This window comes from Haliotis cracherodii, unplaced genomic scaffold (assembly GCF_022045235.1).
Source record: "Haliotis cracherodii isolate W230 unplaced genomic scaffold, xgHalCrac1.p SCAF_7, whole genome shotgun sequence".
NCBI classification, from domain to species: Eukaryota; Metazoa; Mollusca; class Gastropoda; order Lepetellida; family Haliotidae; genus Haliotis; species Haliotis cracherodii.
In genome coordinates this window covers 60552651-60685234 of record NW_027266330.1, presented here as the reverse complement: position 1 = coordinate 60685234, position 132584 = coordinate 60552651, and the positions used below count along the sequence as shown (strand labels likewise).

General features: G+C 40.6%; 3 protein-coding genes across 5 annotated transcripts; 2 read left to right on the top strand and 1 right to left on the bottom strand.

Annotated features, from left to right (window-relative positions):
• Nucleotides 1-11195: 11195 nt before the first annotated feature.
• On the bottom strand, nt 11196-65468 carry LOC139447474 (perlucin-like). Of its 3 annotated transcripts, none has more exons than XM_071228865.1 (4): nt 65331-65468; nt 53470-53555; nt 51877-51970; nt 11196-11496 (listed from the first exon to the last, which is right to left on the bottom strand). In XM_071228865.1, exons 1-4 carry the CDS (start codon nt 65380-65382, stop codon nt 11270-11272), a joined length of 459 nt encoding a protein of 152 aa, XP_071084966.1. In that variant the 5' UTR covers nt 65383-65468; the 3' UTR covers nt 11196-11269. The 3 variants fall into 3 exon arrangements, with proteins under 3 accessions (XP_071084966.1, XP_071084965.1, XP_071084967.1); XM_071228864.1 differs by lacking the exons at nt 51877-51970; nt 53470-53555 and adding exons at nt 22924-23017; nt 28341-28426; XM_071228866.1 differs by lacking the exons at nt 51877-51970; nt 53470-53555; nt 65331-65468 and adding exons at nt 22924-23017; nt 28341-28426; nt 38473-38577.
• A 31899-nt stretch (nt 65469-97367) lies between these two features.
• Nucleotides 97368-113468, top strand: LOC139447843 (uncharacterized). The gene is made up of 10 exons (XM_071229318.1): nt 97368-97465; nt 103507-103727; nt 104021-104187; nt 105477-105727; nt 106608-106845; nt 107178-107355; nt 109261-109542; nt 111264-111449; nt 111613-111760; nt 112877-113468. Exons 1-10 carry the CDS (start codon nt 97390-97392, stop codon nt 113131-113133), a joined length of 2004 nt encoding a protein of 667 aa, XP_071085419.1. The 5' UTR covers nt 97368-97389; the 3' UTR covers nt 113134-113468.
• A 5792-nt stretch (nt 113469-119260) lies between these two features.
• On the top strand, nt 119261-123864 carry LOC139448381 (S-adenosylmethionine-dependent methyltransferase Rv2258c-like). Its single transcript, XM_071229926.1, has 5 exons — nt 119261-119336; nt 119734-119925; nt 121568-121761; nt 122779-122901; nt 123270-123864. Exons 2-5 carry the CDS (start codon nt 119765-119767, stop codon nt 123830-123832), a joined length of 1041 nt encoding a protein of 346 aa, XP_071086027.1. The 5' UTR covers nt 119261-119336; nt 119734-119764; the 3' UTR covers nt 123833-123864.
• The last annotated feature ends 8720 nt before the right edge of the window (nt 123865-132584 follow it).

The following is a 132584-nucleotide window of genomic DNA, read 5'->3' as shown; positions in this document are numbered from 1 at the left end:
TGTTTGTAAAAAATATATCCAACCTTACATGAAATGAAACAAAGATTTTATCGAGTCCATACTCGCTAATCCTTGTGAAATGTTTTTGCAAAACGGATGCCTTACCAATGTCAACCGCATTGAGATGTGATGAAATGGGGTTTAACGTCGCGTCCAAGATTATTGTACTTATCTAGCGACGTGCATGCACGTGTGTGTGTGGCTGCTTGTACTAGTCCGGTGTGATGCTGATTAATAGTGCTAGCTCAGTGAGATACCATGCCGCAGTTTAACATGAATACCACACTCAGACACAGTATGCTAAATCCAAGCCGACATTTCTTGCCTAAGCCCCTTAAAGCCGAGTGCCAGACAAGTACCATCATTAACGTCTTTTAGTATGATGGGGCCGAGGATCGAACCCCGCTCTCTGGGCGGACGCTCTACCACTTGACCACTTAATGAAAACCGCGGCCAATATCTCTTATGCTTACAAATCCAGTTGACATCGCAGGTGGGTGATGTGGTTTGAAATATAACCATCATAAACAAATACACTTTCCGAAACGTAGGTGATTATGAAATATTAATGCTATGATAGGACTGCAGCATAAAGATGTCTTTGTTTGTTGTTTAACGCCGCACTCAGCAATAGTCCAGCTATATGAAGGCGGTCTGTAAATAATCGAGTCTGGACCAGACAATCCAGTGATTGACATCATGAGCATCGATCCAAGCAATTCATAAAGATGTGGGCCCTGTTGTTCAGGACCCGGTTAACTCTTAACGAGCCGTAAACTCTGCTTACGTTTAACCAAATGGTATTGTAGTTTCGCAAAGCATGCTTATCTATAACGATTGGTGAAATGACCGTTGAGGTAAACACTCCGTTTGATACTAAACATCTTGGTTATCTTTAAAACGAAATTGCGTTCATCGCTTGACCAAGCGCCCCTTGCATGGTTCCTGAGTCTCATTCGACGCAACAGAAGTGATTCCGAACTGTTAATTTTGCATGTATGAACTTAACTGTGAACTTCATGACAGGTACAGATTTGGACGGGAATCTATCAACTGAATTGCTAATTTACTGTGCAAGTGGCAGTTTCCTTTAAGTGATTACTGTTACGATGGGTGTGGACAAATGTACACTTTCACGTGTCATTGTAGATATGACTGATGCTTTGGTTAAACGGGAGAACGAATTCATACAATGGCCAACACAAAAATGTTACATACGTCAGGTTCAAGATGGATTTTCGCCCTTGGTGCTTTTCCGAGTGTCCTTGGCTGCATTGATGGAAAGCGTATACGTAGTCAGGCATCGACCACAGATGAACCAGGTGACGTTAAACGGAAAGGATGCCACGATATCAACGTACAGGCAGTGTGTAACTACGAAGGCACGTCTTGTGATATCAGAGTACTGTCCATTTTTTGCAATAAGAGTAGCTTCCCTTCTAAGGCAAATAAAGTACGTATTCAAAAGATTCGGAAAACGAAGAATGGAAGGTTTTGCGTAAATGCAAATGTGATGTTCACGACGCAAACATAGCATTGTATTTTTTCAACTTTGCTAGAAACAGTGCAAAGAGTCTGTAATGTGTTTTAGACAATATTGCTGAATGAACGTTTTAATCTATAATATTATATACTCCTATAATGGAAATGCAATTAATCCATTCTCGACATTTCTTAAAGTCTGATGCTTTATCTATTTTGAAGGAAAATTTACGAATGTGTGTGCTAAATGGACGGCAGACCCGTTAAGATCCGGGGTAGAACAGGTCTTCAGCAAGAAGTGTCGTTAGAGCCGACTAACGGGATCGGATGGTCAGGTTCGCTGACTTGGTTGATGCATGTCATCGTATCCCGATTGCGTGGATCGATGCTCATGATGTGAATCACTGGATTGTCTGGTCCAGATTCGATTATTTACAGACCGTCGTCATATAGCTGGAATACTGCTGAGTGCAGCGTTATACAACAAACAAACAAACAAATGGCCTGGATCAAGCTATGACAGCCACATATTTCGAACATCCACTTTGTGTGCATACTAAGAGGGATCGCACACGTCGGTATCAGATGGTTTGCTATAGCGGATACCCTTGCACGCCTTTTCTCCAATCCCCATGTATGACACCACAAGGGAATGCTCTCCAGAGATACAATGGTAGCGTGTGTGCTGCAAGGGTTACAACAGAAATACAGGTTTGATGTCCTTCATTCGGAGGTAAATATGCATAGTATATTTATGAACTTAATTTTACTTTTCTACATCTAATCTTGATATGTTCATGATTGGGCGGTGTAGTGTGTTCAAATGCTTAACAGGAAATGTGAAACACAATGACTGATGTAGCCAAAGTTTTATTTTTTGGATAACACTTTCTTAGTAAAGTACAGATACTCTATTGGGGATTAAGACCATCTGGCATTCGAATCCAGACTCCCAGTGCTGGCGGTTGGTGCCTCACTCTGGGATGGGATTCAATCCAAGAAAGTAATAGAATCTGTACTTTACTAAGAAAGTGTTATCCCAAATAAAACATTTGTTACATTTTACCACTTACTAAATGGCATTGTGGAGCAAAAGCAGCACTCAACAAATCTGTGACATCACTTATCCCGTACAATGATTACAAACCCGTGATAAGATGTTACATCCGAGATCTGATGTAAAAGAAGTGTTGTTCTTGTTTGTTGTTTAACGCCGCACTCAGCAATATTCCAGGTATATGACGGTGGTCTGTAACTAATCGAGTCTGAACCAGACAATCCAATCAAGTCAGCGAGCCTGACCGCCCGATCCCGTAGTCGCCTCTTAAGACAAGCATAGTCGCCTTTTACGGCAAGCAGGGGTTGCTGAAGACCTATTCTAACCCGGATCTCCACGGGTCTGTAAACAAAGTGAGGCACCCATGTTCGTATTGATAAATTACATGAAATCAAACTTAATATCGGTTACCCCTACTTGGGTTGTCAATCAGACTTGAAGAAGTCATATCACACCGATGTCGATGTCGTGTACACATGAACATTTATTAAAAGTTGAGGATCCTCCATTCTGTATCCCATATGATGACATAATCACGGGCAGGCATGTGCTTCTTGCCTGTGTTGATTGTTCCATCATGAGGAATAAATATTTTAAATTTTCACCAATAAGAGATCCTTTTACATTAGATATGAACACCTTTAATTATTGTTTATAATCTGAATATGGAAAGTTATGTATTTTTATAAATGGGTAGTATTTGACAATGAACGAATATTGTTAGTTGATGGGGGTTGAAGTGGTGTAAAATTATTGTGCCCTAGAGTGGGTAAGGCAAACTCAGGGACGATTGTTCACGTAGTATTATGTACTGTAAAATACTTGCGTGTGCTGAAGGACGATGATTGGCAAGCCACTTGAAATATTGAAACAGTTCGTTTTGAGTTCAAAATAAAGTTTTTGACATAGAACTTTCGAGTACCTTTTTGGTATGATGTCCGTTAGTTCCTGTTTTGACACTATCCCACTTCTGACACCATGTTATGTTAGTTATTCCTTCAAAATCAGGACGGACGCAGGAGTGTGTTTGAGACACGTTTATTCGTGTGGGCTACATCATGACAACTGTTGTTGTCTCCCTTTGTGCATACCACTACATCTCCCCTTCCAGGAGAAAGCAAGTTAACAATACTTTCAACTGTGCCTTGACAATGAAACATTATAATGCATATAAACAAAACAAATCAAGATTCACTCACACAACATTGTGAACACAGCTTTGGCATACCCAAGACCTCAGGGTTACAGAATAATAAATCTCTCACCCATACACAATGAATACTGACTCACTTGTCAAACTTTAAATGAGAGAAAGTCTTAGTATCTATCTGGCTTTCTTGAGACTCTGCCAGATCGTGTTATGTAAACTGAGGAGTCATTTGTTTGTTTCAGACATGGATGAGGATTTGGTTCAGGTGAGTGTTCTTTTTCAGGCACATTCGGAACTTGCTTTTCAGGAACATTTGGTAACAAGTTAATGTCACGTCTATTCCGCCTATAGGTTCCATCGTCAGTCTTTACGAGGTAAGACCGAGGACTTAGCTGTTTGAGCACAATACCTGTTTCTTTCCTGTCTGGTACCCATGCATTATCTCCCCTTTGCAAAACAGGAAGTGAGCGCACAGCATGGCGACGATTGAAGTTCTCCAGCCACTTGTGGTCTTCTGAGTGAGGACTGCACCAAGACCAAACGAAGATGCATCAGCTGTAACTTTGGTTGGTAAGTTCGGATTGAAGAGTGCTAGCACTGGACTGCTACTGAGGGCCTGCTTGATCCGAGAGAATGATTCTTGTTGAGGCTTATCCCATGTCCAGACAGATTTCTTGTTGAGAAGATCTCTGAGTGACTTTGTCATATCAGCTAGATTGACGACAAACTTTCCAAGTTGATTGACCATTCCAAGAAAGCGCCTGACATCGCCTACATTCTTAGGTTCTGGCATGTCTTTGATTGCTGAGACTTTGTCCTCACTGACTTTGTTTCCCTTGGCACTCACAGTTTGTCCTAGGAACTGGATCTGTGACTTTCCAAATTCACACTTATCCTGGTTGAGTGTGATGCCAGCTTCACGAAAAGCTGTCAGAGTGTTCTTTAAACGTTTATCATGCTCCTCTCCAGAAGCACCATATATTATCACATCATCCATGATGCCAGCTGTTCCATCCAAACCATCAAGAGTTTTCGTCACTTGCTTCTGGTAGTATTCTGGAGCGGAAGTTATTCCGAATGGGAGTCTCTTATAGCAATATCTCCCGAAAGGAGTCATGAAGGTTGTCAACAGTGCGGATCTCTCAGTCAGCTTCACTTGATGAAATCCTGAGTTAGCATCTATCTTCGAAAAGATCTTTGCACCAGCTAACTGACCTAGAGTGTGATCAACTGTGGGAAGCATGTGACGTTCCCGCTGCACAGACTGATTCAAACGACGTAAGTCCACACATATCCTGACATCCCCTCGAGGTTTAGGCACTACTACCATAGGAGCACACCAGTCTGTAGGCACATCGACTTTGGTGATGACACCCAATTCTTCCAATTTCTGCAGACTTTCCTTGACCTTAGGGAGAACTGGAATTGGAACACGCCTTGGTGTGGTGACTGGGTAAGGTATGGCACCTTCACGTAGTTTGATGTTGTACTCGCCCTTCATTTCACCTAGACCTCGGAAGAGTTCTGGGAACTGAGACTTCACCTCTTCAGTTGTGATACTCCTACAAAACTTCACTAGACCCAGCTGTTCACTTGCATTGCAGCTGAGAAGTGAGTGTGTCTTTCCACAGAGAACATACACCTTGTCCTCTAAAGTGTTATCTCTCCACTCGAGCTTGACACTGAAGTAACCAAGAACGTAGAGTTCGCTCTGAATTCCATGAAGGATCCTCTTGGTTTGTATAAGAGGTTTGTCGGGGAAGTACTTGTTATATAGTTGTTCAGATACAACGTTCACGTCAGCACCTGTGTCCACTTTGACTGTGACCTTTGTTTTGTCCATGAGTATATCGACAAAGTGGTTTTTTCTTCGGTTTGAACTGGTACCATCAACCGAACCCAAGAACAGTGATTCTTGACTTGATGCATCACTTGAGTAGGTGACGTCATCATCTACAGTTCTGACGTAACTATGAGACCTGCACACTGATGAGTAGTGTCCACGCTTCTTGCACGAATTGCAGATAGCATTCCTAGCTGGACAGGCTCTTCTATCATGTGCGTCTTTGCCACAATACGAACAGTTGTCGTTTCGTCGCCTATCATTCCAGTTAGGAGCCTGGCGAGCATGACTAGGAGGTTGACGAGAGGGCTTAACTCTACCTGTGGCCTTTGACTTGTGACCTTGAGAATAGCCTGTAGTCTTCTTCTTGAGAAAGCCAACAGCAGCAGGAGTTTTTTCTTGTAGAGATTTAGCATGTAGCTCACTCATTTCAGCAGTTCGACAAATATCAAGGGCTTTCTCCAGTGTTAGATCATGTTCTCTAAGAAGTCTAGATCGAACTTCATCACTTAAAATCCCTAGCACAATCCGGTCTTTAACAAGTGAATCACGTAACTGACCAAATTCACAAGTAGCACTTTTGTTTCTAATATCAGTGTAGAACGTATCAAATTTCTCTCCTGGTGCCTGGTTTCGACTTCCAAACACAAATCTTTCATATGTAATGTTCTTTCTTGGATTACAATAATCCGTGAATTTCTGCAGAAGAACTCCGACTGATTCTTGATCTGTCTCGTTTTCAAATTCAAAAGTATTATACACTTGTCTGGCTTCTTTTCCAATAACATGTAGAAATGTATTAGCTTGAATTTTCTCAGGTTTCTTATCCAATCCGCTGGCAATTGAATAAATTTCAAATTCTTGTTTAAATGTTCTGAAGTTTTCAGCAATATTTCCTGTCAATTCAAGTTCACAAGGTGGTTTCAAAATATTCATTATAACTCAAAACAGCATAAGTTAACAGTCTATAAAATATGCCTGGTGAGAGAGCACTTCAAAGAGACCGCCAGACGACGAGCGAGACAAGTATAAAACAATGTTGGAAGTCTAGCGAGGAAAGCGTGCAAAACGTGAGCCAGTGAAGCCTTGCGCCAGGACGATGACTGCATGCGAGAGAGGCGATCCACATAAGGCAAACTCCAGGACGATTGTTCACGTAGTATTATGTACTGTAAAATACTTGCGTGTGCTGAAGGACGATGATTGGCAAGCCACTTGAAATATTGAAACAGTTCGTTTTGAGTTCAAAATAAAGTTTTTGACATAGAACTTTCGAGTACCTTTTTGGTATGATGTCCGTTAGTTCCTGTTTTGACACTATCCCACTTCTGACACCATGTTATGTTAGTTATTCCTTCAAAATCAGGACGGACGCAGGAGTGTGTTTGAGACACGTTTATTCGTGTGGGCTACATCATGACAACTGTTGTTGTCTCCCTTTGTGCATACCACTACAGGTATGTAAGCCTGCGTTATTCAATTATTGTTATGTTTACCAGTGTTTTATTTGAAGAATATTTATTCGTTTTAATCTCTGGCTGAGTGTCCATAATCACCAGTGTAAGTCCTGCAGGGGTCCATGCAGGTAGCGCAGTAGTTTTATGTACTTGAATTGCCTGGCTGCACGTCCATCATTAAGTCGTGGTGCTGCCTCAGCGTGCGCTGCTGTTGGTGATTATGGTTATGTGTTGTTGTTTTTTTTATCAGGGAAAACAAGATACCTACGCCATAAATCGCAAAGGACAATCAAGAACGAAGCGTGGTTTATTTCACAATGAAACATTGTCCTTTGTTACGTGTACAGAAATATGTACAAAAGAGAACCTAGTGTGTGACCCAACAAAACAATCAAGTTTTATTATATATTCGTCCAAATTAAATCCAGAATGCTCTGCATATATTGCAGTATCCACTGAGAAAGTTGCCTTTTGAAGGTTCATGGTGAAAACGCTCTCAACAAAATGATGAAGACGTTCATCAGGTTACCCTATGCAAGCGACAGAATCTAGCAACTTTTAAACTATAGCTGTTGCAAATACCGAACCAAATATGCTGTCAAAAATCGAAGAATCCGCCAATCAGACGGTATATGGATTTTGTCAGCAGTGCAACTTTCAATAATTCGCACAGTGCACTTCAGATTCAAAACAAATCTGAATGAACTTGCTTGAACTTGATACTTAATCTCAAAGCGCATTTGTCGACTGTTAGAAATGTTCTTATACATATTGCTACATTTTTAAATGCTTCATGAATTCCGTTATTCTGGTTGAGAATGTAATAGTATATTCTCATCTTTCATTGTTTTGATGTTTCCTTTATTGAGGCTCTTCAGGAAAGACCAAGCCAAACCCCTGTACTTGTCCGACATTGACGAGATTGAATTCTTTTCAGGGAGTGATTATTATTTAAATACGAATAATTATTTTTAAAGCTTTTAGATTTTGTAAACATATTCAATGAGGCTGTAAATGCGATACCTCATATCGTGATCGTTGTTTATCGTACAATAAAACACTGCATGGAGAAAAAAACCACCCTATATGTACGCCCCGAGTTTATTCTCCATGCACTGTTTTATTATAAGATAAACAACTCCCAGTAGTCTTGTATTTCCTAAATGTGACTTTAGAAGACTCACATGCACATGTACTCATGTTTTATTAATTGTAGCTTCAAGGAAAACAAATAAGTTTTGAATGGTAATATGTTGAAATAAAAAGAAGTATAACAGCAATAGGGTATTCACCGCATTGCAAATTCAGGAGCCCGAATGTATCTTGACTGCGTCTACGTGTTCACTGACTATTTGTTTCGTAACTGAGGTCGCCACTTTGTTACAAGGAAGAAACCTTTTATACCGCTTCACAATTTGCGACCGGTGAAGATCCGGGGTAGAACAGGTCTTCAGCAACCCATGCTTTCCGTAAAAGGCAACTATGCTTGTCATTAGAGGCGACTAACGGGATCAGGTGGTCAGGCTCGCTGATTTGATTGATGCATGTCATCGAAACCAATTGTGTGGATCGATGCTCATGATATCAATCACTAAATTGTCTGGTCCAAACTATATTATTTACAGACCGCCGTCATATGGCTAGAGTATTGCTGAGTGCGGCGTAAAACAACAAGCCAACCAAACCAACCCTGAATCTTGCATTATCTCAACAACCCGAGAAGTAGCCTGATTCGGTTCGGAGGATTGAGGCTTCCCTCCAGTCTTCCTCTGTAAATGTTGGAGCATGTACATGTAGTCAGTTCAGGTTTTCTTGGCCTTTCTTGTAATGTTGCACCATTTCTCCTTCACTTCATCAACAGATCGAAGCGCTACGCCCTTCATGTACTGCCTCAGTGATAGCCATCGATGTAGCAGGCTCCTTCTTATTGGTTACTTCACTGCTTTTCATGAAGTACGTGTGAATTTATCTCGACCAATGACTGAATTATATTTTCTTCATCCACAGAGAATTTCCTATTTCTTTTCTTTGTTATTTCCCTTGGAGTTTCCTCAGTCATTGACGCTGTTTCAGCATTATTCGATACGACACAGTGACGGGAGGTACCAGCGCTAGGAATTCTGGAATAATAGTTACCTGAGTGATGCTTCAATCAATATGTTAAACTTGAACCGAGTGGTTAGGGAGCCTAATGGTTATCTATCAATCCCACAAGAATAATGTAACGGCTGGTTAACTGATGTGTGGTTAAATATTTAATGGTTGGTTAGGAGTTAACCAGATGTTAAAATAACCGGGCCCAGCTTTGAAACATGACTACCACAGGACGGTTTCGGAAACAAAACCAACACACCCGAAACATTGATTGGACCATGCAATTCCTCCGTGCACGTGGATGTTTATTTATCCTTCAGCGAAAGGTCATCAAATCGCTCTGAGCCATGAGTATTGTTGACTTTCCTTATCTACAGTTACGCAAACTCTCTCTATTCAAGCTTCATTGCAGAAGTTGTGATCAGAATGGGAATGCGTCGTTTACAATGTGATATTGACATGCCTAGTAGAAGTCAGGCAGATCTAGCCAATATGTTCTTTGCCTCTTTGGAACAGGATTCTGCAGACCTAAAATCTTAATGGTCGCCCCTGCACAGGGCTATATGAGTCCAGTGTATATAGGCGTCCTAACGAACGTCTTGCGAACGTTAACGTAAGACAACACGATAGATTTTAGCTTGGATCTGAAATGATATGGGTTGATATCACGCTGACTGCCAGAATGCCACTTCATATTGTACAGCTCTACCTAGACAACATACTATCGCCAATAGGTGTGCCGTCTGCGCGCCATGCTGGTCCAGGTCTTTCAAGACGATAACGCGCGTGTCGACCATGCACGTATCGTAACTGACGACCTCCAGCAGCATACCGTCAACAAAATGGAACGGCCAGGCAGGAGTCTTGACCTTCGCACACAGAGCACGTCTGGGACAGGTCTAAGCAGACGCAACAGTTTTAAACACAAGAATCACTGCAACAGTGCAAGTGATAACACCAGGTGTTCGCTAAATGGGCGGGTGTGACGTGGCCTTACGGTTACAGACGTCGCTAGCAAAGGCCAGAGGTCAAGGTTATACCGGTTTTACCATACCTTTATCCCACTTGAGTAACCTCGTGTTGTTCATTTGAGCATAAAGACTTTCTGCTGTCCCGATATTCTGACCCCATAGTGATTCTTGTGAGTAACGGGGCGGTCGGGTAGCCTAGTGGTTTAAGCGTTCGCTCGTCACGCCAAAGTCCCGGGTTAGATTCCCGACATGGGTGCAATAGGCTAGCCCACTTCTGATGTCCACGGCCGTGATATTGCTGGAATCTTGCTAAAAGCGGCGCAAAACCATAGTCATTCACTCTTGTGAGTAACCTGTGTTTGTAGTCAGTGTTTGTGTCAAGTAGATGCCGATTTTATAGTGCCAGCCCACTCAGATACCATGCCACAGTTTAACATGAATACCCCACACAGACACAATATATTCACTGCGAGCCGACCAGTCCTTATTTTATCCCCTTAATGTCGAGCGCTAGTCAGGGTAGCAACAAGCACCATCTTTTAACGTCTTTCGGTATGACACAGCCGGGGATCGAACCCTGGACCTTTCGCTCTTCGGGCGGACTCTCTACCACAAGACCACAGAGGCGGCCTAAAGTATCAACTAAACTAAATTGGCTGGGGAGACACGAGTTGGGTCCGGGTAACACTTGCCAACTTCATCCTTGAAACTTTGAAAGCTGAAAAGCTCTGAACAACTTCCTACTTCTAACTTCCGAAATCTGTTTAGAAAAGATTAAAAGTTTGAAAGTTCTACATCCCGTCCCACTTTCGAAATAATCTTTGAGGAACTTTCGTCCAATTGTGAACTTTATTTTCCATAGCCTAGAAAGTAAACATTACTGTTGCGTTTTCTCAATGTTGTTTTGAAAATCAATGTGCAAATATGTGATAACTATGTTCTAACTCACATGAACAGTTTAGATTATTAGCAGTGTAAAGCTTTCAAAAATAAAGTGTGACACAGATATACATCATGTTTCGAACCTAATTCAAGTTTTACCAAATAACTTTGTTTGGATATATATGGACATATATCATCGATACCAATCTTAGGGATCAGGTATGCTGATATCCTCAAATTGAACACAATTGTCCATATCTAAACGTTTGACGTTTGTATTCAGCAAGACACAATGACTGCCGTTTGCAGTTTCCTCGTGCATATACGACAAAATCAAATACGAGATTGTTCACAAATGAACCGCGCCTTCGTGTAGCAGTAAGCGTCATTCCACTTGAAACGATGCCCATAATGAATCACCATGCAATGCTCTTTACCCTCGTGGTTATTGGGTTCACCTGGATACCAGTTGGTGTAGCCCACTACCTTCCTCAGGGGGTGCTCCCAAGTCCAGATGCCCTCTGCTCTCAGGTCAGTTGCGCCGATGTAGAATTGAGAGCCTTTTCACGAGATAAGACATAGAGATTACTACACGAGTGTCTGTCGGAAACCTGTTCTTATAACGAGTTGTTTCAAAACGTAACTAACCAGCAAGAGCCCTAAATCGCACCATTTTAGCATCGAATAAAAGTCATCATTTTGTTCATACTCATGATCGCAGTGGCGCATTAATACAGAGCACAATGGTCATTCTTGACGTCACCCGACGTTCTGCTTGCTACTCATAAATAATGAGTGAGTGAGTGAGTTAGGTTTAACGCGGATTTTAACAGTATTCCAGTCATATCACGGCGTGTCAGCTTTATGTGGGAGAAAAGCCCGAAGTGACGCAGGTATGAGACCAAAAAATGTGACCCTATACAAAAATATTTCCGCCATATCTGTGGATTATCAAGGCGATCCTGATAATGCAAACTAGTTTAGATCAATGAACCCGCTTGATGACGAATTTATCATTTTCACCTCAAAGAAATAACCAAATATGGACAACAATGTAGACTTCCTTACACTGCAAACACGAAAACGTCGTTTTTTTCCGTATATGGTCATTGGACGGAAAAACGACGTTATTTGGACGTTTTCAAACCATCGTTTTTCCGTCCAAATAACATCGTTATTTGACATCGGAATTTACTCGGAGAGAACGATAGCGTTAAGCTCCTCCCTTTCTTGATTGACATTGTCAATCAAGCAACAGCGTCTACCGGTATTTCTACTTCTCAGTTTTCATTGCAATTGGTCAGTCCCCGCGTGTTAGATTACAGGCCCGCGTTTGACGCTGCACTCGAAGCGCTTAGCGGAAGTACTGAAATCAATCGTTCTGCGCATGCGGATTACTTTTCCGTTCTGTGCATGCGCGATTTCGCGTATTGTTTCCTAGAACCTGGACAGGAAATACTGCTGATAGCCTCTGGTCAACTCAGCCGCGCCACCGCAGAATGTCCGTCCAACTCTGCAGGGGGCATTCTCAGTGGCTTCAAACGCGCTGAAATGTTTTCGCCTTGCATCCACGATGGTGGACAAGTGAAATCGTATGAAATTTGGCTATTTTAGGTCTTATCTCTTTTTTGATTACCCAATAAAGTCAATTCATAGTTACACGGTTGTGAAGCTTACAACTTTATAAGACTTATTCATTTCATTCCAAAAAAGCTACTCGCGCTCACATAAAGTTGTAGTTATTATGTCACTGTTTTATTTCTTTAAAAATATATTACATGTTCAACAATAACAATTAAGATGAACATTCAATTTCCGATATTAGTAAATGAATAAGACATTAGTGTGTTTTACGCCACAATCAGTCAAAGACCAACGTTGTCCGGTCTGATGACACACAATCTACAAGGTAGCACATTGTGTACACCCTATCCCCATTGAAGTCTCCACTGTGGGTATTCCTGGGGACGAAAAGGTCCCATGTACCTAGGAATTTCATCAATACATTCATGCACGGCATTCTCTGCCTAAAGAAGATCATATAGTTAACATGCTAATCCAACTCGAACTACCATCCCGCTCAAGATGAATGTTTTATGTAACATCCAACAGGCCCACATTTACGCACGCACGCACGCACGCACGCGCACACACATATTTGGATTTACCAATCCCTGAATTGAGAAGACGTGCGTTACGAAGCTCCTCCAAGTCATCATCAATATCCGTATATGTCTGTGATATCATTACCCATCCAAAGCCGAATATACATTTATTGTGTTTTCTTGACAACAAATGTTATAATTGGGATAACACTTTCTGAGTAAAGTACAGATTCTCGTACTTTCTTTGGTTGAGTCCCGTCCGGGATTTGAACCCACACTGTGAGTGAGGCACCCAATCGCCAGAACACAATGTTGGCGATCTAACCCAGCCACCGAACCAAAAATGTTAGTCCAGATGACGTATACTTTGTGTACTCCTCTGACAAGAGAAAAATGGCACGGCTTCTATGACCGAAAGCTTTGAACCAACAATGCCTTTAAGAAAGTGGTCAACAGTAACACACATTATATTTGGATACCACTTTCTCAGTAAACTACATATTTTTAGGGTGGAGATAATAGACGTTGATGGTTGATTATCAATGGACAAATTAAAGCCAAAACTTAACTTATGAATGATTGGTAATGGGAAATGGACAATGGGCAAACGGGAGGCGGGGTAATCAGCGCCATGCCAGTTATCTGTCGGCTTCCCTTGTTGCGTTCCCATCTTTGATATCTTTTTACTTTTGTTGTTCTTACAGGTATAAATATATGTTCTCTGCCTCATAGCATTTAATAATATGCACCTGATGAAGGAGAAAGTATATATTCCGAAACGCAGTGTTCCTCCGTTGACATCCATAAATATTTTTCCTTGTGTGTATCAGTTCTTAATGCCCTTCAAAGACTCAATCTAGCTTTGTTTTTAAATGTGGTGATATTTGCGTAGAATATAATATGGTCATGCCTATATACATTTGGGTCTTTGTCTACATAAGCATTTAGACATACAATTTAAAGCTAAGGACATTGCTAATTCTGCAGGCATGAAGTACACGCCATAGCAAGCTGTGATCTTTATTCATACTTTAGATATTCGTAATGGAGATCTGTAACTGAAGTTTACCGTAATCTTCCGCAACTCTCACCTCCTGACCAGTTGAACGTCTTAGTGCATTCAGATGCCATTGTAAAATTCCAGGCTGCCCCTCTTTCTGTGATGTTTTGACGGATGAAATCTATTGCGTTATAATAATCTCTGTTTGCTGATATATAATATGTACATGTTGTAAAATATTTACGATATTTTAAACGTGTAATTCGATGCATATGCAATACAGTGTGAACATAAGTGCGGATGCACGAAGGCGGTTATAGTCATAGTTATACTGCGATGGATGAAGGGGAATGGTAGGGGGGTGTATGTATGTATGAAAGCACGAATACCGATACATGAGGGCGGATATAGTTATAGTTCGATGGATGTTGGGGAATGGTGGGAGGATGGATTATGTATGAAAGCATGCGCATGGATCCATGATGGCTGACGTAGACATAATGGTGGGTAAAGAAGAATGTGAAATAGAAATGAATACATCGCTCTTAGAATCCAGTGAGGTGAGGGTAGGTGTGTGTGTGTGTGTGTGTGTGTGTGTGTGTGTGTGTGTGTGTGTGCATGCGTGCATGCGTTGTGATACGAGGGTTGGCGAACATGTTGTCAGATGATTGTGTGAGTAAGTTAAGTGGTTGAGGATGTGGCGGGTATGAGTATTCGTACATGCAGACTTGGGGTTGGGGGACTGGGTGTGCCTGTACTGAGGTCTTTTGTTTCACTCACTTATAGTGTTTTCTTTCACTCAAATACTGTTTTACGCATTTTAATGACTGAAACTGTAGTGACTCAAAGGTCATACTGGCCGGGCATTCAACTTATCTACCCCAACTACATACGTAGCCATTTTTATGGTGTACAATTCTTCTTCTACCTCTCTCTCTCTCACACACACACACACACACACACACACACACACACACACAAACACACACACACATACACACACACACACACACACACACATTAATTGTTTTATTAAATGTATCTTCGAGAGTCAGTAAGAAACTAGAAATAACTGCCTTTGTTCTGTAAACCTCACCAAGTTTCAGCTTTCGCCTCTTCCTTTGTGGACTGAGGTTTCACATTTGTAAAATGATCTCTCTTATCTGTCTGTACCATCAACTTAACTGCCCTCACCCCCTGCAGTTTTCCCGTCCCATATTGCCAAGCAGGTGACCCACAAGGAGGAATACCGCCCTCCCTCAGTCCAGTGATACTGTTCCTAGCACAATATGTTGGGGATACGTAGCCTTGCTGTGGGCAAACATTTTGTAACAATTTGGCAAACTTTGATATGTAAACAGCAAATATTATTCAGTTTTATTTCAACAAAAACGGAAAAAATCGAATCCTACTTATTTTGTGGATACCATAACAATAAATCAAGCCAATAGATCGTTTGAGCTGGCATGAATATAAAAAATAATTAGCAAGTCGATAGTCATAATTCCCACTGTTGGTCCCACGTGAAATGTTCTTCACGAATAGAATAGATGGCTGATAGACGTTCGACCGAATAATATCATTTGCTAACTTCAACTGTTCATCTAATTTCCATGAATGTATGTTACATAGTTCATATGTTCATGGGCTTCTACACTGAATGTATAATGTGGAGGACTACTTCGCTTGAGGATAAGTAACATAAATAATGATGATAATTATGATACTATTGCCATTATTATTCCTTCAGATTATTAAAAAAAAGTTATTATGTTTTCATAGAGAGAAAGAGGTATGGAGATTGTGAGATTATTTTTAGCATCGGAATTGTTAACATAATTCTTAAAGATATTATGTTTTGTTTGTTTGTTGTTAAATGCTGCACTCAGCAACGTAAGGATATTAAAACATTACATTTAGGTTCAGTTGTATTTTTATATTTGTATCATTTTGCAAATGTTACAGAGACCTGATAAGGGATATATAATAATGTATAGTCGCTATTCTTAAAGTAAGAATATGTTAGATTTATCAACCAGAAATATTGCACACAAGAGGATAATCATATTTCATGACACTATTCAACGTCGAAGTCAACGATATTTGTGTATGTTATTGCTACATGACACGGATACGTCATGATAAAGCAATTAGAAATTGGCATTTGATGATATAAGATAGCTACGCGCTAAATCACAAAGAACACTGAAGGAAGCGATATTTACTTCACGATAAAAATTGTTCTATCATGACGTCATTTATTGAGATTCGAACATGAACTCGCAACTTGAAAAGTAAAATTTGTAAATTTGACCTTATTTTTGAGAGGTATGTGTCTAGTGAGTTGTTCCCAATAAATGTTGCTGGAGAATCCGAAAGTGAGAGTGATATGACAATCGGTATTGGGAGAAAAGGTACAGATGATTGACGAGAAAATTGTGAGAATATGCGGGACCAAACTCAAATCCTAAAATGGATTTATCTAGCATGGCCGCTGTCGGATTCTATTCAAGGAATCATCATTATTTAAGTACGGGTAAATATTGTAAAGCGTGTATTTTTTCCTAATTTAACACCCTAAAAGAGGCTGTACGTAATGTTGATATCTCATATAGAAATAAACGAGTCTCGGTCGTTGTTTATCGTACAATAAACAACTCCCACTCGTCGTTTGTTTCTTAATTACATGACCATATACACTAACTTTATATCTTTTCATGTTTATCGGTCAACAAAAGCGACATAAGCATTTCCATTATCATGAGAAACCCTTGCCAAAAGTAGCGCCAACTGCACCATTGCGACAACATCAGGAGCATATTTCATGATTCACCATAATAAATGATGACATTGGATGCTCGCAAAAACGCGAGCTCATTCCGATCCACTAGTGGCACCCACCACAAACACATCCAAAGGCAAGCCAATTGTTCACCCGAAAAGGCAGAGAATTGCATCTGACATCATTTTTGTCATTGATACGTCAAACCTGGAAATGCCGTCTACACGTCCAACACAAAGCCCAAGCCAGGACCCAAATCCTTCAAACCGGGCCAAAGTTTAATTAATTACATACATTTCCCCCTAACCTTAAATAATCTCTACTAGTTCTGAAGTAAATCGTATTTACCCGTATGAATCGTCTTATGTTATTTATTGCCGATAAAAAGAATATGCACACTTTCTGAAAGTACTGTGTGATAAGTCACGCACCAAACCTATACTCTCGATATACATGCTGCTCTTACTTAAAAAAGAATAACAAGGGTTAACAGGATACGTATATTAAAGTACCATGCTTTCCTGATGTGCTCTCATTCTAATTTGAAATAATGGCATAAATAGTTACCACTCTTTCAATATTTTTCAATGTTGGGTTAATCACGAACATATTTGAATATGTACAACATCTATACTTACTTATCTTTATACTTAAAGGCATCAGGTTTGTCTGTCATAAGACCCCGAAACAAATATGTCCAACACAGCCCAATATTTGGCTCTTGGCTCCTTGTTCTTATATTTTATAAGTATTGTTTAAACAACTGTTTTTTTCTGTAAAATATGTTCATTTCAGAAATTAGATGTTATTCTAGCATCAGGTCTGTGGTACATTTACTGCATCAGCATTACATTAAAACGATATTACATTATATAAATTCATACAGAGGAAATGCTTAACATTTATCTTTTAGGGAAGAGTGCAGGATGACTTGCTTTATATATATAAATGTGGACATATCTGTATGGACATTTGGATGATACAGATATACCTCCTTAAAGATAGTACAGTGTTCGTAGATGACTGTAGACAATGGAATAATTATGTGAGTAATCGGGTTAATACCACGTTCAGCAATATTTAGCCATATTGCGATATTGGTTTCCAACATACAAGATGGACCATGAAATTATGACTTGAATTTGGACCTGGCTTTCTGGTGTGATGTAACACCCCAGAATCTCCGGTAGAAAAGGGCTCAAAGCACGAATTAAGATCACGAGATGATACTGATGTATGCATCTGGACACATATTTGCGTAGTATTACTACCTTAATTCATCAGTATATATGTATTTTGCATAAAAGGATATTATAGGATCGACGCTGACGCGCATATAACCTATTCACCAGTGCTGTAATATTTCATTTCTTCTGACACATATCGACACGAGAAATTATATTTAAATTTAAAAGGAGCCCAAGTGGGATAGAAATTTGAGTCTGAACCTGTTGAACAAGGCTAGTTTCATTTTGGGCTATAGCACTGCCGCAAGGCCTTGGCGGAAGGGAACACCTGTTTGCACCCATCAGATACCAATCACAACTTCTCTCTCCAAACGAAAACAAAATACGAAAAATGTCGGAAGTGTATCCTTCTAATTTTCTATAAGTAATTATATGTATCTCATGTATTATTGGTATCTGTGATGCTGGTACCGTTTTGTTGCCATTGTGTAGCTTTTGTGGAGTTATTATGAATATCAAATACATGCCTTGAAATATGGACTTCCATGACGAAAGAATACAGAGTATACATAACTCGCAATTCTATATATTCAGCAAACAGCCCAAAACCGAAACTCCACAACATATCTGATTACACTGATTAAGGCTGTCCCAGTTCTCCATGCGATACTGACGCCTGTTCGCCTCCCAGGCCAGACCATACAGAATAAATTTAAAAGGAATCCAGCTCAAGTCTAGAACGATTTGGCAAGCCTAGATTTCCTTAATTCTATCCATGAAAGTAAGCATTAATAAAAAAATATTGTTCTTGTCTGCTTCAGATTATATTTTGTAGATACTTTTTTTAACTAGGAAAATTGTACTGACACCGGCGCTGTCCCTATTGAAGCTATCCATAAGAATTTCGAATTGCCGTCCATTGTTCGATGTCAATACATCGATGACAAGTGAGGATATCATAAAGTAATCGTTGATGCCGCGCTACACTTTGATAAAAATTATTATCAAGTTGACTGGTGTGTACATTACTACAGTGAACATGAAAATGATCATGCCCTAATAATCAAATGCCGTAATGTCAAATACTAATTTATTATTGTGTGATGAATTTAACTGGATCAGTGGTAACATGTGATATTAATATTCCATCAATTTCTTTCCTGGTTGGTCCATCCATGTCTACAAAATGAAAATAATACAATTAAAATGGAGCATAGAACAATCCTTAATTTCAGGCTAGAGCTGTGGAAATCTAGACTTTCCCAATCATTATAGACTTGAGTTGGTCTCATGTTTTAAATTATTCTCTTGGGTCAACGTCACAGCTCATACCATACACTAACAAGACCAGCTTGCCGGAGCTCCCGGATTTTGGTTATATCATCTAACATGGCCAACTCTGCTCTTAAGTAAACAAGAACCTAATCAGCGAGGGGTCCTTTATCATCCCTATGTGGCTGCTTATGAAAATCTGATATCTTTTCCCAAAGACCTGGTTAATAATATATTTTCTGCTGAATATTCGAAACAAATAGAGTGAGTTGGTACTACATGTACATATGTATACGGTTCTATTTTAAATGACTGCAGCGCTCCATTATGAAAACAATTTGTTTTAACGCCGCTCTCAGCAGTATTCCAGTGATATATGACGGCGGTCTGTTGTATATGAAATATATGCAAATTGAATCTTGAATCTTGAAAGTTGTAACATTTCCGCAAATAAGTATCACATGCAGTATACAGTATATCAACTGCAATATACTGTATACATCAGTATACAGTGTGTCGCGAGCTCTGTGCTGGGCTGGAGCACACATTTCCTACACCTCTCCCTTCGGCAAACACCTCATGAGGGTTGCAACGAGGTCACAGGTCAGGCGTGCACTCGTCAGTTGTCCAATACGGTCAAGAGTAAGATCTTCCGGAAGACCACTGCACTGGAGGTATGTGGATTATTGAGGAGGTACTACGTGTTTGGAACTGGGAGTTGAACACTGAGCACTTTTAGAGAAGAGCTCGTAATAAAACGTTATGGACTCGCGGACGGACTTGTGTTTTCATTTCAAGACGTACATTTATCAGGTTGAACTTCCTAACTATAACAATAACTGAACTTTACGCCTTTTGTACACATTTGTGATGGGGTGACAATGCGACAACGAGACATATTTTGACCTTGAAAATGTCGCGTTACGGTATCGTCGCCCTTTTGTAAAAAAAAGGAAAGGATTATCAAAGAGCGACAATGCGAACACGCGACAATGCGACAAATGGCCAATTGTCGCGCTTTTGTTAATTTTGACAGGTTTTGCTTGTTGTTGTAAAGGCGTCAATGCGACAATGCGACAACGAGACAATGTCCTAGTAATCCGTGCAAATAAAACTGAGTAATGAAATAGAAGTCTGACATGCCAGTTAAAAGATAGAGTGTTGCAGCTTCTGATTTCATAGATCTTCAAGAAGGGGTTATCAATAATGGGATGGGTGATGAGTTCAACTGCATACTCTGTTATTAACAATGATGCTCCGAGTCAATACATTTTGTCAAATGTATGACATGTATTACGTGAATGAACATATTGTTTATACTCGTCCATGTTTTTGACGGACAAAATAATTTACATGCTCGGTAAAAATGAGGACGGGCATCATTGTGTGTTTCCGTGCTTTGTTCAGGTGAACAATTGACTTGTCCTTGCATGTGCTTGTGACGGGTGCCACTTGTGTGGCAGGATACGCTCACCTTTTCCCGAACACCCATTGGATGACCTGAACCACTTCGGATTTTTATCCCACAGCAGTCTGATACACCATGATATAACTGAAATACTGAAATACTGTACAGTTGAAAATGATGTTTAATGCGATTACCGTAGTGTGTTACTGCAACTGTTCATATTTTGTGCAGTGATGTTATGTAATATGTAAAAGAAAGCATATTCAATTATCCAATTGATTTGAATAGAATATACTTGCGTCAGTGAATTTAATAACGCCCCAAATCGTAATTTAAACACATAAAATAACAGATCACGCATGGTGCCTTGACTTACTACTAGATTTAATGGGCCACCCCGGAATAAAATAGTTCCCCCCAAAGCGAGGAACATATGTTTTAGTATGTTTACAAGAAATATATTCCAAACAATATCCTCATAAAATGAGAAGATCTTTTACAGAATTACCTCAGTAAGTCAATTACAATGACAGCGTCGTAATACATTTACATCAAGTACAATACGTCAAAATGGCCGACAAAATGGCCGACACGATAAACGTGACATTGTTTGGTTTGACTTCTTGGCGCGTGTCTGAATTCCATTAACATGTAACATATCCTAAAACTAGCTTATCAGCAAATCTCGCTGCACTGCGCGCGAGAGATACTAGAGCAAGGCATGCCAGAAATACGAAACCTAAAGCTTCCGAAAGGAAGCCTTGGACATCACGTGCGTCGGGGGACCAACGCCATCTGATTGGCCGTTAACAGTTGTACAAGGCGGAGCAAAAAGCATCGTTTTTTCGTCCATTTTACGCTTGAAAAACTCGACCCTTTTCTGGACACTTTCTAGACGCTGACCAATTAATCAATTTTAATGATTTTTTAGTCGTTTTTCCGTCCAATGACCATATACGGAAAAAAACGACGTTTTCGTGTTTGCAGTGTTATGACATCACTACCGGTGACCGACTTTTACAAACTGGCGCGTTCACTGACAACAATACGCGGGATTTTACGAGGGGACTTTCGTTGATTCAGGGATCGCATATGCATAATATAAATGTGACATGTAAGTAATCAGAAACATTCTGACCATCTGCGTACTGTTATTTGTTTGTCTTTTTGTTTTTCATTGCACGTGATTTCGCGTCTGGCGTCACACAGGACGGAAACATTCATGATTTCTGCTGAATTTACCTGATCATTGTAATGTATATATTTTTAATTCAATAATTCGTTCCGATACTCTTCCCATGACTATTCTCCAAGACGTGAGCCAATATATGCAACAATTAGCTTAAAGGATGTCTCAAAAAAGGAGAGAATACTACCCCCTCTACACGCAGCCCAGGCAGCAATTGGGACTCCAGAAAGCGCTGCCTAGTCAAACCCACCCAGACATTTTCGGAGAATGTGAAAACTCCACAAAACTGCAGCCTTCTGCATTACCCAGATTGTCAGAAGGGCTGTATTCCTGGTAGCAAACCCAAAAGATTGGAGGTACGACACCGAGGGCACCGAGAACAATGGGAAGTTGGACAACTTGGTACTTTGGATGCAAGCGTGACATTTTGAAAGTGAGGTCCGCATATTTTCCATGTTTTTTTCTGAATCTTGTCAATCACATTAATATCAAAAGGGACAGAAACTGCAATGATATAAATGATTTCATTGGATTAATCAAAAAGGACAAGATCAGGTTCGTTGGCCTGGCTACGTCTGAGGCTGTAGATGGGCCATTCCAAAGAAGTTTGTATTTATCATTTTCCATGACACACTTTACATATTCCGGGTCGTACCATAGATGGACCTCTGTGTCAAAACGGCAAGCATGGCAGTAACATAATGATCCAGCCACTCCATTATGTTGCGTAAGAGACTGTGTTTGTGTCAAAGCTGGGCATCAACTTACAATGTGCTGGATAGTCTACTTAAATTCATTGCATATTCAAGATTTCATATTTACATTTTGATGCAAAATCACACATTGACGGTTTCGAGCGGGAAGTGACTGGTCTTAAGCCACAAACAGAAAGCCTTTGTTATTACTATTGTTTTCATTATTCTATTAGAGAGACGATTCTTTGAGGGAAATGTGTTTAAAATCATCGTTGATTTCAGTAACAATCCAGTCCGTTCTTTTACATTGACACTACAAATCTGTATGTCAAGTCATATTTACAGTTACCTTTGCCATTCCTGAGAACGTAGCTCCTGATCAAGTCATCTTCATTCTTGCTGGTGATGTCGGCCAAGTGACTCCCGAAGAACAGGCAGAAGGACTGTGGAGAGTTGTTATACTGATGTTACTCAACTGAAGTAGTGAATTCGGTGTGACTTACAAAAATGGAAAGACTTCTACTCTAGATACAAAAGTGAAAAGAGATTGTGTACAATAGTTTAGAGTGGAGAAATATTTATATCGAAATCAGAAAAGTTGCCAAGTTCAAATACACAAGTAATCGCTTGCATTCTAAAGTGAAGGTCCAAAACAGATAATAACGATGGCACAAACTCGTCAAACAACTTGCCATAACATTTAACTTTCCTTCAATACATTTACACTATTTTAACAAAAGGAAGAAAATTTCCGGATGTCAACTTCTTAATTTTAAAGGGCGGTCGTGTAGCCTAGTGGTTCAAAGGTTCGCGCGTCATGCTGAAGACCCAGGTTCGATTCCCGACATGGGTACAATGTGTGAAGCCCATTTCTGTTGTCCCCCGCATTGATATTGCTGGAATATTGCTAAAAGCGGCGTAAAATCCAACTCACTCACTCTTAATTTTGAGAATCACAACATTTCAGAGTATATGCTTACTCTTCATCAGGTGAATAAATGCAATGCGTGATAAGATGGCAAAGGTGGAAACATAACATTGGAAGCCAACTGATAATTGGCGCTGATAGGTGATTAGCAATAGAAAATAGGTGCCAACACTTTACAGTAATTAGCGCTGATTGTTATGGACAACTGGAAGCCTGGACTAAATATATCCCTGATTGGTAATATGCAATGGACAATGGGAAATGGAAGTGGGCAATCTTGTAATCTAATTACTTTTGTTGTTCTTACATGTACACACATATATGGTGTCTGCCTCACAGCATTTATTCCATTAGAGGTTTAAAACGACATAAAAAACCCTAACATCAACAACTCAACCAACCCCGCCCAAAAAGGAAATAATCTCGCCAACCACTTTTCGGCCGTTAGCAGTAACACCAACTTCAGCCAAAAATTCCAAGATAAACTTAAAACAGAAAACAAACCCACAAAGGAATCAAACAATAACAATCTAGAAATAAATCAACCCTACACAATGGAGGAGCTCCTCTACGTAATCCAAAACAGGAAAAAGAGCACAGCTCCAGGATTAGACCTAACCTCTTACCAAATAATTAAAAAACTCCCCCTAAAACTACTCCAGGCACTACTCAAACTATACAATCTCATCTACCTAAACGGACAGGTTCCTACTCCCTGGAAATAGGCCCTTGTCATACCAATCCCTAAACCTAATAAACCAGCTAATCAAGCTAACTCATATAGACCAATATCCCTAACTTCAAACTTATGTAAAGTAATGGAATCAATGGCTAAAAATAGATTACAACATTACTTAACCCAAAATAACATCATAAACCCAGATCAAAGCGGTTTCACTCCTGGCCGCTCAACCCTAGATAACCTTGCCCGACTAGAACAAGATATTATGACAGGACAACTAAATAAACAATATACCACAGGCATCGTCTTAGACTTCTCTAAAGCTTTCGACATGGTATGGCACGATGGGCTTAAACTTAACTTGCAAAAACTTAAAAAAATAGGACTCAAAGGTCAGATAATAAAGTACATCCAGGACTTCCTAAACAATCATAAAATAAGCGTGGGTATAGACCAAACTCTATCGGACCAATGTCCCCTAGAAAATGGCACTCCACAGGGCAGTATCCTCAGCCCCACCCTCTTCAATATAATGATAAACGATCTATTCGAGGGCCTATCCCCTAAAGTAAACACATCAAACTTCGCGGATGATGGAGCCATCTGGATCCGCACTAAAAGCATGAAAATGGCCCAAAATTTACTCCAAAAATCTCTTAATAAAATACAACAATGGGCTGACAAATGGGGCTTCTCCCTTAACTCAGAAAAAACAACAGGAATAGTATTCAAACATAAAAACACGAAACCCACCTCCCCAATCCTCCAGCTAAACAATCAAACAATCAAATTTCAAAAACAAACCAAATTCTTAGGACTTATTTTCGATGAACATCTCACCTGGGATGCTCACATCCAAAACCTAACAACTAAATGCAGTAAAGACCTAAACACCCTAAGATGCCTAACTGGCTCTAACTGGGGAGCCTCCAAAGATACTCTCCTCTCTCTCTACATATCACTAATTAGATCAAAACTAGACTTAACAGGAGAGATGCCACTAAGTCTACGCAAGGAAAGCCAAGCTTAATTTCCTAGCCACGTCCCAATCAAACCCTCTCGACCAAAACTTAAAAAACCAAAACATCAGCCCTAAAAACCAAGCTCTAGCTCGTAAACACCCCTTACTTACCCCAATATCCCAAAGAATAACAAACTACCTAAATGAACACCAAATTAAAAATCTTAAACAAAACTGCAAACAATCAAATATCTTCACCCCTAAACTTAAAATACCCAAAATAGACACAACACTAGCTAGCCAAATGAATAAACAAACCGACCCAAACATAGCTAAAACTACCATACTAGCATACATACACGAAAATTGAGTCCATACCACACAACCAACTAAAACCACACAATCCTTCCGACTCCCAAATAACCAATCAATATTCACGGCAAAACTAATGGGCATGGCCTCAGCCCTACATAATCAAGAAGCCAAAAACCACAAAAAAATCCTAATACTTACCGACTCCCTAAGTGGACTGCAAGCCCTCCAAAACAAAAATACCAAAAACCGACCTAAATTAATAAATCAAATACTTAAAAACTCCAACGACCTAACTAAGGCAGGCAAACAAATAACCTTCTTGTGGATCCCCGCCCACGTAGGAATATACGGTAATGAAAACGCCGATAAAGCAGCTAAACTATCCCTCAAAATCCCAGAAATAAGCTTAATCTTACCCATCTCAAAATCAGAAATTAAAAGTGTAAACAAGCAAAAAATCACCAAAAAATGGCATAACCTATATCTAAACTCAAATAACGAAAATCAAAAAAGTGCTCAGCAAACCACTAACCAAACCAAAAATTATCCATCCATCCCAAAAAATCGACAGAGTAATCACTAAACTCCAAACAGGACACACCAACCTAAATAACCACCTAAAAAATTTAAAAAAAACACACTACAGGTAACTGCCCACATTGCAAACAACTAGAAACCCCAGAACACGCACTCATCCACTGCACACACTACCTCACACATCGAACCGCATTACAAACCACCCTCAATCTAAACAAGGCTCTCACTCTAGAAGCAATACTAAACCCACAAAATAAATTAGAAAACTTCAAGGCCTTAGGCGTATTCTTAATCAAAATGGAACTAATAAAACGCATCTAAAAACATAATAACCTACCAAATCAAAATCACGTAAACAAACAAACATCCACCATACCCAGCTCCCTTAGTTCTCGTCAGTCAGTCAGTCAGTCAGTCAGTCAGTCAGCATTTATTCACCTGATGAAGGAGTAAGCATATATTCCAAAACCTTGTGCTCTTCATAATAAAGAAGTTGACATACAGAAAGTCTCTTCCTTTTGTGTATCACTTCTGAATGCCTTTCAAAGACTTGACTTCGTTAACACTTTAAGAAGAGCTTTCAATAAGTTAGTTGACAATAACATCATGCCGAAGTTAGAAACAAGCAATACGACAATGACAGACAAGGTCAGGATTTCATGTGCATGTCTGTGTGTGGCTTCTGGTACTGGTCCGGACTGATGTCGATTTATAGTGCGAGGACATGAGATACCATGCCGCTGAATACCCCACTTAGACACAGTATACTGACTCCTTGCCGACCAGTCGTTGTTTCAGCCCCTTAATGCCGAACACCAGAGAAGGTAAGAACAAGTACCATCTTTTAATGTCATTTGGTATGACACGATTCGGCATCGAACCGCGGACCTTACGCTCTCCGGGCGGACGCTCAACCACTAGACCACGGAGGTGGTCTACTGATAAACAAATTTGATATAGGTGACAAAGACCATTTTATTGAAATATTTTGGACACATGTCCGCTTGCGGGGATAAAATAAGATTTCAAGATTCAAGATTCTTTATTCAGTATTTAAAGCTATGTGGCCTGGAATACAATTACAAGTACAATAATTGCTGCGTCACGTGATGTCAGGAAAATAAATACAAGTAGTCTTATTTCACATTAAATACATGATTTAAGTATAAGGCCGAAGACTTTACAATGTCGATATTTTTGGAGTTGAGTAGATTACATAAACTGTGATTATCATGATGGAATTGGATAACCAAGGCAAATAGTGGTTTCTGACAGAGGAATATTTTGAACATATAAACAAAACATGAAATTCTAATTGCCACCCTTTACAGTGGGTACATAGATATAGACTCAAGTCTTCATTTGTATGTTTTGACTTTCGTAGCATGTTAATCTTAAAACCGTGTAGCGATATTCTGAATTTACAATATGCTCTCCTGAGTGATTTATTCGTGAGATTATTGATGTAAAATTCTGGCTGTAAAAGTGATTTCAAATTTGCATAATGTGACAGATATTTTGATAAAGGAAATAGAGTCATGTCACTCTTGAGAATACATATCACTCAGCCTTTGTTTTATTTTTAATAAAAATAGATTTTCATCGCCAATATGTTGAGAGATTGATACAAATGAAAAGCCTGAAGAAAACAAAATATATCTTACATCAGACGACCAGGTGTGTTTATCATTATCATCTAACTGTTTAAGTAGATTGTGACAATGTTTTGGATATCGACATGGATTCATACGTAGCAATCTCAACCAGTATTTAAGTACCCTTATTTTGCTAAACACGAACACATTTAATCGCCCAGTGTCACCAAGAATAGCTTTATTAGAGGCATATTTTCCGATACAAAGATAATTTATTAAATGGTACGTATGTACTTTTTCTATACATTCATAATATTCTTTTTCTGACCACAGCATATTTTGAATTTTCTTTGGGCTGTAACATACTTTTGCAAATTGTCATTACATTTGAACTGCTTAAATAAATTAAGATACCTATATTTTTTTCCTTTTTCAGTTGAGTACATTCATGGTCAAACCAAATTGGTTGACTTCTGAATTTACTGTTAAATAGTGTACAAAAACCTCCAGAAGTACAAGCAATGTGGATCAGTATATCTCCCAATGTCTTGACTGCAGTATTTACATCTGTTTGTAAAGCTGTGTAAAATTCTTCAAATATATCATAATTTGTATCTAGGAATAAATAAGATTTATCACATTGTAACAAGACTTTGTGATTTAATAATCCACACAGTGAAACGGATTATGCTTGTCCTTAAATCACAAGATATAAATTACTTATAACGAAGTTATACAAAGAACTTACATTGGCTTCAGCGTAGGTAGCATGATTGTGCGAAAACAGGTAGCATCCTCGACCAAGGTTGGTAAACCCAAGTTGGCATCTTCTCGCTGAAATGTGAATCAATACTCAGAGATGAATATATAATCCCACTATGTATTGGATTGGCCAATTACCCACTGTAAACACTGCAAGTTGATCTTTTTACCCGTGGGTTACACACACTGTAACCATTAGTTACACACATTGTATGATTTAGTTACACACGATGCACCCATGCGCACACTGTAAACATTACTTACACACATTTTAACCAAGATCTACACACTCTGTACCAAGGAGATACACACACTGCAACCGTTAGTTCTACACATTGTATTCATGAGCTAAACACATTGTACCAAGTGGTACACACAGTACGCATGAGCTACACAGTTGTAAATATGAGCTACATACATTGTATCCATGAGCTACACACACAGTACCTATTAGATACTCAAATTGTACGCATAAGATACACACATTGTACTCAAGAGCTACACACATTGTATCCATAAGCTACGTACATTGTACGCACGAGCTTTCACACTGTACCCATTAGCTACACATGCTGTACGCATAAGATACACACATTGTACCCAGGAGCTACACACACTGTACCCAAGAGCTATTCCTGGGCTACACACATTGTACCCATGACTTACACACCTTTTGTACACATGAGCTACACACATTGTACGCACGAGCAACACACACTGTACCCATTAGTAACACACAATGTTTCCATGAGCTTAACACATTGTACAAAGAGCTACACACTGTACGCATGAGCTACACAGTTGTAGCCATGAGTTACACACACTGTATCAACAAGCTGCACACATTGTACACTCGAGCTGCACACACTATACCCATTAGCTACACATGCTGTACCCATTTATTTACACACATGATACCCACGAGCTACACATATTGTACCCATAAGCTACACAAACTGTACTCAAGAGCTACACACATTGTATCCATAAGCTACACATACTGTAACAAGGAGCTACACACGCTGTACCCAAAAGCTACACACATTGTACCCATGAGTTACACACGGAGTACCCATTAGTTACACATATTATATTCCTGGGCTGCACATATTGTATCCACAAGCTACACGCATTGTAACAATTAGGTACGCACATTGTACCCAAGAGCTACACATATTGTTTCCATGATCATGAGTTACGCACATTGTACCCATGACTTACACACCTATTTTACATATGTTGAGCTTCACAGTTGTATGAATGACCTTTGGACTGTACTGTACCCATGATCATTGTACCCTTGGGCTACACAGTTGTATGAATGAGCTATACACACTGTATCAATGAGTTACACACAGTGTGCCAAAGACCATCACAAACTGTGCACATGACCGATGTACTATACTGTACCCATGGCCATTGTACCCATGGGCTACATATATGTATCCATGAGCTATGCCAGTTCTACCGATAAGCTTAACACATTGTACCCATGAGCGACATACATCGTGCCCACCACCTACACACGATGGACCCACGAGCTGCACACTTTGTATCCACGAGCTACACGCATTGTAACCATTAGTTAAACACGTTGTATCCATCAGTTACTCTCCTATTGTACACATAAGCTACACAGTTGTACGAATAAGCTACACACACTGTACCCAAAAGCTACACGCATTGTAACCATCAGTTACACACATTGTATTCATGATTTACGCACATTGTACCCATGACTCACACACCTATTGTACATATGTTGAGCTACACAGTTGTATGAATGACCTATACCCATGACCTTTACAAACTGTACTCACGACCTTTGTACTATACTGTACACATGATCGTTGTACCAATGGGTTACACAGTTGTATGAATGAGCTATACACACTGTATCAATGAGTTACACACAGTTCACCCATGCCCTTCACAAACTGTACCCATGACCTCTGTACTATACTGTACCCATGACCACTGTACCCATGGGCTACCTTTAAGCAACATACATTGTGCCCACCACCTGCACACGATGGACCTACGAGCTACACACGTTGTACCCACGAGCTACTCAGAGTGTGCCAATGAAGAACATACATTAAACTCACGAACTACATCGTACCTAAGAGCTACACACTTTGTTTCATGAGATACACACAGTGTACCCACAGGCTATACACATTGTATCCATAAGCTACACACATTGTACTCAATGACTTACACACATATTGTACACATAGGCTGTTCTCACTGTACCCACGATATACACACAATGTTCACAGTAGCTACACAAATTGTAACCCAGAGCTACACATATTGTACCCATGAGCTACATATAGTGTATCCACGAGCTACTCGCATTGTACCAACGAACGTAACATATTGTACCACGCGCTACACACACATTGTGCAAGCGAACTTAACATACACACACATTGCACCAATTATTTGCACACATTGTACCCACGAGCTACACACACTGTATATACGAGATACACACATTGTACCCACGACCTACACACAATGTACAAAGGAGCTACACACATTGTAGCAATTAGCTGCAGACACTGTATCCATAAGCTACACACTTAAAACCCATTATTCGCTCATACATATAGTGCCCAATACCTGCACACATTTTACCCAAACGCTTCACACATTGTACCCATTAGTTACACACATTGTATCCATCAGTTATACACAGTGTACCCATGACCTACACACATATTGTACACATGAGCAACACAGTTGTACCAATGAGCTACACATATTGTACCCTTGAGCTACACATACTGTACCCGTGACCTACACACAATGTACCAAGAAGCTACACACATGGTATTCATGACCTACACACATTGTACCCATGACCTACATACATTGTACCCGTGACCTACGCACACTGTACAAATAATCTAGATACATTGTACCCACAAACTTACCACATTGTACCCACGCGTTGTACTTGCGAGCTGGACATTCTGTACCCTGGAGCTACAAATATTCTATACACGAGTTACATATATTGTACCTTTCAACTACACACATTGTACCCATAAGCTACACACGTTGTACCAGTGAGCTACACACTTTGTTCAACGAGTTACACACATTGTACTCACAAGCTACACACACTGTATCTATAAGCTACACACATAAGCTACCAATGACCTACATACACTGTACCCATGAGCTACAAAGTTGTACTCATGAGTGTCACAGAGTGTGACCATGCACTACACACATTGTACCCACGAGCTACATACATTATACCAATGAGCTAAACACACAGTACACAACCACATAATTCCCATGAACTACACATATTGTTCCATGAGCTACACAGACTGTATTTATAGGCTACACACACACTACCCATGACCTACATACATTAAGCCCATTAGTTGTTCATATAGTACTTATGAGCTACATAGTTGGACCAATGAGTTACACACGTTAAACCCACAAGCGACCCACTTTGTACCAATGAGCTACATATATAGTACCCACTAGCTCCATACATTATACCCGCAAGCTACGCCCACTGTATCCACGAGCTACACACAGTGTTGTACCCATGACCTTCACACAGTGTACCAGCAAGCTACCAACGTTGTACCCACGAGCTACACACGTTGTACCAACGACCTACACACGTTGAACCTATGAGCTATTAACTTTGTACCCATGAGCTACACACATTGTATTTATAAGCTACACACATTGTACCCAGGAGCTACACATATTGTGTTTATAAGCTACACACATTGTACCAACGAGTTACACACATTCTATCCATAAGTTACACAGTTCTACACATGAGCTACACACACACTGTACCCACGAGCTACACACACTGTATTAATGAGCTACACAAACTGTACCCATGAGCTGTACACATTGTACACATTAGTTACACACACTACACACACACTGTACCCATTAGTTACACACATTGTACCCATTAGTTACACAGCTGCACCCATGAGCTATACAAACTGTACCGATGAATTACACAAACTGTAACCATGAGCTAAACAGTTGTTACAATGAACTACACACATTGCACCCATTAGTTGCACACATTGTACCAATGACCTACAGACACAGTGCCCATGAGCTACACAAACTGTACCGATGAGCTACACAGATTGTACCCATGAGCTATACACGTTGCATCATTTCTGACTTAAAGCAACAGCCCCTCTCTTCCACTATAGGGTTCCTTGTGTCATATGTTTCTACACGTTAAACAACACTAATGAATTGCTAAACCACTCTCCAGTATCATTAAGGGGCGGACCATTTAAAAGTTGGTTCGGTGGGTGGCTAAGTGGTTGTCATTTCGTTTTCTTCATGTTTCAGGGCTAAGGGTGTTTTCTTCATAAAAGATATATGAGATGTCTTTAAGTCACATTACAAATTATACCACTATAGAAGGAATGTTGAAATTCACTATTTACTGAAACCTTGTGACGGATTTCTGACAAAAAGCTACACTGCAAAAAGTTTGCCAAGTCACAACTTTAAAAGGTAATGCGTCAAGTTGTGTGCATCTGTTCCAATAGCAAAAGATAATATTGCAGGAAGACATGATTATGAACAAAAGTCCGTTGCCATGTGCTACACAATACCAAAAACAACGTGTGACAATAGTCAGTCAGATCAATCGTCTAAATGAAAATATTTGACCAACCTGGAACGTAAAAGATTCCCGAAAACAAATTAATTATCCAAAACACAACATTCAGTAGCGCGTATGTGATCCGCCTGATGCGATGACAACCTGGCACCATCGTCTCATGTTCTCAATAAGTGTCTTGACGGTCTGGACGGTTGTCCCGCTCTTCAGTAAGAGCATTGCTTGGGTTCGTGTAGAGTTGCCGGAAGGACTGGGCGTCGTGAGAGGGCTATCTGCTGCTTGTCCCACATGTGTTCGATAAGGTTGAGAGCAGACCACTCCAGCAGATGATCAGTTCGTGCGTTATCGTCTTGTAGGATTGCTCCAGCATAGAGTCTCATGTACTCATCCAGAATGTCCCCCCTGTCATCGTCCCCCCTGTCATCGTGCCACGCTGAAGAACATGACCGTTCGCTCCTCTATTACTACTGATCCCATCACATTTTATAACAGAGCCCCATCAGCAGCCGTCATGTTCGGCTAGGTTTGAATTCATAAAAGTTTTTCATGGTCTTCGCCACACACGGGTACGACGACCTCTGAAGTCTAGACAGTCTCTCGATTCATTAGTGAAAAGTTCTAGTACCCAGTCCTGGTCTCTCCAATTGACGAGGACAAAGCGTTCTGCAGGTCATTTAAGTGGCGCAATGATGACGTCATGCTGCAATCAGGAGACACCTGTCTCCCTTCTGTGTGGTTGGATGCTGTCGACCATCTGCATGTCGCTGGGTAGCTGATCGTCTGGTACAATTCCATGCCCTGTTGATTACACTTTGGCAGCCAGAAAAGACGTCACGTGATGTTGTGTTGTCCCAGTGTCAAACATGCCTATGTATCTGCCAAACTCTCCGGTACTCAAAAGTACATTCAGCTGTTACAATCCTCAGCAGCAAATGCTGATGTGGTCTCTGATAATGGTGCGCAACGATACTGTCGCCATTCGTTCTCCCCTTGGCGCTAAACACTCTGTCTTCCATCAACTCTGAACAGACAGAACTGGCTTTCATCAGTGAAGATGACCGTCTGTCAGTCACGTCGCTGCCATCGACGAGCCTATACAGTACGAGCCTATCTCAATCACTGATGACAATGTGGCGCTGTCCATAACTGTCCTCTGTATGTTCTGTAAGCCCTATTTCCTTTAGGCCCCTGAGTCGCCTGGCCAGTCTCTCTACCTACTATATGCCCTAAGACATTCGTCACTGATGACGTCATTGTCAGGAATCTATTCCCGCAATGCAAAAGTGCCGATCTTGGACGTAGTTACCCTTGGTCTGCATGTTGTTGGTCTGTCTTATTTCTGCCCAGTCTGTTTCCAACGTTGCATCGGGTCAGCAAAAGTTCTAGCAACGTAGACATGGGTGGCTCCAATCTGTATCTTTCCCACGGCCCACCACTCTTTGTACAATATAGTTAAGACGTATTAAGCAGGTCGTTTTCTGAGCTCTCATGGTACCGCTCTGAAATGTGTGTGTTTATCCGGATGATGGTGTTAAGATATAAAGCAATTAAATGTTTCTATTAGACATTTTCTGTTTTAACCTTATTTCCGTTGCAGATGATGTAGAAGATAAACAAAAATTTAAAATTCGATGTAGTTCCAGTGTATCTATTGGGAATCTGGATGATTTGACCTATCAATTTCAAGATTTCACTTCAAAGCCAGCCTGTAAAGCAATGAGACAGTTGTGGCACGGAAATAGAGGTTCATGTATGATTTTCTTAATTGTGCGTGTTCTGAAATGAATTTAATCAATTTCGAGAAGCTGAGACTTCAGTGATGTCGGGACATTGTTTGCGTGGCCTTTCCGAGGTTTTTAAAGGGACGAGTGTTTTCTGATGGAATTTCAAATCCCCTCCTGCCAAATTCTTACGGTGGTGGTTGATCATGACGGAGTTGGCAATGAATATCGTAAACAAAATGCCGATAGTAAAATGAGTACAATCATGATATTGCAAGCCTTAAAGCCCCACCCTGAATATAAATATCCCGTAAGGTGGCGTTGTTTCAGTTTTGAACAGTGACTAACAATGTTAACACAACCCAGTGTCGAGAGAAGCTTTTTTAAGAAAGAACCGTGCATAAACATGATCATCACTGACTGTCAAACTTCGCATCAACTTGAGTGACAAACCTATAGATTTATCATAAAAAACGAATCGGTCGTCGATGGCGCCTGCATCAATCACAGTGGGCAGAACATATTTAGGTTTGTGCTATATACGAGCAAAGTACATTTTCATGTGTAAATGTGTACATGTGATACAGTCGATGCATTTGTAGTCAAAATGTATTATGATGTATATATTTATAGCAGAACAGCAGCACAACAATAGTTGTTTTTTTAATGTAATAGTAACGATACATAAATACGAAAGTAACGTTAGTTACATCCGTATAAGCCACAAGATTCGTTTAGTTCAATCCGAAAATTACAGACTTTTGGTAAGTTTCAGTCACTTACATTCACCAGTTAGTTCTATACCACACAATGATCATATTGTATTTATAAAACTTAAAATATTACACATATTTTACAACTAGTGTTTAGGAAGAGGTCTAATTTGAACCAGCAGAAGTTGCGCCAGTATTTCTTAGCTTGACTACACTATATGAATTTTTTACTTCTATCGAGAAAACAACGCACATAAACAACTGATAAATAAATAAACTTGATGTTTTGACCTATATTATGCCTAGACTTGTCAGGATAACATTGTACTTACGATAAACGAACACTCCTATACACAAAATCCAAAACAACTTTAATTTTGGACTTCCTTTCTTCCAAATAATCTTCACACACAAAATTGAGTTTGATCATTAGATCCACATGTGTCCCGTGCATTTTTTGTTCACTGGATTTGGTTACACTTCGCGCACGAGTTTCTATAAAATACAATCTGGCATCACTTCTCATTTTGTCCACACCAAACGTTTATCTGCTGCTACGTTTAACGTCCGGTTCTTCAAGTACAAGTATCTACGATCTCTCCAAACACTTCATCTATTTACCTCAGTCCAAAAGGATTTGTAGCACTGTAGCACGAATTTCGGCAACATGGTGGCCGCACCATTCCATAACTGCGACAGGGAATTCTATGTCAGGCATGGTTGACAAAAACAGTGTGAACCGACATATTCGCCTCCGACTGGTTCCACAATGAAATCTGGCTGTGACACTGATTCACTAATCCCAAGTATAAGCACTCTATTTGCCAAAGTCTCAGCTGCACTTGCAAGGGCGGGAAGAGGCGCGCTATCCTGTTGATTCGAGTTGAATCATCTTGAAGTGGAACTTTCTCCACGATAAAGTCATCAATGGCATAATTGAAATGACCAAAGACACCCCTGATCATCTCTCCATCACATTAAGCGTCACACGAAAATGTTTTGTTGCTCATATTGAAGACAAGCGAACATGCAAAGTTCTTGAAAGTTTTAAGCAGCGATCCAACTCGGATACGCTCACGCGTGTGGTTGCTAAGAGATCGCGTGGTCAGAAAGGGGCAAAGAATAGGTTTTAGGAAGTGATGAGAAGAAATCCGCAGTGCAAAACAAAAGTACTATGTACAGCATGTTTTCAATAATAGTTCACAAAAATATTTTTTTCCTAAAAATGCAGATTAATTGATTAATTCATCCCGAGGTAATAACCCTGATCATGTGGGTGGGTATTTTGAAGGAATCTTGTGATGAAGCAGTGAATGAGGGTATGTGTATTGCATTGTTGAAATGTATTTACCAGGAAGATTGTTGAGGCATTGACCTTTTGACAGATGTTCATCTTGGACGGAAAAACAAATGTATCTGAGAACAACATTGTTGCTTTGAACTTCGAGACCAAATATGACATTGTGTTCATGCCAAAGTAGTTACGAGAGACGATGATGATCAGTGTAGCAAGGAAACTGAATAATCTTCATGAAAATAATGTTGAAATTCATCATCACGCACGTGACAGAATTCTTGTGAACAAATATTAATCTCAACACCGTGTTTTATCTGAATTCCCCATCTCCATTCTGGCATGAAATAGTATAAAGATTTCGTGTCATTTTTCCTGCCCTTGTGTGAAACTGTGCACCGAACTTATGAAAGAGATACCACTAGATCTATCATGGAACGGTCATAAAAGAACCAGATCTTCTTTATCTTCCTGCAGTTGTTTTTTTTTAAATTCGTTTCCGAATATGTTCTATTTCATCCACCTGCTCTCTAGTTGGTTTAGGTTTAAGGTGAGAAACACAAACAACACATATTGATGGTCTTATGCAAATGACACTTGGCATGCCAATCAACGGGGAAGCAAGTTTCACGGATCGAGTGACTTCGGCATGAGAAGCTTTCAAACAGGTTTGAATTTGCCAAATGTGAGAAATGCTATTCTTTAACTGCAAATATACCGTACACCTCAGGATTACAATTGGTGCCGTTATACATTTTATGGTGTTTTGCTCAATTACAGTGCTCTTATTCATCACGACAAACGTATTTCGTTCTCGTCAAGAACATAGATCAAAAACCATAATTTGTGTGTTGCACTTGATATAACATAAATCGTGAATATTCCACAGTAACATTGTCTGAAGATGGAAAGACGACATGGCAGGTAGGTTTTGAAACCAAAGACCTGCGCGTTTGTTGAAAAGTCTTGGAATCGTTTTGATAGATATTTATTACCATTAAAACTTACATTCTTGTTGTCGAACGGCAAACGCGGGTGTTTGTTTACATGACGTCACCCGTTTATGCATTAACCAATTAAATTTGTGTGTTGTCATGACGTCATATTGAACTGTCAGATCACTCGTATAAACTCCGCCCACTAAGAGTGCGGTAGTTCCTATCGCAAATGCCCCTTTAAGAAAACAATCTGAGGGTTAATTTATATTCCTTGCTTTCTGTAATAAACCGGACATTGCTTCAGTAGCATTCTCGGTAAAAACGTAAAATAGCATATAATAATCTTCTATTTGTATAGCATTAAATTACCTAAGAAATTATAATTATCAGCTATTTCGAGTTCTTATTCTTTAAAATAAAATTACTTTTTTGTTTCATTACGTCAGAACTGAATACTACAACGTTCCTTTTTATATTAACAGTAAGTTACCATATATTATAATAAGTATATAAGGTGTTCAGAGAGTGCCGTTAAGTAGGTGGATCGGATCCAAATAACTAAGCGCATCACATCATGTTATCATCGATGCATTCTACGACGTGCGTTGATACCGCCCCACTCACATAAGGTAGCCTTCTAAATAATTTTAATATATAGTGAATAGTAAAGATGAAATATTTACTCCATATCATGTGTTTACCATGTGCTCTCAACACGTGTAAGAGGAATCAAAGTCTTGGCAGTAGCGTCGTTGCATTGAAAAAAAAAAATGGAAATCCTACTCTAAAATAAACGAGAAAACATATTACCGTTCCCAGACGTCAGAGCGAACATCAAAACGAACAACAGCGTGGCGAACATCTTCTTCTGCCTATACCTGCACCACTGTATTTCAGCTGCGCCAGTCTATGTCTCCTATCTCATCAGTAACAGCTCACATTATATGTTACTGTATATATTTTTCACACCCCTCCCCCTGTCCCCCTTGATTTAACACGTTGACGGTGAATCGTGACTGTTGGTGCAAACATACTTTACGTCCTGTGTATTGGCGACAAAGATGGAAGTCTCGATAACCACAGCTGAAATGTTGTCTGCACATAACGCCTGGAGTCACTATCATAACAATATCGGTAAAGTTTGGTTTGGAGCTTGATGGCAGTATCACCTGTGTCTGTAACATCTGGATATTGTTCGAGATAATATTTGTGAGTGTGTGAGCGTCATTTACAGGGTGATAAAACTTAACGTCGAATCGGCATTATTTCAGCCATATAGCGAAAGCGTCATTTACAACAGGATGTAGAGGTAGGTGTGAGTGACAAAGGTGTCACTCGCGTGCATTGTTAACCGAGTCACAAAGGATTTCACTCAGCGTGTGCGCGAGGATAGGCGCTCCCTCTCTCGGTGATTTGCGCAAGCGCGTGATCAAAACACACATGTGAAAGTGAGATATAAAATATCAAATAAAAAAAATTAAAATATGCTTATCATTGATGGAGAAACCTTTGTTTTTTCATCAGGAAAAGAACGAAAGTGTGTGTGCATCGGGACGACGATCCTCCCGGACTCCAAACAAGATCTCCCACCGCCTACAGAGATGAACTGACAAGTAACCCTCGTGGTAGTTTCTTTAAATCAGGTCCACGTGGAAGTGGTGATCGCGCAAGGGGGGCTATTCTAAATGACAGCTGGGCGTACGGCCAAGGCTTGAAAGAACAGAACGAATGTGACACCGACGTCAGCATACTTTCTTACTTACGCAAACACGATAATGACTTCTCCGTTCTAAAGACACTTTGTCTCAGATATGATATAATCTGATTCTGTGAGAGTTTAGCTCTACTGTTACGTGTCACGCGTTTGAATATGGATCGTGAAATCATCCTGTTTACATATATCTAGCCCGAGGACTTACTCATTTGTAATGATATGGACTCTGACGGTATATCTCTACTTGAAGATTACTTTTATACAGTGAGGCTAGATAATAATCATGAACACATCTTCTTAGGGGGTGATTTGAACTCAAACATAATTTGTTTTCTTGACTATATTCTTACATATATGACACAGATGACTGTCCTAGCGACGTGTTTGATATGCCCAGAATGTCAAGGGATAATTTGACACATCATAAATACGGCATTTAGTTAGCAGAAATCTGCCGTACCTTTTGTATCCATACTCGCAATGGTAGGTGGCATGATGATCAATCAGGCAACTTTACATGTGTTACACATAATGGCGCGAGCGTCGTGGTGTACATGATGGCAGCCTCATAGTCCCTCATATTTCCAAGTTTGGTATTGGTACGTTTGATTTGTCATGTCATTTCCCATTAAACTTTTCATCCCCCGCACATATACCTCCAGTAACTCTCGGTAACACCTCTTCGTAAGCTACTTCCATGACTGGTACCCGAGAGAAAAAGACTCTGGAGCATGACGGGGCTCGGAACAGCGGACCAAATATGTGTGGTTTAAAGATTATGAAAATAAGTTTGTCACACAGTTTGGGTGCCTATTTAGCAAGTCATTGTGTGATATATATATTCTTTTGCACGCTAATATGGATGAAGCGTTGCATATGTCTGTAACTCTTTTTCATGTTGTAGCAGCTAACAAGAAGAGTATTTATCCTACCAGACATAAACATGTCATTGAACAGGACCATCAGCCCCCCATGGTTGGACCAGCAGCTAGAGGAACTAAAACACAAGAAATACAGAGCTGTGAGAGGGCATAGAAATTTTATTCAGGATATAAGTGATTTGAGACAGTTACGGAATTCGTTTAAGAATACCTTTATATTTAAGAAGGAATAATATTTCAATGGTCAGAGAAATAAATTAGTATCAACTAGTCAGGACTCAAAATACTGATGGAAAATATTTAAACAGTGTAATATGTCAAGTGGCATTTCACAGTAACTATCTAGTCAGCAGAGGGTGGATCACTTCATGTCACTCATGTCTGTTGAACCAGTCAATGTATTTCCCCTTGATATTGATGATGATTTCTTCCTTCTGTAAAAAGACCCACTGGAGAACTTAAAAAACCAATCACGAATCAAGAACTGTTATTTCATATACTTAACGTTGCAAATAACAAATCACAAGGACCGGATTCATTGACTGCTGAATTTGTATAAGCTTCTAGGTATTCACACTTTTAATCACATTTTTTATAGTGGTAGATTCCCCAGTTGCTAAGGGTATTTATATGTCCTCTCTTCAAGCCTGGTTGTAAAAATGACCCTATCAAGTCAAGACGCATTTCTCTCATAGACTCAACCTGTAACCTATTTACGTCTATTTTGAACCGCCGTTTACAAGAACTGGTGTAAGAATAAAAATATTATTAACGAATGTCAAGTTGTGTTGTGTTGTGTTGTGTTGTGTTGTGTTAGGGCTCATTAAGGCTGTTGTTTAAAAAAACATTGGTAAGAAAAGGGGCATATCTTACTGCCTTTTCATTTTTCAAGGCATTTGACACTCTAAGACATGTACATGATATTCTCCTGCAATCATTGTGTGAAGTTGGTATTGAGGGTAAATGTTTGGATATAATCACATCAATGTATAAAAATTTATCTGCTTGTGTAAGAACCCCTAAAGGTGTATATAATTGTTTTAACGGTAACACTTGCACCCGTCAACGATGTGTTTTAAGTCCACAAATATTATTATATTTATAAACAGGTTATGTTCTTTTTTCTATGTCAACACCTTTATTTCAAGTTAGAGGCCACAGGGCCACGGAACATTACATTGCCGGAATACACATTACTGATAAAGTGACTTACACAATTTCATGGCATTCAATATGAATTTTGATAACTGTATAATTATAGTAGGTTTATGATTAGAAGACATCAGACGAACAAAGGATTCCAGGGATGGATTTACAAAGTATTTAAGATCAATGTATCGATATCTTAAATCATTAAATGCAGGGCATACAAGTGCAAAATCATATTCATTTTCCACTAGACTAATATTTAATTGAAAACAATATCTACACAAGTGACATTCTGAATCGATTCCCTTGCGCCTGCCAATTTTGATCCTCATCTGATGACAGCCACATCTAAATCTTGACAGCGCTTGTTTCAATAGTGTAGAGTCGACTTGTGTAAGATATACCTCGGCCTGTAAAACCGATTTGTAGGTTGAATATGCCATTAGCTTTGGATTTGATGATATTGATGAATGCCATCGTTGGATATTGTAATCGGATACACGTTGCCTAAACTTAGATATAAAAAGATAAACATTTCCAACATCTTGCATAATCAAGGCGTAGCCAAAGCCAAACTGGAATAAGATATGTTTTATTTTAGTTACCCAGGAAGTTCTGTTAACGCAATCCAATCCATACAGCATTAGATATGTTTGCTTCGGAAGTCAGCCATTATTCGTAGTGACTAGTTTAGCCCAATATTTTACACATGTTGTTACATCGGTGAGAAATAATAAAGGTCGACTACTTTCCCCAAGTACAGCATCTTTACAAGCACCCAGAGGCAGATACAAAATTCTTCTAATATACTTAGTCTGAACTCTCTCAATTTCATCCACGATTTTGTATCCCCAAAGTTCGGAGCCGTATGTTAGGATGGGCAGAACCATCCTATCAAACATGTTTAGTGCAGTCGTAATTGGTAAGCCACCACACATAGAGTGCAATCTGTATATGAGTAAGCATACTTTCTCAGCCTGCTTTGCCAACACCTGTTTCGATCTCGTCCAAACTAGTTTAGGTGTAAAATATAGACCAAGATATTTATAAAAGGAGACGGTTTCGATCTGAGAGCCCCTGTAATACCATTTTTCATACTGTCGTAGATATCCACCGTTTTAAGGTTTATATCCCCCATTTTTGACAAGGACAAGGGACTTCCTCAACAACATTGAATATTTGTGGGACCATCTTCATTGGCAAGTTAGAAGGCGACCAGTACCACCGGTAAAACGTCAGGACCTGGAGACATAGCAACGTATTCCCTCTGACGTCATCAGGCGTTTGACGTTATTGGTGCGGCGAGGTGTTATGGCCGTCATTGATGCATGCGGTGGCCTCCATGACTTTCAACTCTGTTGTTACACAAGTGTTTTGACAATGACAATGTATCTTGTATCTTTGTGTCATTGTCACTCGTAATGATTCTGCTTTTATGGAGTGAAATATTTTTCAGATGATTTCAAAACGCCATTCTTTCTCAATATACTAGTATCTGTATCGTTTAACATCAAACCTGCTTTCCCTTTTTTCAGTCGTCTCTTATAATTTTGGTTTCCAATGGACGTCAGTTCAATTCTTACAAAGTAACTATTTGTAGTTGTGGCTATGTTTCAACACTCATTATTGATGACAAACCTAGGGATGAGGCATGCGGATATCTCTCAAATTAAACACAAAAAAGTATATTTGTGGAGGGTTATACGTTTGTATTCAGCAAGACACAAGTACTGCCTTTTGCATTTTCCTTGTGGATTTATGACACAATTAAATGAACCGTCACTCTGCATTACAACAAAAATCATTCCAACAGGCTGCTTTCATCTCCATACAGTGTTTTTCACCCGCTTTGTTATTTGGTTCCCTTGGGTGCCAGTTGGTGTACCCCTCCAATCAAATACGAGAACGTTAACAAATGAACGGCAACTCCGCATTGCAGAGAGCGTCATTCCACTTGTAGGTTTTCCCAAAAGACATCCCCATGCAATGTTCTTGTGGGTCATTGTGGCGCGTGCTCATGATTCTCAGATGGCGGCATTTTCTGTTTCGGTTGCGCGCGCCTCGAAGATGGGCCATCTCCCCATCCAAGAGGGCGGCACGGCGCCTCCACAATGGCGGCGGCGGTGGAGGGGAGGGAGGGAGGAAGGCGGTGCTGTCACTGGTCTTATAGATGATGGTGTTGGTGATAAGCCATGGACAATGGAGCCATGGATGTTTTTTTATGACGAAGTAAGACTTCTAAAAAATGTCTTACCACCGTCTGAACACGATGTGGACTCCTTTACGTCTTACAAAGCGGGGTGGTCGGGTAGCCTAGTGGTTAAAGCGCTCGCTCGTCACGCTGAAGACCCGGGTTCGATTCCCGACATGGGTACAATGTGTGAAGCCCATTTCCGGTGTCCCCCGCCGTGATATTGCTGGAATATTGCTAAAAGCAGCGTAAAACCATACTCACTCTTACAAAGCAACTCATCTTTCAAGCATGGCCTTTTTCTTTTATCTATTCATTCTTTACTTTTTTCTTAACTTTTACAACGAACATGTGCACAGACATGACAGACGCACAGACAGACAACGCAGACGACATCTCAACTCAGCCTCTACCCTCGGTTCAGCATCCTATTGGAGTTGAGATCAATCAAGACACAAAGAGTCAGTTCAATTTATCCCTGTTTAATGATGACATCAAACACACTTCAACTTAGATACAGGGCAAACAATGCGAAACAATGCGAAACAATGTGAACAATGCGAAAAAAGTGGATGACAACCTTCGTCATCGTCATCACACAGGTAGCCTTTTCAATGTTGCAACGAGTGCTGCTGTTGCTGCTGCTTCTGTTGGTGAGGGTGTTGCTGCTGCTGAGATGAGTTCTGGTGCGTTAGCATGGAGACACGAAATACATCACGTTCACGTTCATGTCTGTGCATGTCGATTCACCTTTAGAATTCAGGCGTCCGTTCCACACCATGATCGAAGCTAAGGTGATCGCCACTCACCTACTTTAACTTAGACGAACGACTGTCATTGCGCTACAATACGATCGCCTTGTGGAACGAGACCTTGCACCTCAAAGATTACAATCATGTCATAATACCACGATGATGTCATTTGTGGAATTTTGTTTCAAGATCCTTTGCCAATGTGACGTCAACCTAGCAACAAAGTTCCTGGGTCCTCGACTGTGTATAAGCACGTCTCAGTGATTTTTCATCTCCACACGCAATCGCCACACCAGTAAGTGTTCTGTCAGGAGACAGGTGGCAGGATATCCGTGCCTTTGCAGCACAGCACCTATGTGTGTGAAGAGTTAGTCTCTCACGATCAAACGGCCCTATTCAGGGCCACCCATCTCTCACAAAAGAATGCTTTTCATCCTTTGCTTTGACTACCCTCTCACCACCTACCCACAAAAACAAAACAAAAACTCTTCCTCCTCTTCGATCCTCCTCCTTCCCTCCTCCTCCTCCTCCCTCCCTTCACCTTCCTCCTTCTCCCTGCCCTCCGCAGCCGCCGCCTCCATCCCTCCCCCTCCTCCGCCGCCACCGCCGCCGCCATCTTGGATGGGGAAATGACCCCTCGGAAACGGACGTGCCGCCATCTTGGAGGCGCGCGCAACCGGAACAGAAAATGACGCCATCTTGGATGCGCACGCGCCACCGGAACCGGAAGTGACGTCATCCATGACCCACAATGCCCTGCACAGGTCACGTGAGCCTGTCCACCCGATCTCGCAGTCGCCTCTTACGACAAGAATATTTGCCTTTTACAGCAAGCAGAGGTTGCTGAAGACCTATTCTAAACGGGATCTTAACGGGTCTGTAAAAAAAGAGAGACACCCAAGTAGGTATTGATAAATTACATTAAAAATCAAACTAAATATCAGTTACCCCTACTTGGGTTGTCAATCAGACCTGAAGAGGTCATATTACACCGATGTCGTGTACACATGAACATTTATTAACAGTTGAGGATCCTCCATTCCGTATCCCTTAGGATGACATAATCACAGGCAAGCATGTCCTTGTCCTTGATTGTGTTGATTTTTCCACCATGAGGAATAAATATTTTATATGTTCACCCATAAGGGATCCTTTTAATCAGAAATTTAATCATTGTTTTCTTAAAAAAAGGAATTGAATAATAGATCAATTTGAATGTGATAAGTTATGTATTTTTATGAATTGGTAGTATTTGACAATTAACGAATATTGTTAGATGATGGGGGTTGAGGTAGTGTAAAATTATTGTGCCCCTAAAGTGTGTATGTAAGTCTGCGTTATTCAATTATTGTTATGTTTACCTGAGTTTTATTTGAAGAATATTTATTCGTTTTAATCTCTGGCTGAGTGTCCATAATCACCAGTGTAAGTCCTGCAGGGGTCCATGCAGGTAGCACTGTAGTTTTATGTACTTGAATTGCCTGGCTGCACGTCCATCATTAAGTCGTGGTGCTGCCTCAGTGTGCGCTGCTGTTTATTTTCATGTTTTGTGTTGTTTTTTTATCAGGGAATACAAGATGCCTACGCCATAAATCGCACTGAACAATCAAGACCTAAGCATGGTTTATTTCACAATGAAACATTGTTCTATTGTTACTTGTACATAAATCTTTACTTAAGAGAACCTAGTGTGTAACCCAACAAAACAATCACGTTTTATTATACTGATTCCGCAGTACCCACTGAGAAAGTTGCCAGTTGAGGGTTCATGGTATGGTAAAGAACCTTGTGGTGAAAACGTTCTCAACAAAATGATGAAGATGTTCTCAGTAAAGTTACCGCAATAAGACATCAGTAGAACAGAAAAGGAAATTAAGCCACGCACTTCAGGGGAAAACTGTTCATCAGGTTTCCCTATGTAAGCGACAGAATCTAGCAACTTATCAACTATAGCTGTTGCAAATATCGAACCAAATATACTGTCAAAAATCGAAGTATCCGCCTATCAGAATGTCGGCATAGGGATTTTGTCAGCAGTGCAACTTTAAATAATTCGCACAGTACTAGTGCGCTTCAGATTAAAAACAAATCTGAATGAACTCACTTGAACTTAATATTTAATCTCACAGTTCGCATGCATGTTCTCATACATGCTGCTAATTTAGTAAATGCTTCATGAATTCCGTTATTCTGGTTGACAATGAAATAGTATATTCTCATCTTTCATTGTTTTTAAGTTTCCTTTATTGAGGCTCTTCAGGAAAGACCAAGCTAAAACCCTGTACTTGTCTGACATTGATGAGATTGAATTCTTTTCAGGGAGTGATTATTATTTGAATACGGATAATTATTTTTAAAGCTTTTAGATTTTATGAACATATTAAATGAGGCTGTAAATGTGATACATCGTAACCGTTGTTTATAGTACAATAAAACACAGCATGGAGAATAAACCACCCTATATGTACGCCCCGAGTTTATTCTCCATGCACTGTTTTATTTTACGATAAGCAACTCCCACTAGTCGTTTATTTCGTAAATGTGACTTTAGAATACTCACATGCACATGTACTCATGTTTTATTCATTTTTGCTTCAAGGAAAACAAATAAGTTTTGAATGTTAATATGTTGAAATAAAAAGAAGTATAACAACAGTAGGGAATTCACCGCATTGCAAATTCAGGAGCCCGAATGCATCTTGAATGCGTCTACGTGTTCACTGACTATTCGTTTCGTAACTGAAGAAGCCACTATGTTAAAATGAAGAAACCTTTTACTACCGCTTCACAATTTATTGCCTTACCGACCTTTCTGATTCGAATCCCCCTGATATGCCACTGAAACTCCCTGAATCTTGCGACCCGTGAAGATCCGGGCTGGAAAAGGTCTTCAGCAACCCATTCTTGCCATAAAAGGCGACAATGCTTGTCGTTAGAGGCGACTAACGGGATCGGTGGTCAGGCTCGCTGATTTGGTTGAAGCATCATACCTATCCCAATTACGTGGATCGATGCTCATGATATTAATCACTGGATTGTCTGGTCCAGACTCGATTATTTACAGACCGCCATCATATGGCTGGAATATTGCTGAGAGCGGCGTAAAACAACAAACCAACCAAACCAACCCTGAATCTTGCATTATCTCAATAATTCGAGAAGTAGCCCGATTCGGTTCGGAGGATTTGGGCCCCCTCCGGTCTTCCTCTATAAACGTTGTAGCATGTAGTCCGTTCAGGTTTTCTTGGCCTTTCTTGTCATGTTGCACCATTTCTCCCTCACTTAGGGGCGGTCGGGTACCCTAGTGGTTAAAGCTTTCGCTTGTCACGCCGAAGACCCGGGTTCGATTCCCGACATGGGTACGATGTGTGAAGCCCATTTCTGGTGTCCCCAGCTGTGATATTGCTGGAATATTGCTAAAAGCTGCATAAAACCATATTCACTTACTCACTCTCCGTCACTTCATCAACAGATGGAAGCGCTACTCCCTTCATTTACCGCCTCAGTGATGGCCATCGATATAGCAGCCCCTTCCTATCGGTAACTTCGCTGCATTTCATGATGAACACGTGAATTTCTATCGACCAATGACTGAATTATATTTTCTTCATCCACAGAGAAATTCCTATTTCTTTTCTTTGCTATTTCCCTTGGAGTTTCCTCAATCATTGACACTGTTTCGGCATTATTCGATACGACACAGTGACTGATGTACGAACGCTAGGAATTCTGGAATAATATTTACCTGAGTGATGCTTCAATCAATATGTTAAACTTTAACTGAGTGGTTAGGTTACCTAATGGTTATCTATCGATCCTGCAAGAATAATGTAACGGCTGGTTAACTGATGTGTGGTTAAATATTTAATGGTTGGTTTAGGAGTTAGGAGCTTTGAAAAATGACTGCCACAGGACGGTTTCGGAACCGCAAGCAACACACCCGAAACATTGCACGTTGACTGGACCATGCCACTCCTCAGTGCACGTGGGTAGTGGTCATTTTATTCATTTTGATCCTTCAGCGAAGGTCGTCAAATTGCTCTGAGCCATGAGTATTGTTGAATTTCCTTACCCACAGTAACGAGTACTTGTGATATGAATGGGAATGCGTCGTTTACAATGTGATATTGAAATACCTGGTAGAAGTCAGCAGGAACTAGCCAATATGTTCTTTGCATCTTTGAAACAGGATTCTGCAGACATAAAACGTTAATGATCGACCCCGCACAGTGCTATATGAGTCCAGTGTCTGTAGGTGTCCTAACGAACGTCTTGTGAATGTCAACGTAAGACAACATGATAGATTTTAGGTTGGAACTGAAATGACATTGGTTGAGATCACTCTGTGTGCCAGACTGCCACTGCATATTGTACAGTTCTACCGAAACAACATACTGTCGACAATAATTTTGCCGTATCGTAACTGACGACGCACACATAGCACGTCTGGGACAGGTCTAAGCAGACACAACAGTTTCAAACACAAGAATCACTGCACCAGTTCAAGTGATAACAGCAGGTGTCCGCTAAATGTGCGGGTGTAACGTGGCCTTACGATTACACACGTCGTTAGTAATGATGATTATTGGGTAGACCTGGTCCTGAGTAACCTGTGTTTGTTTTAAGTGTCAACTAGGTTAGGTGAGGTGAAATGGGGTTTCACGTCGCGTCCAAGATTATTGTACTTATATAGCAACGTGCATGCAGTTGTGTGTGTGTGTGTGTGGCTGCTTGAACGAGTCCTCAGTAATGCCGATTGTGTAATGCCAGCCCACTGAGATACTATGCCCCAGTTTAACATGAATACCCAACACAGACACAATTTATTCACTGCGAGCCGACCAGTCCTTATTTAAGCCCCTTAAAGTAGCGCCAGACAGGGTAATAACAAGCACCATCTTTGAACCTCTTTCGGTATGACTCAGCCGGGCATCGAACCCCGGACGTTGCGCTCTTTGGGTGGACTCTCTACCACTAGACCACAGAGGCGGCCTAAAGTGTCAACTAAACTAAGTTGGGTTTGGGTCCCGGTAACACTTGCCAACTTCATCCTTGAAAGTTTGAAAGCTGAAAAGCTCTGAACCACTTCCTACTTCTAACTTCCGAAATCTGTTTAGAGAAGATTAAAAGTTTGAAAGCTCTACATCCCGTCCCACTTTCGAAAAAATCTTTGAGGGACTCGAAATTTCAAACTTTCGGCCAATTGTGAACTTTATTTTCCATAGCTTAGAAAGTAAAAAATACGGTTGCGTTTTGTCAATGTTGTTTTGAAAATCAATGTGCAAATATGTGATAACTTTGTGTTAACTCACATGAACAGTTTAAATTATTAGCAGCGCAAAGCTTTCAAAAATGAAGTTTGAACGATCAATTGCAGTGTTACCCGGACCAAGTATGACACAGATATACATCATGTTTCGAACCTAATTAAAGTCTTACGAACTAACTTTGTTTGGATATACATGGACATACATCATCCATCACAATCTAAGGGACCAGGTATGCTGATATCCTCAAATTGTCAAACACAATTGTCCATATCTAAACGTTTGACGTTTGTATTCAGCACGACACGACACGAAGTTTCCTCGTGCATATGTGACAAAATCAAATACGAGATTGTTCACAAATGAACTGCGACTTCGTGTAGCAGTAAAAGTCATTCCACTTGAAGCTATGCACTGAAGCCATCACCATGCAATGCTCTTTACCCTCGTGGTTATTGGGTTCACCTGGATACCAGTTAGTGTAGCCCACTACCGTCCTCACGGGGTGCTCTCAGGTCAGTGGCGCCGATGTAGAATTGAGACCCTATTTACGAGATAACACATAGAGATTACTACACGAGTGTCTGTCAGATACCATTGATCTGATAACGAGTTGTTTCAAAACGTATCTAACCAGCAAGAACCCTAAAATCGCACCATTTTAGCTTCGAATCGACGTCATCATTTTGTCCATTCTCATGATCGCAGTGGCGCATTAATACAGAGCACAATGGTCATTCTTGATGTCACCCGACGTGCTGCTTACTACTCATGAATAATGTGACCCTATACAAAAATATTTCCGCCATATCTGTGGATTATCAAGGCGACCATGCCAATGCAAACTTGTTCAGATCAATGAACCCGCTTGATGCCGAGTTAATAATCTTCACCGCAAAGAAATAACCAGATACAACAATGTTTACTTCCGCATGACATTCCGCATGACATCACTACCGGTGACCGACTTTTAAAAACTGGCGTGTTGACTGACAACAATCCGCGGGATTTTACGAAGGGGCTTTCGTTGATTCAGGGATCGCATATAATAAATGTGACATGTAAGTAATCAGAAACTTACTGACAGTCTGTGTACTGTTATTTGTTTTTAGGTTTTTCATTGAAACCAAAACAATTAATCAGGGAATGCAGATAACTACCGTCCTCAAGTAAGGATAAGAATTTATGGATGAACAACTTCTTTATTACAATTAAGAGCGACGTTTCGGTGTAGGTTCTAACACCGTTATCAAGCAAGTGATTTACAGAGTGCAGTAAGCAAGTATATATACACGAAGGAGGCAATGTTTATACAGTAGGGTAGACGACTACCGTCGTCGTTGTGCGTGATTTTGCGTCAGTCATGTTGTCACACAGGACGCAAACATTCACGATTTCTGTTGAATTTACCTGATCATTGTCATGTATATATTTTTAATTCCATAATTCGTGCTACGATAGTCTTCCCATGACTATTCTCCAAGACGTGAGCCAATATATGCAACAATTAGCCTAAAGGATGTCTCAAAAAAGGAGAGAATACTACCCCCTCTACACGCAGCCAAGACATCGAAAGGGACTCCTCCAGAAAGCGCTGCCTACTCAAACCCACCCAGAACTTTTCGGAGAATGTGAACACTCCCCAAGACTGCAGCCTTCTGCATTACCCTGATTGTCAGAAGGGCTGTATTCCTGGTAGCTAACCCGGCAGCTCTCCGAATGTCAATCAACAGATTGGAGGTACGACACCTAAGGCACCGAGAACTATGGGAAGTCGGACAACTTGGTACTTGGGATGCGAGGTCTGCATATTTTCCTTGCTTTTTCTGAATCTTGTCAATCACATTAATATCAAAAGGGACAGAAAATTCAATTTTTGCATTGATCATTTTCCATGACGTACTCTACATATTGCGGGTCGTACCATGGATGTACCTCTGTGTCAAAACCACAAGCATGGCGAAGACAGTAACAAAATGATGCAGCCACTCCATTTTGTTGCTAAAGAGACTGTGTTTGTGTCAAAGTTGGGCATCAATTGACAATGTGTTGGATAGTCTCCTTCTACATTTCATATTTACATTTTGTTTCAAAATCCCACATTGACGGAAGTGGGAAGTGACTGGTCTTGAGCGACAAACAGAAAGCCTTTATTGTTATTACTGGGAAATGTGTTTAAAAATCATCGTTGATTTCAATAACAATCCAGTCTGTGACATTGACACTAAAAATCTGTATGTCAAGTCATATTTCCAGTTACCTTTGCCATGGCTGAGAAGGTAGCTCCTGATCAAGTCATCTTCATTCTTGCTGGTGATGTCGGCCAAGTGACTCCCGAAGAACAGGCAGAAGGACTGTGGAGAGTTGTTATACTGATGTATCTCAACTGAGGTAGTGAATTCGGTGTGACTTACAAAGATTGAAAGACTTCTACTTTAGATGCAAAGGTGAAAAGAGATTGTGTACAATAGTTTAGAGTGGAGAATTATTAATATCGAAATCAGAAAAGTTGCCAAGTTCAAATACACAAGTAACTCCATGCATTCTAAAGTGAAGGTACCACACAGATAATAACGATGGCACAAACTTGCCATAACTTTTAACTTTCATTCAATACATTTACACTACTTTAAGATAAGGACGATAATTTCTTGATGTCAACTTCTTAATTTTGAGGGGCGGTCGGGAAGCCTAGTGGTTCAAGAGTTCGCTCGTCACGCTGAAGATCCGGGTTCGAGTCCCAACATGGGTACAATGTGTAAAGCCCATTTCTGGTGTCCCCCACTGTGGTATTGCTGGAATATTGCTAAAAGCGGCGTAAAATCAAACTCACTCACTCTTTATTTTGAGAAACACAACATTTCAAAATATATGCTTACTCTTCATCAGGTGATATGCAATGAGTGATAAGATAACAAAGGTGGAAACTTAACAAGGGATGCCAACAGATAATTGGCGCTGATAGGTGATTAGCAATAGACAATAGGTGCCAACACTTTACAGTAATTAGCGCTGATAGTTATGGACAACTGGAAGCCTGGACTAAATTATCGCTGATTGGTAATATGCAATGGAAAATGGGAAATGGACAGTGGGCAATCTTGTTATCTTATTACTTTTGTTGTTCTTACATGTACACATATATTCTCTCTGTCTCACAGCATTTATTCACTTGATGAAGGAGTAAGCATATATTCCAAAACCTTGTTTTCTTCATACTAAAGAAGTTGACATGCAGAAAGTCTCTTCCTTTTGTCTCTCACTTCTCAATGCTTTTCAAAGACTTGACTTCCTTAACACTTTTGGAAGATCTTTCAATAAGTGAGCTGACAATAACATCATCCCGAAGTTAGAAACAAGCAGTACGACAATGACAGACAAGGTCAGGTTTGTCATGTGCATGTCTGTGTGTGGCTTCTGGTACTGGTCCGGACTGATGTCGATTTATAGTGCGAGGACATGAGATACCATGACGCTGAATACCCCACTTAGACACAGTATACTGACTCCTTGCCGACCAGTCGTTGTTTCAGCCCCTTAATGCCGAACACCAGAGAAGGTAACAACAAGTACCATCTTTTAATGTGATTTGGTATGACACGACCGGGCATCAAACCGCGGACCTTCGGCACTCCGGGCGGACGCTCAACCTAGACAAACTTAATGTAGGTGACAAAGACCATTTTCTTTGAAATATTTTGGACACATGTCCGCCGGCGCAGATAAAATAAGATTTATCACTTTGTAACAAGACTCCTTTGTGATTTCATAATCCACACAGTACAAGGGATATGCTTGTCCTTTACTCACAAGATATAAATAACTTATTACGAAGTAAATACAAAAAACTTACATTGGCTTCAGCGTAGGTTGCATGGTTGTGCGAAAACAGGTAGCATCCTCCACCAAGTTTGGTAAACCCAATTTGGCATCTTCTCGCTTAAATGTGAATGAATATGCAGAGATGAATATATAATCCAGCTATGTATTGGATTGGTTAATTACCCACTGTGAACACTGCAAGTTGTACTTTCTACCCATGGGTTACAAACGTTTTACCCGTGAGCTATACACACTGTAACCATTAGTTACAAACATTGTATCCATGAGCTAAACACATTGTACCAAGTTGTTCACAATGTACGCATGAGCTACCCAGTTGTAACAATGTGCTACGCCCATTCTACCTTTAAGCTACACACATTGTACCCATGAGTTTAACACATTGTACCAATTAGCGACATACATTGTGTCCACCACCTACACACGATGGACCCAGGAGCTACACACGTTGTACCCACGAGCTACTAAGAGTGTGCCAATGAACTACATATATTCACGAGCTACATTGTACCTAAGAGCTACACACTTTGGTTCATGAGCTACCCACACTGTACCAACGGACTATACACATAGTATCCATGAACTACACTCACTGTACCCACGAGCTACACACACTGTATCTATGAGATACACACATTGTACCATAAGCTACACACATAGCATGAGCTGCACATATAGTAACCTCTACCTGCACACATTTTACCCCAAAGCTAAATCCCCTGTACCCATGAGCCACACACATTGTATCCATCAGCTATACACATTGTACCCGTGACCTACACACATATTGTACACATGAGCAACACAGTTGTACCAGTGAGCTACACACTATGTACCTAAGAGATACACATATTGTACCCATGAGTTACACACATTGTACCCATGACCTACACACATTGTACCAATGACCTACACACCTTGTACCGATGACCTACACACATTGTACCGATGACCTACACATATTGTACCGATGACCTACACTTATTGTACCAATGACCTACACACATTATACCGATGGCCTACACACATTGTATCCTTGACATACACACATTGTACCCATGAACTACACACAGTGTACAAAGAAGCTACACACATTGTACCCATGAGATACATACATTGTACCCTCGAGCTAAATACATTGTACCCACAAACTAACCATACTGTACACGAGCTGGACATTTTGTACCCACGAGCAACAAATATTTTACCCACGAGCTACATATAGTGTACCTTTTAGCTACACACGTTTTACCAATGAGCTAAACATTTTGTTCAACGAGCTACACGCATTGTACTCACGCGCTACAGACACTGTATCTATAAGCTACAAGCTTCACAGACAGTACACACCCACACAATCCCCATGAACTACACATATTGTTCCATGAGCTATACTGTATTTATAGGCTACACACACCCTACCCATGACATACATACATTAAACCCATTAGTTGCTCATATAGTACTTATGAGCTTCATAGTTGTACCCATGAGTTACAGAGAGTGTGACATGAGTTAAACCCAGAAGCGACCCACTTTGTACCTGAGAGCTACACACGTTGTACCAATGAGCTACATATATAGTACCCACTAGCTCCACACATTGTACCCACACGCTACGTCCACTGTATCTAAGAGCTACACACAGTGTACCAATGAACTACACATAGTGTATCCGTGAGTACTTATGAGCTAAAAACACTGTACCCATGAGCTACACACATTATACCCATGAGCTACAAACATTGTACCCACGAGCTATCGAATTGTACCCACTAACTAAACATTTTGTACCCATGAAGTACACACGTTGTACTCATGACCCACACACAAGCTACATACGTTGTACCCACGAGCTAAAAACGTAACCACAAGCTACATAGGTTGTATCTACTAGCTACACACATTGTACCCACTAGCTACAACATTTGTACCCATGACCTTCACACGTTTAACCAACAAGCTACCAACGTTGTACCCACGAGCTATACACGTTGAACCCATAACCAACACACGTTGTACCTATGAGCTACTAACTGTGTACCCTCGAGCTAAACACATTGTGCCAATGATCTGTATTTATAAGCTACACACATTATATCGACGAGTTACACACATTCTACACATACTTTACACTGTTCTACCCATGAGCTACACACATCGTACCCATGAGCTACACACACTGTACCCATTAGCTACACACACTGTACCCACGAGTTACGCACACTGTATTTATAAGTTACACACCTTGAACCTATTAGCTACTAACAATGTTCCCACGAGCTATACACACTATGTATTAGCTACACACACTGTATTATAAGGTACACACACTGTATTAATAACCTACATAAACAGTACCCATGAGCTATACACATTGTACACATAAGTTACACACTTGTACAAATGACCTACATAAACTGTACCCATGATCTACACACACCGCACCCACGAACTACACACACACTGTACCCATGAGTTACACACAGTGTACCAATTCATTACACAGTTGCACCCATGAGCTATACAAACTGTACCGATGAGCTAAACAGTTGTTACCATGAAGTACACACATTGCACCCATTAGTTGGACACATTGTACCAATGACCTGCAGACACTGTGCCCATGAGCTACACAAACTGTACCGATGAGCTACACAAACTGTACCCATGAAAAGATTGCGTAACTTAGAAGACGAAAGATCGGCCCGCCTCGAAGCTGCTGCGAGTAATAGAAAGGCACTTCGTTCACAAATAAGTCGAATTCGAGAAACTATCGACCAAGTCCTCAACGATGATACTACACTGGCCGATAAAATTAAAAGATTGTTCAGAGAACAGGGGATAACCATTGACAGTATTTTAACTGCATTGTGATTTATTATATCGACTTTGACTCTCGCGTTAACGGGTGGTAGCGGAACACCAACACCATCCACACCTCCTAGTGATAGGGGTGGTGTAAAAGAGTGGATAAAAAAGCATTTAAAAACATTAGGATGAGCACTGGGAAAGCTCACTGGGAAAGCCGCGTCTGCACTTCCCGGTATAATGTGATCATTGTTTCCTGGCTCTTGAATTTATTAGTTAAGACCACCACTTGGCTTAGTCAAAACCTGAGGGCACTGATCTTAGCAACTACATGGCTGTTGTACGTATCCGCTAAAGACTATTTATCCAAATCAGTTCATTCAGACCTATTGAACCAAATCATGAGTAAACCAGCGACTCCACCTACTATAAGCGCTGCTTTTTCATCGATATGTTGTTGATTTTCAGCTGCAATATGTGGTGGCACTTGTGGTTGTGCGTCAGTAGATGGTTGTGAAACATGTGGTGTCTGTGTCTTGACTATTCCCCTTTCGCCTGTGTTTGTTTGCGTTATTCATTCGGTGTTAATATCTGAAAATTATACCTGTTTTATGTTGATCGGTAGCAATAACAATTATATTATTATAGCCTATCACTTGACCGATCTTAAGGTCCATATTACTCGGAGACATGTATAGTCCCGGCGCATAAACGTAGTCTACTTTGGATAGAGCGTACTGTAATACATCTTGACAACGCTTTATAGAAGTTGGTATGTCAACTGCTGAATTAATAGCATCCTCCACATTTGCAACAAACTGTTTTTGCGCATCGAGCGCCGTGCCAGAACCAATTATTCCCGTTCGTGTTTGCGATTGTGCACCAAGAATTGCCCATACATAAGTTCTTATTGATTCATTAACACTTACAACTCCTGGGAGAGTAAAATTATTTTCTGTTTTATCATTAAGAAACTCATTCCAAGCTTTTTCGGTATAGTTTAGTTGCCGAAATTGTGTAACACTATAAGCTAAACCACCCTTAAAACTCATAAGATCTCCTCTCCAATCGTTACTCGAAAGTTCCCAGCCATGATAAAGATTATGCATTCTTACAAAAAGATTGTTTTTCTGTAACAACTTAGATGGATTGAATGGTTGATGATTTTCTTTAACTTAATCATTACTTTCTTCTTTAACAGTTTTTTGTCCACTGTACGGAACACATAGACCATGGTTAAGTCCTTTAATATGCCAATCTTTACTCATAGAAATATTAAATTCCCTGACAAATACGCTCATACGCGAACCTATTGTATGGATTATTTGTGGAATTCTATGCTCGTTCCTGCGTTAATGAAGCACTAATTTCTTTACGTATACGTCTGATCTGATAGTACACGTGAAATGACAACACAGACTTATTTAGTTCAAATGCGGAGGCATGAAGAGATATTCCACATGCTGTTGTGGCACATCATATGACAAAGTTTAACTGGTCCTGCCAAAATTGCATTGGATTGTGGAACCAATCGTACATCATTTTATCGCTTGTTACCCTGACCCTGTCTTTTTCAAAGATATCATGGAATTTAACAAAAAACTTAGCACCAGAGGCACCTACTAAAATCGACTGATTAGTATTGTAAGTTGATTTTCATATTTAAGTTATGATATAGTATCTTTGTATATTTAATATGTATGTTACACTCCCAGGAATAACAAATGATCAGTCTATTCAACTGCTTCATACTATTGATAACTCGGCTGGTCAACTTGATGTCGCTCTATGCGATGTAACGTATTACCCGCGGTGGACCAATATAAATGATGCGAGAGAAAATAATAAGTTAATACTAATTGATATCAATGGTTTAGAAAAACCCATTATTATACCTGATGGGAATTACAGCGTTTGCTCCTTCAATGATGAAATTTGTAAGCCTGATGGAATTAGTCTCACACAAAATGAGTCGAATGGGATGCTGATTTTAAGCGCTGGAGAAAAGCAAATATTTCTTGATTGCAGCTTATCAGATACACTTGGATTCGTAAGCGGAGGAGAAAGAGTAGCAATAATAATACCACCCAACAAAACACGGCATGGAGTTAAATTACCCGATTTAGTTCCCTATAAAGAGTTATGCATCCATCTTGATCAGATCAGTACGACGGATAATATTCAACTCTAAAGTCCTTCAACTCTGCTGAGAGCTATTCCAGTCAAAGATGAAAAATATAACAGTGGTAGAACGCAATCTTTCTCATCATTACAATATAAAAAATTAAAGTGTGGTATTATTTCAGACCTCAAAATTTCTGTATTAGATGTAAAACATCAACCTGTACATATAGGATACTTGAGTGTAACACTCCATATTATAAATAATGGTTGATTCATCAGACCCTGGAACACTCAGACAATGTAATACAATTGCGCTTTCCGATCTCGGAGACACAGAAGGATTCAGTAACCCGATATTGATGGTAAGTTCTACGCTTAACACTTACCAGATAATGTATACAAGCGGAAAGAAGTGGCATTCACAGGTAATCTAGGAGATTTAAGCGATGTCGACGTTAGTGGACTCAATAAAAACACTTCATATAATCTTACTCGCAACGATGATAATAATCGTCATTACCCCACCATATGTGATGATGGGTAAGGGACATCAATTAACTAAGATAATTAATAGTCTGGCATTTAAAAACGTTAGTTTAAATTTGGTTACTGAATTCAATGATATCAAAGATAACTTGAGTGCAATACATAATCCTTCCACGCTTATTATTGAAGTCTTGTTTGGAGATGTACCGGTAGATGCCTTCGAAATATTACCAGGTCTATCAATTAAATAGCTGAAACAACACGAGCGTCGACGTTGTAGTATTATTTATGTAGGAGCATCACCCGTTGCAACCCTTGAGGGTGTCCAAATTATTAAAGGTGATAGCATTTCTCTTATTTATGATATTTATGCCGTATAATATACATTTAATAAGGTTGATGTATACTCTCAAAACATTGAAGCATGACCAATTATAGACTATTATATGATATAATAATATACACACTGTGGGTTTATATCCGGCGCTCGATGAAGCATCTGAAAAAATGGATGCTGTTGATGGATTTTGATTACATCAAATAAGCGACATAAAACATCGAATAGAGAAGGAGAGGGAATTGAGACTTGGATTATATACAAGGTAGCGCAGAGCTGTGAATGCTCTCGACGGAGTTACCACTGCACTTGTATCAGCTGGCAGGGGACTCGGTGTAGCTGGTGTTGGTTTATTATTAACTACAATCACGGCGCCTATCGTACTTGGTATGGAAATAGCCGCCAGAGTTTCAGGACTGGAATAGCGATAAAATTTATTTCTCCTAAGTTGCAAAAGAAAGCATTAAAACATAATAATATTCGGATACTCGCCGAAGCAAAGTTGAACAGCATTGAGGATCATATTTCAACAGCACTGGCTGATTGTATCCGAGGAGGAGTTTCATTTAGTGTTGTCAGAACTCACCAAATACAACACAATGAAGCAGGAGATTCAATCAAATTCTCGTAAGACCAGTTGTATAAGTGAAGATGAGAAAAATAGTTCATAGAACAGGGGAGACAACAAGGGCGTCAATTATTCCGTGCCAAAACGAGATTAAAAATAAATTGCTTACTATTATTGGATCAGATATATCAATGATGGCAAACCAACCAAATACGGTCATCAATTGTTTCTTTCCAATTACCAAGAGTATATAGTCTGGCCTCCAAGTAAACTTAAGGAACAACTTAGTAAAAATGTTGAATATCACTTTGTTAAAAATATTGGTATGCGTATGAGTAAAAATAATAGAGGATATTTTCATTACAATTTAGTTTATTCTCACCATCGTTTTTGTACTAAAAAATCCTACTGTGGTATCATTGATTGGCTCCAGGTGGTGGTGAGCTAGAGCCAATTTAATTTAATATCATGACGATCGTTAAATCACATCGGCGTTTATACATATAAAATTCCTCCTGTAGTAGCGGTATAGGTATATAAATCTGGCTCCAGTGGTTTTGCGCCAGAACCATCATTACCTATACTACGACTTTTAAACGACACAGCCGATTTCAACTTCGGCCAAGATGGGAAGTGACGTACCTTGTCTATTCATAAACTGACGTCCAAAAGAAACTTTACCAGAGTTTGAAATCACTCTTGCTCAAAAAGAACAAAACATACATGCATGAAGTAAAGTGTATTGATAAGATCAATATATCAACATAATCAACACTGAAAATGACAATCATACCGCTACTGAGAATGACGTCAGAGCCCCCCAAAGTTGGGTGTGGTACAAAACTCGAGCTTTCAGAATCATGGACAATAGGCAGAGTACATAAACAATCGCTCACGTTCAATAACAAGTCAATGGTAGCGTGCCTGTCCACTCTGTGACCTAAGGCATTTGTCGCCAATGACGTCTCTGTCAGGAAGCGATTTCGGAGGTGCAAGGTACGCAAGTACCGGTCATCATGGGGCGTGGTCACCCTGGATCTGCCTGATCTTGGCCTGTCAGCGGTCCGCCCTGTCTGTCTGTAACGTTGCATCAAGTTGGTAACGGCAACACGGGAGCAACCGAAGGTTCGTGCGATATGGGCGTGGGTGGCTCCCATCTGTACCACACCCATCACTGTATCACTGTGGATGTCTGACTTGCCGTTGCAATCGTTTTATACCCTTACCCGCACGTGCATTTGAAGTTGTCCGTGGTGAACGTGTTTTTCACTTTTTACCGTGTTATCTCGCAAACATGTAACAGACGATAAACATTTTCTGCATACACTATTGTTGTATTAAGGTTATGTGTTTTAGATAGACTTCATCGAAAAAAAATGTATACTTTGTCTGAAATTTATATTTTCAGTTGGTAAAGTTTCTTTTGGACGTCAGTTTGTATATGGGTCCGGTGTTTCAGTAATATCACTTTTCTGCTCCAGGGGCCTGTTAACATTCCCTATCTCTTGCGTAAAACGCTGCGAGCAGATCACTGTTGTCTTTTCTTATTCCGGTGGTGACCAGCCGGGACCCCGTCAGTGCGAGTGACCGACCGTTGGTCTGATATTCAAAGCGCGGCGCAAATGTGACTTTTAAAATGTTCTTCTAGGCGTATTAACAACAATTGGCTTGAATTACCATACGTTGAAAAATTTCTTCAAAAAGGATCATGAGCGTTGGTGCTGTTATGTTTGCAAACACATCAGCAAGAGCATGCTGTTAATGTGTATGCAAGGAAATATCAACAATGCCGATATCTGGGCATATATCAATAGTCATGCGCAACCAGATTTTGCAACCGGTTTCAGTTCGGTCGCTTTCGCTCCGTCAGATATCATAGATAGTCCACTCGTTTCGTAAAAATGATATCTAACGAGAATGAGTGTAGTATTCTATATGTATTATCTGAGAAGGTTTCTTAGAATCACTTAGGTTTTTGAGTCTGTGTCCAAAGTCCGTTCGCTCTCGCAGAATTGTATTTTAAGAGGAGTTCGTCTTAGTTCTCAAGAAAGTAGGTAACTTGGAGTTGACTGTCTGGTTCCTGTAGCGAGTTTTATGAATTTTAGGTGAACCTTTTCAATATTTTCTTTTCATAACCCCAAACCTCGGATTCATATAGTAAAATGAGTACAATCATGATATCGAAAGCGTTAAAGCCCCACCCTGAATATAAATATCCTGTAAGGTAGCGTTGTTTCAGTTTTGAACACTGACTGACAATGTAAACACAACCCAGTGTCGAGAGAAGCTTTTTAAGAAAAAAACGTGCATAAACATGATCATCACTGACTGTCAAACTTCGCATCAAATTGAGTGACAAACCTATAGTTTAATTTTAAAGGGCAGAGGGCAGAGCATATTTAGGTTTGTGCTATAAATAGCAAAGCACATTTTCATGTGTACATGTGACACAGTCGATGCATTTGTAGTCAAAATGTATTATGATGTATATAGTTATAGCAGAACAGCAGCACAACAATAGTTTTGGTTAATGTAATAGTAACGATACATAAATACGAAAATGACGTTAGTTACATCCGTATAAGCCACAAGATTCTTTTAGTTGAAAATTACAGACATTTGGTAAGTTTCAGTCACTTGTATTCAACAGTTAGATCTATACCACACAATAATCATATTGTATTTATAAAACTTAAAATATTACACATATATATTTTTCAACTAGTGTTTAGGAAGAGGCCTAATTTGAAGCAGCAGAAGTTGCGCCAGTATTTCTTAGCTTGACTATAATATATGAATTTGTCACTTCTATCGAGAAAACAACGCACATAAGCAACTGATAAATAAACAGCGAAATATGCTTGATGTTTTGACCTATATTATGCCTAGACTTGTCGGGATAACATTGTACTTACGATAAACGAACACTCCTGTACACATGTTCCAAAAACAACTTTAATTTTGGACTTCCCTTTCTTCCAAATAATCTTCACTCACAACACTGATTTTGATCATTAGATCCACATGTGTCCCATGTATATTATTTTCAGTGGATTTGGATACATTTCGCGCACAAGTTTCTATAAAATACAATCTGGCATCACTTCCCATTTTTTTCATCTGCTGCTACGTTTAACATCCGGTTTTTCAATTCCGAGTATCTAGGATTTTCTCCAAACACTTCATCTGTTTACCTCAGTCCAGAAGGATTTGTAGCACTGTTTTTGAATCAACGAATTTCTGCAACATGGTGGCCTCACCATTCCCCAACTGCGACAGGGAATGCTATGTCAGGCATGGACAGACACATTCGCCTCCATCTGGTTCCACAATGGAATCTGTGACACTGATTCACTAATCCCAAGCATAAGCACTGAATTTGCCAAAGTCTCAGCTGCACTTGCAAGGGCGGGAAGGGGAGACGCCATCTCGTTGATTCGAGTTGAATCATCTTGAAGTGGAACTTTCTCCTCGATAAAGTCATCAATGTCATAATTGAAATGACTAAAGACTCCCCTGATAACCTCTCCATCATATTAAGCGTCACACGAAAATGTTTTGTTGCTCATATTAAAGACAAGGGAACATGCAAAGTTCTTGAATGTTGTAAGCAGCGATCCAACTCGGATACGCTCACGCGTGTGGTTGCTAAGAGATCGCGTGGTCAGAAAGGGTCAAACAAAAGGTTTTAGGAGGTGATAAGAAGAAATCCGCAGTGCAATCTCAAAATACCATGTACAGCATGTTTTCAATAATAGTTCACAAAAATATTTCTTTCCTAAAAATGCAGATTAATTTATTAATTCATCCCGAGGTCATAACCCTGATCACATGGGTGGGTATTTCGAAGGAATCTTGTGCTGTCGCAATGAATGAGGCTCTGTGTATTACATTTTTTTAAATCAAATGACCTGGAGGATTGTTGAGTCATTGACATTATGACAGATGCTAATCATGGGTGGAGAAAAAAATGCATCTAACAGCAACATTGTTGCTTTGAGCTTCGAGACCAAATATGTGTTCATGCCAAAGAAGTTACAAGAGAGGATGATGCTCCGTGTAGCAAGCAAACTGAATAATTTTCATGGAAATAATGTTGAAGTCCATCTTCACGCACATGACAGAATTATTGTGAACAAATATTTATCTGAACATCGTTTCTAATTATAAGAGTCTCTCTGTGTTTTATCTGAGTTCCTCATCTCCATTCCGACGTGAAATAGTATAAAGATTTCGTGTCTCAATTGTTACTGCCGCTGTGTAAAATTGTGCACCAAACTTATAAAAGCGATACAACTAGATCTACCATTGCAGTCATAAAAGAACCAGGTCTTCTTTATCGTTCTTCAGTTGTTTTGTTTTTAACGACTCGATCTACATCATAAATTAATCTATAAACTACATTCTGGTTCCAAGTGTTTAAACTTTGTTTTACGTGTCATAAAATATATTTAAACAATATTGAAAGATGTTTTTTTAATAAGTTATACATTTTCTTTCATCCACCTGCTCTCTAGTAGGTTGAGGTTTAAGGTGAGAAACACAAACAACAAATATTGATGGTCTTATGCAAATGACACTTGGCATGCCAATCAACGGGGAAGCAAGTTTCACGGATCGAGTGACCTCGGCATGAGGAGCTTTCAGACAGTACTGACTTTGCCATATGTGAAAAATGCTATTCCTTAACTGCAGATATACCGTACACGTCCGGGTTACGATTGGTGCCGTGATACATATTATGGTGTTTTGTTCAATTACAGTGCTCTTATTCATCACGACAAACGTATTTCGTTCTCATCAAGAGTATAGCTCAGAACTAAAATTTGTGTGTTGCACTGGAATATTAACATAAATCGTTGACATTTTATGAAGATGTGAAGACGACATGGCAGTTAGGTTTTGAAACCAAAGACCTACGCGTTTGTTGAAAAGTCTCGGAATCATTTTGATAGATATTTATTACCATTAAAACTTACATCCTTGTTGTCGAACGGCAAACGCGGGTGGGTGTTTACATGACCTCACCCGTTTACGCTTTAACCAATTAAATTTGTGTGTTGTTATGACGTCATATTGACCTGTCAGATCGCTTGTATAAGCTCCGCCCCTAAGATTGCGGTAGTTCCTATCGCAAATGCCCATTTAAGTAAACAATCTGAGGGTTAATTTATATTCCTTGCTTTCTGTATTAAACAGGACATTGCTTCAGTAGCATTGTCGGTAAAAACTTTAAAGTATATAAGGCGTTCAGAGATTGCCGTAAAGTAGGTGGATCATATCCAAATAACTCAGCGCATCACATCATATTGTCATCGATGCATTCTACGACGTACGTTGATACCGTCCCACTCACGTGATGTAAGCCTTCTAAATAATTTGAATATATTGTGAATAGTAAAGATGAAATATTTACTCCATATCATGTGTGTACCATGTGCTCTCAACATGTGTATGAGGAATCAAAGTCTTGGCAGTAGCGTCGTTGCATTGAAATAAAAAAAAATGGAAATCCTACTCTACAATAAACGAGAAAACATATTACCTTTTCCAGCAGTCAGAGTGAACATCAAAACGAACAACAGCGTGGCGAACATCTTCTTCTGCCTATACCTGCACCACTATATTTCAGCTGCGCCAGTCTCTGTCTCCTATCTCATCAGTAACAGCGCACTTTATATGATACTGTATATATTTTTCAACCCCCTCCCGCTGTCCCCCTTGATTTCACACGTTGACGGTGAATCGTGACTGTTGGTGCAAACATATTTTACGTCCTGTGTATTGGCGACGAAGATGGAAGTCTCGATAACCACAGCTGATAATGTTGTATTGCACGTAACGCCTGGAGTCACTATCATAACAATATCGGCAAAGTTTGGTATGGAGCTTGATGGCAGTATCACCTGTGTCTGTAACATCTGGATATTGTTCGAAATAATATTTGTGAGAGTGTGAGCGTCATTTACACGGTGAGTTAAAATTTAACGTCGAATCGGCATTATTTCAGCCATATAGCGAGAGCGTCATTTACAACAGGATGTAGAGCTAGGTATGAGTGACAAAGGTGTCACTCACGCGTATGGTTAACCGAGAGTCAAAAAGGATTTCACACAACGTGTGCGCAAGGATAGGCGCTCCCTCTCTCGGTGATTTGCGCAAGCGCGTGATCAAAACACACATGTGAAAGTGAGATATATAATATCAAATATAAAATATAAAATATGCTTATCATTGATGGAGAAACCTTTGTTTTTGATCGGGAAAAGAACAAAAGAACGATAGTGTGTGTACATCGGGGGGGGGGGGGGGGGGGGTCCACGCGCAAGGGGGGCTACTCTAAATGACAGCTGGGCGTACGGCCAAGGCTTGAAAAAACAGAGCGAGTGTGACACTAATGTCAGCATTGAAGGTTTACGCATACACGATAATGACTTCTCCGTTCTAAAGAAACTATGTCTCAGATATGATATAATCTGATTCTGTGAGAGTTTAGCTCTACTGTTACGTGTCGCGCGTTTGAATATGGATCGTGATATCATCCTGTTTACATATATCTAGCCCGAGAACTTACTCATTTGTGATGATATGGACTCTGGCGGTATACTTCAAGATTACTTTCAGACAGTGAGGCTAGATGATAATCATGAACACATCTTCTTAGGGGGTGATTTGAACTCAAACATAATTTGTTTTCTTGACTATATTCCTACATATATAACACAGATGACTGTCCTAGCGACGTGTTTGATATGTCCAAAATGTCAAGGGATAATTTGACACATAAATACGGCATTTAAATAGCACAAATCTGTCGTACTCTCAATTGTAGGTGGCATGATGATCAATCAGGCAACTTTACATGTGTTACACATAGTGGCGCGAGCGTCGTGGTGTACATGATGGCAGCCTCATAGTCCCTCATATTTCATTTATTGTCATGTCATTTCCCATTAAAATGTTCATTGGCTATCCCCCGTACATATACCTCCAGTAACAACGGTAACACCTCTTCGTATGCTACTTCCAAGACTGGTGCCCATGAGGAAAAGACTCTGGAGCCTGACGGGGCTCGGAACAGTGGACCAAATATGTGTGGTCTAAAGATTATGAAAATAAGTTTGTCACACAGTTTGGGTGCCTATTTAGCAAGTCATTGTGTGATTTATGTAATCTTTTGCACACTTACATCGTTGAAGCGTTGCATATGTTTTGTCGTGATGTAGCAGCTTACACGAAGGATATTTATCCTACCAGACATAAACATGTCATTGAACAGGACCATCAGCCCACCTCCAAGTCATCTCTTCAAGCCTGGTTGTAAAAATGACCCTAACAACTCTAGACGCATTTCTCTAATAGACTCAATCTGTAATGTATCAACGCCTATTTTGAAAAGCCGTCTACAAGAACTGGTGTGAGAATTATAATATCATTAACGAACATCAAGTTGTGTAAGGGCTCATTACTCAACTATTGATAATATATTTTTATTACAATCTGCTCAAAAATACATTGGTAAGAAAAGGGGCGTATCTTACTGCCTCTTCATTTTCAAAGGCATTTGACACTCTAAAACATGATATTCTCCTGCAATTATTGTGTGAAGTTGGTATTGAGGTTACATTTTTGGATAAAATCACATCAATGTATAATAATTTATCTGCTTGTGCTAAAGGTGTATATAAGTGTTTTACCTGTAACACTGGCACCCGTCAAGGATGTGTTTTAAGGCCACATATATATATATATATATATATATATATATATATATATATATATATATATATATATATATATATATATATATATATATATACATACAAGTTATGTATATTCTATGTCAACATCTTTATTTCAAGTTAGAGGCCACAGGGCCATAGAATATAAACATTACCGAAATACAAGTTACTGAGGAAACGACTTATACAATTTTATTGCATCCAATATGAATTTGGATAACTGTATAATAGTAGGTTTATAATAAGAAGACATCAGGCGTACAAAGGATTCCATGGATGGATTTACAAAGTATTTAAGATCAATGTATCGATATCTTAAATCATTAAAAGCAGGGCACACAAGTGCAAAATGATATTCATTTCCCACCAGACTAATATTTAATTGAAAACAATATCAACACAAGCGACATTCTGGATCGATACCATTGCGTCTGCCCATTTTGATCCTGAACTGATGACAGCCATATCTCAATCTTTACAGGGCTTGTTTCAATAGAGTAGAGGTGACATGAGCGAGATATACCTCGGTCTGTAAAACTGATCTGTAGGTTGAATATGCCATTAACTTTGGATTTGATTATATTGATGAATGCCATTGTTGGATGTTGTAATCCAATACACGTTGTTATATATAAAGTGATATATAAAACGATAAAAATTTCCAACATCTTGCATAACCCAGGCGTAGCCAAAGCCAAACTGGAATATGATATGTTTACACAGTCCAATCCATACAGCATTAGATTCGTTTGCTTCCGTAGTCGGCTATTATTCATCGTGACTAGATTAGCCCAATATTTTACAAATTTTATTACATAGGTGAGAAATACTAAAGGTCGACCACTTTCCCCAAGAACAGCATCTTTACAAGCACTCAGAGGCAGATACAGAATTCTTCTAATATACTTAGTCTTAACTCTCTCAATTTGATCTATGACATCGTATCACAAAATTTAGGAGCTGTATGTTAGGATCGGCAGACCCATGATATCGAACATGTTTAGTGCAGTCGTTCGTGAAAAAAATGGAAACAATAGAATGACTTCACGGGTGTGTTTTAATTCGTGGACATCATTTCCGAAACTGCTTTATCCTCGCGACTGGAACGACATCGACGGCACTCGGACATCGTGTCACGGCGATTGAAGAAACATCGACCACACCGTGGAAAGACAAAACAGGTTGATAATGGCCAGATGTGTTCGGCGTTGCAGACTGGGGACGTGTCCTGTTTTCTGATGAAAGTAGATTTTTCCTCTTTGGAGCTTATGATCGGCAGGTAATTGCAAATGTCAAGTTAAACGCCTAGCACCGAACTGAGTACGGGAAGTGTTCAGCCATTTGGAGGTAGTGTTGTCATGGTCTGGGGAGCAGTCATTGGAGGCTGGTTAGCATTCAATGCAGCACTACTGCGCAGAGGTGTCGGGATGACGTTTGGCGACACCAGCCACGTGGTATAGTCTTTCGGTAGATATTGCTAGACCTCATACCAAAAGACTGACACGGGACAACAACAACATGAACGTCAGTGTTTCCCCATGGCGACTATGGGATCGGGTGGTCAGGCTCGCTGACTTGGTTGATGCTTGTCATCGATCCCAATTGCGTGGATCGATGCTCATGATGTCAATCACTGGATTGTCTGGTCCAGACTCGATTATTTCACAGACCGCCGAGATATAGCTTGAATATTGCTGAGTGCGGCGTAAAACAACAAATCAACCAACCAACCAACCACGGTCTGCATGTTCTTCTGACATGAATCCAACCGAACACTTGTGGTATCATCTTCAAAGGCAAGCGACCAGTACCATCGGTAAACCTTCAGGACTTGGAGACATGGCAGCAGAGTCCTGGTAACGTCAACATGCGTTTGACGTCATTGGTGCGGCGAAGTGTTGTGGCCTGCATTGCTGCATGCGGTGGACTCAGTATTAAACCAGAGCTTTATGACTTTTCAGTGACTTTAAAGTCTGTGGTTACACAAGTGTTTTGACAAGGACAATGTACCTTGTATCCATGTGTCATTGTTACTCGGGGCGGTTACATGTTTTCGAGATAACACGTGTAAAAAGTGAAAAACACGTGCACCACGGACAACCGCAAATGCACGTGCGGGTAAGGGTATAAAAAGATTGCAACGGCAAGTCAGACATCCATGTGATTGAAAAACAAAAAAGAAATGCCACGACTCACAGTCGCCCATATTGCACGAACCTTCGGCTGCTCCCATGTTGCCGTTACCAACTTGATGCAACGTTACACACAGACAGGGCGGACCGCTGACAGGCCAAGAACAGGCAGACCCAGGGTGACCCACGCCCCATGATGACCGGTACCATGACCATGTATCAGCATGACAACGCTAGAATCCATACAGCCAGAATTGTCACTAATTTCCTCGCAGCCAACAACGTCAACCCCCTGCAGTGGCCTGTACGCTCACCCGACATGTCCCCCATAGAACACCTCTGGGACATGATGGATCGTCGTGTTCGACAACGACCACACTCTCCAGCCAACCGGCAAGAACTGATCTTGGCCCTCCAAGAAGAATAGCGTCAAATCCCACGTGACTTCATCAGACCACTGACTTTTTCTGGGCGTCGAAGAGGTTTTGTGTGTATTGAGGCATTTGGTGGTCACACGCGCTACTAATGACTTGTTATTGAACGTGAGCGATTGTTTATGTACTCTGCCTATTGTCCATGATTCTGAAAGGTCGAGTTTTGTACCACACCCAACTTTGGGGGGGCTCTGACGTCATTCTCGGTCGCGGTATGATTGTCATTTTCAGTATTGATTATACTGATATATTGATCTTCTCACTTTGCTTCATGCATGTATGTTTTGTTGTTTTTGAGCAAGAGTGATTTCAAACTCTGGTAAAATTTCTTTTGGACGTCAGTTTATTTGTAGTTGTGGCTATGTTTGGACATTAATTATTCATGACAAACCTAGGGATGAGGCATGTGGATATTCTCAAATTAAACACACAAGTCCATTGTTAGAGGGCCTTTTGCATTTTCCTTGTGGATATATGAGAAAGTCAAAGACCAGACCGTTCACAAATGAACCGCAAGTCTGCATTGCAACGATAATCATTCCAATTGTAACGATAGGCTGCTTTCATCTCCATACAGTGTTCTTCACCCGCGCTGTTATTGGGTTCACCTGGGTGCCAGTTTGTGTAGCCCTCTACCTTCCTCAGGAGGTGCTCCCAGGTCCAGATGCCCTCTGATCTCAGGTCAGTGGCGCCGATGTAGAAGTTAGAGCCTATTTACGAGATAAGACACAAGTTCATATACGTTTTGTTTGTTAGTTTGTTGTTAAACGCCGCACTCAGCAATATTCCAGCTATATGACGGCGTCTGTTAATAATCGAGTCTGGTCCAGACAATCCAGTGATTGACATCATGAGCATTGATCTTTGCAATTGGGATACGATGACATGCCTGCATGGTCACCCGAGCCCGTTAGTCGCCTCTTACGACAAGCACAGTCGCATTGTTGGGCAAGCATGGGTTGCTTAAGATCTATTCTCTATCCGGAAAGACACATCATTGCCATCGTCGTCGTCTATTCAATGATATAAATGATTCCATTTGATTTATCAAAAAGGACAACATCAGGTTTGTTGGCCCGGATATGTCTGAGTCTGTATACGGGCCTATTCCAAAGAATTATGTATTTATCATTTTCCATGATGCCCTCTACATATTCTGGGTCGTACCATGATTGGTCCTCTGTGTCAAAACCACAAGCATGGCGAAGACGGTAATAACTGATCGCTTAAAATACTGTGTTTGTGCCAAAGCTGGGCATCCGCTGACAATGTGTTGGAAAGTATCGCTAAATTCATTGCATAATCTAAATTTCATATTTACAATTTAATGCAAAATCACACACTGACGGTTTCTAGTTTAAAGTAACTGGTCTTGAGAAGCAAACAAATTGTCTTCTGTTTCACTTTTCATCCGACTTCATCCAAGGACTCTGCATGGTTGCTGACCTTCTCAACACACTGGACATTAGATAGCCTCAGGTATCATTCTTATTCTTATTGGACAGAAATATCTTTGAAGGAAATGCGGTACACATGTATAAAAATCTGCCTATATAAAAATCATTTTCTTCCAACAGCATTAACCTCAACAACAGTCATGTCTGTATTTTTAAGTCTGTATGTCAGTTCAAAGGTACAGTTACCTTTGCCATGTCTGAAAAGATAGCTCCTGATCAAGCCATCTTCATTTTTGCTGGTGATGTCGGCCAAATGACTCCCGAAGAGCAGACAGAAGGACTGTGGCGGCCAAAGGCCAAAGGTGAAATGAGATTAGTTGAGAGCGTAGTAATACTTATCTCGAAATCAGAGCAGTTGCCATTGTCTAACACCTGATCGCAAACAACCACCACACCGATGACATCAAAAGTGAAGGTACATGTAACAAACAGAAATTGGACGATACTGTCTGAGGAAAAACAAACCCCTCATACAACTTGCAGTCACTTTAAAGCCAATGTGTCAAGGGGTCGCTTCAATATACTCACACTACTTAGAGACTTTTGGCAGAGTGTTCAACAACCTACGTTGATAATAACATCATACCGAATTATAAAACAAGCAATACGTTACTCAACTTGAGAGTATAATTAACACGGACCAATGTCTTTGAAATAGTTTGTACATATGTCCTCATTTGCGGATCGAATCAGACTTACATGTATTGATTTAAAAGTCAGATAAACAGAGAGTGGATAAATAATGTATTTTAAAGTAAGTATGATGAACTCAAACTGGCTTCAGCGTAGTTGCCCTTGTTATGAGAAAACAGGTAACATGATGGACCGAGGTTGACAAAGCCAAGCGGACATCTTACAGCTGAAATGAACATCAATTCTCAGGAACGGACATATATCCCTGATATATAGGAGTCTTAACTTACTCACTAAACACACAATCACCGCAAGTTGCTTTTGTGTCATTTACATTTCTAAGCAACTTATCAGATGGAAAATATTTCAAATAACAGTCAAATAAACAATGATATACACTACTGCCTAGAAGTTCATTCCCCTAACACGCGTTGAGAACGCGTGTGTCATGCATGTAACACGGGACCAGGTTTCAGTTGAGTTTGACAAATGTATCAAATGAATAGTGAGATAAAATAACACAGTGAGATGTGAATCTTAAGTTAATGAGGAGCCACTGATCTGTGTTCACCAGACCATAAACACAAGGTTGGCCCGTCTTAATTAGTGTTCAGTTCCTGGACTTTTATTGCATGGCCCATTCCACGAGGGTCCAGTCCAGCCATTGTGACTAGCCGACAGTAGAACAGTAGTGAATTTAGGTGAATTTAGTGAATTTAGGTGCGAATTTATTACTAGGGGAACACCGAGTTGACGCTTGTTGGTAAATGTTCTCTATTAATGAAGTCCATGTTTGTGGATTGCGGACATATTCGTTTAAAGTTTTGCCAACATGAGTCATTCCAGGTGATTGCAACTATTACGCTTTTCGTACGCCAAATTTATGCTTTAGATAGTACAATTATGATAGTGATGTCACCACTACTAGTGTCTTATTTTTTCACGTAGGGATATGTCCCATTTCCCCACTCCCCAATTTCTGTTTTGTATTTTGTAAGAATTGATAAGAGAAAGTTTTGTGTGGGATTCTAATATGTATCACTAATTCTAAGAGAAGATTGGTAATGAATATGAACAGCCATGTTGTCTGACTTTGATAGAATTTGAGATCTTCACAATCACCAGGTGTGACCATGTACACAGAATCTCGATAAGGTTTGTGATGTTAACATTTGCCCAATGACCATAATGAGTATTTCAAGGGATACCAAAGGTAACAGTTTATTATTAGAGGAAATTGGTTGTGGGTAATCCTTCGACGTTGATGGAAGGAAGCCACTCAACCAAGTGGTGACAATGGTTATGCGTAAGGCTCGGAATCGCGAAATGAGATATTGATGGTGGCTGAACATGCAGCATACATCATCTCCAGTGTATGCAGGGACCTCGTCTTTGTTTCACTCAGTATTTGAAACTTTGATATACAAGGCTACAGCCACCGCGCCATTCACAGGTGCATGTGTCTATTTACAATGAAGTTGTTTGGCGTTCCCAGTATTTATATTCCAACTCACTGATTACTTGTTAACTGGTCACTGCAAGTGCATTGAATATTTAAATTTCAGTGAACTGAGTTTATTCACATGCTAGCTTTCATAGATTCAAGCTTAATTAGAATCCTTGTTTATCTGTGAACTGGTCTTCCAACTGGTGACATTTTAGTGATGGATGAAGTTTGATACTTTTGGATTACATGTAACATGACTGCTTTTACATTTTTTATACAGGTGCTTGACTGCCTCAGCAGTTAATGGTCGATTACATTTCTGATTGTGTAAGCAAATCAGTTACGTTTGCAACAATAGATTAATAAGTTGATAAATTTGTACTGCAATTATAGATTAACAACTTAATACATAGTGACAGTGAGTTGATATATAACCATAGTTATGGTCCTGTTGAGACCAGCATTTAGTGGTTACAGGCCGCATAAGCCACATTTCGAAAATAGATAGCCAAAATTGATGTGGCTAGGGGGGCAATGGTTACGGTTCCGTGATTGTGTAATGTGGCTCTCGTGGCTATGCTGTCAAAACATGCTTTGTGATTCTATACCATATTTAACAAAACAAGTCTGGTTTTCACATTTTTTATTCAGATCATAACAGGGATAATATATTCATCAAAACATTACATTGATGGATAGCATAGCAGGTCATATTACATTGTCACATTACAGGTCACGATTGTGTAATGAATTGTTTTTGTAGCACATCTAAAACAATGACAATGTTTGCACTTACATGTAAGACACAGATGTATTACGCTACTTCATGACTTGATGATGCCGAACACTACCATAATGTCATTACTGCAGATGAAGGAGGTCGCCCACGTGGTCAGCATATTCCATCTCACTCAGGTGTTGGTTTAGGAGCTGGGTCTTGAGGGATGCTTTATCGATTGCTTTATACTCCCTTCTTCGTGAAGGTTCTGACCACTGGTGAGAGAGTCTCAGGACTGCAACCTCTGTGAGTGACTGCTCGCGCTGAAAGAGCTTCACTACCTCATAGATGTTTGGGTGGCACTTCCTGACAAATCTCTTTTTTGTGCCACCGTTCTAGGTGATTGTTGGTACGGTGGCCTTGGTTTTCGAAGTGATTCCAAATCTCTGGGATGAAGGCCTGTCCTTGAACCCAACTGGTTGTCACAAAGTCCACATGAAGGCAGTCACTTCAAGGCCAGCAAGAGAGTCAGCAATGGCATCAAGCCACACATCGTCCACCTTGTCACGAGGTACTAGACGGAGGGCAGCAGCTCTTCTCACCAGCTTCTCAATCTCCTCATCTTCCTTAAAGTCCATCACCAGACCTTCTTTCTGTAACCTCCTCCAGATAAATACATCAGTCATGGCATTGTGAGCTGCACATTCAAAGTCTAACTGAATTGTAAGTGGGGCAAACTCTAGGCCTCGCCTACTAGCAAAATCGAACAGGTACTGAAATATGTTGACAGAACACTCTTTTGTTCGATTGGACAACAAACAGTATACTAAAGGAAACATATGGCCAAACACCTCAGCATGTAAACAATAAATCTGATCAAACAACTTGGGACAGGCATAAAATATACCATCACAAAAAACAATGTCTGCAGCACACAAATGTTCAATGTTCTTGTCTGTAGTGAAGATGAGGATGTCATCAATAACACGATGTAGGAGATGGTTGCCTACTTCTCCTCCAGCTGGATCTGGGGTCTGCTGTCAGGAAGGCTGGACACGGTCTTGTGTCTCTTGAGGTAGAGGATAGTGGTGAGAGACTTCATGGCTGGTATTTGCTTCAGGAGGTCATCTGAGACGATGTCGTAATGTTGGCGAAGTCTGGATATCTCCTCTCCATAGATAGTGGTCGTTTCTGTCCTCGCTCTCTCCACCAGTCCAGCCTTAAAGGCATCAACCTCAAACTCGAACGGTAGTGGGTCGAGGGAGAGACCCATGATCTCAATGGCGTGGAACAACTCACCCCTCTTTCACCACGACTGCTCTTACACCGAAACTTAAAGCCATCATAGTACAAAATGACGCCTCCTCTGCCACTTTCAATGAACTTTATTTGAACTTATGCATTTGCCATGGTTCTGACAGGGAGTTGTTGTTGTTGCATTAAGTGTTTAAGAGGTCGCCTTCTGCCTAGGCAATTTCGGCTTACCTGTCCCTCTTTGGGACTCCTGTGTGTGAGTAGGGTACACATATCTATTGTGAGTTTGGTGTTCACATAATTTCTGTTTTTGTATTGATATGATTTCTATTTTCTTATATCGATATGATTTCATTTCTATCCTTGGCTGCTCTGTTTATGTACGTTCGAGTAGCTGTCCATCTCTCAGAAATAGAGTTAGTTTGGCCTTCGCTATTGCATCTCTTGGATTTAGGAGATCCACGACAGATAGCGGATGTAACTGCAATTCTTGTTTTAACAGAGCCCGGGCTGGGGCATGGTCTTGACATTCTAGTAACACGTGATCAATGGTTTCAGCCTGATTGCAAGATGAACAAACCATGTCATAGTGCTTTTTGTGACCGAGTCTCAGGCGTGAGATAGCAATTTCAATTTTCCTTTCATTTGAGTAGGAGTTTGGCTTTTGTTGGACCTTGGGTTGAATTTTGTATAGCCATCTGCCGATCTTACTTGCGTCCCATTTGGCTTGCCATCTTTCTGCTATGGAGGCTTTGATTTTGCTTTTTATCTCTAGTTTAATAAAGGGAATAGGTTGTATATCCGCTTTGTCTAGAGCTAGCTTCGACAGTGAGTCTGCTTTTTCATTTCCATGAATATCTTTATGAGAGGGGATCCAACACAGCTCCACCTGTTGCCCTTTGTCCAATAGTTTTGTATATTCGTATAGAATATTGTTGACTGTGTTTGGTCTGGAGTTTGAGTTTCTGCCACTGATGGCCTGAAGTGCACTTAGAGTGTCTGATAGGATGACGGCCTTTGCTTCCTGTAGTTCCGGTATGAGGTTGAGTGCACGATGAATTGCCTCAAATTCAGCCGTGAATACTGACTGACCATCAGGCAAGCGAACTGAATGTGCTTGGAGTTTGGAGCTGTGAATATGGATCCCGTAACCAGCACTGTTGTGGATAGGATTCTTGGATGACAGGGAGTGAACAGGACGTCACTTAAAAATATGTTATGAATAACAGGATTAACTCAATGTCAATTAAGACCGCCATTGATCTCTAAAGAACACCACGCTCAGTAATATCTGCTAGCTAATTGAGGTGAGTTTACTCAATTTAAATGTGGGACACTCATTTAAAGGTATCGGTAATCTGATTAATTAATTACCGGCTAGAGTAGGTGAACTGCACACAGCTGAAAATGTGGCGCATTCGGCAATCGTCATTTATGAAATGTGGCTCAACCGGCTAGACACCCATTTATTAGACAACAGACCGAACCACCACCCCACCCTGTTGGTAGGGATTATATGATCGGTGCGCACATAACTGTGTCCAGTCTACCGCAGGGTTTGACGCGGTGTCAGTGTTGAATGACATTGTGATAGTTGTGAAAAAAAATCGTTGTATATCGTATTTATGTGTTACTACTTACCCCCTTATTTGCTAAAAGAAAACGGATATCACCAACAGTAAGTCAGTAAACTGAAAGATTAGGTTAATTAAACACAAAATTTTGCTTTCATATAAAATATTGTGAGAACCGGGGAGCCAATATGCAAGTATTACACGCATTCACACACGGAAACATATTATAGTTGATGCATATCAACAATAAGCAAATTCACAAGTCCAATAAAAATGTTCATGTTTTTTTGTTTTCACTTTGACATTATATATCATAACAGAGTAAGAGAAGGTTTGGGATTCCTCTTGAAAGTACTAAAATACAACTGTTGTTTACTGAACAGAGAGTTTTGTATGATAAAAAACATTGACTATCAATATCTTCTGTCATTTTCCAAAGTAGTTCAATTCTTACCTTTTTTTTAAACTGTTAAGAAAAACGCTAACGTGATCACAAGGTAATAGGCCTGTTGAATATCTCCCTGTGAGATCTGTCACATCTGTTACGGATTTGATACTTTCTACAGGTTCAACCATTTCCAATTTCCTCCATAAGTTTTTTGGAAACTTTTAGGAAAATATTTCCTTTCTCCCTTAATCTTTCATGCACGCAAAATGTCAAAATAAACTTAGATAAAATCTTTTTATAATCCATACAATAAAAAATGTTTATTAATTAAGACATGGACGGGTGTAGGGAACAGTCCCTATGAATATTTATGATTTAAACACAAATTTATGTACAATTTGACAGGTTATAATAAACTAGTGTCCAAAAGAAACGATACCACCTGTTTGCAACGACATAAAAGAAAAACTAAACAATGCAGAAGTTTAGGATTGGTGTTATACTTTTGAGAAATCCTTTCACAACATCTGTACATAAATTTCATTTCAATAAAATCTGTACAACCAATATGACAAGCCTTTAAAGATGGGTGGGGTCGAAAAATTAACATTTCGTTAGAGCACTGATCACAGAAACAACGGGAAATGTCACACCACACGTCTCAAAGTCAAGTCAGTAGCGGGTATGTCCACCGTGAGCATCAATACATGCCAGAACACGCCTACGAACTGATGACGTCAAACGTCTGATGACGTTCGGAGTGATGCGTTACCATTCCTCGAGGAGACATCGTTCCAAGTCCTGGACGTTGACTGGAGGCACACGGCGACGTCGGATTTGCCGATCGAGGTGGTCCCATAAGTGCTCGATGGGATTCATGTCCGCTGAACATGCGGGCCATGGCAAAACCTGTACGTTGGCGTTGGCAAGGAAGTTCTGTGTCAATCTTGCTGTGTGTGGCCTTGCATTGTCATATTGGAAAAGGAGTCCATGAGGCTGTTGCTGAATAAAGGCCACCACAACAGGCCGTAGGATGTCATCAAAATAACGCTGTGCATTCAGGTTTCCACGAATTACGACAAGCATCGTTTTGACGTCACCACATATGCCACCCCAAACCATTAACCCTCCACCTCCAAACGGCCGGACCTGTTGGATACAGTTAGGCGCCAAACGTTCACCAAATCGTCGGTATACAAGCTGCCGTCCATCGTTTCTGAAGATGAGGAATCTGCTCTCATCAGAGAACATAACACGTGCCCAGTCCCGCCGTTGCCAACGTCGAACTCGCCTGGCCCAGATCAGTCTGTTGTTCCGGTGTCGAGGCGTCAGGATCGGTCCGCGTTAGGGATGACGTGGCCGGATACCATACTGCCGTAGTCTCCTGTAGACGGTCTATCGACTGATCCTGTGTCCCAGTGCTGTAGCCGCCGTGGACGTCGCTGTTACGATGCGGTTCCTCAGGTGTAATACCCGGATGTAACGATCTTCACGGGGCGTCGTTACTAGTGGTCTTCCACTCCTGGGCCTGTCTGACGTCTGACCTGTCTGACGTAACCGCTGCATCAACCTGGTGATAGTGATGCGTGCGCAGCCCAACCTTCTGGCGATGTCGACGTGTGACGCTCCTTGTTGGACCATTCCAACGGCTCTCTCTCTCTCGATGGCTGTCAAACGTGGCATATCTTGTGTTCTTTTTGTTGCTGTGATATCAACGTGTCTGACTAGCCGTTTTATACAGTTTTTAAGCACGTGATTCACGAAATTTACGTTTTTTCCCAGAAGTGATCACGTGTTCCCGGTATTTTTTACCGACTATGCTGTGTTTGGGATGTGCAATACGAATTGGCATGTTTTCATACTAGACAATTCACTTAGTAAAAAACAATTTTGAAAATAAGTTGGTATCGTTTCTTTTGTTTATTATGAATATTAATATTCACCACCACTTGCCAAGTTAACTGAAATGTCCCCTTTTCGAACAGTTGTCACAGATAAACACGGATTCTAACCAAGTCCGATCTACTTTTACATAGAATGCATGAGTGACTTCTTTCCATCAGAATTACACACAGGGGAAGAAATGGGCTAAACATCCTGAATATATCCTGTATACATGGTATGAAGTATTTCCTATCAATTACCTCTAATAATATAATGTTACCTTTGGCAAGCTCCAGTATTCAGCAGGATCATTTGGGCAATTGTAAAAATCACAGCCCCTAATGTGAAACGTTATCTTCCCTAAACGTAGACCCGTTAAAACAACACTCGTTATAGCTGGTTACATCAGTAATCAGTACCCTGTACCCTAGGTGGATGGTTGTGTTCTGACGTGCCGCGAACGTAGTCTCTGACTGTGGTGCACTTGCCACTGCAAGATCTGTTCACACACCTCCAGTACACATTTTCATTCTTCGTCCTGTTCTTAGCATATGTGTAGCCGTCACGGAGAACTTGTGGGGCACCTTTCTGTGACAAGACATACTCAACTTTCATAAGGCCGGCCATAGCTTAATTGGACGAGGTAGAAGCTTACTTACTTACTTATATTGGAGATTTTACGTGCGCTCTCCGACTGCAGCGTATTTCGCACACGGGTCGGGCCAGGTCATTTAATGTGTTTCCGAAAAGGCGAAACAGTTGTTTGGCAATCCAGTAGGGGTGTTTTAGTGGTTGCTTATATAGAATTTTGGAAATTTTGAGATTTGGAAAAAATGCCAAGAGGGTTTGGGGGGGGGGGGGGGGGGGGGGGGGGGGGAAGAGTATGGAAGTTTGTTAGTTTGATAATGTGGTTTGGTTTTGGTAGTTTATTGGGGTTTTAAACGCGATTTTTTGGTCCTGTTTTGATTAAGTAGACACCTTATTTTGTGGGTTTAGGATTGCTTCTAGAGTAAGAGCCCGTGAAAACAAAAGTGCTTTAGCTCAATGTTTATCTCTCCTGCCGGCCATTTTGCAAAGGCCATCTTACACACAACCCCGCGCTCACGACTACAGGTCTCTTCCTGTGGTACGGTAATTAGTAGAACCCTCTACCTCAAGTGTATCATCCATGATATAACCTACTCTCATTAATAAAATGCTGCTCTTTTCCAGAGTCACGGCTATGGAGCTGAGATAAAGAGACCCAACCATCATAAAGTAATTAGGGTCCAATAAAAGCAACGCCCTGCCAAGCCCCATAAACATAATCACTGAAAGTCGTACTGCAGACATTTAATGTAAAGTCAGAAAAAAACATTTGAATGGCAATAGGATCGTGTAATCTCTAGACACCATCGCAAAACATCATGTAGAGGCCACACCGCTACTCATATTTTCCAACAAAATCACACATATAAAATTGAGACAACAGCAAGTACAAAAAATAACCTGTATTAGCATTTTTCGTCAGGATATCAAAAATGTCTCTCCTTGTTACCACATCCAAGTTCAGCTTTGGTCAAAAGTTTGTTCCCCCTCTAATGAGTGTGTCACGCGTTGCACACGAGTGACGAACCGGATGCACACCCGTTAAATGTAAGTACCCATGGCCACAGCTGAAAGAGCATGGGGAAACGCGTAGTGTCTGGTTTCAAAAGCGTGCACAAGCTGTACAATGGGGCGTTGGAACTTGCATAATGTATCTCTCGTGTCGTTCACATCTGGCGTTTGAGGTGGTTCATTCATCAACGTCAAACGTACATATTATTCACTTCAATCTTCTTTTTGTTTTGTTTGTTGTTTAACGCCGCATTCAGCAATATCCCAGATATATGACAGCGGTCTGTAAATAATCGAGACTGGACCAGACAATCCAGTGATTGACATCATGAGCATCATGGGATACGATGACATGCATCAACCAAGACAGCAAACCTGACCATCCAACCCCGTTAGTCGCCTCTTACGACTAGCACAGTCGCCTTTGGGTTGTTGAAGACCTATAACAGTAAACTGATAATCCTGTTTAAAATAAATTGCATTTTTGTCTTATGCATTTTATGTTCAAGATGTATTTCTGTATGCCTCGCCTATTTCATAAAACGGAACTCGGTTCACCAGCTTTAGCGCTGATCCGTCGATGTGGTGCGGGGATTAGCTACAGCAACATCCATCAGATGGTTTGTTTGGCGTTCCCGGGTCTATCTGTTTTCTGTTTACTTATGATGAGCTAAACGAGGACTAGGTCTACGTGTTAACGATGACCTAAAGGATGTTTTCATTGTAATGCTAGGTTATTTAACCACACGTTCGGTTCCAAATTCTATTTACATTGAACACCGCATGTTTATCTCGTAAGTTTGTACGTTTCTATCTGTATTACACACAATGTATCTATGAGTTACACACACTGTCTCTATGTGTTACACACACTGTATCTATGAGTTACACGCACTGTATCTATGTGTTACACGCACTGTATCTATGAGTTACACACACTGTATCTATGTGTTACACACACTGTATCTATAAGTTACGCACTCTGTATCTATGTGTTATGCATAATGTATCTATGTGTTATACACAATGTATCTATATGTTATACACAATGTATCTATGTGTTATACTCACTATATCTATGTGTTCTACACACTGTATCTATGTGTTATACACAATGTAGCTATGTGTTATACACACTGTATCTGTGTGTTATACACAATGTATCTATGTGTTATACACAATGTATCTATGTGTTATACACACTGTATCTATGAGTTACACACACTGTATCAATGTGTTATACACAACGTATCTATGAGTTACACACAATGTATCTATGAGTTACACACACTGTATCTATGAGTTACACACACTGTATCTAAGTGTTATACACAATGTATCTATGAGTTATACACACTGTGTTATACACACTGTATCTATATGTTATACACACTCTACTTTGTGTTATACACGTTATAGCGTTTGTGTTATACACAAGGTATCTGAGTGTTATACACAATGTATCTATGTGTTATACACAATGTACCTATGAGTTACACACACTGTATCTATGAGTTACACACACTCTACTATGTGTCATACACACTGTATCCATGAGTTACACACAATGTAGCTATGTGTTATACACACTGTATCTGTGTGTTACACACAATGTAGCTATGTGTTATACACAATGTACGGCTCCCATGGCCGAAAGCTATGAATACACAATGCCATTTAGAAAGTGGTCAAATGTAACTAATGTTATATTTGGGATAACACTTTCTTAGTAAAGTACAGATTCTAGTACTTTTTTGGGTTGAGTCCCGTCCGGGATTTTGTGTGTCTGATTTCTGATTATGTGGCCCGAAATAGCCCAAAGGTGAACAATAACATTCCCCATCTTAGCGTAAAACGCTGAGAAAATCCCGGTTGTCTTTTCTTATTCCGGTGGTGACCTTGCCCTTCGTTCGAAGCTGTCACTGACATGCAAGCAAATTTGAGTTTGTTGATTTTCACGTCTTCAGTATAGGGTCGTACAGTTAACATGAATGTCTAAGGCGAGCAATCTTAATTTCCCTCTTCTAAAATGGCACGGATATGATATTGATTCAGCTGATAGATCAAGGAAACCGAACCATTTGATTGCACAGCCGGGACACCGGCAGTGCGAGTGACCGACTGTTGGTCCGATATTCAAAGCGCGGCGCTAATGTGACTTTTCAAATTCTTTTATAGGTGTCCTTCGTACTTATAACATGGCGCTTGAATTACCATAAGTAGAAAAAATTATTCCAAAAAGAACACAACTGCAGGCGCACGTTGTTAATGCGTATGCATAGAAATGTCAACAATGCCCATATTTGGGCATGTATCAATATTCATGCGCAACCAGATTTTGCAACCGGTTTCAGTTTGGTCTGTCAACGAACGAAAGTTGTTATGTATTTACACTTAAATATATATTTAACGTGGGTACGAAATAAAATATCCCACTCATTCTCGTTAGATACCATTTTTACGAAACTCTTGAACTTTCTATGGTATCTGACCTCGCTTTGAATGTGGTATTCTCTATGTATCTATGTATTATACACAATGAATCTATTTGTTATACACTCTGTATCTATAAGTTACACACAATGTATCTATGAGTTACAGACAGTGTATCTATGAGTTACAGACAGTGTATCTATGAGTTACAGACAGTGTATCTATGAGTGACACACATTGTATCTATGTGTTGCACACACTGTGTCTATGAGTTTCACATAATATATAAATGAATTGCAAACACTGTATCCATTAGTCACACACATTGAACCAGGTGTTACACAGATTGTAACTATTAGTTACACCCGTTGTACCTATCAGGTATACACATTGTATCCATGAGCTTCACACATTATTCCCTGAAGTTGCACACATTTAACCCATGAGTTACACACATTTTACCTATGAGTTACACACATTGTACACATGAGCCTCACATATTATTCCCTGAAGTTGCACATATTGTACCCATGAGTTACACACATTTTACCTATGAGTTACACACATTGTATCCATGAGCCTCACACATTATTCCCTGAAGTTGCACACATTTTACCCATGAGTTACACACATTTTACCTACGAGTTACACACATTGTACACATGAGCTTCAAACATTGTTCCCTGAAGTTGCACACATTGTACCCATGAGTTACACACATTTTACCTATGAGTTACACACATTGTACCCATTAGCTTCAAACATTGTTCAGTGAAGTTGCACACATTTTACCTATGAGTTACACACATTGTACCCATGAGCTTCACACATTTTTCCCTGAAGTTGCACACATTGTACCCATGAGTTACACACATTTTACCTATGAGTTACAAACATTGTACCCATTAGCTTCAAACATTGTTCAGTGAAGTTGCACACATTTTACCTATCAGTTACACACACTGTCCCCATGAGTTACACACATTTTACCTATGAGTTACACACATTGTACCCATGAGCTTCAAACATTGTTCCCTGAAGTTGAACACATTTTACCCATGAGTTACACACATTTTACCTATGAGTTACACACATTGTACCTATGAGTTGAACACATTGCACCCATGAGCTTCAAACATTGTTCCCTGAAGATGCAAACATTGTACCCATGAGTTACACACATTTACCTATGAGTTACACACATTTTACCTATGAGTTACACACATTTTACCTATGAGTTACACACATTGCACCCATGAGCTTCAAACATTGTTCCCTGAAGGTGCAAACATTGTACCCATGAGTTACACACATTTTACCTATGAGTTACACACATTGCACCCATGAGCTTCAAACATTGTTCCCTGAAGATGCAAACATTGTACCCATGAGTTACACACATTTACCTATGAGTTACACACATTTTACCTATGAGTTACATACATTGTACCCATGAGTTACACACATTTACCTATGAGTTACACACATTTACCTATGAGTTACACACATTTACCTATGAGTTACAAACATTGTACCCATGAGTTACACACATTTACCTATGAGTTACGCACATTTTACCTATGAGTTACACACATTGTACCCATGAGCTTCACACATTGTTCCCTGAAGTTGCACACATTGTACCCATGAGTTACAAACATTTTACCTATGAGTTACACACATTGTACCCATGAGCTTCACACATTGTTCCCTGAAGTTGCACACATTGTACCCATGAGTTACACACATTTTACCTATGGGTTACACACATTGTACCCATGAGTTACACACATTTACCTATGAGTTGCACACATTGTACCAATGAGTTACACACATTGTACCCATGAGTTACACACATTGTACCCATGAGTTACACACATTGTACCCATGAGCTTCACACATTGTTCCCTGAAGTTGCACACATTGTACCCATGAGTTACACACATTTTACCTATGGGTTACACACATTGTACCCATGAGTTACACACATTTACCTATGAGTTGCACACATTGTACCCATGAGTTACACACATTTACCTATGAGTTACACACATTGTACCCATGAGTTACACACATTGTATCCATGAGCTTCACACATTGTTCCCTGAAGTTGCACACATTGTACCCATGAGTTACACACATTTTACCTGTGAGTTACACACATTGTACCCATGGGCTTCACACATTATTCCCTGAAATTGCACACATTGTACCCATGAGTTCCACACATTTTACCTGTGAGTTACACACATTGTATCCATGAGCTTCACACATTGCTCCCTGAAGTTGCACACATTTTACCCATGAGTTACACACATTTACCTATGGGTTACACACATGTACCTATGAGTTACACACATTTACCTATGAGTTACAAACATTGTACCCATGAGTTACACACATTTACCCATGAGTTACACACATTTTACCTATGAGTTACACACATTGTACCCATGAGTTACACATACAGTACAAATAAGCTGAGCTGTTTTGTTGGTAAAGGATACGTCAAGGTATAAAATGAAAGCATGGGGCAGAAAGATCACGTGCTGCATGCACAGAACTTAAGTCATGACATGTAAAATTAAACAACCTTTCATCACGTGCCCCGGTGGCGCAGTAGGATAACATTGGATAACAAGCAAAAAAAACATGATATGTGAGGTTGCAGGTTCGATTCAAAATATTTATTCTTTTTAACCAAGGAAAAAACAAGCAAGCTTAGAAAATCCAACTGTAAAACCTTGGTTAACAATTCAATTAAAGCTGAGGCATTTCCTTCCGAATGCCCCGGGCAGTCTGGCGGAATGACTGGGTTTCCTGGTCAATGAATTAATTTCAACTTATCAACATGTTAAAGATCCTACTCACACAGTAATATTACGTCACAAAAAGGTTTATTGAATGTGGTCAAGCCCGGTGGAGAAAAATTCGAAATCTTGAACTGTCGGAGCTATAGAAGCTCAAGGAAGACCAGCCCCTTCCCAACACACATGGATGGAAGTAGTAGATTCATCAACAGATGCTGCCCATCCCGTTGACGTCAACGATGACGTTGTGAGCATCTGCGTAGATGATGAAGCAGGATTCCCGTTTCCCACGTGGACCCACTACGAGACCGCAGGACCTCAGACGACAAAAAACCAGGAAGGATTTCCCAGACGATTGAACCGTTCCTTGTCACACCGCAAGAGAGTGTAGAGAAAAATGGACTAAAGGGCCAACTGCAACAAGCAGAGAAACGACCGCTCCAGCTGGCCACATTCTTCGCCCTGGTTAGACTATCGCTTTGTGTACACCTAATGTATAGCATCCTTCATGTTCATGACATAAAAATAAATAACTTTAATCTTCAAGCATGTCTTTGTCAATTAACCAATTATCCTGAGGTAACACTTAGTTGAGTTGCTGTTCACTCAGCCATAAACTGTGTTGTTTTACGCTGTATAACAAATGGGAGCTTATCTTCCTGGTAACTCAGGGCCTGGCTTGAATAGAAAATGTTGTTAGATATTTTGTTGCATTTAGTATACTCAAAGGGAGAAGGATGTGTGTAGCTTTAAAATTCCTCTCATTGATCAATTGGTACAATTGGTGGTCAAAACGTCCGGTTGGAAGGCTACTGGCACAAATTCAACATCCGGTGACTAATTTGTGTACAGTGGAAATGTGCTCAAGGTGGCTGCTTTTTCAATGTTCAATGTCAGCAACTCACTACGCCAGCGAGTTCAGTCTGAGACAACTTGGACTCAGAGGATCTATGACGAGGTTATTGTCCTACCAGATATCCAGGCTCCCTTCCTTCCATTCCGTGAAGTTTGACCAACAAAATCGAGTTGGACCAGGTGAACTGGGGTACCCGCCATCTGCCCCACTGAGAGATTGCCTGACTTAAAGACGAGCTCTTAATGACTGAACAGCGTTATTGCATGTCTGAAAATGTCACATCCATAAAAAAATATTAAAAAACATATTAAACTGTTTTAGTGTAACGATATTAATGCAAGCATTTGTTACTAGAGGCATTAGTAGTACCATCGGACCTCATGTTTGACTGGTGATGTCTACTTAAGCCTACAGTGACAAATGCCTACAGTGTTAAACAAACAAATTTATGCACCAGTGATATTCTCAAATTACTACATTCAACAATGAACTAGCGTGGTATCGTTCTGCTTGGTCTGGCTGGCAAATGACCTATGGGAACATGTACCGACCAACGACTTTCGTTTCAACCCAGTGGTCCCCGAAACAATTTTTATTGCTGTTTTACTGCTGGACTGACCAGTAACCGGAGTAGAATAGGTCTTAAGGAATCATGATTGTCGTAAAAGGCGACCATGCTTGTCGTAAGATGCGACGAAAGGATCGGGTGGTCAGGCTCGCTGTCTTGGTTGATACATGTCATCGTATCCCAATTGCGTAGATAGATGCTCATGATGTCAATCACTGGAGTGTCTGGTCCAGAACCGATTTTTTACAGACCGTCGTCATATTGCTGGAATATTGCTGAGTGCGGCGTTACACAACAAACAACAAATTGCTGGGCTATGGTTCACGACATCGGATATCTGTACTGCGGTATGAAAAAATTCGTTCGATGTCCCTGTGCCTACTGTGGTTAAGTGAATCTGATAATTCTATGTTCCGGTATCGTCAGAAAGCAAGTCTTAACTTCTACAGTACGGACACTGTTTATTCCAGGTAGTTGTTACGTGTCGATTCCCAAATTGAAACGATATCTTAACCCAGAGAAATATGAATGTAAAAAAACTTAGTGTGAAGCCAAGAAACAACCAACAAGTGGTACACAATCAACACATGTATTACAAAATTATCTCAACTGGAACCAAGTCCCGTGTTACACATACGGTGTGTGCAACTGCTTTTCGAGTTGCACACGCGCTGATACAATTTATGTGCAACGGCTTTTCAACCCTGCAACATCATGATGAGCATCCGTATCACACGCGTTCTCAGCGAGTGTAAGGGACTTGACTTTTAGGTGGTGATGTAGTTCCTTTCCCAGCAGCGAGAGCAAACCTCGCGGGGACCAACAATGTGGCGGGCATCTTTTTCTGCCATTGTGTGTGGCACTGTACCTCTAGCTGCGTCTCTCTCTGTCCCCTATCTCAACATTAACATATGTTATTGTAAATATTTACGCACGGCCCACAGCCTCCCCACCCCTTCCACACCCCACCACCTGCCATCCAATTCGACCGATATATTTGACTTCACACGTTTGGGGGTGACATTATTTCTTATATGTCCTTACATAAATTTAAGTACCCATAGCCACAGCTGAAAGAGCATGAGGCAACCCGTAGTGCCTGGATTCAAAAGCTTGCACAAGCTGTACAATGGGGCGTTGGAACTTGTATAATGTATCTCGCGTGTCGTTCACATCTGGCGTTTTGTTCGAGGATACGATTTGTGAGTGTTTGAGTGTCACACTTGCACACTTACGTGTATTGTTCATTCTGCATGCACCATGTACCATGAGGTGTTCAAGCTTCGTATGCGTACTACATACATCAGTCCGTCAACACCTTCTGTCCAACTTGAATTTACGGCCCGGGAGAGTCCCAGCTGCTTATTAGGAAGAGAACTCATGATAGCTCCCCCAGGGCTAGTAATGGCATAGACACAATTCATTGTATTTTGCAAGACATGTGTCTTTGCAGGTACACGGGAAAATAAACGGAAAGCAATAAAGTTCCTCTCACCAATTTCATTACCGTAGTTAACCAAGTATAAAGTATATAAATGGACAATCCTGAAGTTTGAGGTGGTTCATGCATCAACGTCAAATGAACATATTATTCATGTTAATCTTCTTTTTGTTTTGTTTGTTGTTTAACGCCCATCTCAGCAGTATCCCAGATACATGACGGCGGTCTGTAAATAATCGAGACTGGACCAGACAATCCAGTGATTGACATCATGAGCATCATGGGATACGATGACATGCATCAACCATGTCTTGGTCAAACCTTGTCAAACCTGACCATTCAATCCCGTTAGTCGCCTCTTACGACAAGCACAGTCGCCTTTCGGTTGCTGAAGACCTATACTTCCCCGGATCTTCACGGGTCCATATCAATCTTCAGTGGGTTTAGTCCAGATAAAGTTGTCTGGTCTGTGTAGTCCTATGTCAGTCAGATGAAGGTCGATTAGCTCGTTTTTCAGTGAGCTATGACGGGCGTCAAGTCGCCTTTATTCGGAGAGCCACATCTATTTGTAACAGGCAAGTAAGGGGAAAACCATCTTCAAACCAAGCAGTTAAATGTATCCGTATCAGTGGTGATTGGGTTTAGTCCAGGTGATGTAGTCTGGTCCCTGGAGTCCTTGTCAGTTTGATGATGGTCGATGAGGTCGTCTTTCAGTGAGCTAAGACCGGCGTCGATTTGGCAGTAACGTCGGCTACAGGGAGGTGTAGAAGGGTGGCTGTCTGTTTTCTGCTTACTTATGATGAGCTAAACGAGGGCTTGGTTTACGTGTTGATGATGAGCCTAACGAGGACTAGGTTTACGTATTTATGGCGAGCCTAGCGAGGACTAGGTTTACGTGTTGATGGTGAGCCTAACGAGGACTGGGTTTACGTGTTGATGATGAGCCTAACGAGGACTAGGTTAACGTATTTGTTGCGAGCCTAACGAGGACTATGTTAACGTGTTGCTGGTGAACCTAGTGAGGACTAGGTTTACGTGTTGATGGTGAACCTAGCGAGGACTAGGTTTACGTGATGATGATGAACCTAACGAGGACTAGGTTAACGTGTTGCTGGTGAACCTAGCGAGGACTAGGTTTACGTGTTGATGGTGAGCCTAACGAGGACTAGTTTTAGGGTTTTTTGGTGAGCCTAACGAGGACTAGGTTTACGTGTTGCTGGTGAGCCTAACGAGGACTAGGTTTACGTGTTGATTTGAGCCTTACGAGGGATGGCTTTTATGTTTGATGGTGAACCTCACAAGGACTCGGTTTACGTTTGTAAATGGTGACTCAAAGAGGTACTGGGCTTACGTTTTTAGGATAACTTAAAGGACTAGATTTACTTGTTTATGATGTCTTAAAGAGGACTAGGTTGACTAGTTTCCGGTGAGCTAAACGAGGGCTAGGTTTACTTGTTCATGATGACTAAAGGGGTTCTAGGTTTACTTGTTCATGATGACTAAAGGAGCTCTAGGTTCACTTGTTTATCATGAGCAAAATGGGGACAAGATTTACTTGTTCATTAGGACTAAAAGGGGGACGATGTTAACTTGTTTATGATGACTTCAAGTGAGAACTAAATTTACTTGTTCGTGGTGACTTAAAGGAGGACGATGTTTACCTGTTTGTGACGACCTAAAGGATGTTTTCAATGTAGAGCGCTAGCTAGGTTATTTAATAACAAGGTGAGGTGAAATGGGGTTTAACGTCGCGTCCAAGATTATTGCACTTATATAGCGACGTGCATGCACGTGTATGTGTTTGTGTGGCTGCTTGAACTAGTCTGGACTGATGCCAATTTATAGTGCTAGCTCACTGAGATACCATGCCGCAGTTTAACATGAATACCCCACTCAGACACAGTATACTGACTCCGAGCCGACCAGTCCTTGTTTTAGCCCCTTAATGCCGAGCGCCAGACAGGGTAACAACAAGTACCATCTTTTAACGTCTTTTGGTATGACGCGGCTGGGGATCGAACCCGGGACCTTCCGCTCTCCGGGCGGACGCTCTACCCCTAGACCACGGAGGCGGTCTATTTAATAACAAGTTCGGTTCCAAATTATATTTACATTGAACACTGCATGACTTTCTCGTACGATTGTACGTTTGGGAAATGTCCAACAATCATTGGCCGTAGCGATATTTACCTGGGGACATGAGGAGATTAAATACCTACCTTGTTGACATCAAGTTATTCATGGTCTGACACCTGTGTCAGTACAAGGACAAGCACTGGAGCGTAACTAGGCCTGCTCAGAAGTCAATGTCCTCGTTCACAGTGCTTGGTCAGTCGTTCAAGTGCCGTGTGGTTCAAACAGATACAACTAATCTAGACTTACACGTAGGATAATTATAGGCAGTATATAGAGGATATTTCATGTGTTGAGTGAAATATGCTTTTGATTACAAGATTAACACCTTGAAACGTACAATTGTTCTTACCTGACACGTGGGGACGTTTCCTAGTAGTTCCGAGTTTGCAAAATCATACAAATATAAAAGTAAAAGTAATAAAAAGTATTTGAGGTCACTAAAAATTGTTCTCATACATTTGCATCTGATTATAATCAAAATGAACTGACAAATGATATTCTTGAAAGCTACGGGACTCCTGTTGGAAGCGTGGGAATACACGTTGTTCAAGTAACAAAAATGGCATTTTGCGAAACGAACAGTCTCAATTGACGAGTTAAGTGAACAATTTACAGTTTATAACGAAACACTTTTAAGAGAATGACAAACGGCAAGAAGCGATATGAACTTCATAAATGACCATCAGTCATTATCTTGCCTTGTGGAACTAACATAAAAAGGAAGTCAACAGTATAAACTGGGTATATTAAGAGGGTATAGGTACAGGAGGAAACATACATGCTATAGAGTAAAGATCCAGGGTTGGATGCAGGGTACAGCACACAGGCTAAGGTACAGGGCAGTGTATAAAGTGGGTATATTAAGAGGGTATAAGTGGAGGAGGATACATACATGCTATAGAGTAAAGATCCAGGGTTGAATGCAGGGCACAGTACACAGGCTAAGGTACAGGGCAGTGTATAAAGTGGGTATATTAAGAGGGTATAAGTGGAGGAGGATACATACATGCTATAGAGTAAAGATCCAGGGTTGAATGCAGGGCACAGTACACAGGCTAAGGTACAGGGCAGTGTATAAAGTGGGTATATTAACAGGGTATAAGTGGAGGAGGAAACATACATGCTATAGAGTAAAGATCCAGGGTTGGATGCAGGGCACAGTACACAGGCTAAGGTACAGGGCAGTGTATAAAGTGGGTATATTAACAGGGTATAGGTGGAGGAGGATACATACATGCTATAGAGTAAAGATCCAGGGTTGGATGCAGGGCACAGTACACAGGCTAAGGTACAGGGCAGTGTATAAAGTGGGTATATTAACAGGGTATAGGTACAGGAGGAAACATACATGCTATAGAGTAAAGATCCAGGGTAGGATGCAGGGTACAGTACACAGGCTAAGGTACAGGGCAGTGTATAAAGTGGGTATATTAACAGGGTATAGGTACAGGAGGAAACATACATGCTATAGAGTAAAGATCCAGGGTTGGATGCAGGGTACAGTACACAGGCTAAGGTACAGGGCAGTGTATAAAGTGGGTATATTAACAGGGTATAGGTACAGGAGGAAACATACATGCTATAGAGTAAAGATCCAGGGTAGGATGCAGGGTACAGTACACAGGCTAAGGTACAGGGCAGTGTATAAAGTGGGTATATTAACAGGGTATAGGTGGAGGAGGATACATACATGCTATAGAGTAAAGATCCAGGGTAGGATGCAGGGTACAGTACACAGGCTAATGTACAGGGCAGTGTATAAAGTGGGTATATTAACAGGGTATAGGTGGAGGAGGATACATACATGCTATAGAGTAAAGATCCAGGGTTGGATGCAGGGCACAGTACACAGGCTAAGGTACAGGGCAGTGTATGAAGTTGCTGCCAGTAAGATCATGCCGGATTGTTGCTATATAAAATGACTACAAATTAAATAATGCGGCACTGATGCTGTGATATAACGTGATTCCTAATGAAATAATGCGTGCCTGATGCTGTGCTAATGAGATAATACGGGGCTGTGTTATAACATGACTGCTAATGAGATAATGCATGGCTGTGTTATAACATTACTGCTAATGAGATAATACGGGGCTGTGTTATAACACGACTGCTAGTGAGATAATGCGGGGCTGCGTTATAACATGACTGCTAATGAGATAATGCGGGGCTGTGTTGTAACATTACTGCTAATGAGATAATGCGGGGCTGTGTTATAACACGACTGCTAGTGAGATAATGCGGGGCTGTGTTATAACATGACTGCTAATGAGATAATGCGGGGCTGTGTTGTAACATGAAAGCTGGTGAGATAATGTGGGACTGTGTTATAACATGACTGCTAATGAGATATGCGGGGCTGTGTCAAAAACATGACTGCTAATGAGATATGCGGGGCTGTGTCAAAAACATGACTCCTAATAAGTGAGTGAGTGAGTGTGGTTTTACGCCGCTTTTAGCAATATTCCAGCAATATCACGGCGGGGGACACCAGAAATGGGCTTCACACATTGTACCCATGTCGGGAATCGAACCCAGGTCTTCGGCGTGACGAGCGAACGCTTTAACCAGTAGGCTACCCGACCGCCCCTGACTGCTAATGAAATATGCGGGGCTGTGTTGTAACATGACTGCTAATGAGATCATGCAGAGCTAAGTTATAACATGACTGTTAATGAGATAATGCGGGGCTGTGTTGTAACATGACTGCTGGTGAGATAATGTTGAGCTGTGCTATGACATGACTGCTAATGGGATAACGCGGGGCTGTATTGTAACGTGACTGCTAATGAGATATGCGGGGCTGTGTGAAAAACATGACTGCTAATGAGATATGCGGGGCTGTGTCAAAAACATGACTGCTAATGAGATATGCGGGGCTGTGCTATAACATGACTGGTAATGAGATATGCGGGGATGTGTGAAAAACACGACTGGTAATGAGATATGCGGGCCTGTGCTATAACATGACTGCTAATGAGATAATGCGGGACTGTCATATAATATGACTGCTAACGAGAAAATGCGGACCTGTGATATAACATGACTGCTAATGAGATAATGCAGGGCTGTGTTGTAACACGACTGCTAATGAGATATGCGGGGCTGTGTTACAACATGACTGCTAATGAGATAATGCGGGGCTGTGTTATAACATGACTGCTAATAAGATAATGCGGGGCTGTCATATATTATGACTGTTAATGACATAATGCGGAACTGTGTTATAACATGACTGTTGATGACATAATGCGGAGCTGTGTTATAATATGACTGTCATGAGATAATATGGAGCTGTTTTATAACATGACTGCTAATGAGATGATGTGGAGATGTGCTATAACATGACTGCTAATGAGATATGCGGGGATGTGTGAAAAACATGACTGCTAATGAGATATGTGGGCCTGTGTTGTAACATGAAAGCTGGTGAGATAATGTGGGACTGTGTTATAACATGACTGCTAATGAGATATGCGGGGCTGTGTCAAAAACATGACTGCTAATGAGATATGCGGGGCTGTGTCAAAAACATGACTGCTAATAAGTGAGTGAGTGAGTGTGGTTTTACGCCGCTTTTAGCAATATTCCAGCAATATCACGGCGGGGGACACCAGAAATGGGCTTCACACATTGTACCCATGTCGGGAATCGAACCCAGGTCTTCGGCGTGACGAGCGAACGCTTTAACCAGTAGGCTACCCGACCGCCCCTGACTGCTAATGAAATATGCGGGGCTGTGTTGTAACATGACTGCTAATGAGATCATGCAGAGCTAAGTTATAACATGACTGTTAATGAGATAATGCGGGGCTGTGTTGTAACATGACTGCTGGTGAGATAATGTTGAGCTGTGCTATGACATGACTGCTAATGGGATAACGCGGGGCTGTATTGTAACGTGACTGCTAATGAGATATGCGGGGCTGTGTGAAAAACATGACTGCTAATGAGATATGCGGGGCTGTGTCAAAAACATGACTGCTAATGAGATATGCGGGGCTGTGCTATAACATGACTGGTAATGAGATATGCGGGGATGTGTGAAAAACACGACTGGTAATGAGATATGCGGGCCTGTGCTATAACATGACTGCTAATGAGATAATGCGGGACTGTCATATAATATGACTGCTAACGAGATAATGCGGACCTGTGATATAACATGACTGCTAATGAGATAATGCAGGGCTGTGTTGTAACACGACTGCTAATGAGATATGCGGGGCTGTGTTATAACATGACTGCTAATGAGATAATGCGGGGCTGTGTTATAACATGACTGCTAATAAGATAATGCGGGGCTGTCATATATTATGACTGTTAATGACATAATGCGGAGCTGTGTTATAACATGACTGTTGATGACATAATGCGGAGCTGTGTTATAATATGACTGTCATGAGATAATATGGAGCTGTTTTATAACATGACTGCTAATGAGATGATGTGGAGATGTGCTATAACATGACTGCTAATGAGATATGCGGGGATGTGTGAAAAACATGACTGCTAATGAGATATGTGGGCCTGTGTTGTAACATGACTGCTTAGGAGATAATGCGGGCTTGTGTTACAACATGACTGCTTATGAGATATGCGGGGCTGTGCGAAAAACATGCTAAATTAGAAAATACGGAGCTGTGTTATAACATGACTCTTAATGAGATAATGAGGAGCTGTGTTATAACATGACTCTTAATGAGATAATGCGGAGCTGTGTTATAACATGACTCTTAATGAGATAATGCGGAGCTGTGTTATAACATGACTGTTAATGAGATAATGCGCAGCTGTGCTATAATGACTGCTAATGAGATAATGCGGGTCTGTGTTAGAATATAAATGCTAATGACATAATGCGGGGCTGGCAATTAACATGACTGTTAATGCGATAATTCGGGGCTGTGTTATAACATGACTGCTAATATGAGATAATGCGCAGCTGATGCTGTGATATTCCTGCCTGTTCCCTTCAGTAAACTAGCGATAAAAAGCAAACGCAAAGCCACCATAGCCCGAAGATGGCAAGCCCAGTGGGACGCAAGGAAGGTCGGAGAAATTGAGGAAACCCAAGATCAACCAAAAGTCATTCTCATACTCAAATGAAAGGAAAGTTGAAATAGCCATCTCACGCACGCCTCAGACTCGGTCACAAAAAGCTCTATGACAAGATAATCATCTTGCAATCAACCTGAATCCAATGCTCGCTTGTTACTGGAATGTCAAGACCATGCCCCAGCCAGGGCTCGGTTAAAACAAGAACTGCAGTAAGATCAGCTATCTATCGGAGATTTTGTAAGGCCAAGAGATGCAATAGCGAAGGCCAAACTAACTCTATTTCTGAGAATGGACAGTTTCTGGAACGCATATAAGAAAAAATAAATCACATTGATATACGAAAATAGGAATCATATCAATACCAAAACTGAAATTTTATGAATACTAAAACAACAGATTTGTGTATCCTATTCACACACACGAGTCCCAAAGAGAGACAGGTCAGCCGGAATTGCTAAGGCAGAAGGCGACCTCTTAAACACTTTAAGCAACAATAACAAGATACATATCTGATCCCTCAGTTGCAGTTAAAATAACTAACAACTGTTATATCAAATTCATGCATGTCATTATCCCCGGCTTGTCCTTCTCCTAATTAAATCCTCGTGGGCTGTCGTATTATAACAGCAGGTAAACCCTATGTATTGTTTTAACAAAGTGTAGGAGTATGGGGAGGTAACGGGTATCTTTGCCATGGTGATATTCTTCCTGCCTTTATAATGCAAATGTAACAGGTCTAAATAACATCAACACATAAAATTTGGCTTGAATTGTTCATACTAGGCTTCCTAGCAGGATCAAGAAGTAGGCAGCCCCCATCTCTCCACCCCCACATGCAAACACACACACTCACAGCTAATCCTAGAGAAAAATGAGTGTGCTTGTAATTGTTCACCTGTTTGAGAGGCTACACACTTCACTAACTTCGCAATCTTTGTATATCCCGAGGACAATTATTAGTTCACAGCGCTACCTGTCGGGCACGGGTCGAGTCAGAGGTCAGTGGAGTAAGTTCTTGTGGTCTACACAAACACAACATGTCCAACATGATAGAACGTTTAGTTCTGGTATTCGCTGGCGTCTGTGTTGCTTTAGCAGAATATGAATTATCGGGTGAGTTTTTCACGATTGACTTCTTTGAGTTGCATTTAGAAGTTGGATACTAAGCAAGGATACGATTTATGGATGAACAACTTCTTAATTACAATTAGGAACCATACTCTGTACATCACTTGAATAAATCCATCAATCTTATCCGCACTTACAGTTACGATTGAGTATGATTGTTTCACTTAATACATCCCTATGTTTAACCATGGTATTCGCAAAGGGACATGTGGTGTTTATATGAAACATTTGACCTGCTTGTTGATAATGTCGGAATTCGTACTTCGTCATTACTTATTCAGAGTTTGAATGAAGTATACAAACGACGGCTGGCCGACCTGTATTTTGGGTTGTGTGGGTATAAAAATAGATGTGGGGTAGAATAAAAGCCTTTATGTTTGTCAATTCAGTTTATTCATATATAACTGTAAGGCCACAGGCGCATAGTGCATTATACATGGAAATGTGCACGCGGTTACAAATGTTACAAGGATTCATTTCTCAATAACATGGCATGATATATAAAGAGAGATAGATTGTGTAAAGCCGTTTTGCTCATGTGATATTAAAGAGATAAACTTTTTTTATTTGGATGTACATAGTATTTTTGTTCAATATATTTTTTCCTAACGTAAAAAATGAAATTCACCTTCGACGACATTTAAAGAACATTGTCTACATAATCTTAAACATTTTTGTATTTATTTGTGTCTGCCACCTTCAACTATTAACCTGTGTGAGCTGCGTTTTAATTGTGTTGGGGGCACGGGTGGCCCGGTCGTCTAAGGCGCCGCGATTCGCTGTGCATAGCTACGTCCCATGGGCACGCAAGAAACCTATGATTGTGGGTTCGAATCCCGGTTCGCCCCGATTATGTTTCTAGATTTGTCAGCACCATACCCGTGCTCGTGGGTTTCACCGAGGTGGTAGACGTCTGAGACCTGCATCACTTCGGGCTTTCCTCCCACATTAAGCTGACTCGCCGCGATATAACTGGAGTACTGTTAAAAGCGGCGTTAATCCCAACTCACTCACTCACTTAATTGTGTTTATGATATCCTGTATTTTCTTATATTTACATCAGTTAAATAATTTTCTGCGCATATTTGCATTATAAAATATTTATATTATTCGCATTTGCTAGAAACATCTACAGTAGATCTCCATGTTTGAAAGTACATGTCAAAAAGCGTCTGCCTTATTTTCGATATGAAAATGGCATAATTCTCTGAGAAACATTGGTTGTCCCAGATATAACCATACCCACATTTATACACTAGACATTTAACATTGTGTGCCAAATTTTGATCGCCAAAGTATGGTTTTACGCCACTTTTCACAATATTCCATTAATATCACGGCGAGGGACACCAGAAATGGGCTTCACACATTGTACCAACGTCGGGACGTCTAGGCTAGAACTGATTCCGATTATTTCCCTTGGGTCACTCAGCTGGAACAGACAGGGTTTTGATTTTTGTTCTTGTCTGTAAAACTATGCTTCGTGTAGATATGTCTTTGTTCAGTCTATATCATGTTATCGCATGTGTATTCCGTTTAAATTGTAGCGTTATTTCATTGACTATGTAATGTGAACAAAGTATGTGATTTTGTATGCAAAACAAATTTGTACCCAAATAATTTTATACCCAAGAAAATAGATCCATATATACTGAGTCAAATTAAAAACTTCACATTTTCAAAAGTAATCCCATATATGATATACAACGGACAAATGTATCAGAGAAGGTATTTTTTAATCATAAATGTCCAAAGAAGGATTTTAATTAACGGTGGTAACCATAATTTGTTCCAAGCACCTACGGTATTCGGTAATAACATCAACAGTTTAATTCATAAGTCCCAAGCACGAAAATCTGATGGCAAACAAGTTCAGTAGCGTGTATGGCCACCATGTGTGTTGACAACAGCCACACAACGCCTCCGCGTGGACCTTGTGATGCTTGTGAGCACATGGTTGGGAAGACGACGCCATTGTTGCTGCAAAATGGTGCCAATATCTTGCAAATTCTTTGGTTGGTTCTGGAGAGTGCGCGGACCTCTGCCAAGAGCATCCCAGACGTGTTCGATGGGATTGAGGTCGGGAGACCTTGACGGCCAGTCCATGACGTTGACTCCCGCATTCTGAAGGAAATTCCTTGTCAAGATTGCTGTGTGGGGTCTGGCATTGTCGTGTTGGAAGATCAAATCGGGTCCATGTGCTGCCATAAAAGGCAGAAGTTCTGGTGCCAGTACCTGGTCGCGGTAAGCAGCAGCGTTGAGGTTGCCACGGATGACAAGAAGCCTGGAACGTGCATTGCCACAGAAAGCACCCCACACCATCACACTTCCGCCTCGAAATCTGTCAACTTCCTGTACACAACATTGGGCGTAGCGTTCATGACGGCGCCTCCACACCCTCGCCCTACCATCAGCAAATCGAAGATTAAATCGGGATTCATCACTGAAGACGACTTGATTCCAATTCCTCTGAGTCCATCGTAAGTGTCCCTGTGCCCACAATTGACTTTGACGTCTGTGTAATTAAGTCAGAATCGGCCCGCAGTATGGCCATCGTGCTTGAAGGTGAACAGTTCTCAGACGGTTTCGAACAGTTTGTGCACTCAGTCTACCCCTAAACAATTCATTTCTGGTTGATGTAGCTGTCAAAAATCGGTTACGGAAGTAACGTAAGACAATCTGACGATCCTTTGCATGTGACGTCACACGTGGTCGACCTGGCCGAGGTCGATCAGCGATGGTACCCGTTTGCTGTAGACGCGTCTGTAAATCATAAACAGCACGTCGACTACAACCCATCGTCCTTGCGACTTCAGCTACGGACGTTCCCGTCTGCAACATGCCGATGGCACGTTCACGTTGCACATTTGAAAGGCGTGGCATGACAAATGGCCGTAAAGACTTTTGTTTTCTTGTGTTTTTCTTTTTTTGTTAATGACTGCTAAGAAGTATGGCTGAAAACACATGCGGTATTATGGTCACGTGACCAGTTGCACGTGAAAAAACACTTTTGCCACTATAGTGATGTGCACATGATTCTGATCGATTCACCTGCACAAAAACGGGTGTTATCTGAAGACAATACGTGGCCATTACTGTTTAAATACACAATAAGGGCCCACAATGATAAGTAGTCAAAATGTTAAAATTTAGGATTGTGAAGTTTTTAATTTGGTTGAGTATATATTTCACTATAAAATTATATTTAATTTGACAAATGACGAAGGTGATCAGTTCATCATGGAACTAGTTTCTTCCGGAACATATGTTTAGATTTTCATCGACGAGAAGGAATTAAGTTGCATGTTACTGTTTAGATTTTATATATAGAAACGTTTAGTGTTGAAATTGCAAATTACGGTTTTAATTGGTAGTCTTTGGCGCGAGCAGAAAATATAATAAAACCTTTCATCCAGCTCGTTATATGACTATGAAGTACTGTGAGAACTTGCAAGTTAATTGTATCGTTTTGACAGGAAAGTGACAGTAATGTGACTTTAAGATGCTAAAAGAATGTATATGTTTGAAACAAAAAACATAGGTACTATAAAGGTACCAAATTGTTTTGGGTACAAAATCAATATGAAAAGGAGGACGGCCGAGAAGTGTTTTCTCATGGATGTGGCGAAAAAAGGTATTTTTCTATGGTCAACTTAACACGCAACAGGAGACACGGGAAACTTGAGGTCAGACCAAACACAATCACCGTCATGGCCTCAAACATGGCCTATAGAAAAGGAAGGTCAGCAACCTCAATGTTTTATTTGGTCAGCAATATAACATTTTATCCTTTGAAATTGTAGGTACTTCGGTTGGAGAGATGCTTATCGCTCGGGTGATATCGTGCGTTATATTGGATAGGAGGTCATGCCAGGGTCGGTTATATACCAGATGTTTACGTTACATTTGACACAATGTGATGTTGTTGTTGTTGTTGTTGCATTCAGTGTTTAAGAGGTGGCCTTCTTTCTAAGCAATTTCGGCTGACCTGTCCCTCTTTGGGACTCATGTGTGTGAATAGGGTACACATATCTATTGTGAGTTTAGTATTCACATAATTTCTGTTTTTGTATTGATATGATTTCTATTTTCGTATATTAATATAATTTCATTTTTATCCTTGGCGGCTATGTTGATATGTCACATCAGGGCCAGTTATATGCCGGGGTGGTTGTTGGCAGTCGGTGTGCAGTCAGCCGTTGCCCTGGCAGGGGGATATCACGTGGGATTGTTGATAGTTAAGTCAGGCTACATACCCAGCTAGCTAGGTATTCAAAAGGTGAAGTTAATGAGTGTTCGTTATTCTTATTACACGAATCCTGTTCCTCTCTGTATCTCCACCGGGGTGTAACCACATCTCCTATACAAACGAGAAATTGCGTTTTTCAAAATAGGCCTTAATGAATCTCTTTCGGGTCGAAGTGAAAATGAATGCATGTCTCGCAGAGTAACGTTAATTTCATTTGTTAAGGAATGCCCACAGCCATAGGTGTCAAGCTTGTTAATGGTATTTAGTTATTAATATACAATGTATTTCAAGAATAAATAAGGGACACTTTCTAGATGTTTGTATTTAGAACATTAGAAATGTTTAATAACTATACCTTGATCTCGATTCTAAGTGACAATCTGACTTTCGTTCACAGAGGAGGTATTTCGGACATATTTTTTGTGAAATATGGTAGGGGAGGGTCAGAACTGAAAGCATCAACTCAGTTTGATGACTTTTGTCTGTCGGAGAGCATTGCAAGGGGTATTTTCTACCAGCTCAAGGGTGCATATTTGTGTCTTGTGACCCCTCTACTTTATAATTGTTTTATGGTCTGAGTAGTCTCAGCGAGTTGGGTTTAACGCCACTTTTAACAGTATTCCAGTTTTATCACGGCGTGTCATCTTAATGTTGGAGGAAAGCCCGAAGTGATGCAGGTCTCAGACGTTTACCACTTCGGTGAAACCCACGAGCACGGGTTTGGTGCTGACAAACCTAGAAACATAATCGAGGCGAACCGGGATTCGAACCCACAATCACAGGTTTCTGGCGTACCCAAGGGACGCAACTCTGTACTGACCCCTGTGTCCCCGATACATGGATTGAGTTAATAAAATATATTTCTACTATTTGATACTTGTTAATGTAAAAGGTGTAAAAGTACACTCACGTTAAAACGAATCAATTATTCCCATCATTCTTTAGAAAAGAACCATGTAATTTCCTATTTAAAATTAATAAGCGATAGATCTGTTTATCTAATAGCTATAAGTGAATTTGAATCAATTAACGTTTACAAGGAAAAAGAGTGGACCACTATATTTTTTAAAAGTCAATTTACACGCTAATTCTGCACGAGACAAATGGTGCATCCCGAGTCATGAATCTATGACGTCACATGTGATGAGTCTGTGAGCATCTGTTAATACAACACACCAGTATGTTCGTTTGTGTATCTAACCAATTTAATATATCTCGAGTATGACTAAGTCTTCATATAGCAACCAACATGTTGCAGAGTTGCGTCCCTTGGGCACGCCAGAAACCTATGATTGTGGGATCGAATCCCAGTTCGCCCCGATTATGTTTCTAGGTTTGTCAGCACCATACCCGTGCTTGTGGGTTTCACCGAAGCGGTAAACGTCTGAGACCTGCATCACTTCGGGCTTTCCTCCCACATTAATCTGACACGCCGCGACATAACTGAAATACTGTTAAAAGCGGCGATAAGCCCAACTCACTCACTCACTCAACCAACATGTACTGCATTCGTTATCTTTTAGCGGTGATTATATGATGGGGAAGCTCTTCAGGCGGAATAGTGAGCAATACCGAGGGCAACCACACTCAAGGCAACCAACAGGTGTCGTGCATATATCGCCCAACATGATTTACACACCAGATAATGATCTACACGGCCGAAATTAATTAATACACCTTCACTTCCATTTAATCATTTAGTTTTTGTCGGTAGTATATCTAGCAGCCTCCATCCCCGAGCCTTATACCTTAGTGAACCCTTGGACACGTGTTTCAGACTATGCAAGCCACCCATGTATGCGCGAGTGTGTGGAGGGCGCGCCACCTATGTCGTGCACCTACAACTTCACAGTAGAAAACTACTTCGTCTTGACCAAGGCCTGCTACGACTGTCCGTACAACGTCACCGACTGCTACAGGCCGCACTGTGTCGCTACTGACGGCGTTGGGAGGGGCATCATCACGGTTAACAGGATGCTACCAGGACCTGCGATACAGGTAAGATATACCAGGTAGGATATTTGTTAGAGACAGGGCATTTTCTTCGTCATCTTGTTGCTGTGATAGGATGAGCCGAACAATTTAATGTTTTTCACAACACAACGCATGACAAGCAAAAAGTCTACTTTTTTTAAACCTGAAGGCCAATTATGCTATGAAAAGATATCCCGGCACTCTGCTGTTACGTTATTGGCACATTGGCCCTTGAATACCATATGTGGTGTGTTTCATTCGCGGAAAGCACGTTACTGTATTATGTTTACGTAAAAACATGTTTCTTCTCCGCGAAGGTGTGCCACAACGACATGATCATTGTCAACGTGCACAACATGCTGTACGGGTCAGAAGGAACAACCATCCACTGGCACGGCGTCTTCCAGAAAGGTTATCAACATCATGACGGCGTCAGCATGATCACCCAGTGTCCAATAACATCTCACTCCAAGTTCCAGTACAGGTGCGCGCAAGAAAACTTACTATCCCACAACATATTTGTTGAAAAGATATACTGTACCAGCCTGTCCTCACTCCGGCTCATACGGCACACATTGTGGCGGTTGTACAAATAAAATATTATTTACTATGGTGGACAGGGAGGGCATACAGTGTGGTATAGATATGCTCCATCCTTTACATGTGTCACCTTCATTGAAGCTTGGTTCGACATCAACGTGGTTAACTATGTCAGTATAGTTTGTACAATTTCAAGATACTAAGTTGAAATTTCAAGATACTAAGTTGAAATTTCAAGATACTAACTTGAACTATCAAGATACCAAGTTAAAATTTCAAGTTATTATCTTTAAAGTGAATATGATTACCTTGAAATTTCAACTTCTGTATTTTGAAATTTTAAGTTAGCATCTTGAAATTTCAAATTAGTATCTTGATATTTCAACAAAGATAACAAAACAAATGTCCCTTAAAGACTTCCGTATGCAATGTCATATTGGCACATTAATAGTTGTACCTCTTTCCGACCAGGGGTAAACGCGATGTATGACACTGACAACTAATAAAGGATTTGCTTCAAGCATAACATTCGTCAGGCACAACATTGGACATTAGATATTCTCCAACACCAGATAATATAAGTTCATCCGATAGTTGTTGGCAGGACACTTGTTTATGAACACAAAGGTGTCTTCTGCAGTGCTAGCACAACAAAGGTGTCTTCTGCAGTGCTAGCACAACAAAGGTGTCTTCTGCAGTGCTAGCACACTGAGATACCATGCCGCAGTTTAACATGAGCACTCCACTCAGACACAATATACTGACACCGAGCCGACCAGTCCTTGTTTTAGTCCTTTTATGCCGAGCAGACAGGGTAACAACAAGTACCATCTTTTAATATATTTTTGTATGACGAACCCCTGACCTTCCGCTCTCCGGGCGGACGCTCTACCACAAGACCACGGAGGCGGTCTAACATAGCATGATAAATCACGCATGCTAGAGTAAAATACGTACATTTATATCTTTTACATCAGCATTAATCAATATAAAAGGGTAGAACAATACTATTTTGAGAGAATGCTTGTTAATGTTATGGTTTTCAGTGACTGCAATATTTCACGCCACCCATGAAGTTCTGGATGCTGTTGTACAAAGCCATCTTAGCGCTAAGGTGGTCATAACTCCAATACTTAAACACAGACTTACAACAGTGGTAAGATTGTTTTGTACAATTTTACTCAGGTCTTGGCAATAATGAAGCATTAAAGCACAATCTTCTTTTTCTTGAAGGTTCAAGGCAGCTAACCGAGGGACTCTCTTCTGGCACGGTCATGCCGGCCTCCATCGCTCTGACGGTTTGTTCGGGGCGCTGATCATCCGGGAACCTCTGTCACGTGATCCAGCCTCGCACCTGTATGACCATGACCTTCCAGAACACACCATGATTGTACACGACTGGCTGGTGGAACTAACCATCAACAGGTTTGCCGGCCACCATCACGCGGGCTACGACAACAAACCTGCGTCCATGCTAATCAATGGTGACGTATACTTTCAACCAATCTTAACACCAATATAAGCTCGAAGTTTCACACTGAGTACCCGTTTGCTATTTTCACAGAGGGCAGTGTACAAAATTTGATACATCAACGTTTCCAAACATACAATATGAAGATATTTAGATATATCCATATCCATCCAACCATATATACATATATATTATATATATTGTATGCTTGGAAACACACACACACACACACACACACACACACACACACACACACACACACACACACACACACACACACACACACACACACATATATATATGTTCAAAAGCAATAAAATATTGTTTCTTTTTTAAATAACGGTTAAATAACGGTTTTCGAAAAAAACAAGGTATCACATTGAATCAATTGAGTGGTATTTGTGTGTCGATGACTTGTTTCACATTGCTATGAATTGTTCAATACAAACTGTCGATTTACTCATTTCAATTTTCGTGCAGTAAAATAATTCTTATCAGCTCCGATATACTATAAGGTATATGAGGTGTAAAACGTTACAATATAATCAGGATGAAAGGGGAAAACAAATACTATTTTTCAGAGAACGCTTGTCAATGTTATGTTAGGTGCGTGTATGTCATCTGTCTCCAGGCGAGGCCACGGGTGGCCCAGTCGCCTAAGGCCTCGCAACTCGCTGAGGCGTTTCCCTTGGGCACAACAGAAACGTGTGAGCATGGGTTGGAATCCAGGTTCACCCCGATTACGTTTCTTGGTTTCTTAGCACCATGCCCATGCTCCTGGGTTTCGACAAAGTGGTTACGTTCTGAGACCTGCATCATATCTACGTTTTCTCCCACACGCCGTGATATAACGGGAATAATGTTCAAAGCCAAATCACTCGCTCTGTCTGCAGGTCGTGGAGCGTTCCAGGAGTTTGTGGATCCAGACACCAACCAAACCGTCCACACTCCTTACTCTGTCTTCAAAGTCAGGAAGGACAAGAAGTACCGCTTCCGGGTCATCAGTAACGGCATCCTGAACTGCCCCATCCAAGTCTCTGTGGATCACCATGACATCACCATGATCGCCACCGACGGTGTCCCACACGAACCAATCGTTGTCAGCTCCTTCAACATCTTCGCTGGAGAAAGGTATCTCGACTCAAATGTGTTCGTCTAGAGGTACTGAGTCAAATTCACAGTTCGAATACCGGTTCGTTCTGATTATGTTTCGTGGGTTCTCAGCACCCTACCCGTGCTCGTGGGTTTCAAGAAAGTGGAAAAAGGTGTAAAACCTGCCACTTCCTCTGGGCTCTCATACCACGTCAGGCTGTCACTGCATACTATAATTGGAATCTTGTTCAAAGAGGTTTTAAACCCAACTTATTTGCTAATGACAATTAGTTTACAATTGGAACATACGTTGTTGGATTCCAATTACCATTCATCCATGTTAACATTCAGTGTATTGTCCATGTTGCTAGGTTCGACTTCATATTGGACGCTGATAAGGATGTGGGTAACTACTGGATTCGAACACGAGGAATGGCAGATTGTGGTGTGAAGTCTGCGAAACAGGTGGCCATCTTGAGGTATGAGAACGCTACGGAGGAACATCCTACTGGACCTACAGACTATGAGAGTGGGCGGAGGGAAGGGAAGGTAAGCATGGAGGTGATATACACAGCATTAGACACAGCCAAGTGGACCTATATACGAAGTGAGTAGGCAGAGGGAAGGTAAACATGGAGGTGATATACACGACATTAGACATAACCTAATGGGCCTACAGACTATGAGGGTGGGCGGAGGGAGGGAAGGTAGACATGGAGGTGATATACACGACAGGAAACGCAACCTTGTGGGCCTACATACGAATCCAGTAGGCAGAGGGGAGGTAGGCATTGAGGTGATATACACGACAGGAAACACAACCTTGTGGGCCTACATACGAAGTGAGTAGGCAGAAGGAAGGTAAGCATGGATGTGATATACATGGCAGGAGACACAACCTTGTGGGCCTACGTACGAAGTGAGTAGGCAGAGGGAAGGTGTGCATGGAGGTGATATATACAATATTAGACACAACCTAGTGGGCCTACAGACGAGGTGAGTAGGTAGAAGGACGGTAAGCATGGAGGTGATATACACGACAGGAAACACAACCTAGTGGGCCTACATACGAAGTGAGTAGGCAGAAGGAAGGTAGACATGGAGGTGATATACACGACAGGAAACACAACCTTGTGGGCCTACAGACGAGGTGAGTAGGCAGAAGGAAGGTAAGCATGGAGGTGATATACACGACATTAGACACAACCTTGTGGGCCTACATACGAAGTGAGTAGGCAGAGGGAGGTAGGCATGGAGGTGATATACACGACAGGAAACACAACCTTGTGGGCCTACAGACGAGGTGAGTAGGCAGAAGGAAGGTAAGCATGGAGGTGATATACACGACATTAGACACAACCTTGTGGGCCTACATACGAAGTGAGTAGGCAGAGGGAGGTAGGCATGGAGGTGATATACACGACAGGAAACACAACCTTGTGGGCCTACATACGAAGTGAGTAGGCAGAAGGAAGGTAGGCATGGACGTGATATACACGACAGGAAAAACAACCAAGTGGGCCTACATACGAAGTGAGTAGGCAGAGGGAAGGTAGACATGGATGTGATATACACAACAGGAAACATAACCTTGTGGGCCTACGTACAAAGTGAGTAGGCAGAGGGAAGGTAAGCATGGAGGTGATATACACAACATTAGACACAGCCAAGTGGACCTACATACGAAGTGAGTAGGCAGAAGGAAGGTAAGCATGGAGGTGATATGCACGACAGGAGACACAACCTTGTGGGCCTACATACAAGGTGAGTAGGCAGAGGGACGGTAAGCATGGGGGTGATATACACGACAGGAAACACAACCTTGTGGGCCTACATACAAGGTGAGTAGGCAGAGGGACGGTAAGCATGGGGGTGATATACACGACAGGAGACACAACCTTGTGGGCCTACATACAAGGTGAGTAGGCAGAGGGACGGTAAGCATGGAGATGATATACACGACAGGAAACACAACCTTGTGGGCCTACATACGAATCGAGTAGGCAGGAGAAGGTAGGCATGGAGGTGATATACACGACAGGAAACACAACCTTGTGGGCCTACATACGAGGTGAGTAGGCAGAAGGAAGGTAGGCATGGACGCGATTTGCATGACAGGAGACACAACCTAGTGGGCCTACAGACTATGAGGGTGGGCGGAGGGAGGGAAGGTAAGCATGGACGTGATATACATGACAGGAAACACAACCTTGTGGGTCTACATACGAAGTGAGTAGGCAGAGGAACGGTAAGCATGGAGGTGATATACACGACAGGAAACACAGCCTTGTGGACCTACATAGTTGTGTTTTGGACCTTAAGTTTGCTGTGTCTGTTTTCAGCCTTGCAACCTTTTGATAGCGTTAACTTTGTAATATATTGGTAGTTTTTTAATGTGTACTGTCTTTTGTCGGGCAGCTTGTGTGTTGTAACACTATCTAATCATTGTTAAAGCTTTTGAATCCCTGGAACAAGAAGGGCACCCCTGACCTGACCCCCGTGTCGTGGCTGAACACCACTCTGGCAGACCCCCTACACATGAAACAGGTGCCCGATAAGAAGTTCTACTTTGCAATGGACTTCAACAAGGTAGACAACTACGTCTTCAATCACGAAGAGTTATACCCCTTGGCTGCCGTCAACCGGAACAAGAGACTATATTTGCCACAGATGAACCACATCACCAACATTGCACCACCGTCACCCCCGTTGTCTCAGTATGATGATATTCCCAAGGTGAGTTCAAATAAGCATGTGTTAACCGGAGTTAACCCTACCCCCAAAACAGTGAGTCAGTGAGTATTGTTTTACGCCGCTTTTAGCAATATTCCAGCAGTATCACGGCGGGGAACACCAGAAATTGGCTTCACACATTGTACCCATGTCGGTAATCGAACCCGGGTCTTCGGCGTGACGAGCGAACGCTTTAATCACTAGGCTACCCGACCGCTACACCCCCCCCCCCCCCCCCCCCTAAAAAACAAACAAAACAAACAAAAAACAAAAACAAAAACAACAACAACAAAAAACAACAACAAAAAAACAGCTTGATGAAGCGTCATGATATATATCTGTGGAACATATGTTGATGTCCTAAGAAATGTAACCTCCACAATATGGAAGATTAGAGAATGTATTTTGTAAATTATATAAATTATTACTTACATTATAACCGTTTTCCATTTATCTTGCAACCGATTTACAACACCCTTTCCTATGACCTGGAAGCTCTTTATGGCGGGAGTAATCAACTAATGTGCACGCACATCCTCTTAGATATAATAAGGGAACTGATTAAATGATTTTGAAGGTGTAATGACCATTTATTTCGGGCGTGGAGATCAATACATGTTGTGTCCAACATGTTGGGTGATACATACCTTGACGGCATACTGTTGATTAACTGTCGTGTGATTGGCCATGGTATTGGCCGTCATTCTGCCTGAAGAGCTATCCAAAGCTGGGCTACTAGCTGGGTCTCTGGCGTTCACTCTCCGCCCGAGAACATTTCTCAGATCATCTATTCGGGACATGTAAGGGGACCTAGCTGCCCAGTCCAATGTTCGTGTGCCTTCTCGTCGGTAATAATCGGTGACGACCTGGGCACAATGTGGTCTAGCAATGTCATCTTGCAGTTCCAATTTCGTCAACATATTCTGGCCAGTCAAATGTCCATTCACAACAACCAAATTAGTCGCCTATCATGTGTGATATATACCGCCCCACACCACGACACCACCGCCCCAATATCGATCATGGCCAAGAATTGTTGCCCTGGCATACCGCTCGCCGCTCCGTCGCCAACAACGTTTTCTGCCATCTGTGAATCGGAGGCAAAACCTTGATTTGTGTGTAAACATGATGGTTCAGCTGAGATGTTTAGAAACAAGTTCTGCTCTTTCTTGTACCAACATAACAATCATTGTACCTTTTTTGTGTCTATGACAAATGGGCAATCAACATAGTCATTATTGATACCAACCAGTCATGGAAACTTCCTTTTACATTCTGAACATATTCGTCAAAGATGGAATCATAATAAACCGATATCTAATCAGGATGTTGAGATCTATTAATGAACAAAATGGAATACAATACTTACTCGCATTTGACGAAAGGATGGGTACGGTATCAGGTTAGTAACATCAGGTGATGTGGGGTCAAACGTCGCGACCTTGGAACCGTAAAACGAGGTCATACTTACACTTAAATGCAGAGGTTTGATGCACTTTCTGAACTGTAATTGAACAAAATCCAAAACAAGGGGGCGACATGCAGCTGAAATACTGCTGATCTTACCCAATAACCGCTAGCAGCGGGGGATCAAACCCCGGAACTTCCGCTCTCCTAGCGGACGCTCTACCACTAGACCACGGAGGCGGTAAGTGAGATCAACACTGAAACAAAAGTCTATGCAGATATTCACACACGCATGACCAGATACCTTCTCCTCTCAGGACATGTTCTGCGGCTCCCACAACACCAGGAACTGCACGCATCAGTACTGTGAGTGTATCCACGTCATCAAGGTCGACCTGGACGACACCGTGGAGATGGTGCTCATTGATGAGGGCGTCACCTTCAACGCCAACCACCCGATACATCTGCATGGCCATCACTTCCGGGTGGTTGCGATGGACAGGGTGAGGCGTCATTTATTACTAGTCATATCCATTGCACCATTTGTAAATGAGATTGTCTGGGTAACCTAGTTAAAGATTTGACTTTCAACGTCGAGTACACTGTAAACGTTTTTCACTGTCAAACATTGCGATGCTCTCCTAGTAAAAAGTTCTTATTTACCAGGTCAATGAATCAACCTCTTTAGAAGAGATAAAAATGATGGATGAAGCTGGTCTGATAGAGAGGAATCTAGAAACACCCATAGCTAAGGACACTGTCACGGTTGCTGATGGGGGTTACACAGTCATCAGGTTTCATGCTGATAACCCGGGTAGGTCATCACTTTGTACGATGATTACATAGGTATGTTTCCTGACAACACTTTTCAACATGATAACCCGAGTAGGTGACGGGAGTTGGTGGTACACGATCATCATATTAAATGCGGATTACGGGAGTTGGTGGTACACGATCATCATATTAAATGCGGATTACGGGAGTTGGTGGTACACGATCATCAGACTAAATACGGATTACGGGAGTTGGTGGTACACGATCATCAGATTAAATGCGGATTACGGGAGTTGGTGGTACACGATCATCAGATTAAATGCGGATTACGGGAGTTGGTCGTACACGATCATCAGATCAAATGCGGATTACGGGAGTTGGTGGTACACGATCATCAGATCAAATGCGGATTACGGGAGTTGGTGGTACACGATCATCAGACTAAATACGGATTACGGGAGTTGGTGGTACACGATCATCAGATTAAATGTAGGGGTTCTGATGACTAGTTTCTGAGTACCTGATTTATTTTCAAACAGCCGCGACGGAACTGAAATATTCCTGAATGACAAACCACATATGTTCCAACAAGCGACATGGGATAAGCTATGTATTTGAAATATCTTTTTATGTCACTTCAGTGTTCAGAACTCGGTTTTTTTGCTATGTATTCCTTTTTACCCGAGTATGTTTTTGTATCGTAAATAAAGTAGAAAATGTTATGATATTTTATTGTTCGATCTAACGCCGACAATACTGTCTGTGTAGAAAAGATGTATTGAATATAGTCCCTGCTTAGCACCCTCATTTACATATTTATTGGATAGTGATACCACGTTTATGGGAGTGTTCAGTAACCCATGCTTGCCGCAAAAGGCGACTATGCTTGTCGTAAGAGGCGACTAAAGGGATCGGGTAATCAAGCTTGGTGACTTGGTTGATGCATGTCATCGTATCTCATTTGCGTAGATCGATGATCAAGATGTCAGTCACTGATTTGTGTGATCCAGACAGGATTATTTACAGACCGCCGTAATATAGCTGGAATCTTGCTGAGTTTGGCCTTAAACAAGACTGACTGACTGACTCACTCGCTCACTCACTCAAACACTCACTTAAACATCCACTCACGCACTCTTGCTATCAATATTATCAGGTTTCTGGCTGATGCACTGCCACATTGACTTCCATCAGTCAATCGGGATGGGCCTCATCGTGCAGGTTGGGGAGCTGAACCAGATGCCCCGAACCCCCAAACACTTCCCCCGGTGTGGAAACTGGCAGTACACAGGGGAGGTCGATGTGGAGGAGAAGCCCCGGTGCCCCGTCGATGGAGCAGGACGCAACCACAGAGAGTCCTGGCTGTTGATGTATGCTGCCATGTTAAGCATCTTGTGCATCAAATCCATGTGAAATGAACGATATTCATATAATTACACTCAACGGGTCGTCGTGTCGTGCATAGATATTGCTGCATGTCTTTTTGAAGAAGATCTAAGTTTTATTGACACCAACATTTTTTGTTTGTTACATTACTGAAGATGTTCAGCTACGGGACCATGTGGACAAAAAGTTGATTGTTGAATCCAAGCACTCGATGTAAGAGGAAAGAGTTTTTGAATCCAGTGCTTGATGTGCAGATCATATCAAAACGTTTGTTTTAGAATTGTGATAGGTTATGAGAATGTCTTATTTTGATCATACACTGAACGCATAAATACATAAAGGAATGAGAGTGACAATGTACCTCTTCCCATTGGCAATACATCATCAATATAGCGTCTTTATGTCACAAATATATATTTCTAATAAAATATTTCATATCACTACATCCGTGTTTAGTTACGATAATGTACATGTCCGTCTGAAGTGGCCGAGTGTTTGTCTCTTTGTTGTTGATGAAGGGACATAAGAACAGCCGAACCTCGTTGGGTCGAAACGTTCGAACCTGGAATAAAGTTCGAGTTATCTTTGGTTCAAGACATTGTTTTATTTTAATACTGGGAACACCGAAATGAGTTCGACACAGCAGTGAATTCGACATATCCAAGTTCGACACAACGAGGTTCGACTGTTGATATGGGTGTAAGTCCAGGACAGCACGTCCCAAGTAGTTGTAATTAGAGATGTGACACAGAGGGATAAACATATTAAACTTCCGCATGAGTCCGGAGTAGTACAAGCCGCCATACATACATTATATAAGTGCAATACTCTTGAAGGCAACCTTAAATCCAATTTTAACTCACCTCAGTTCATCTGGTTTCAGTTGGCTATTAAATTTACCTGAAGATATTAGCCAAAGTCGTCTTTTTTAGAAAATATTTTCTATTTTCCTCAAAGTGGCCGGGAAGAGGCACACACAGCTGGAAACTATCGAACTACACATTTAGAAAGCAGTGTGTGACAATATTCTCGAAGGATTATATATAGTTTGTGACTCTGGGATAACAATAGGGTAAACGAGTGAGTGAGTGAGTTAACGTGGGTTCGAACAATATTTCAGTTATACAGGGCAGATCAGCTTAATAGAGATGACACTAATGCAGGTCTTTGGCGTTTGGTGCATTTTATTACTAACATTCTGTTCTCCCATCCCTCTAACCAATATGATTAGAGACGGGATATTTACTCAGACACTGGTTCAACACACACAAAATACAACAGTTTCACAGTTAAGGACATTCAGAATGTCCAGCTGACAATTCGCATTTTGCAAAAACCTGAGGACAAAATGATGTTCCAGTATTTTTCTGGAAAACAAAAATGTTTTAAAACAATCCAAGCAACCACATCATGGGCTTGGGCTTTGGAAAGACTTGCCATTTATCAAACCTGACAACTTTGTCTGTGAAGTTAAAATCAGGTGGTTTTAAAACACAGTATAATTGTTAATATTCCAAAATATCCCAGGCTTCTTATCCAACTGTTACCTCAAAGTGATCTAAACCTTTAAGACCCTTTCTCATATACTTCATTTTACGGTGTCCTTTCTTATATAACACGATTTTTATGTGCTGCCGTGTTTCACGGGCAACAATAACAGTTCCTTGTGTCACTTCTAGGAAAGAATATATTTTCATGTCATACATTTGCTTCACTGTGTGGACTTTATTGATGATTACGTCATATATTTGTAAGCCATTGTTCATGAAGTATACTTTCCCTGAGCCAACTGCCATGACATGACGTCTACGAGACCGGACAAAATCCAGTGTTGTGACTCTGTTCCTGCTGTGGTCGTATCTGCAGAGCACAGAAGGGCACCACCAGTACACACTCGTGATGTCTGCGTCACCCCACATAATGGGAACCTTCTGATCTAGGGTCTGTGCAGGTATTGTCATTCGTTTCTTTGGCTCCTGTAGAGGCACTGTTATCAACTCGAACTGATGACGGCGACGCTTCAGAATAAACATTTCGTTCCTGATTCGGTCAAGAGCAAAAGCTGTAACATCTGAATAAATTCTTCTTTTGGAAACTGCTCGTCCATTTCTTATCCCATATTGCAACAGATCTGATCTCGCCTTTAACACTACATAGATGTAACACCTAGAAGAGTCCACCTGCAACCTAGCTAGAGCGTCAGCAATACGGGTAGTTAACGAAGCCCACTTATAAAATGTGTTTGTCGAACTATCATACGCCTTGAAGTTCACAGATCGCCCTTTGAACAAAACAATCATGAACTTTGGCCCTGAACAATTGTTACCCTGATATTGGCAGTTTATGGAGCTGCCATTTGAGGCCGCAGTGTCAAGGGTCATTGAGTGAAGCGTGTCCTGCCGAAGTGAAGAGGAATTGAACACCGATCGTTTATCCTCTTCTGTTCATTTCGTTCTTGGAAGTGTTGTCGAATTTGGTCGTTCTTTGTTCTTTGCATGTATGTGTGACGCATTGCGTTGGCACATTTGTATTATCCATGGTCCATGCTTACAGCTTTCAGTTCTCAAAAGTCGACACTGACGATCCAGTGTGTCTTGTAGATTGTGTGGGGTAGGTTGGTTTGGTGAGTCTTCAGTATTACCATACATCCTAATATAAGGAATACCAGCTGACATAAGGAACACCAGCTCCAAGCAAAGAAACATCATTTTGTAGAATGTTGTGATTGATGCAGAACCTGTGCTTTATAGCGTGGTGTAGTCCCAATGAACTCGAACTAATGACCTGAAAAAGAGTCAGTAATTTTAAGTTTGAATGGATAGAAGGGGTCAGGGAGCGACAATGTTAAAGGTGACATTATATTTTTATAAATGTCTTAGAAGTATGAAATATCAGGTTGCACTTTACGCTCTTCCTATTGAATTTGATTTTCTATTTTGTATCACAGAACAAAGACTAATAGCTGAAAACTGTTCTATTATTTACGTATCTACGACAGTCTGCTCAACTGACAATGAACGGTCTGAGAAAGACATAGCTATTTACAAAGAAGACTGCGATTCCGGACAGCCATGACCCTTTAACATTATGGATGTTGGCGAAAATATTTCTCAGATTTCCTCCTTGGGAGAAAGGAGATTGAGTGTCCACACAGCCATGACCCATTAACATTATGGATGCCTTCGAGATATTTCTCAGCTTCCTTCCTTGTTTCCAGCTTTTTTATATTACTCGGAATGATTGCTGGGATTGGCAAGATGGTCCACAACTACCGGCTTGTATAGCGATTACTGAATACAAACAGGTGATTGGAAAGAATAAAAATTGTACGAGATTTGTTTGTCTATAACCATAGGGTCTTTGGCTGTCATGGAAATGTATCAGTTAAAAGAAATACCTTTTCGAGTGATCTTTTATGAATATTTAAGAAATAATTCTCAAAATGTTTTTTTTATAAATTACTTTGCCGTTTTGTATACTCTGACTCAAAATGTTAATTTCGGTCTATATTTGTTCAGGCTTGGCAGATCATCGAAACACGTATGACATAGTAAGGACCTATACATTTGAATTTCAGTCATCCATTCATATATCGTTTATCACTACTCAGCATGCCCAATGGAATTTGCTTCGGCAGATAACCGAGACTGGATATCATTTGGCTGATTGATTTCACTGTCAAGGTTTTCATTGGTAAGCATTCAAGGTGATAACAAGCAATATTTTGAAAAAGGGCCATGCATGAAAGCGGCCATACAATCACAATGCCTCGGCCGCACGCTGGCATAAACACCTAAAACTTTTGACAAGTGTGCAAAACCGATAACGTTGTGACTGTTTCCGATTTCTTTTCTCGGAAATGAGAGACTGACGTTAAGACACAATATCAGCACTGAGTTCATTAAGAATATATTTGTAAAGAGTATTACAATTGATCATGACGGACTGGATGAAATGTCTCGTTCCAACCAGTCGTGTGTGATATGTGAACATAACTTTGTTGTAAGAGAGTCTGATCTTTTAATGGTCTTCCTTCTGGCTAATGTGACATCGTCTTTTGCGCATCATGTTGGCATAAAAGTTAACTCAATAGCCGATGCTGCAGCTAAAGCGGATTTTGACGAACCGTTATCTCCACTTCTTATACAGTGATTTCAAGCCAACCATAAAGAGTTATTCTCGGGATCTAATGCAAAAAACGTTGGACAGCCAGGTAAGAATCAATTAACTTCACGAATTTAAACCAACACTCTGTCATGCCTACTTGGGTTGTCATGCTTGTCGTAAAAGGTTACAAACGGGATTAGGTGGTCAGGCTCGCTGACTTGGTTGATGCATGTCATCGATCCCAATTGCGTGGACCGATGCTCATGATGTCAATCACTAGTTTGCGTGGTCCAGACCCGATTGTTTACAGACCGCCGTCATACAGCTGGAATACTGCCGAGAGCGGCTTTACACAACAAACAAAACAAACAAAATCCAGAACACGCAGACGGCCTATCACTTTTTTATCACTTTTAACTGACACAGCTCTATTTTTACCCCTCTCGGTGGCCACAATGCACGGTCATCTTATTCACAACCACGCGCCCCCATCTGCTAGTCTCTTCCTGCGGCAAGGCAATAGTAGAACCCTCTCCCTCAAATGTATCCTCCATGATATAACCTACTCTCAATAAGTAAATGCTACACTTTCTCAGCGTCACGGCTACTGACCTGAGACGAAGAGACCCAGCCATCATAAAGTGATTAGGGTCCAATGAAAACAATGCTCTGCACCCCTAATAAATGTAATCACTTGAAGTCGCACTACAGACGTTTAACATCAAATCACACAAAATTTTCAATGACAATGACAAATTTCCAGGATCATTTGTTCTTACCATATCTAAAAAGGAGACACCAGCAAGTATATATCATAAAATGTGTCTGAACATTTTTCGTCAGGATATTAAAAAAAATGTTCTACTTGTTACTACATCTATTTTCAACTAAACATGGGTCAAACGTTTGTGCCTGATGAGATGAGAGTGTCACGCGTTGCACACGGGTGGCGAAGGGGGTGCACACCCGTGTTCAACGCGTTGTGCACGAGTGTCAGCCGCGAAGCGGACAGGTTATATACGAGTAACCAACGCGGTGCACACGGGTTGCGTCACGCTTTGCCCATGCGTGTAAGGGGAATGAACTTCTAGTCAGTAGTGTAGTAGTGAGGTCATGAAGGGTCGGTCCTCCTAACGGGTGCGGTATGAACAGCTCACTCCAAGCAATAATGGGTTCATTGGTTCAACTTCATAGCTCCCCCATAAACCCTAATCATTTTACATCGGTTGCACCCTGTGTCTTCTATGTGTGGGTAATCACCCCGAGATTACAGTTGGTGGGCGGCTTTACTTTAGCATTAAATATCGGCATGCCACAAGCACTGAAAAAAGTCGTGGTGACTGTATGTCAAGGACTTTCACTGAAACTTAGCTAGTCTCAATTGGGGTATTTGACTTTGAGGTATTGGGTATGACCTCTCGTTGCAGCTAAGGGCCCGGCCATTTATGACAGGGGGTGGGAGTACGGGACAGAGGGATTCAGCGAAGGGTAATGTATACTAGTATATAAAAAGGTGTACAAAGAATGAACTGCTATGAAATAAGTTGTCAAGATAGTAATGGGATATAACTCGAAATACTAATCTTCTGAGGCCACTGTGTAATGAAGACCAAGTCATTCATTAACAGTTGTAAAGAAATATCCCAATTTTATGTAGCAGACGACCCTGAGCCGCAAACACTGGTGGACCATGGACTTGTTTGGGGACAGTTTAGTGTTGTGTCGCTATTCTGAAACAATACTTTCACTCTTATTGTGCATTGAGGTAAACAAAACATTTAATAAATAGACATTTATTATTTCGGTAATTCGCTATCTATTTTCGTCTTGATTTCAGGTGAGTGAATACGAAAACTATAACAGACAGCTACAAGACGGTTAATTCTCAACAACAAAACACCTATCAAAGTAAATTTTCCCTAATGCGTGTTTATACTGAAATATTTTTAATACCATATGTCAACGATAGATTTACAAGTAGTTTTCTTATGACTCATCAGCAGATAACATTACACAATCACTTGGGAGACTTGGCCCACTTGACCCAAATTGAGAGCGTCGAGTAGCACACAGACGTGTTAGTGGCTGATTTAACAGCGAACCTACATTTGACAGAAATTCAGGTGAGGGTTAGAGAATTGAACAGAAATGTCTGTGAAGTATGGCTAGCAAAACATTATGAGATAAACAACAGGCTTGACAGAAACGAAAGTTTTCTTATTGTGTCCTTTTGGTTATCTAAGCGGAGTAGGTCAAATAGTCCCGTCAGCGAAAACGTTGTGTGAAGCAAAGACTGAACTATTCGTGAGTGCGAAAGGAAGTGTGTTTGTGTGCGGAGATGTTTGTTGCGAGATGCTGTGATATCTTAACTGTAAGGACAGCTTGCAACAGATTTGAAAGCGAAACAGTTTGACATTAAAAATGCTTCACAAACTTACAATAAATCAATACGTTGGTTAAAATGGCCTTATTTGTGATAGGTTTAGTGTGGGAATTGTTTTAGTTACACATCTGTGGCAGGCTCAACGGAAGCACTACTACACTTGAGACGATGTCGGACTACCACAAGAAGATGATGTACTATTTCGGCGCCGGTAGTGTCATGTTAAGCTTGTCCCTGGCAAGGGAGTTGGGCGTGGTGCAGATGTTGATGGAAGCCAACGTCCCTCTCACATCACAGCAGGTTGCTGACAAGCTGAACCTTAGAGAAAGGTAAATACCGTTTAATGATGAAGCAGTGACGAACTGGTAAGAACATAAGAACATTGATAGACATAGATTGATAGGGGGGACCAATCTTATACATATTATGTATTTAGACATAGCAAGCATAGATTGATAAAGGGAGGTGGGTAGGGGGGGGGGGGGTAGGGGCGGTAGGGGGCGGAGGGCATCTCATACATATTCTGTTGTGCCGCCATTTACGTTTTACTCAAGAAGTTCGGGACCCTGAACGTTTACGAAGGTGGTTACTGCCCAGAACGTCTCCTACAAACAAAGTGACGTTGCTCCATACCAATGGGTCGATTGAGTTTATATTGTAAGAGATATATACGAGGGCTGGTAAAAAAGTTGTAAGCCTAACAAACAAAAGCAATAATTGTGAGGATATTTTTTGTTGTTGCATTTATCAACATAATCTCCCAGTTTTTCAATAGATGTATCTTAAGTCTTCTCTTAAGACTTTTAATTCCAGTAAGGAAGATGTTTCCTGAAACCACCCTGAACAAACCTATTCACGACAGCTTTGAGGTCACTGTTGTCGTCATACATTAGAAATCACTTGGTGTCAGGTTGCCGAGTATGGAGGATGAGAAGGTTCTTCGAAACCATACTGTCGCACAGCAGCCTTTGCAAGTCGAGAGGTGTAAGAAGAGGCATTGTCATGAAGTAGTAGAATTCCAGCAGTCAGCATTGCTCGCCGCTTTTCTTTGATAGAATCTCTGAGGCGATGAAAGCAAATCAGCATAGTAGGCACCGGTAATCGTCTTTTGACTTCCTAAGCAATCAACAAGGATCACCCCCTGTGCATCTCAGAATACAGTGGACATAACTTTCCTTACTGATCATAAAGACTTGAATTTCTTTGGTGCCAGAGAAGTGGAATGGCTCCATCATAGTAGTAGACCTATGTTTCATCCCCCTATACTAATATTTTTCTCCCCAATTAGCTCTAAATTTTCTGTCAATGTCAGTTCTTTTTTCCTTTTGATCAGAATTCAGAAACCTTTTTGTACCCAACGAGCATATATCTTATTCGTCTGATAATGTTTATGAATACAAGTTTGAACGAGTCCATGGCTTAGATCTGTGTCTTCCTCAAGTTCAGCAATGGTAATTCGTGTATCTAACAGTATAAGATTTTCTATCCATTGATTGATACTTTATTGATGGAAGTAGAGTGACGTTCAGACCAAGAGTCATCATCAGAGCTTTTCCTCCCAGCCTTAAATGCAGCTGCGCAATGCTTAACTGTAGAATAGGTAGAGCGCTTATCCTCATACACTTGTGATATGCGGTCATGAATTTCTCCAGGGAGTACAGTCTCTACAGTAAAAAAACTTGATGACTGCTCGGTACTCTTTCTTTTCGTTTTTTTTGTGTCCATTTGGACCCCTATCAAATTTAACTGCCTGACACTAATATACAAACGGCCTCAACAGACCAAATATGCTTGCAATGAACTACTCACACAATGTACTATCTTGACTAGTTCACTTTGTTATGGCCCATAGTTGCAAGTTAGTCAGGCTTAAAAATATTTTACCAGCCCTCGTATCATTAGGAGCTTTGAGCACGTTAGTGATAAATAAATGTTTTAATAATAATTATATATATATCATAATTTCCACAGGTATGTGCGTGAGATCCTTGGTTCACTCGCTGTCGGGGAGGTCATCAGCGTGGACGACTCGTCCACCCAGTTCCATGTTCCAGATGACCGCAAGCCCACATTCAATGCAATATCTGTGTTTTCCAGATTTTTGCCACAGTTTGGTTTGAGACATGCCAGTATCAAGGAATGTGCTCAACAACGGAACACTGGTGGTAAGGACATTGTACATTCACATGAATGTCATCACTATAATGTGCAGACACTTATTTACATTCCTATTTCTCGACATGAGTTGTAATCCTGTTGAGAGTGAACATGCAGAAACACAGTCACGTACAAGTCGAGTTTTCAATCGACACACAGGTCTGGAACATGAGTATTATCAGCTCTTCCAATGAGGAATCCGATATGGTCTTGATCATGAAAAACAGGGGTATTTATGCTTTGAAGTTGACCATAAGTTAATCATCATGTAGAAAGTGATTCAACTTTATGAAACAATTGTAACTGTTGTTAGAAAAGGTACTCTTAGAATCAATAATATGACAAAATAATAATATCTAGCCCTTTATAAGGCACACATAGCCAAGGTTCACTCATTGACATATTGTCCATATATGCATGTTCTTCCTTATTCAATTCAATACAATTCATTAAACATTGTTTAATCACAACTTAAAAGATGTTAGGCAGATACAAAGATGGTATATGACTTATTAGCTTCATTTCTGTGTCCCCATTTCCTTGTCAAACAAAGGATGTCAAATGTACAGTTGCAGTTACCTTTGTATCTCAAATGTCTCAATAATCGAGTGTGGACCAGACAATTCAGTAAGTGATATCATAAGCATCGAGCCACGCAGTTGGGATACGATGACATGCATCAACCAAGACAGCGAGCCTGACCACCCGATCCCGTAAGTCGCCTCTTACGGCAAGCATGGGTTGCTGAATACCTACTTTACCCCGGATCTTCACGGGTCAGGTGAACAATTCATTTGCCTTTGCATGTGTTTGTGATGGGTGCCACTGGTAGGGGAGGATACACTCACATTTTAGCGAACACTTGGTATCATCACTATTTGATTAACTGTGCAAATTCATACATACTCTCAGCTTTTATCTCTGTGCATAATTTTGTGAAACGAAGTGATCTTGTGTACTTGACGCTTTCTCTCAGTTGCGTTGGTGTTGGCCTTTTAATCTTATGGTACTTCTCCTATTTACAGGAATAGTCTACAGTCAAACCCCTGGGCTTTTTGAAACATTGACAGACATTTTGGTCGTAGTCAAGAAAGATATGATTGATACAGATATCCTGTCTGCCATTCCTCTGTTGCTGCCAAAGTTAGGTGGGTAAACGAATAGACGAGTTGGAGCACAATACAACCATTCCCGCGTAAACGACCAATTTTGATCACAATTATGCAATAGTTTATTAATAAAATTACAAGAGCTCAATGGTTATATGCCTTTGTGCCACGTACCTATCTTCCAAATATTTACTTTACAAGGGAAACCAAATGAAGGCATATATGCATGAAATGGACGCAGGTATTGCACTGATATGTTTTAACTTAACATGATTTAATATTGACACTACTCGACTATATGTTGATGTTAGGAATTGTGTTTGATATGTTACTTGTGAGTGCTAATTATGAGGTATTTCAAGGTTTCTGTCTTATGTCTTACTTAACTTGTTTGTTTTTTAATACAGAATCCGGAATCAAGGTTGCAGAATTTGGTTGCGCGACTGGAATCATTTTAAACAAATTAGCTTCGCGATTCAAGAACAGCACCTTCCTTGGTTTTGATGTAGCAAGTGCGCCATTGGTTCAAGCCAGAGAGGAAGCAAGCACCCAGGGCCTTCAGAATGTCACTTATGACACAGACAATATTGAAACTATATCTGAAAGCTACAAGGAGAGTTTTGATTGGATACTCACCCGTCTAGTTATTCATGACTTAACATATCCACAGAAAGCCTTAAACGACATTTACCAGTGTCTGAAACCAGGGGGTATTTTCAGCATGATTGAGGTTGGAATAGAGGGAGGCATAACTGGCAACATTGCTAATGCTTCAGCTATGTTCTACTACTCGGCGAGCACATTCTTGTGTATTCCGGAAAGCTTGCGCAGGCCTGACTCTGCAGCACTTGGGGCTACATGGGGTGCATCTTTGGCAAGAAAGATGGTTGCTAAAGCCGGTTTCACCATCATCAACGAGTCTGTGAGTCACACAGATGAGCATGAGATACACTTTGTCTGTCAGAAGTAGATTTCAGTTGTATTGGACAGTGACATAAATCTGTAAAAGCTATTTAGAAGTGTTTAGTTCCAGGAAAGTTTTTGTTTTCAGATAGATCAGTGCAGCATTTAATACTAGTATATCAGGATATCATAATTATTTGAGATCGTGTAAAAAGATTAAGTATTAATAATGCATGTGAGTACCTGATAGAAAACGAGTCTGAAATTCTTGTAACTCCGGGTAATAAGCATCTAATATCTTCAGGGGGCACGGGTGACCCAGTCACCTAAGGCGCCGCGTTTCGCTGTGCAGAGTTGCGTCCCTTGGACACGTCAGGAACCTCTGATTGTTGGTTCGAATCCCGGTTCGCCCCAATTATGTTTCTAGGTTTGTCAGCACCATACCGTGCTCGTGGGTTTCACCGAAGTGATAAACGTCTGAGACTTGCATCACTTCCGGCTTTCCTCCCACATTAAGCTGACACACCGTGATATAACTGGAATACTGTTAAAAGCGGCGTTAAACCCAACTCACTCACTCACTCACTAATATCCACATGGATGCAAAATCTCTTTGATGTTGGACCTATCAGGTATGGTCACACGACTCTGCCATATTTTGTTGGTCTGGTTAAGACAGAAAATTACAAACATCACATGCCGATTGATCACCTCAATATTGGTACAGTAAACTACGGTTATAACGAATTCAAAGGGACCGCTAATTTTAGTTCGTTATAACCTTCCTTCGTTTTAAGCATATGTGCAACGTATATACAGCAAATGGCCGGGACCAAAAAGACCAGTTTGTTGTATCCCTCAGTTTGTTATAAACGTAGTTTACTGTAAATGTTTACTTTGACTGATACATTCGCCATTGATGAAATTCCACAACTTTCATTCCGTTTGCTTTTAGTCTTTTCATCTGCAATTCACAGTGTAGTTGTGGCGCCTAATGTTATATGAAGTGTCATTTGTTATAACAGTTTTCTTCTGACATGTTTCATCTGACATGGAGAGGAGTAGCATTAAAAATGAACAACTAAGTAAACGTTTTATCAGTATTGTTATTCAAATTCTTTCTGTTTAAGATCGAGGTTTACAGATGTGGACAATGAATCAACTTTTGAACAGAGCGTTTTTATAATATGCAACATTGAATGTAACTTTGTGTGACGTAATCAGAATTTTTAAAACAGAATAATTGATAATGCGTAATCAGATCAGATGTTCCAACGCTCTCCTACTGATCAATATATGGTCTATTAGCCAGTGTGAATGCCCACATCACACGTTACGCAAGGCAGGGGTGCAGTTGTAAATTTGAATTACTTATGAGTGTCTCAGCATTTTTTCCCAAAACTCAAATCACTTCTGTAGAGTTTACTCCAGTTGAGACGTGTTGACTGCCTGTCTACGCCGGCTACAGGGCAGCGATTACCAAGACGGAGCATGGCTGAAATCTTGCTGATGTGTGACTAATATTGACGGTCCATGTGAAGCCACGAACTTCCCTCGTTAAATATTCCTTTGTATGTTTTACGCATTGCTGTTTGGGTTAGAAATATGTTTCCCTGATAAACTCCTGTTCATTCTGTTTGTTTAGATCTCCATTTTATGAGGCAATAAATAAACAGAAAGTTATTTGGTTTTTTTGTTGTTAAACGCCGCACTTGGCAATAGTTCAGCTTAATGACGGCAGTCTGTAAATAATCGATTTTGATCCAGATGAGCATCGATGTAGGCACTTGGGATACGATGACATGCACCAACCAATCCAGCAATTCTGACCACCCGATCAATTTTGGTTTCCTGAAGACGTATTCTAACCCGAGTCAACAGAAAGTTAAAGCATTAAGGCTGTTGATTGAAAGTAGTAGTAGTAGTAGTAGTAGTAGTAGTAGTAGTAGTAGTAGTAGTAGTCGAAATCCAATTTGTCATTGAAGAATTTCTTTTCAAGAACTAAAGCCTACATACATACTGTGACGCTTAATGGGCAACTATATATCAGACACCATAATATATCAGCTCAATTTTGAGTGAAATCGTGACTTGCTGGATTAACGCACCAAACCCAATACAGATAATGTGGATATCATCCACAAACATTTTGTTGCCCACCCTGATTATTGTTTAACACTGCACTCAGCAATACTCCAGCTATATGACGGTGGTCCGAAATAATCGACTCTAGACCAAACAATCCATTTTTTGATGTCATGAGCATCCATCTACGAAATTAGGATACGATGACATGCATGAACCAAGTCAGCGAGCCTGACCACCCGATCCTGTTAGTCGCCTCTTACGACAAGCACAGTCGATAAGCATAGTCGCCTTTTACGGCAAGCATGTGTTGCTGAGGACCTAATCAACGCAAGGTTTTGAAAAGTTTATACACCTGTAATTAGATGTAATACAAAATTCTAATGTGAAAGAAAACAAAATCTGTATAAAATTTCATGTCGTCCTGTCTACGCATAAAAGAGCCACCCCACATCTACTTTTCATGTAGGCGTTTCTGTATCCACGGAACTAGGGGCAGTTAAGTTTCTTCTCTGTGGTATACTCGTGTTAATATATAGAGGTTATCACAAGAGTGTGTTGTAAGATAGTAAATATCCTGTTTTAGGAATAAACGCTGTATTAGGGAGCCTTGGCGAGCTAAATACATAATATTTATTTATAATACAGGATATTTACCATCTCCAAACACACATGCGTGATAATGTCTTTATCATATAATGCCATTCTTCTAGTCTGTGCTCGAAAATATTTTCCGATCTCTCGCAACCATTACCAAAGCGTTCACAATCGAATACTCGTCTGTCCCCCAAATTGCAGCTCAGTAGATTTGAACAGACCATACCATCTTGTCATACAGCTTGGTGTATACATTACATGGCATTCAACCCTTTGTTTTGTACTTTGGAATGAGCAGTTCGAGGGTTCTGTTCGCGGTTTTGACTCTACAGTTTGCCTTCAGATTATAATTTAAGTGTTCCCTGAGTAAAACGCCAAGATACTGGTAGTTTTCACAGAGTATTAGTTTACCATTCCTGCACAATAATACTGTTTGCGATCTTGGAGCTGACGGGCATCTGAAATGCACAACTTGGATTTTCCTTGAATCATGAACATGTACGATCTTGTAGAGAGAGCTGTAAACGTTGGATTTCTCATTAACTTTCTCTTTTCTCCTAGTTATGTGATCGACTGTCGAATATCATTCTCTGCCTATTCTGTTAGACGGGAGTTTAGTACACATCAGTAAACCATACGTATTTCCTCCAGATGCAAGGGGCTCCCTCTGGTCACTGGACATGGCTGGTATACGTGAAGTTAAAAAGCAGTCATTAAGAATTCTATGAAGGGGTTTAATTGTTCGTTCCTCAGTTGTGCAGGTGTTTCCTCTACGCCTTGTGCTTTTCTACTTTACGTTCTACTCTTGTTCCAGGGTTTTGTCTTTGTTGCAGGAATCATGTGGTATATCATCAGCAGCTGAATAACACATTCGGTATCCTTGTTTTCCCTCTCTCCATTCAACAGACAATCATAACATGTTTTCCATTTGTCCATGCCATGTTCCTTATCTCCAGATGTGGGACCATCTTCAGTGGAATTGATTTCTCCCTTTAATTCCTGACTCCCACTTTTCCAACTTTCTTCCAAAAGTCATTGTCATTCTATTCGCAAATAACTTAATGTTGTTTATGAATTTTACTTCTATGTTCACTTTTCTCTCTTTGCACACATATGCTTTAACTACGGTTTATATTGCACCGACCTTCTGCACCATGTCTTTTGAGCCTTACACGTATCATTCAATTTTCAACTATGGGTGTCTACTCTTCCTCTTTTTATTGCATTCACTCGAATCATGGGAAGTTTTTGTTCATTTCGTCACTGACTTTTCCAGACGTTTCCAGTTTATAGCATCATTCAATCAATGTTCAATATCATCTGATTGAAGAAGTGGCATGGTCAGTTCCCTGTTAGAATCTTATCATGATACACATCCGAGTTAACCCCCTTTACTTCGTCAGTTCCACATACCTCATCTGATGTAAAATCCCAGAGGAGTATTGAGTAATCAATTTTCAGATAGGCGTCTGCATCAACCTTGATAATGCATTGTTAAATAATGCTAAGGGGCGCATATCTTAACGATTTCCAAAGAAAGCAATGCCACTTACATTCCTTGGTTTGACTGGTTAGATATGAATGTGACTACATTCTGTGTTGAATTTCTACCATTTAGTATCAAGCATTGAGCAGAAATTATTTAGGTAATACATTGTTACCACAAAGTCAATAGCTTGCCCTTCATGGAGAAAATCAACTCTCTCTATGAAGTCAGTCTCATTGCCACAGGGGCTGTTGCAATCCCGAAAAGCAAAGCTTAGGCGTTTGTACTCAAACACTTGATATAGTAAAGTGTCATAAAATCCTTCGCCACATATATTTGAACCATGCAGATGAATCATCTGGGGGTAAATAATACACACAAGTATAAGTTATTTTATTTGTCGTATTCTGTCATAATGACATTCAAGCTAACACATAACATTTTCAAAACATTTTCAAATGGTTTCATTGTAGTTTTTTCAAAAACATCTTATTAGCGTTTTAGACATGTTTCAACATGTTTTTCAATTGTTTTCAAAAAGGTATTCAAGAACGTCATGCTATAACATTTCATAACATGTTGTTACAATATTTTGAAAACGTTGAAGAAATGTTTTGCCAAAAGATATTTAATGACATCTTTTTGACATTTTCTTAAAACGTTTGTAAAAACTGATATCACACAAACGTTTCGAAAACATTTTTAAAATGTTGTGACAAAATTCCTTGTTGTCTTGTGAAATGACGTCGGAATGACGTCAGACTATTACGTCATATTTTGCACACGACATCATCAGTTCAAATTTACACTACATGCAAGTGACATTGTGCAGCAAGAGCTGGATGGCCGAACTCTGAATTCTTAGAGGGTAAGTTCATTCCCAAACGCAGTATCCACTTATCTAATCAGTATCTAAATGGCATTGTGTAAATATAACATTTGTTACATTTGACCACTTTCTAAATGGCATTGTGTATTCATAACTTTCGGCCATGGGAGCTGTGCCTATTTACACTTGTGAGAGGGGTACACAAAGTATATAATCTGGGGGTGCTTTGCAAAGCACGAATCGCTGCAAGAGATGTACAGCGATTCACCTGACAACAGTGAGCTAAGTTTCAGTCGCTTGCAAGTGAAACAATCGCTGGTTGAGGTCGCTTTGGTCAAAAACCAAACCGAAATGAGCAAAGGTAACTAACACCCCATCATCCTGTCTGATCCGCATTCTCAAAGTAGTCATATGCGGAAAATATATTCCCTTACGTACTCTGGAAAATACATTCCAGAAGTCAGCTTGTGGCATATCATATTGTGTAGAAATACAGGAGGCCACTGCTCTACTCAAGTTGGCAAATACAACCAGGTGTTTCTCACGGCCTCATAAGGTTAATGTCACGGTTTGTTTGAGACAAAATTCTGTCGTTGCAATCCATTGTTAGTAATAGTCGCAAATGTGGCATTGAAATGTAGTTCACAATGCATAAGGCCCTAGTGTAAACAACTATGATAATACATGTAGCTGCGCATGGACTTGCACACCACTTGATATTTGAATACTGTACAGAACATTTTTGATGTCTTACCAACTGCACCCGTCACCCACACGCACAACAGATTGATGTGACGGGAATGTGATCAACATACAACGACCGGTAACTCATAATTAAATTCATATAATCAAATGACGACCTTCAAACATTGACAAAGGACCTTTGCAATCGGACAGTTTAGTATTCCTAGCCCATGTCAGCCTGTATGTGTATGGGCAGGCCCATTGGCGACACACACTCTTAAAAAAAACATGCTTAGTTTGTATGTAGTTCATTGAACCTGACTACACAAACAATCCGGTATATAAATCGGATATATGTTATTGGAAAATGTTGGTGGCCTGATATTCGCAAAACAGTGAGTCAAAACGCAGCCATTGTCAATTTGCAATGTCTTAAACGGTATTGTTTTCACACTCGTTCAAAAAATGTCATGGAGTAAAACAGTAAAGCAAAATGCACGGGCAAGTTATGGCATTCATTTCATGGTAGTGGCTATAAAAAAGGCATGCATAAGCCAATAATTTGTCATTCAATTGTCAACATTTTTCAAGTTCGAAAATGCCGGGACTCTGCACTGTCGATCAGAACATCGCTATAGGACGTATCCAAAGAGGGGAATCTCATTCTTCTGTTGCACGCCACTTCAACGTCCACCACAGAACCACATGCCACCTTTGTGACCGATGCACACAGTTCAATTCCACTGCAGACGGTCCGACTAAGAGTTACGATCAATGCGTGTTAAATACATCTATTCCCGTTTAAATTTCGGTTTCCAATGTCTCAAGACCCTTATCAATGTTTATTGTAATGGATGACAAACTGGCTTGGTTGATTGTGAGTCTTGGTGCCTCGAGTTCACACAGCAAACAAAATGCAGTATCCGTTTTCCGGATCACTTACGGATACTTACCCAAAACGCATCTGGGTATCAGGTGGTAGATAGATACCATGCCGGATACCAGATCCATGGTATCCAGCATTGGACACCTCAGCGGAGAGCATGCCTCCTGGAATCCATGTATCTGGCACTGGATACCTCAATCTGGGTGTCCAAGGATCCGGCATCAGATACCCCACTGTAGGTTTTTAAAAAAATTAGGTCTCTGGGCATGTACATTTGGAGAAAATATTTTACATAAAACAGAACTATTCATATTTATCAAAACTTTCAAACACACAAGTCATATAAGTGATCTCAAAATACTATATTATGAGGGAGTATGTAATTAAAGTTTCACTCAGCTTTAAGCAATATTCCAGCAATATCACTCCAACATGAGTTGGTGGTACACGATCATCATATTAACTGTGGATTACAAGAGTTGGTGGTACACGATCATCAGAATAAATGTGGATTACATGAGTTGGTGGTACACGATCATCATATTAAATGTGGATTACAAGAGTTGGTGGTACACGATCATCATATTAAATGTGAATTACAAGAGTTGGTGGTACACGATCATCAAATTAAATGTGAATTACAAGAGTTGGTGGTACACGATCATCAGAATAAATGTGGATTACAAGAGTTTGTGGTACACGATCATCATATTAAATGTGGATTACAAGAGTTGGTAGTACACGATCATCAGAATAAATGTGGATTACAAGAGTTGGTGGTACACGATCATCATATTAAATGTGGATTACGGGAGTTGGTAGTACACGATCATCCGAATAAATGTGGATTACATGAGTTGGTAGTACACGATCATCATATTGAATGTGGATTACAAGAGTTGGTGGTACACGATCATCAGAATAAATGTGGATTACAAGAGTTGGTGGTACACGATCATCATATTAAATGTGGATTACAAGAGTTGGTGGTACACGATCATCATATTAAATGTGGATTACGGGAGTTGGTGGTACACGATCATCCGAATAAATGTGGATTACATGAGTTGGTGGTACACGATCATCATATTAACTGTGGATTACAAGAGTTGGTGGTACACGATCATCAGAATAAATGTGGATTACAAGAGTTGGTGGTACACGATCATCATATTAAATGTGGATTACGGGAGTTGGTAGTACACGATCATCAGAATAAATGTGGATTACATGAGTTGGTGGTACACGATCATCATATTAACTGTGGATTACAAGAGTTGGTGGTACACGATCATCAGAATAAATGTGGATTACAAGAGTTGGTGGTACAAGATCATCATATTGAATGTGGATTACAAGAGTTGGTGGTACACGATCATCATATTAAATGTGGATTATGGGAGTTGGTGGTACACGATCATCAGAAAAAATGTTGATTACAAGAGTTGGTGGTACACGATCATCATATTAAATGTCGATTACAAGAGTTGGTGGTACACAATCATCAGAATAAATGTGGATTACAAGAGTTGGTGGTACACGATCATCATATTGAATGTGGATTACAAGAGTTGGTGGTACACGATCATCATATTAAATGTGGATTACGGGAGTTGGTGGTACACGATCATCAGAAAAAATGTTGATTACAAGAGTTGGTGGTACACGATCATCATATTAAATGTCGATTACAAGAGTTGGTGGTACACGATCATCAGAATAAATGTGGATTACAAGAGTTGGTGGTACACGATCATCATATTGAATGTGGATTACAGGGGCAGTGATGACTAGTTTGTCTGAGTACCTGATTTAATTCCAAACAGCCACGACAGAACTGAAATATTCCTGAATGACAAACCAAATTGTTGACTATTTTGGATAAGCTGTGTTTTAGAAATCTCTTTTTATGTCATTTGTGTTCAGAACTCGTTTTTTGCTATGAATGCTTTTGTTAACTCGAGTATGTTTTCGGATAGTAAATATCATAGAAAATTATATATTTTATTTTATCTAATGTATGGTGGTGAGATACCAAACGCTGACAATAATGACTGTGTAGCAAGGATCAAGTTGCGAACACATAACGGCAATATAACTTTAGAACTAGCGTAGGAATGCAATTGCGGATTGAAGGGTCAATTTTTTTCATATCGTACCAAAAGGAGATGCCGCCACGTTGGCTTACATGAGCTCTCGTCAATCGGGACTCCTAAATAGACTTTTGTGTAATGTTATGTATGCCACCGCAT

What these genes read in the sequence shown, in the direction of transcription:
- LOC139447474 (XM_071228865.1), bottom strand. Translation starts at nt 65,382, where the DNA reads ATGTTCGCCACGCTGTTGTTCGTTTTGATGTTCACTCTGACTGCTGGA. An exon ending in CACTCTGACTGCTGGAAAAG is followed by an intron (nt 53,556 to 65,330) that starts GTAATATGTTTT and finishes TTCACATTTAAG; the next exon opens with CGAGAAGATGCCAAATTGGG. An exon ending in CAACCTACGCTGAAGCCAAT is followed by an intron (nt 51,971 to 53,469) that starts GTAAGTTTTTTG and finishes AACTCTCCACAG; the next exon opens with TCCTTCTGCCTGTTCTTCGG.
- LOC139447843 (XM_071229318.1), top strand. Translation starts at nt 97,390, where the DNA reads ATGTCCAACATGATAGAACGTTTAGTTCTGGTATTCGCTGGCGTCTGT. An exon ending in AGTATGATGATATTCCCAAG is followed by an intron (nt 109,543 to 111,263) that starts GTGAGTTCAAAT and finishes TTCTCCTCTCAG; the next exon opens with GACATGTTCTGCGGCTCCCA. An exon ending in GTTTCATGCTGATAACCCGG is followed by an intron (nt 111,761 to 112,876) that starts GTAGGTCATCAC and finishes CAATATTATCAG; the next exon opens with GTTTCTGGCTGATGCACTGC.
- LOC139448381 (XM_071229926.1), top strand. Translation starts at nt 119,765, where the DNA reads ATGTCGGACTACCACAAGAAGATGATGTACTATTTCGGCGCCGGTAGT. An exon ending in TCAACAACGGAACACTGGTG is followed by an intron (nt 121,762 to 122,778) that starts GTAAGGACATTG and finishes TCCTATTTACAG; the next exon opens with GAATAGTCTACAGTCAAACC. An exon ending in TCTGTTGCTGCCAAAGTTAG is followed by an intron (nt 122,902 to 123,269) that starts GTGGGTAAACGA and finishes TTTTTAATACAG; the next exon opens with AATCCGGAATCAAGGTTGCA.